We start from the raw sequence: 139826 nt of genomic DNA, 5'->3' as shown, positions 1-139826 counted from the left end.
TGGGGTGGTGGGGTGTGTGTGTGTGGTGTTTGTGAGTGTGGCGTGTGTGTGTGTGTCTGGTGTGTGTGTCTGATGTGTGTGGTGTGTGTGGTGTCTACACGCCCAGCCTCAGGGTGGGATTGGATGGGTCAGCATTTCCCAGTGTCATTTCACAGAACAGGACTCACGACTTCCACACGACGTTCACAGACATTCCACAGAAGCACGGTCAGGTGAGCGTGCACAGCCCTCGTCCAGCAAAGCTGAGCTGGCTTGTTTGCTGCAGGCTTTCTCTGAGCCACTCACGCATGCTCTGAGCTCTGTGTGTGCGCCACGCGCACCGAGGAGCCCTTATTTGAGGGGTCCCAGTTACGCGCACACACACTGGGAAGTGCTGGGTGCTGTGAACAGTGAGCGTCAGGCTGCTGCTGGGTGTGGGCCTGGCGGGGCAGGAGGAGGGTCCACCCGTGTCGCACCTCCTCCCCTTGTCCCCACAAACTGAACCGTCCCCTCGAATAGATAGCGAACTCCTACAGATCAGTCAGAATAATAGGCATAGATTTGAGCAAACCTCCACAAAAGGAGCCCTCCACATGGCCAGTGAACATATGAGAGTCGTTCAGGCTTTGCTGTGACACCACTGCTGGCCCCCAAAGTGGCTACAATTAAAGAGATCGACAGATGGAGTGTTGGTGAGGACATGGAGCACCGGAAGCTCTTGCACGCAGGCAGTGGGTCTTCAAACTGCTCACTGGGCCCTGAGGAACCGCTGGCACTTCCTATGAATGTTGGGCACAAGTGAACCCTGAGCACGGTCTTCACCTCTCTCCTGCCCCCCGTCAGTCCGTTCAGGCAGCTCTGCTCGGAATACCCAGACGGGGACTTGCACTGCAACCAGGGATTTCTCCAAGTCCTGGAGGCTGGAGGCCGCAGTCAAGGCACCGGCAGACTCGGCGCCTGGTGAGGACACTCTTCCTGGTCCGTAGATGGCATCTTCTCGCTGTGTCCTCACATGGCAGAAGGGGACAGGGAAAGGACGCTAATCCTATTCATGACGGCTCCACCTGCGTGACCCAAGCCCCCCTCCTAACAGCATCACATGGAGGGCTAGGTCTCAACAGGTGGGGGACACGACAGTCCGTCTATGGCACCCACCTAGTAGGACATTGGGTCCCTCTGCCTTCTCTGCCCCGCAGTCCCAATTTACCTCCGCCCCTGCCTGGGCCGCAGGCCTCTGATAAAAGTTTGCCAAAGCAGGTAGAGTAGCGGCTCCTCCTTCCTAAACATGCATTATCTCGGCCGTTGGAACGAAGCACCAGGAAATGAACTGAGGTCTCAGTCTGCGCTGGGAGGAAGAGGGAGAATGGAGATAGTCGTGTCTTCCTTCCAATAAACTCTGTGGTTTTCTGAGCACTTTTGCCAACAGAACTTCACTGGCTCTCACCGCACCTTAGCGAGGTGAGCAGGACCTTCATTCCCTGCCCAGCTCACACTGCTGACAACAGGTGAGACCAAGGGAGGAGCAGGCCACCCCGGGTGCTTGTGGCTGCGCGTACCGAGCTTAAACGGGAGGGGATGTCACGTCCCCAGTGGAGGTCCAGAAACAGGCAGGTTCAACCGCTTCACGACGTCATCAAAGACCCGCATTCTTTTCACATCTCTGCCCTGCCAGGGTCTCCTGTGGGTCTGTGGTCAGAGGCACTGATGGCTTTGGGTCAGCCCATCTGTCCAAGGATGCCCGGTTAGCAAGCAGCCCTGGTAGAGAGAATGCCGAGGGCAAAGCTGTCTGTTTTCTGGGGTGAAGTTCGGGCAAGTCTGCTTGCAACTCATCATAAGATTCGGAATCCTGCCTCAAACGCCTGCAGGCACGGCCTCCACCTGGACCAGCCACGGGCCTTGGGGGAAGAGGGAAGCCCACACACCGGGAAGCCCGAGCTTTTGGCCAGGCCAGGAGTAACGCCATTCTTTGCCTCTGGTCCAGGAGCCTCGTGTCTTCCGCCAGCATCTTCAAAACCGGGGCAGGCCAACTCACTAGCCTCAGACTCCTCGCCCGGCTGGTGCAAGACGGCTCAGTGATGCAGGCACCACCCCAGACAGGGTAACTAACAGGGGAAGGTGGTCAGTCCTGGGGGCCTCCCTTACAAGCCAGAATAATGTTTCCTGGAAGTCTCCCTCGTGTTGGGCCACGTGCCCAGCTGATAGGTAAGTGGGGGAAGGACTGGGTGGGCAGACGCCAGCGTGCACCGTCCACCACAGGAGGGCTGGCGAAGCCACGGACCAGCTCACAGCCAGTCCTCATCCAGAAAGCTAATGTGAACCGAGCACTTTCTGTGCATCTCGCTCCCAAAACACAGCCCTCGCTCTGGATGAAGCCTAGAAGCAGCTCACGGAAGGGGACCAAGCTGGCCAGTGGCAGCACTGGGGCCGAACCAGAGGTCAGCCATCCTCTATGCCGTGTTCCTGCTTTGAGGTGACAAAAGGCCACAGTGTCTTAAACCAGGGGACTGCCATCACCCTGGGGACAGGAAAGGCCTGGCTGGCAGGCGCTACTAGCACTGCAGGGCCCCGTGTGTTCAGACGTGGAGGCCTCACACGGTGCTCCGGTGAAGAAGGCCTGGCAGTGTGTGTCAGCCACGATTCATGCCTCCTGCCTGCCACGGAGGCTCCAGCTGGGGGCCTGGGGACCTGGCAACTCAGCCTGACCTCCACTCCCTGCCATCGTCTTTCCAGCTGTCATCACCCGTGGCCCCAGGGTCTTCTTGGGGACCAGATGAGGAGCAGGCCACAGCCCTCCCCAGTGGCCCCCTCACCAGGACATCCCCTGCACCACCCTGGGTGTCCTTGTCAGCTGGGAGAAGACAGCTGCCCTGGCACTGGGACAGGCTCTGGACCCCCAGCCCGTCCCAGAGCCCACTGAGCTCCCTATCTACCAACAGCCCATAGAGGAAGGAGCAGGACGGGGAGGGGGACATGACGCTCACGTGGCCCAGGCCAGGAGATGGCCGTCCATCTGGGTGCCCACCTGGAACCTGGTGGTGGCCTCACCTGCAGCTACACCTGGGGAGGCGGGCTCTGACCTATCAGTCAATGGCCACCTGCCCCACTGCCGGTTGGTGTAAACTCCTCCCCCAACATGGGATGATTGACACGCTCTGGGTCCAGTGAGCATCAGATTCGTTCCCAGAGGCACTGTGCCTGTGCGGGAGCCGCCTTCGCAGCCAGACTGCGGTGGGTGGAGAAGGGAGGCCCAGGGCAGGTGGCGATGTGGCCGGTGCGCCTGCCTCAGGGCTGGGCTGCCCTGTCTAGCACGACACTCCCATTAGGGCGAGCTGCTTTGGGGTGGAGGAAGGCAGGATGCAGGTGTCTGCAAGAGTAGTTAATGGGAACACAGCAGCCCTGCTCCTGGAGCAGGTTGTCAGGTCAGGAGGGGGGCCGGCGAATGCCACCCCCAGCCCGTTCTGACCCAGAGACGCCGTGGCCATCTGGAGACCTGGGGCCCAGCCCCATGTGTTAGCCCCTGCAGAGTGGTGGGCAGGCCTGGGCAGCCTTCCACACTGGCTCCTGGTGAAGTCCCGTGGAGGCCGGCTTGCCCTCCGTGTCCTGGCCTTCTACTGGACACAAGGTGGCAAGCCCCAGAAGCCTGCTGAACACAGTGACGTGCCCGCCCACCTGCTGCTCTGGCCTCCCACCTCCCTCCATCCTCAAAGGCCAGAGCCTCAGAAGCCTCTGGAAGAACGGGGGCTCTGTGCACTCGGGGCCGCACAGGTGGGCCCGCATGCCCGCCTGCCCTCTGCAGTCTCTCCTCCCTAGTGCAAGCCTTTTAAATCGTGTCTTGTACCCTCCTCTCAAAATGCTACGGGCCTCCTCATTGGCCTGAGGGAAAGTCCGGTCCCCACCAGGGCCCGCACATCCGTGCCTGCCTGTGGTGGGCGTCTCTGCTTCCACCAGTGTGGACTCTGCCCTCCCACCTGCGATGGGCCAGTGAGACATGGCTAGCTTTCGGGGAACTCGGAGGGGAAGCAACTGTGTCCCCTCCTGTGTGTGGCTCTCCCTCCATTCCTCCCCAGTGGCCATTTAGAAGGTTCTGGCTTCCAGATGGCACAGCTACCCTTCCCCCGGGAGCCCTCCCCCGTCAGCCCCGTCCCTCCTCTGGTCTCTTCTAGGAGACGAAACAGAACCCATCTAGGTCTTCGTGGTAAAGACGTGCTGCGTTGACCAAGCCCGGTCCTCACCCTCGGGCAGTCAGGAAGGACCGGTTTCAATACCTCGTCACCACTGGGGGCTCGGCTGAGCTCTGGATGTGGGATGGGGTGGGAAGCATGCAGGCGGCATCCGGGCCTGGCCCCTAAAGCCTTGCGCTGGAGACACTCATGTTTTGTGGTTTTGCTCAATGTCAGGGCCTGTCCACCTTCTGTGCAAGCAGTTGGTGGGATCTCGTCCTCACCCGGGAGCTGAGCAGGGAGCCCAGAATCGACGCTGCTTTTCAGCCTGTGGAGGGAGTGCAGGTGGAGGCTGAGAGAGCAGACAGAGAACACCGGCCCGTCTGCCCTGCGCTGCTCCATAGCCACACACAGCCACACACCCTCCTGCTCAGACTCCAGCTTCCAAACGTCAGCGGCCAGCACGCTCCCAGGAACACGGAGCAGCCTTCCCATGAGCCACTGAGAAGAGGCACCCTCACCCCACAGCGAGACTGCAGCCGTGCTCTGCTGAACGGACGGGTGAAGAGACGACATCTAACGAGTTTGAAATCCACATGCCCTTCGATCCCCCGTCCCCACTTTCAGGAGTTCAGGGTGTGCTGCCCAGTGGCGCCCGGCATCGTCTGTGGTGGCAGAGGGCTGAGAACCCCGATGCCCATCACTGAGGACGGGCTGTGGCTCAAACAAACACTGGGTGTCCGAGAGAACTGCAGAAACAGGACCTGGCCTGACAGAATCCGGCGTGTCACACAGGGGCCGTGCGGTTCTCAGTGCTGGCTGGGGGTTGAAGTACCCAGATGTTAACAACACAGAGTAACCCCTGCCCCAAACGCCTCCGGGTGGGCCCAGCATCTCTGGGGGTGGGAGGGGGGCTGGGCTTCTTGCCCTGGGGGTGAAGATGCTCACTGTCGTCGAGCTGCCACCTTCAGGTAGGGCCAGGAGGTGGGGTGCCAGGCACGCTCCAGGGAGGGTGAGGAGCTCACACACTCAGTATCACGTGATCACACTCACACATTCACACTCGGTATGACATATACTCACACACTCATACTTGGTATCACGTGATCACACATGCTTGCACACTCACACTCGGTATCATGTGATCACTCACACTCAGTATCAAGTGGTCATGCTTGCACACTCACACTCGGTATCATGTGATCACTCACACTCAGTATCAAGTGGTCATGCTTGCACACTCACACTCGGTATCATGTGATCACTCACACTCAGTATCAAGTGGTCATGCTTGCACACTCACACTCGGTATCATGTGATCACACACACTCAGTATCAAGTGGTCATGCTTGCACACTCACACTCGGTATCATGTGATCACACACACTCAGTATCAAGTGGTCATGCTTGCACACTCACACTCGGTATCATGTGATCACTCACACTCGGTATCATGTGATCACACACTCAGTATCAAGTGGTCATGCTTGCACACTCACACTCGGTATCATGTGATCACACACTCAGTATCAAGTGGTCATGCTTGCACACTCACACTCGGTATCATGTGATCACACACACTCAGTATCAAGTGGTCATGCTTGCACACTCACACTCGGTATCATGTGATCACACACTCAGTATCAAGTGGTCATACTTGCACACTCACATTTGGTATCAAGCGGTCACACACACTCAGTATCAAGTGGTCATACTTGCACACTCACACTCGGTATCATGTGATCACTCACACTCAGTATCAAGTGGTCATGCTTGCACACTCACATTTGGTATCAAGCGGTCACACACACATGCACTTGCACACTTGGGCATCATGTGAGCACACACACTCAGTATCAAGTGGTCATGCTTGCACACTCACACTCGGTATCATGTGATCACTCACACTCGGTATCATGTGATCACACACACTCAGTATCAAGTGGTCATGCTTGCACACTCACACTCGGTATCATGTGATCACACACTCAGTATCAAGTGGTCATGCTTGCACACTCACACTCGGTATCATGTGATCACACACACTCAGTATCAAGTGGTCATGCTTGCACACTCACACTCGGTATCATGTGATCACTCACACACTCAGTATCAAGTGGTCATGCTTGCACACTCACACTCGGTATCATGTGATCACACACTCAGTATCAAGTGGTCATACTTGCACACTCACATTTGGTATCGAGCGGTCACACACACATGCACTTGCACACTCAGGTGTCACGTGATTGCACACCTGCACACACACATTCACACTACACAGACACACAGACACTTGCGTGTGCGTGGCTGTCCCTGGAAGGGTTCAGGGACCCGAGGCTTGGGGGTCGGGAGCAGAGGGGCCATGTTGGTGGCTGCCTGCCTGCTGGTCGCTGGCTTTTGTTGCTGTGTGGTGGTGGTGGTGGTGTAGCACTTATTCTCCCTCCAAGAAAGGGATTTCTGCTCAGTGGTGACCTCGGAGCATCACTTAGGGGCAGACAGGCCCCCTCAGTCACCTCCTCTGTGGGGCTTCCACCTCAGCCTCCAGGGTAAGATGCCACTCCCGGGCAGAGGGTGCAGATGACCCTGGCCAGAGCCGTCCCACCACGGCCTGCCTGCCGATGGTCCTGAGCAAGCCAGTGCTGGACGCGCCTGCTCTGGGCTGGGCCCTGGGGAGACAGCCTTGGGAACTCTCAGCCCGGATTCAGGCCCCCAATAGCAAACAGCTGTGGTCCCACCTGACAGTGGAAGCTTTGGGGAGGAACACGTCCCGGATTCCCGAGAAAGCCCGTCCCAGCAGGCTCGTTCCCTGGTGAGGACTCAGATGCAGAAGCACCCTGGCCTTCCTCACCCTGGGCCGCAGGCTGGCCGCTGCCTGAGGTCCCTCCCCAGCATGCAGCTCCAGAGCCTCAGGCTCCCGGTGCAGCCGCAGGCCCAGCCTTCCTCTCTGGGTGGCAGTTGATCCTCTCTGGAGGGAGGGCGCTGGACTGCTGCCAGCCACCAGCCTCGCCTGAGCTTCCCAAGATCACCAGCCAGGATGAGGGGAGCCAGTGAATCTGCGTTTAATAAGCACCCAGGTGACTCCCACGTGCGTGCAAGTGTGAAGATCACAAACTTGGGGGGTCTGGAGGCAGCGCTGAGTGAATGCATCTCAGCTTTCTTGGCGTTTGGCTCGACTGCGAGAGAGCAGGACTCACCAGGCACCCAAAAGGGGAACGGGTGGGCATGGGGGAGCCCCAGGCAACAGGAAAGGACGGGGCAGGTCCAAGGACAGCGAAGCCTGGGGCCCCACAGGTGTTGGGGAGTGCCCAGCCTCCTTCGTTCCACCTAAAGGTCCAGCCTGGTGAGCCCCAGGAAAGCTGCCAAGACAGGGAGGAGGCAGCCCGAACTTTCACTAGGAAAACAGGCAACAGCGGCCTGGAGTCCCCAGAATGTCCCCCACGGTTCGTTTTTAATGGATTTAATTATTTTCCTTTTAATTGCATTTTTTGAAGCTCTCCCCAGCGGTTTCTTGGTCTGAGGATCTCTCCTCCCCTGTCTCCTCCCCGGGCTGGAGGCTTGGCTGGGGCGGAGATGGAGAGATGGAGCCCAGGTGCCGTGGGGTTGTGGTCCGGCCGAGGCTCTCTGTGGACCTGGGAAGGGCCGGCCCGCCGCCGGGGTTGTCGGGGTGAAAGTGGAGCTGCCCCCCGTCCCGCCCTGGGACGAGCAGTTCCTGGAGGCGTCCCTCACATGCCTCACAGCCTGGGTCCCACAGACCCTTCCCCAGCTCTCCCACCCTCACTGCCCCACATCGGCCCCCACTGCTCCCCTGCCTGACTCCCCGCTATCTACCCCCATCACTGCCCCCTTGCCCAGAAGCCTTCCCCCTCCCTGTCACCCTTGGAATCACGTCCAGAGCCCTCTGCATGGCCTCCTCTCCCTCCCCAAACCGCCTCTATCCTCTGCTCCCTCGAGCCCCCTGGCTCCCTCCTCCTCTGCGCCCCCGCAGGTGCCTGCCTCGCCCCCTCCCTGAAGCCTTGCACAAGCGTGCTCAGCAAACACGAGTGAGCCCTCAGCAGACACTGTCCTGCACTGGGCTATCCATCCTCCATGAAATGTGGCCACAAAGGACTTGTGGAATCTCCCACCCCAAGCCTGGGTGGGCCTCTGCCTCGCTTTGGCCAATAGGATACGGTGGAAGTGATGTTGTGCGAGTTTGGAGCCTGGGCGCCTTAGGGTGTGCGGCCTCCACTTGATCCTCATGGACCGCTATCCTGAGAACACCATGGAAGGAGGCTGGTCTAGCTCTCAGGGGGGCCTCAGGGACCTCATGGACAGCCAGCAGCCCCTGCTGGCATTCAGTGAGGCCGTCTTGACCCATCCAGCCCAGCGACCTCTGACTGAGGCAGCAGCAGGTGTTACACCCGGGCAGAGATGGCCAACCCACAGAGTCACGAGAAGCAATCAATTGCTGTGGTTTGAAGCCACTGAGCTCTGGGGCGTTTTGTTACACAGCAAGAGTTAGCCGATGCACGACCACAGCACACAGCACTGGACTTTCCGTACTCCGCTGGACTCCCTGCTCCTCCAGCAGTGCCAGCCTCCCTTCCTCCTGTCCCGACAGAACCTCATGCGCACACACTCACAGAGGACACCTGACACCATGGTCTTCCTTCAGCGGTTCCCGTCACCCACCAGGGTGGAGGGCAAGCTGCCTGCCTAACTGGCCTCAGAGGCCATGTGGGTCCCACCCTGACCACCTCCTCCTGAACCCCAGCCCCCTTGCTCAGCAAGCTGAGCGGCCCCCCTTCTCCCTTCGTGCTGAGCCAGGGGGCACCACCCTGGCCCTGCTTGTGCCAGTTCTGCCCATGGAATATTCTTCACCAACTTCCCCATCTGACACACTCATCCTCCAAGACCCAAGTGAATCCTCACCTCCTCTGAGGAGACCTCCGGGGTCTCCAAACGCCCCTCATCCTGCAGCCTCACACGCCTGGCCGAGGAACCTCTTCCAGGCAGTCGTTACCCTTCCTCGTGCCTGGCCAGACCTCCTCTGGCTCCCTTGACCGCAGCCCCCTAGCAGAGAGCTGTGGCTGGGCACCACCCCATGGAAAAGGGAGATCCAGAAGGAGTCGTTTAAATAACGAGATGGGATAAAAGGCACACAGTAGGGGTGTCAATGTCTCCTTCCTGCATCCCAGGGGATCACTTCTGCAGCCCCTAGGGTGGGTGCACCCCTGCCTGGAGCCCCACCTTAGCTTGGAAGCTTGAGGGTTCACACGGGGCACTGTTCATTGTTGTACTTCCCAAAGGCTGCGACATGCTAGACACGTGGTACAAACTCAGTGAATATCTGTGAGTAGGTGGATGGTGGATGGGTGGTAGATGGACGGATGGATGGGTGGATGGGTGAGTGTGTGAGTGGATTGATACTGTGTGTCCACGAGAACAAAGTAGAAGCTTGATGTCCCAGATTTGAGAACTCGCTACCATGAAATGCTAGCCCGCAGCCTTGGACAGGCCAGGTTTAGCCTTGTGTGCTTCCTAAGACACGAAGGAGATGAGCTGAAACCATAGTTCTGGGAATGCTCCCCTCTCCCTGATGCAGGAAAAACAACTTAGTCCTAGGCCCTACTTGGGGTGTCAGGACACAGCTGACCTCTGGACACACCTCCGGGCCCAGCCCTTCCCCAGGGACAGCCTCTGAGTAGGCTCCTTCCCAGCCTTTCTGGGCCTCACTGCCACCCAGTGCTTCTGGCGACGGCTGAACCGCTCGAAGGAGTGAAGCCTGGGGGGTGGGGGTGGGGGCAGCAATCAAAGGGTCTGCTTAAGCTGCTTCTTCTTGGGGAAACTGTTGGCAAAGTTGAGGGCAAGGCCTTGGGTAGCAGTGGGGGTGACCTCAGGGGCCTGCATCTTGTCCTCCACCCAACCTGGGGGCAGGCTGAGCTGCGGGGAGGGTCAGGAACCGGCAGAGGACGGCAGCCCCTGATTTCCCTTCCTCCCTGGGTCTAACTCACTCTGGAATCCACTGTGATGTCTTGGAAAGAAGCTGAGTTAGGAGAAAGGACAGCAGTTTCTGGTCTCAGCTCTGCTGATAGCTTGTTCCAGAACATCAGACAAGACGCTGCTATTTTCTGGACCTCAGTTTCCCCGTAAAGTATCCACATCTGGCATCCATCACCCTACACTTCTCCCAGGACTACGCCTAGGCAGACATCACTAACTGACCCCAGTTCTCTCTGTAGGTGGCCTCAAACAGCCTCAGAACCTTTCCTGACACAGATTTCGGGCAGGCACGATGAACTGACTGGCCTGGAAGATGACTCTTGTTTGCCGTCCTGAATTCCAAGGGCGCCGTCCGGCCAAGATGCTGAAGTGTAAGGTCCTGTTGACTCTGTCCATCGTCCTCACGACACTGTGGGTACATTGTGGGTTCCGGACTGCCTCTTCAACTCTGCATTTTCCTGACACACAGGAATGGGCCCCAGGAAATGCTGGTGGAGAGAAATGAATGACTAACTGTTTATAATTCTAAGTCCTTTTGCTTCTGAGCCTGGACAGGACAATGGCTGGGGTCCTAGGACCTACATCTGCTCCTGATGCAAGCAAAGTGTTGGATCCCATCAGGAGCTCCAGCCTCACACTCACGTTTTAGGAAACTCCCGGATGGAGCACGCAATGTGAGCCCCAGTTAACCAACACAGTGCGTCTCCTTGGCCACATTTAGGCTCAGGGGTAGGCCCACAACACCGTCAGAGCAAATGAGATGCAACAAGGTTTCCCCACCCATTGGGAATTCTTGGAGGTGACCCCTCGCTCGTTCCCCAGGGTGGACACTGGGAGGATTGTAGGGGTCAAGTTCAGCATCTTGCAATCACAAGAGGCCTGAGAATGGAAGCAACATTAGGATCTTGGTGTTGGAGAAGTTAAAGAGAGAAACCAAGTCCTGGATTAACCTGTTCCTGAAGCTTGATCAATCCCATGGTCACCCCAGTATATGAGCCAATAAATTTGCTTTTTGGTTTAAGACCATTTTGGGTGGATTTTCCATCCTTCACAAAAGAGGAAATCTGTTAGAGAGCCCAGCCCCCCTGCATCTAGGATGTGGGAAGGCTCAGTCCATTCTGAGCGCCCTGCCCCTTCTGCAGACAATGCAAGAGAAAGGACTGAACGCAGTTGGTGGCAGCGAGGGGTCAGCCACTGCCGGGCTCTTCGGCCCTCAGGTCTGTCCTTATTGGACTCAGGAGGAGCGGGCAGAAGGCTGCAAACGCAAACTGAGGAGCAGGTGGAGGCTGAGCTCCACTCACTGTGACGGGGCCATGGGCTGACGCAGAGGCAGTGACCTCCCTCCCATGGCCGAGGCTGTGGGCTCAGCAGGCACAGGGGACTCAGCGGGCACGGGGAGGCCAGGCCTGGTGTCGGCCCCACAAGGGGCACAGTTGACCACACAGGTTGGCGGTTCCCACCCTCAGGACCATTAGCCAAGACATCAAGGAAAATGTGCCAGGTGGGTGCTCACAGACAGGCAGAGGCCAGCTCTGACCCAAGAGGAGCTGACCTCAAACCACAAGTGGCCCTCCAGGCCTCAGCCCCCTGTCACCTCCCTCGCTGTGGTGGCTTTGTCCCGAGTCAGCCGGTCAGGCTGGACTGCATTTCCCGGAATCCCTTCCCTGTGGGTTACAGACAGGGTAGGCTCCGAGGGAGGTCTCATGAGGACCTGGAGGGAAAGGGAGAGCCCCCATGCGCCATCCCTGATCTGCAGAGTCACATGTGGTGTGCAGCCGGGCCTGCCACTGTGCCACCATCCTCTGACCCTCCTTCAGCAACTCTGATCCTGGGCAAGGCGTGTCCAGCTCCAAGGTGTGGCCCTGGCCTCTGCAGGACCACCCAGTCCCCAGGCACAAGCGTGAGATAGCCTGAGGCTGTCCTCCAGGGGTCACGCTTGGGGTACAGCTGTCCCCCTCGCTCTTTCCAGCCACTCCCCATCCAGCATCAGACAACAGCCCTGCAGAAACTGTCTAACTAGATCCAAACTGCATGCGCGCAACTCACTGTAGTGAACCCACACATCCCTGCACTTCTATATGTCCACACATCCCTAACACACACAGGCACACATGCTTGGTGGGTCTGCTTCTCTGACTGAGTCTGGCGGTTCTCACACAGAGCTGCTCAGGGACCCCCAAGTGGAGCATGGGGGAGGAACAGTGGCAAATAACCGTATGAAAAATCTCCTCCTTAGATGCCATGATTGTTGAAAAATGATGTCAAAACAAAAGCCCCTTTCTCTCTGGTGATGTGTCTGTGAAGCGACTGCCTTTGTCTGATCCCCAGCTGTCTCTCTGTCTCTTTGTCTCTCTCTCTGCCACTGTCTCTCTTTCTCTCCCTCTCTCTGTCTGAGTCTCTCCCTTTCCTCTGCTCTCCCATCCTTCCTGACACCTCTTGTCTCTCACCTGGCTCAGACTGCCTGGGAAGAGGTTGGACTGGGTGCCTGGGTCCCAGGGTGCGAGGAGCAACATGTCCCAGAGAAGGTGGTTCAGCACCACGGACAGAGGATCAGTATGGCAGGATCTCTGCCCCAGGCGTTTCACATCGTGCAGGGCCCCTAGCCGGCACCCCTCGTGGTCCCCACCCAGGACTCCTTCATTCATCTGTCGGTTCCCTGGGCAAGCTCGTCCAGGGCAGCGGGGCTGTGGCTGCAACGCAACAGCTATGACGCCCCTTTGTGCTGCCTGCACCTCGTGTGTCATCTCATTTGATCCCCATAACGGTCTGTGAGGTAGGCACTATGGCACTCGCCGTACAGCCAGGGAAGCTGAGATGCAGTGCAGGAAGTGGCTTCCCCAGGGTCCCTCAGCTGAAAAGAGGAGGAGGCGGGAGTCCAGCCGGCCGCACAGACCCGGTCCCTGCATCCTCCTTGCAAGGCTCAGACATGGAAGGTGTGATGTTGGCCGATTCCAGATACCAGCTCGCCTGCCACCCTCACTTCATGCTTGGGATCACCCGCCTATCCATTAAGCCACAGCCCTGCAGAGGAAGCCCAATCACCATGGACCATCCCACCACCCAGAACCAGCCACAGCCTGGCCTGTGGTCGGTGGAGGGAGAGGCAGGCAGAGCAGCCGAGGCTCCCCAGGCCCGATCGGGCGCCCACTCTCAAGAGAGACCTTCCTGTTATAATTCTCATTTATTTATAATTCTCATTAATGATTATTAATGATGGCTGATATTTGCACAGGCTTTCCGGCTGCCGAGGAGCTCTCGTTCTGGGTGACTTGGCATTTGCTTACGAATGAAGCCAGATGCGGAAGCAGACCGGCCTTGAGGGAGAGGCGTCAACGGCACTGGCCGTCCACGACCCTCGGAGCAGCCAAGAGGACAGACGCTGGGAGACACCGGCCGCCACTGGCCTGAGGGCATCTGTCCTGACATGTCCCCTCTGACGCTTCCGGAAGAGTTGGGAGGCTCTTAACAACCGAAATGTGTGCCTGGAGAATTGGGGGAATTAGGAATCTGACCCTTCCGTGCCCCTGTGCCTTCCAAAGCATTTCCTCTTTTGTTCTGTCCACTTTCCTTTGAATGTGCTCGCTGCTATCCGCTCAGCCACGAGGAAATGAGGCCTCGTCCCGTCTGCCCCTGGGACCAGGGGAGCAGGGAGGGCGGGGACGTGCTGCCTGAGGCCTGACAGTGGCAGTGCGCGTCTCCTGGTGCCGTGCCAGTGCCCCTCACAGCATCCCCGCTGGGAAGTCCCCAGTGTTGTGCCCACTTACAGATGAGGAGACGGAGGCTCCGGGAGGAGGGGTGCCCCCACCAGGGAGCGTTGAGCCAGCGTGCGCGCCCAGTCTGTCAACTCCACGGTCCAAGCCGACCTGGGGTGGGTTGAGGTCCCTGCACCTCAGTCTCCACAGCTGTGGAACACGGGTGGTGAGAGTCCCCACCGCACAGAGTCACTGTGAGGGTCCAGCCGCTGAACGTGTGCAAACAGGAGGAGAGTGCAGGTGGAGAGTGAGCAGTGCTGGTCGTCTTGACCCAAACATGTGTCCCCAAAACCAAAGTTTCCCAGCACTTACTTTTTCCACGTGCAACACATCCTGATGGTTTTTGAAAAGCTCTGCTGCCAACAGCGGGAGACCCCCGCCTGGAAGAAGGACGCCCGGGAGCAGTGCCTGGGGTGCGCCATCTGCCCCCCAGGGTCCCTTCTGCTCGGCCCAGGATGGGGTGTTTTGTTTTGGCAAAAGGGCGGTCCCTCCCCTTGGTCCACCTCACAGAGACCAAGTTACGATAAGGCTCGAGGAAGAGTCCGGGAAGGTGGAGCGTGGGGAGAAGCGGCCCCAGGGAGCAGCGCGGACGGGCTTCAGCGAACAGACGCGCAGGCTCTTCTGGTGCGGTTGGTAGGACCACCTTGTCAGCTCATTCAACAGGCTTCACTGGGACTGCGGTTCAAGCGGCTTCACGATGTGGGGGCGCCAGCGTGCCCTCACGTCCCTCTGTCCCTGGACCTTTCAGTGCACAGCAGCCAGGTGTCCACCTGCCAGTCCCAGCATCCCTACCTGGCTGCTGGAGCCCACCTGTGAGCATGCTTCTGGGGAGCCCCAACCAAGACAGCTGAGCACGAGCTGTGCTGGAGGCCTGCAGGGAGCTGTGTGCACGGGAGGAGCTGGGCATGCTCTCACACTGCTCATGGGAAAAGTCCCCCAGAGTCATCCATGGCCCGAGGGCCCGTGTGCCTGGCGCACTGTCTGCTGCCTCTTCTCTCTCATACTCTCCGGCAGCCACCCCGACCACATCAGACTCCAACTCAGGGCCTTTGCACAAGCCAGTCCCTCTGCCTGGAGGTCCTTCCTTCCGCTCTCTGTGTCTAACCCTGGCTCCCCGTCCACATCACCATCCCACTTTCCCCCACCCCAGCATCTAAACTGGGGGCCCCGTGCCCATTTTTCCCTTCACTCAATAAACGTGCATGGGACACCTACAATGTGCCAGACCCTGTTCCAAGCTCTGGGGTCATATAAAATGGACACAAATTCCTGTTCCATGGTGCTTTTACACTGTGAATGGGGGTGGGGGATAGTAATGTGGTAAAGGAGGTGAGGAGGCAAAGGGGTGGTCAAGGAAGGCCTCTAGGAGGAGGTGGCAAAGACTTGAAGGCAGTGGGGTGGGTGCCAAATGGACCTCTGGAGGAAGATGAGTTGGAGAGGCAGCGCAGCAGGTGCGTTAAAAACAAGCGAGCACAGCAAAGGCCAGGAAGGGAGGCCTCGGGTGCCGGGGGCTTGTCACTGAGGAGGGGGAGCCGCCAAGGGGTCTGAGCGGACCGTGTGGACGTCCTCCCCTCAGGGCGCTGCTCTGCCCCGGTCGCACCTCTTACTTTCCCTTTCCCATAATTGTACGTTTGTCTGTGTGGTTGTGTGTTTAGCCGTCGTCTCTGCCAGCGGGCGGACAGCTTGGAGGAAAGGCCACACCCCACACACAAAGGACTCGGAGGGCGAGGCTGCCGGCCCCGCCCGTGCCCACTCCCCTGTGCCAACGTCAAGCCGTTTCCTTCCTAAATCACTGCAGCCCCAGGGCCCGGCCGGGGCTGCCGCCCTCCGGCCTCCCCTCCCCGGGCAGGTGCGCCCCGGGCCTCCCCGTCAGGTGTCTGCACCTGCCCTCCCTCCTGGTCCTCCACCTGTGTCTGGAAACTTCCCTTCCAAGTGGAACTCAAGACACGGAGACGACAGCCAAGGAGGGGGCAGGAAGGGGACGACATGATGGAGTGTCACGCTCCTGACGGCTGAGCTCTCAACTCTGCATTTTCCACGGCGTTTAATGCTTGAAGCGGATTAATGAGGTCTGGGCGGCAGCAGCGGTGGTAGTCTATATTTATTCTATCTGGAGCGCCAGTTGGTTGGCCGTGCGCACGCCGATGGCAGGGAGGGGTGGCGGGGAGGGGGCAGGCGGCTGCGGCCTTATCTCTTGGGCACAGGCGGCCCGGCCCTTATCAGGCCCCGGCTGTGCAGCTGCATCTTCAAGGGCCCGCACCCGCCTCCCGCTGCCTGCTTTGTAATCAGAAGAGAAGAAGTTGCTGCCTTGATATTTCCATTTTTATCTCCTTTATTTACTTCATTTTAATGTCTTTCAGGGGATATTTTCTTTGCAACAAGGCAAGGCTGCCGGTTGCTTCCATCTCTCCGCCACCGCTGCCCCGACCAGGCTGGGGGAAGAGGAGGGTGAGGACTGGGCGAGGGTCCCACTCCCCATGCTCCCCGCCCTCGGTCTCCTCCTTCCCCCCAACCCTGCACTGCGCTGCTCTCTGTCTTTCCTGTCCCTCCTGCCCCCCGCCTGGGCCACCCCATCTTCTGCCTGCCACCCCTCCTGATTCGCCCGCTCCAGATGCAAGCCTCCAGCTCCCCTGTCCTCACCCCTCACCCACGTCTTGAATTCCCAGCCCAGCCCTGATGAGGGATCAATTACAAGGAGCCTTAACCCACAGCCCCTGAGGGACCCCGGGCGGAGAGGAGCCTGTCACAGTTGAGGAACAGGCCGGGTCCGAGCCTCCTTCCCCTCGCCGTCTCCACTGCTCTGGGGAGACACAGTTATCTCCCCTCCCAGACGAGGAAGCCGGGGTTCCGAGAGGTTATCAGTCTCTGCCACCTGGCTCCGTGCTGGCAACTCGTGACAGAGAGGAACTGCAGAGCGCCAGCTTCGGAGTGGCCGCCGCGTCCGGGGCAGGGTGCAGCCGGGCTCACCTCGCCTCTGCACCTCGTCCCTCCTGGGGAGGTGGAGGATCATGTCCCGTTAGGACAACCAACCAAGACAGCGCGCGACGGGCTCATCGTAAGGGCCCAGGCCTCCGTGTCCTGGTCGAGTTCTAGCGTCATCACTGCCCCTGTGGTGGGTTGAACAGAGTCCCCCGAAAAGATACGTTCACATCCTAACCTCCCGGAACATGTAAATGTGGCCTCTTTGGAAAAAGGGTCTTTGCAGATGCAATTAAGTGGGGAATCTCAGGACGAGATCGTCCTGGATTTGGGTGGCCCTAAATCCACTGACTAAAGTCTTTATAAGAGAAGAGAAAGATTCAGACACAGCGGAGAGGCCATGTGAAGACAGAGGCAGAGGTGGAGGGACACGGCCTCAAGCATGGGGTGCCTGGAGCCCCCAGAGCTGGGCGAGTCAGGAAGGACCCTCCCCTGGAACCTCTGGAGGGAGCGCAGCCCTGCGACCCCTGGATTCAGACCTCTGCCCAGAGGACTGGGAGAGAACACATTTCTGCTGTGTTAAACCCCCAGTCCGTGGTCCTGTGTCACAGCACCCCCGAGACACTCACACCATCCCCGCCTGGCTGGGAGCCCCTCATGGGCATGGATGCAGTGTCCCCATCCACCCCAAATCCACAGCAAGGAGCCAGGCCCCCAGCAAAGGCGCCCCGTGGAAGTTCCTTTAAGGAGCGAATTAACCCAAGGGCGGGAGTCAGGCCCAAGCCCCAAGAAGCGGGGTGCAGGCACCGGGGCCCTGGGCTCATGATGCCCAAAGGCAGCAGCACGGCCAGGCTGTCCTGAGCCCCACACGCACCCACATCTGCCAGCCCCGCGTCCCAGCTCACGCCACCCCAGGGCTCCAACTCCCCGTGAGATGCCGAGATGGTGGCTTTGGGAGGTCTGAGCAGCCTTGGCCGGAGGCTGGAGGACGCTGTCCTGCAGGGGTGGGGGCTCCACTCACAGCCACACTTGTGTGAACAGAAATTAAATTTTGCTTGTGCCGAATCCCAGAGATCTGGGGGTGACTTGCTCTGGCAGCACATCCAGCCCTCCCGACAGCACAGCGGCCGACCCCCAGTGGGCCAGGGACTGAGTGGGCCCCATGTTTGCACCGGTGGAACCCCAGCCGGTGGGACCCAGAGACGTCTTTGCCATCTTCTTCATAAAGTGTAATAACCGGAGGCCACCCCAGGAAGGGGTGGAAGTGGAAAGAGTTTTTCTAAAAAGCAGAAACCAGAGAATCTGGGGAGAGGGCTGCCACGTGCATTTGGGATGTTATTTTCCAGAATTCGTGCTGAAGAACAGAAGGGTTAGGAGCTGACGAGGATCGACGTGGTTTCTGTCACTAAAAAGAGAAAGGTCAAGGCTGCGAGGACACACTGCCCCCTCCATCTGGAGACTGAGGCACTCCGTTAAGCCGATGTCCCCGCCAGCCGCCTGGGGAAGCCCTGCGGTGTTGGGTCAGCCCCCGCCACAGGCGTGATGAACGCCAAGACGCCGGGCCCTGAGGAGGGACACATGGGCCACTCTCAAGGGGCCTCGGTGATTGCCTCTGGAGTCGGGAGGGGCACACTTGGAGTACAGACCGAGGTCGGAGCAAGAGAAGCCCTGGGCCAGAGGGGAGAGAGACCCCGGGGGATGCGGGTGGGAAATGCCTAGGATCAAGGTGTCCCTGGGGTAAGGGGGAGTTTGGGGAGCCATCCCTCTGGCTGTGATGGCAGACACGTGAAGGCGAGACAGAAGACAGGTCAGAAAGGATGGGTATTCCCAGGTGAACCCACAGGGTCCCCAAGGAAGCTCCGCTGCCAGGCTGGGGGCTCCCCAGAGTGGCCCCGGGGGAGGTGGAGGGCCCCGGGTGATGGAGGAGCAGCTGCGGCAGGCCCAGGAGGAAGCCTCAGGGGAGGTGGGAGCTGGTCAAGACTCGAGGAAGCTCAAGGTTGGCCAGGTCGCACAGGCTGGTGACGACGCAGCCAGACCAGGCCTCCCGCACTCCAGCAGGAGTTTCGGGACAAACGATAGCCCCAGGACCCCGCCCACGAGTCGCCTTATAGCGAGCAGCAGATACTGCCATCACCCTGGTGTGCAGCCAGAAAGACTGAGGCCCGGGGCTGGAAAGATGCTCGGTTGGCCAGGCCAGGGCAGGCCCCTGGGCGCAGCCCTCCAGCTCCTGCGGAAAAGGCTATGGTCCCTCCACGGTAGGACCGTGAGGCCACCAGTGAAAGGCCCTCACCCTCCTGGTCCCATCATTAGTGGGAGCCAGGACTTCAATTCGGCAATGTCCAAACTGAGAGAGGCCACAGCTGCTGCAGCCTAAGCCCCACGACACCCCCACCAAGAATGAGGAGCAGGAGCTGCGGGTACAGGCTCCAGCCCTGCCTTGTCCATGTGACTTAGGGTTTTCTGTTCTTCTGACTAAACCCAAACCTGCCTGACCTTCCTTCCAGACCCCTCCGTCCTTCCCCCAGCCCCCCCCATGCCTGTCCACCCCACGCCCCTCAGCCAGCCCTCTCTTCTCTCCTCACCCTCTTTGACCCCAAGGGTCTCCCTAGCTAACACTCTGGGTATGCTCCCCACTGCCTCTCACTCCTGGGAACGAAACGGCTCTTCGAGGCCTCTCCAACTTGCCTCCCTCCTGGGTTGCCGGAAACGATGGCAGACAGGGCCACGTCCGACCTTTTGCTGGGTCACTCCTCACGGCCATCAGGCCTCGCTGATTCCACCTGCTGATAGCCCTCGGGTCGGCCCAGCCACTCCATCTCCCAGGCAGAGCCCAGACCAGGGCCGCATTGCCACTCCCCTGGGCTCCCAGACACCTTCTGGCCCCAGAGCTGTGAGAAAGACGTTTCTGTTGTTTTATGCTGCCCAGTTTGTGGTCCAGTTGGCAGCCCCGGTCACTCGTGCAGTGGGTAAGACTTAGCCCAGGCCCAGCCTGCTGACCAGCCTTCGTAGCACCGTGGGCGTGGACCCTGGGGCACCAGGGTGGGGTGTGGCGAGGAAGACCCAGGCTCAGGGCAGGGAGAGGTGGCAGCGCCCACACTGTGGCTTCAACAAGGGCACCAGGGAACTCAAGGAGAGGGGCGCCCCCTCACACCAGGCTGAGGGGACTGCATCCACCTGAGCCAGACGCCACAGGGAGAATGCGCGTGCAAAATCGCTCACCCACCTCTTTGTGAAAGCTAACGGTACGTGACTTCCGGAAGGAAAGAAGAGAAAATCCACCAGCAATGATTCCTCAGTTAGGACACAAAAAGAATTCCCTGTGGAAGAAAAAACAGTAAAAGGACTTCATCAAAATTAAAGGGGCCAGCCCGGTGGCATAGTGGTTAAGTTCGTGCGCTCCACCTCAGTGGCCCCAGGTTTGCGGATTTGGATCCTGGGTGCAGAGTTAGCATCGCTTGTTAAGCCATGCCGTGGCAGCGTCCCACATGAAAAATAGAGGAAGATGGGCATGGATGTTAGCTCATGGACAACTGCCCTCACTGGAAAAAAAAAAAACCTAGAAAACAAAAAACCTGACAGTATCAGATGTTGGTGAAGACGTGGAGCAACTAGAACTCTCGTCCGTGCTTGTGGGACACTACCTTAGAATAGCTAGTCGGAAAAACAGTTTGGAAACTTCTTTAAAAGGAAATCCACTTGCTAAATAACCAACACTTTTACTCAGAGGGATGCAGCTGGAAGATACTAAAGTGTGCACCCACAAGAGTCCTGCGCACAAACGGTCATGCGGCTCCATTCGTGCATAACGGTGAAAACTGGGAGCACGCAGAGTGCGTGAGGGGTGGCAGATGCCCCGGGGCGGTGACCCGAAATTCTGAGGCTGCTCAGTGGTGGAGCGTGAGCTGGTGACGCACACACATGCGTCTCTGGAACATAGTGACGGGCTGGGAACCGGGACAGGGCTCACCAGTGACTGTATTTATATGAAGTTCCAGAAGTGGCGAGACTAATCCTATAATGATAGAAATCCATCAGTGACTGAGTTGAGGGGTGGGGAGAACAGATTTTAAAGAGATACGAAGAGACGGAAACGTTCTGCATCTTGACTGGAGACACAAAGGCACAGGTTCATGTGGTGAACGGTCCACCTGAAACGTGCGCATCTTATTGTCCATAAATCACACTTCGATAAGGTCAGTTGGAATAAGCGTCAGTGCATCACGGATGAAGCTCATCCTGCCTGTGTCTCGGTCAGCTCGGCTGCGGTAACAGACAGCCCCACCTCCGTAGCCTTCACCCACACACGGCCACGCCTCGCTCAAACTTCGTGTCAGCAGCAACAGGCTGGCTGTCGCTGTTCTCAGTCTGGTGGCAGGATCAGCTCCACAGGGACATTCTGTCTCAGATGAAGGGTGAGAGTGAGCTGCGGTGGAGACGCTGGCGACTCCTGAAGCTGATGGTCGGGTGTGGCAAACGGCAGTCCCCCCACATTCCACTGGCCAAAAGGCCACGTGTCCATGCCTGACACCAATGAGGCAGATGTATCCCCCTCCAGAGAGGGGTCCTCAGAGTCACAGGCGGGTGAGGTGCATCCTGTTCAGGGAAGGACAGGGAGCAAGTCATTGGAGATGCACCTCCCACCCCGTCAGGAAGCTACCCAGGGCTCCGAGCGGGGGCTGGGAGGCCCAGTGAGGAGGGGACACAGTCGGGTAGAGGGAGGGTCCCCTGGGCAAAGCCAAGGGGATGAAGGAGCCAGTGGGTTGGGAACGACGGTGATCCCCACCCCTCCTGAGCCCACACGCCCAGCCTGTGTGGGCATCAGTGCAGGCCAACTCCCTAGACCCTCCGCTGGCCCCGTGGGGTGGGCGCTCTCCGGAGGAGGAGCAGGAGGCACAGGCAGGCCACAGACCCGCCCCGAAGCATGCGGTGAGCCGAAAGGCTGGAGTGAGCCAGGCGGCCCAGCAGAGCGGCTCAGGCTCCACTGCGGATTCTTGGGGTGTGGACGGTACAGGGGAGGCTGGGACCACCCCTGGGGGCTGGCACGCCATGTTGCCAGCTAGCTCCTCTGCCAGGGCCACGCTAGGATGAACAGGGCCACGCAAGAGCTAGCCCCAGCTTGCCCAGCCCGCTGCCAGCCCAGTGAGCTGCCAGGCCGGCCAGCTGTGTGCCGGGATGCCGGCGGCCGGGGGTCACCGCTTCCCATCTGTCTCCTCTCCCAGGTGGCACTTATTTTTAGAGCTGAGGCTTCACAGACAAGGCGGCAGCAAGGCTTCTGTGGGGTGGGCTCAGGCTCGGGCACGGGGAGCCTTGGCAGGCGGGGAGCCAATCGTGGGGGGAGCCCAACCAGGACCACCCAGCCGAGAGCAGCAGGCTGGCAAGGGTGCACTGCGGGCCCAGGCACCCTCTCTCCTCGGAGGGGCTCGGCCACTGTGTGCTGGCTGCCTGCGGGCCCGCCACCCCTGCTCCTCCTGAGCCCCTCTCCTTTCCACCCTCCTGCTCCTTCCTTCCTCTCTGGAAATACCTTTGTCCCCTGGCCTCCAGGATGCCACGCTGTCCCGGCTCTCCTCACAGCCCCACGACTGGCCCCCCCAAACTGTGGAAGATCTGAGACTCTGTCCTTGGGTCCCTTCCCTCCCACTTGTGCCTGCTCCCCGGATGGCTTCTGATACCGTCTCCCCTCTGGCAACTCCCACAGTCACGGTCAGGACCAGAGCCAGCTCTGAGCTCTGCGCCGCAGACCCATATCTCCAAGAGGTGTCTGCAAGGGAGCATGTGGAGCCAGCTCTGGTCCTGTCCCCCGGCCCCATCTTGTCTGGGTAGCCCGCCCTCCCACACACCCTGGTGTCATCCTAACCCCCCACTCCCCACATCCCATCTGTTGGCTCTACTGTAACCAGCTCTGGAACCAGCCTCTCTCCTCTCTCTGGCACCACTGGCTCCAGGCCACCATCCGCTCTGGCCAGGATTCTCACCATGGCTGCCTCGCTCCCTCACCCCAGGCTGACCAGTCCATGGCTCCACCCTGGTGAGAGCCCCATATGACCTCTGACCCTGCCCCCTACACCCTTCACTCCCTCTACTCCAGCCACAGTGGCCTTGAGCACCAAGGTCCCCTGCTGTCCCAGGGCCTTTGCACCATCTGTGCCTTCCGCTTGGGCCACTTGTTCCCTCACCTCCTTCAAGACTTGCTCCATGTCCATCCCTGGGAACCCCTGGGCAGGCACCCCCTATGCCACACCCCATTGCTGGCTGTAAGTTCCCCTGTGGGTTTGCCACCCACTGGCTCCATATAGATTTCACTTGTTCATCCTGTCTCTTTCCTGTCTCCCCTCAAGGGGGTTTGTGTCCGTTGTGCTTGTGCTGCCCCCAGTGCCCAGAACAGCACCTGACACATAGTGGCACTCAGTTAACATCTGTCCTGTTAGTCATCCACGATTACGAAGACTGGGAAGGGAGACAGAAGCGCAGAAAGAGTATTTCCATGTGTCTTTGTAGAGCGGCAGCCACCTCACCCCCGCCCGACCCCAGGAAGGAACCCAGAGAGGGGGGACCCGGGCAGAGGAGGCCAACCCCAGAAGCTGGCCTGGTGTCCTGTGCGGAGGAAGAAGCGATGGACGCAGTGAGACCCTTGGCCTCCCAGACTCCCCGAACCTGCCATGCCCGCATGTGGTTAGTGACAATGGCCTGCTGTGCTTGAAGACCAGGTGGGGTCCCCAAGAAGATGCCTGCCCCCCCATCTCCCCACTCCCTTCCCAGCTCAGACCGGTGACAAAAGCAGACCTCAGCCCACCCTGGAGAGGCACCCAGTCTGCTGAGTTAGGGGGCAGTGCAGGAGCTGCGGGGTCCGGCTGACAGGTGACTGTGACGGCTGGGGCAGGGCGGGTGGAGCCCTGAGGCTGCTGGGTGGAGGGACGGGGTCGGGGGTGATGGCAAATGATCTGTATGAACACAGCTCTGTGACGCGGGATTTGTCACCCTGGCGAGGACTCCAGAAGGTAGTCAGTGCCACCCTCCTGCCAGGATGGTGCTGGATGGAGCAGAAAGGCACCAACGGCCCTGCGGGAGGGCAGACAGAGCCGAGGACACTCTGTGTGCGATGACAAGGAAGGCACAGTTGAGGGGCACCAGAACCCAAGAGGAGCAGTGAAGGCTGTTCTCCAGGGGCCGGCTGGGAGACGGTGCCCAGAACTGGCCTCCCCGATAGCTACAGGGACCGTAGGAGCCAAAGCAACAGAGGTAGGTGAGGCACCTGACGGTCAGAAGCCAGGTGGGACCAACCATGCAGCCGGTTGCAGGTGGGAGCGGCAGGTGAGGCCCAGATGCAGGGAGCGCAGAGGTCAATAGGATGGGACGTTCCTCCAGAAGACAGAGGGGTGCCAGCAAGGTGTCGCTGACTCCTGAGGAGGGGGTGTAGCCGCCCCTGACGCAGGAAGGGTTAATAATCACTGGAAAAGGCTTGCCAACAAACTGTGACCCGGAGATGAAAAGGCCTGTTAGCCAATGACGGGTAAGACCTCCAAGGGGAGGCAACCTAAGCCAGGCATCAGTCACCCGGGGGCACAGATGGAGACACGATATCGGGAGCAGGAGGGGCTGTTGTCTAGGAGGACTTGCATGCTCCGAGATAAAATATACGAGCACAGCAATAACATGATAATATCAAAACAGAGGCCAAGGGAGGGGTCCTTGAGAAATCACTAAGAATTCTTGGCATTCGCTAATTGCATTGTCCAGAACACCTGTGTGTGTTCAACAGCCGTAAGCTATGTATATATTGAAACGCTGGTTGTAATAAACTCAGAGTGGCCATCAGCCCTCCCCGCATCTATCCTGATGTGTCCATTGGACTGCGACACCGACACAGGGGACCAGGGGCTGACAGCAGCTGCCCTCGCCAGGTAAGCGAGGCCCCCCTGCCCGGTTTTCAAAGCTGAGCCAGTCCTCAGACCCAGAAGCCACTGACGGAAGGAACCACTGGCCCGAGGAGGCAGGCGCTGCCAGGCCGCAGAGAGTATATGCACTCGAATCCCCCAGGCCTTCCCCATCAAAGACCCACAGAATGCAGGCGTTGGCCCTGTCCTGTCCCCATTAACCCACCAGCCTGGTCCCTACAAAAGCCAGTTTGTCGATGTGAGGTAACAGCGGGCTGCACACATTTAACCAAGTGGCCCAAGTTGTGAAGAACATGCCAGCCGAGGTGTCTATGCTGGAGAACGTCACTGCAGCCCCCACCACATGGTAAACCACCAGTGACCTGGCTAACAAGGATTTTTTTCATACCTGTCAGCAAGGAGGCTTGGCAGGTGTGGACAGCAGTGACATCTCAGTCTTCCCCAGGGCTGTGGTGACTCTCCAGCCCACTGTCTGTCTCGTCTGGGTGTCCAGCAGAACATCACAGTGGTCCGTGGATCAGTGACCCCGTGCTGACTGGACCAGAGGAGCAAGAAGTGCCTGGGAGGCCTCGGTAAGATTCCCACTCCCCAGAGGGCAGAGAGAAACTGTACAAAGATTCGAGGCGCACCACCCCAGCGGAGGTTTTAAGGAGCAAGTGTCTGGGACGTGTTGGGACGTCTCCTCCAAAGTAAAGAACAAACAATTGCGTCTCGCCCTTTTCACCTCTCGGAAGGCGGGCTGGTAGGGCCCTGAGATATGGAGGCAGCACGTTTCACACTTGAGAACCATGCTGCGACCCATGTTCTGGGGACACAAATGCTGCCAGCTTTGAGGGGGGCCCAGGCAGGAAAGGGTTCAGCAGCAGGTCCAGGCTGTGGAGTTCGCTGCCCTGCTGCTGACCATACAGCCTGGCACGTCCTGCGGCACAGGGCATCTGTGGTGAGAGGAGACCCTGAGCGGCATTCACGGCAAGTTCCCACGGAGAACGGAAAAGCAGACCCCCGAGCTTCTGGAGCAGGGGCACGCCTTCCGCAGCAGAGACCGATGCTCCATTCAAAAAACCAGCTCCCGCGCGCTGCTGGTCCTGAGAAAGACGGGACAGCTGACCACGGTGCAGCGAGCAACAGTGCAGCCAGAGCTGCCCAGCGTGAGCGAGGCTGTGCCGGCCCTGCTGTGTCATTAGGCTCAGCAGCCACCCGTCATCTGATGGAAGCAGTACATCCAGGACTGGACGCGGGAGCAAGCTGCATGAGAAAGCAGACCCCACATTGTCAGCCAGCGCCCCCTCTGCATGTGCGTCTATGGCTGCCTGGGGCGCTGTTAGGATTGGCTGGCAGGGGAGGCTCTCAAATGGGTGGATCCAGAGTGTTGTGAGCTGACAGTGGCTAGTCACTGTGCTACAGCCCCACTCGGGGCTTGCCTTCACAAACCGTGGTGAGCAGAGTCCCCCTGGGGTAGAGCTCTGGATGGGGCACCTGGTCATCCACCTGGGGAGCAGCAAGGACTGGCTCAAGGGAAGAACAAGCAGGACCTCACGGGCACTGGGAACGGCCTGGCCTGGTCAGGGGCCTGGAAGGAGAGATGGGGAGGTTGGGGCGGGACATCTGGGGAGAGGCATGTGGATGGACACATGGGAGTGGTTCGAAATTGGAAGGTTTGTTGCCCCGAATGTAATGTGTCCTTTTCTTTGGCTACTTTCATGCTTTTCTTTAGGTTTCAGAAGTTTGACTATGATGTACCTCTGTGTGGTTCTCTCTGTATTTATCTGTCTGAGGTTCACTGAGCTTCTCAGGTCTGTAAATTGATGACGTTCACTAAATTTAGGGAAGCTTTGACCGTTATCTCTTTAAATACTTTTTCTGCCCCAATTTCTCTCTTCTCTCATTCCGGGACTCCAAGTACACGTGTATTAGACAGTTTGTATTGTTCTACAGATCACTAGGCTCTGTTCCTTTCTTTCAGTGTTTTTAAAGTCACTATTCTTTAGAAGAGATGATTTCTATTGCTCTGTCTTCAAGTTCACGAGTCCTTTCTTCTATGGTTTCTAATTTGATGTTAATCCCAGCCAGTGAGTTTTTTATTTCAGATATATATTTTTTAGTTCTAGAATGTCTCTTTTTTTGTCTTTATTTCTCTGCTGGGAATTCCTGTCTGTTCATTCATTGTGAACATCTTTTTTGTTAAGCATTTGAACACATTGTAACAGCTGCTTTAAAGTCCTTATTACTGTCTAATACCTGATTCATCTGAGCGTCTACCACATCAACTGATTTTTCTATTAAGTGTAGGTTGTGTTTTGCTGTTCCTTCACATTTCTAGTATTTTCTTATTGTATATTGAGTATTGGGGATGGTGCATTGCTATATATTTCTTCCTCTGTAAGATATTGATTTCCCCTCCTCTCTCCCTGCCTTCTCTGGTTTTAATTGTATGATTTAATTGCATGTATTATATGATTACTTTTATCTCCTCTCCTAGCATATCAATAATACTTTTAAAAAATTTTAGTAGTTGTCCCAGAGTTTACAATGTTCATTTTTAACTAACCTAAGCCCACCTTCAAATAACGCTACACTGCTTCACGTGCATCGCAAGGACCTCGTGCAGTGAGAGAATTCCCAATTCCTCGCTCTCGTCCCTGTGACGCGGCCGTTGTTCACGTCACTTATCCATATGCTATAATTGCCTAATACATTGTTACTATTACAGCTTTATGCAGTTCTTGTAGATCAATTAAGAATTAGGAAAACAAAGATTTTGTCTGACCTTCATTTATTCCCTTCCTTGGGGCTCTTCTTTTCTTTCCTTAGACCCAAGTTTCTGACACATATAATTTTCTTTCTTCCTGAGGACTTTTTAAAGACATTTCTTGCAAAGCAAGTCTGCCAGTGATGAATTCCCTCAGTTTTTGTCTGTCTGAGGAAGTCTTTGTTTTTCCTTCACTTTTGAAGGAAAATCTCACTGACTTCTAGCTTGGTGTTTTTTTCATTCAACACTTGAAATATTTCACTCCACTCTCTCCTTGTTTGCCTGGTTTCTGACAAGAAATCCCTGTTCTTCTCCAGGAAGGTTCCCCTCTGGACTCTCAGATTTTCTCCGTCTTTGGTTTTCTGCAGCTTGGGTACAGCACGTCCAGATGTGGGGCTCCTGTTGTGTCGCACTGTTGTCTTCATCCTGCTTCGTGTCCTGTGAGGTTCCAGCATCTGTGGTTTGATGTCTGTCATTAATTTTGGAAAGTTCTTGGCCCTTATTACTCCAAATATTCCTCCTGCTCTATTCTCTCTTGCTTTTCCTTCTGACCTTCCAATCATGTGAAGACTCCACCTTTTGATATTGTCACACGGTTCTTGAATGTTCTGTTTTTTTCTTTTTTCCTCTTTTTTTTAGTTTTGGAATTCCCTGCTGGCCTGCTTCAGGTCACGGTTTCTCCTCAGCCCAGCTGAGTCCACTACAAGCCCGCAGATGGCTTCTTCACTTCTGTTACAGTGTTGATTTCCAGCATTTCCTTTTTCTTCTTTCTTAGAGTTTGCATCTCTCTGCTCACATTATCCATCTGTTCTTGCATGTTGTCCACTTTCCCCATTAGATCCCTTAACGTGTTAGTCATCGTTATTTTTAACTCCCTGTGAGTTTAAAGTTCTGGCGTCTGTGTCATGTCTGAGTCTGCTTTGAGGCTCAGTCTCTTCAGACTGTGGTTTTTCCTGATTTTTGGTCCGCCTTGTAATTTTTTTATTGTTGGAAGCCAGACATGCTGATTGGTAACTGTTCCAGGACTTCCGTGGATGTCTGATCTGAGCCTCAGGAGATGGGGTGCTGTCACCCGACAGGGCAGAGAAGCACACGTGTGCCCCCAGGGGACCTCGTGCTGCCCCTGTGCCTGATTCTAATGGAGACAATATGGCAGCCGTGCCCTAGAGGAGCCTGGTAACCAGGGGCTTGTTCCCTCAGGAATGGGGTCTGGTCAGCAGAGATGCTCGTCAGGGACGCAAGGTCCAGAGGAGTGGTGTCAGCCACAGCCTCGGGACCCACTGCGGTGTGGTTGATGGCGTCCTCCACTTCTCCTAAGACTTTCCCCAGAAAATGTGTCCAACCGCGATTCTGGAAGAGTTTTCCTCAGTTGGGGCAAATTTCTTGTAAGGAGCAAGTGCATTCAGCACTCGAGGGTGGGTGCTGTGCTCCCCCAAGCCCGTCTTCAGGGCTGACACACTCACCCCTCTGTGGGAACTCTCGCTGTTGACAACTCGCTGCTGCATTGTGTGGGGAGTGCAGCTGACAGAGCACGAGAGGCGGCAGGCTCTGGCCCCAGAAGAGCTGTGACCGCCCAGTACGGACCTCAGGCAGGTGCCTCCACTGTCAGGGCCTCAGTCTCCTCATCTGTGAAGTGGCCGTAATGGTGACAGGGCTGCCCATGGGCCCTGCAGATGCACCGACACAGGGCAGGCTTTCCAGAGATTTCTCTAATGATTCCCAGTCGTGAGAGAAAGTCAGCTGAGGAATAGTGGGCTGTCAGAGTGCAGAAGGACGACACAGCAACAGATACTGTAGCTAGCAGGGGAGAAAGTATGGCAGGGAGAGAGAGTGGGGGCATGGGGAGAGACAGAGAGACAGACAGACAGACAGAGAGACAGAGACAGACAGAGACAGAGACACAGAGATGAGAGATAGAGAGACAGACAGAGAGACAGAGACAGAAAAAGACAGAGAGGTAGAAAGAGAAACAGAGAGAGATAGAGAGAGGGAGACTTGGGGGGAACCTGCTCACGCAGAGGTCGGCGCCTCCTACAAGTGGGCGGGGGTCTCGGGATCCCCCATAGGCCTGTGGAGGGACTCAGAAGGCAGGGAGGCCAGCCTGCCCTCCCAGCCTCACAATCAGGCTGTGAGCAGTGTCGTCCAGGGGGTGGGATGGTGTGAATGAAGGCTGGAGGTCCGTTCCACAGAGCCCGTCCACCTCTCTGCTCTGACTGACCACCGTGGAACCCCCGGGAGCCTGAGCAGGACAGGGAGGACCCAGCTGACACCCTCCGGGATCCTAGCCCATCCTAGGCAGCAGCTCCATCTGGGAGCCCAGGAGCCTTAGCAGTCGGTCCTTAAATTGAGTGCCAGCAGCCTCCCTCATGATGGAGAGAAACTTCATCCCCTCACGGCCCCAGGTGGGACGCCACAGGCTACTGTGCAGCTGGCCTTTCCCGGGCTTGAGCAGGAGATGCGAGTCCTCCGGCCTCACATTGGCCTGGGCTGGGATCCGCCAGGAGGGCTGCTGGGCGAGGGCTGCTGCGAGGGGCTGTGCACCCAGGTCCAGGTTAGTAACCTATTAGGGGCACCAATGGGGTAAATTCAATCCATGCTGCTTTTGACTCCATTTTGAAACCCGTATTATTGGCCCAGTGGAGCATGACCAACTCCTCGAGGGTCCGTCCAAGCCGCTTGAGTGAGGCCAATAGGAAAGGCTGTGAGGTAGGCAGCAGGAGAGCAGAGGCACACAGCGGGCCCAGCACGCCTGCAGCTCAGCTTGTTGACTGTGTGCCCACCACCCCCATCCCTGCCAAGAGCCCAAGCCCACCCGCCCGTCAAAATTCTACCCAGCCCCGGCTCTGCACAGACTCTCCTGGGGTGCCAGGGTTGGCGTGGGGCTGAAATTCAGGATATTTAACTGTTACGGGTTGAACTAAATCCCCCCAAAATTCGTGTTGAGGTCTTGACCCCATAGCTGTGAATGCGGCCGTGTTTGGAAATAGGGTCTTTGCAGACGTAGTCAAGTCAAGACGAGATCATTAGAGTGGGCCCCAACCCAAGATGACTGGTGTCCTTAGAAAAAGAGGAAATTTGGACCCGGAGAGACACGCACACAGGGAGACCCATGTGAAGATGGAGGCGGAGATGCGGGTGATGCTTCTACAAGCCGAGGAGCATCAGAGATGCCAGCAGACCAGCGGGAGCCGGGGGTGAGGCCTGGGGCAGACTCTCCCTCGGCCTCAGAAGGAACCAGCCCTGCCGGCACTGTGGTCTGGGCTTCTGGCCCCCAGACGGCGGAGAGTGGACTTCTATGGTGTGAGATGCCCGGTCTGGGGGACTTTGTTACAGCCGCCCCAGGACACTCACAGACACACTATCAGAGCAGGCTCGGCCGTCAGTGTAGGGCTGGAGCAGGTCCCACAGGCCCCCCTGGGCCCAGCACCACCCCATTAGTTACTAGATGGTGGGGGGCCTTGGAGGGAGGTGCTGGGGTGGTCAGGACGGGGACGCGTCCCCAGGGCCTGGGAGAGCTGGATGCAGCAGCTGTTCACAAATGTTTCAACAAGTTCGCACGAGGAGCAGCTCTATCTGGTTCCAGAACTTTTTCACCATCCAAAAGCAAACCCCGTCCCCACTGGCTCCCCATTTTCCCCAAACCCCCAGCTCCTGACACCCACCAGTCCACCTTCTGTCTCCGTTGACCCGCTTCTCTGGACATTTCCCACAGACGGACTCACACGACAAGCGCCCTTGGTGACCAGTCTCTTCCCCTCAGCACTTGCTTGTGACCAGCGTGTTTTAGTGAAATAGAATAAAATGGAAGTATGAGAGCTGGAAAGCACAGACCCAGGGCCCAGCATGTCCTCCCCCAGAGCCAAACCCAGAGATGCCCCTGGCACCAGGGGTGCGAGGACGGCGCCTTTGGCAGTGGAAACCCTGCACGGCTGGGGACCGAGTGACAGGCGAGACGGCGCTTACTAGGCGTGTGGGCAGGAACGAACATGTGAACACTGACAGCATGGAGAGAACACGGGAAGGAGGCACAGCCGTGTGCCGGCCCTGGCACCAACCAGCAACCCTGCCCTCTATCTCGGGGAAGGACGCGGAGACGGCAGAACTGTGAGGCAAAACTGAGGACGGGCATCGTGGAGCCAGAGCGGCCGTGGGAGGAGGCGCCGGGCGAGCGGATCCGGAGGCTGTGGCTGTGGTCACACGAAGTGTGTTTGTTCACATAAAAGGGTCAAGAATCGCTCAGACACGTGACATAGAAGCATCGCCACTCCTGTCAGGAAGTGCAGCGATTTGGTGCTCACACGCTTTATGACGCACAGATACACACACATAGACAAGTAACACACATGTTAGTCACAGGACGCACAGATACACACGCATAGACAAGTAACACACATGTTAGTCACAGGACGCACATGAGCACGTAAAGACTGAGTGGATAGACAATGGATTTCTCACCACAGAGTGTACTCAAAAAGGCTTGAAACCTGCAGATCTGGTCAATTCTCAATAAAAACACCAAGATTCTTCCGATTCCGTTTGACAGATGAGGAAACTGAGGCTTCTGAAGCTTGGGTGACAGTTGGGGGTCCGGGTTCCCTGTGTGGGGAGTCCCTGCTCCGAGCCCCTCTGAGGGGTCTGCAGGAGTGCTGACCGCGAAGGCGGGCCCAGGCTCTAGACCCCTCCAGCTGGCTCAGGTCACAACTGTGGCGGGAGGACGCCTCTGGGGCACCTGGTCCCGCTGCTCAGCAAAGCAGGCCAGGCCTGGGCCCCGCATCTCCGCCATCTGGAGACCAGAGGATGCAGATGTGTGGAACTTGGTGGAGGGGCTGGGCTGAAGTCCAGCTCTGCCATCTCCTGCCCGGGAGACCGCGGCCCTCAGGGAGAAAGGGAAGTGCCTTAAAAGGAGACGGCCCTCCTGTCCGCCCACAGCCCCCGTGGCCACCGCACCAGCCCCACACCCCTTGAAAACCCAGGGTGAGAGCTGAGAGCCAGGGGACGAGGCCCCTCTGTGCCGTCCGGCGCCTGAACGCAGGGCTCCCCGCCTGTGCAGGGAAGGGCTGAGTCCTGGGACTCTGTCGCAATGGCCCATCTCCCTCCGGGCAGGTCCTTATTCCTACCCAGCCATCCAGACCCCCGGGCCTGGGGCCACCGCTCGCTCCACTGTCCCTGGGACTGAACCACAGGGGAACACGTGTGCAGGTGCCTGGCGGCGGGCGGACGCCTGACAGGAGGAAGGAGGCAGGGCTGCCTCTCCGGCCTCTATTTCCTCATCTCCCCGACAGTCCTGCTGTTTCTTCCTCTAGCTACACCCAGATTCCATCCCCACCGCTGCCTCCCTGGTCTAGCTCCATCCTCAGCCTCCTGAATCACAGCCTCCACCCGGGCTCCCCACTTCTGCCTCGTCCTCGTGGGGGAGGGAGGAAACACCTGCCTTTTCCCTTTCTCTTCCTCTCTTGAAATGAGACCGGTGAACACGTTCACCACACGCAGTAGACAGGTCTTAATGTGAGCCTCACAGCAAAATAAGAAGTCATCTTTTAGTCCCAACCTTGTCTAAGCAAAGATCTGGAGCAGGTGGGGGAGCGGCCATGTGGCCCCGGGGAGAGTCCTCCTGGCAGAGGGAGCTGCGGGCACAGATGCCCTGAGGTGGCTGTGCCTGGCACCCACCTGTGGTCCGGCTCCATTCGGAGCAGAGCCCATGTCCCCATCCCGCTGTAACCCCACGGCCAGGCTCACAGGGAGGGCTCAGGGCAAAGGAGCCCATCTGGGCCAGGGTCCCCGCCTCCCCACTGGTAGGTGAGGCTCTCTGTGGGTTCTGCCCCAGGATGTTCCTCCTGGGCTGTGGGGGAGGAGCCCCCCTTCCCGAGGAGGGGGCTGTTTTGGCCACCAGGCTCCTGGGGCCGGGAGGGGGCCGGAAAGGGGACTGGGCAGCAGGTGCCACTTCTAACAGCCTTGACCGGCTGCCAGTCCCTCGGAGCTCCAGAGCGCATCTGTGCTCATCAGTTGGCCGACAGATGGGCCCCGGTGCAATATTTTTGGATTCAGTTAGACTTGGGGTGGTGGGAGCCCAGACGGAGCGCAGGTGCGAGAGCAAAACAGCGTCCTGGGCCGGGCGGGGGGTGGGGGGAGGGGAGTGTCACCAGAAGCAGAGGGAGGGGACTTGGGGACCTGCTTGGGGTGGCACATGGAGGCTGGCTGGAGACGCTCCAGGTGCCTGTGGGAAGGATCCTCATTTTACACCTCGGGTTTGGCTGAAGATTTGGGGGGAAGCTTCTAGCAAACCACCGGACCCTAATCCCCTCGTCCACCTGGGAGTGAAAACGGCGGCCCGCAGGGCTGGGCCAGGGGAGACCACGGAGGAGGGAGGAGAGCACGGCCAGGAGGGCCAGATGGCGGGTGTCGAGGATGATTTTCCCACCAGCAACTGCTTTTGTTGCTTAATCTTGTCATGGGCAGGAAGGCGCCACCCCCACGCCTGGTATCTCTGGGGCCACCTTCACGGCCGGCGGGGGAAGTTCCCAGGAACCGAGATAAGGCAGCCGGATGCGGCCTTGGACCTCAGAGCTCCAACCAGGATCCTGCAGACGGCCCCACGCCGATTGTTTGGGATGGGAACGGGGAGATGGTACTGACCGAGGTGCCTCGGGCAGCCCAGCGCAGGAAGATGTCCCGAGGCCAAGGTCCTCAGCGGGTCAGCGGCAGTCCCCAGCGGGCCCAGCCTGGGGTCCTTCTACACTCGGGGCTCTGCAGGGGGCAGTTTGCTTTCTCTTATGATGCCCTGCTCTCCCTGGCTGACAATGGGGAAACTGAGGCCCAGGGTGGTCAGGGAGCCTACCCAAATCACAGACATGCAGGCCAGGCCCGCAGACGCAGCCGGCACAAGGTGTTGCATCCTCGCCGACCCCAACGGTCCTACGAGGTGCACCTCGTCTGTACGTGTTCCCCTGTTCCCGTGTCAGCCCGCCTGTCTCCCGGGCCCACGGCGGCAGCTGTGTGTGAGGTTCTCCAGCGTGGGGACCCTGCATCAATATAAATATCAGTATTTGGTGCGTGAATGCATAGCTACAGGAATCAGGGACGCTTTGTTTTAAAAGTACGAGTGGAGATTTTTCAGAGCAAATAATAAAAACAAACCTCTTTTGGAGTCTTAGTACGCGCCAGGACACACGTTTACGTGAAGCCGCGTGGGCCTCCTGGCTGCCCCGGGAGGAAGGCCTCACTGAGGGTTCCCACTGCATTAGGAGGGGACCCCGGGCGCCCAGTGCGTGTCCCCACCCAGCAGCAGCCGGCAGCAGGGTAGAGTCGGGCCAGGGGAGCTCGTCCCAGGCAGAGGGAGACACGCTCAGCTCCCCAGGAACCTCCAGAGTCGCCAGCTTATGATGTTCTTTGGGTGGGCCATCTGCTGACTCCAGACCCTCCGCCCGGGAGGACGAAGTGTGACTTTGCTCCCTGGCCCCCGGGTACAAGAAACAACTCACGCTTAATTTATCTAAGTCCACACAGAGCTGCCCCTCCCCCCTCGCCAGGACAGACCCCTCCCCCCATCGTCACCATTCTAAGATGTGTAGTCCATGCCCAGGGGCCGCCATGAAGTGTCCAGCGCTGAGCACCAGGGCCCAGCTGGGTCCGGGCCTCCAGGCTTCTCTCCAGAACCCAGCCCTGCCCCAGCCTCAGGGACGCCCCTCCTCTCCTTCCAGTCCTGCCGCCTCTGCCTCCTCTGAGCCCTGACCTCCACCCTCTCCATCCTCTCCCTGCCAGGTGCACACTGAGAGCTCATCGCCTCTCAAAGGCAAGGACCACGTGGGAGGTTCCCAGCCTCCTTTGCAGCTAGGCACAGCCATGTGACCCATGTAGCCAATAAGCTGGAAGGGGAGATCTGCCTGGAGGTTTCCGGGAAAGATTTTCCTCCCTGGCTCCTTTTCTTCCCTCCTGGAACGAGTAGTCAGAAGTTGTGAGAGTTGGAGCTATGGCAGTCATCTTGGAACCGTGAGGCAAAGAGCCAGAAGACAAGAAGCCAGCACACAGGGGCTGGCAGGGCGTGAGGGTGCAGAGAGTCAGGGCCCCTGACGATGTCGCTGACTTGCTGCAGCCACTCCAGCCCCTGCTCCAGAGCTCCAGGTAACTAAATGGCTGTTTGTCGATCTCTCTTCACTGGAGATCCCGTCACTTGCAGCTGAAGTCTTGCTAACGGAAATGTGAAGCTATGTGCCCGTGAGCCCCTGGGCTCAACCAGGGCCTGCCAGTCCTGCTTAGGGCCACAGTGGAGGGAGGACACGAAGAGGAGGCGCCAGGAGGGCTCTGCCGCTCCCTGCCTAGCGACCTTGGGCAGAACAATGGAGCCACCCCCACCGGGCCTCTGTTTTCCACTGGACATTGGAAGGGCCCTGCAGGCCCCGGCCGAGCCACCTCCAGTGTGCCCCAGTCTGGAACCACCACACTGGGCCGTCTCTGAGGGCTTGCTCACATCACCCACGGCCCACGACTTTAGGAGGGCATGCTTGAGCTGGCGGTGAGGGAAGGGACAGTGGTGGGCATTCTAGGGGAGGAGTTTGTAGAAACTTCCTGGAGCCACAGCCGTGGAGGTGAGCAAGGAGGTTGGCTTGTTCGGGACCCAGAACGCTGAGCTCCGGCAGCTTTGCTTCCGTGGGAGATGGGGAGCTGGTGAAGGTTCTTGAGCGGAAGCATCCCCCAGTCCAGTCTGAGTCCTGGCTCTGCTCCCAGCTCCCGGGCTCCCAGGCAACTCCAGCTCTGCTGGGAGCAGGTTCGGTCTGGCAGGGGAGGAGGCAGAAATTCCGAGGTCCTCCATGTGGCCAGGGGAGGCCCTGAGCTCTCCTTCTCCCCTGAGAAGGTGATCCCATGACAGGCCACCTGGTCCTCCCGCGGGGCCACAGGGACACCTGGTTCTCCCCCCGGCCTGGCCCGGAGCCAGGAGTGAGGAAGAGGAAAATAACAGCAACACTGCTGCTGGGGGCTGCCAGGCAGGTGTGCCCGCCACGCTGGCGCTGGGCCAGGCCCCGGCACCGCCCCCATCTCGTCCTGACGACCCGGGCTCGGTCACCCTGCCTCGGCAGGCAGGGAAATTGAGGCTTAGGGGGGTGACCTGGCAGCCAGTGAGAGGCGGGGCCAGGACTCAAGTCCAGGTCCGTCAGACCCACGTGCCCCCAGGGCCCGGGGAGCCGCTAACCCGGCAGGTGGAGACGCAGCCTGTCCCGTGCGCGCCTCCTTCCCCACAGTGAGGGAGGGGAGGGCGGCCTGAAGAGAAGCCATATGGCCCAGATTCCCGGCTTCCGCGGAGACGCGAGGGAACGAGACCTCCTCTCCCAGCTACTCTAGCGACTGAAAATATTTACATCCAAATACGTCCCAATGTGCCATATTTTTGCCTCAAGCCAGCCTGGGAGTCTGTCCTCACCACCTGGGAGGTGGCGACGCCTGGTTAGGGAGGGTCTGGCCTCCCTTGTCGTCAGGAGAGCTGACAACAATCTTGCAAGAGGTCCTGATGAAGCAGCAGCCGGGCATGGCAGGGGCCTCGGGGTCTGAAACATATCGGAGCCAGAGGCCAGCCTGCAGGGCACTCCTGCCTCAGGGCCTTTGCACGTGCTGCTGGCTCTGCTCAGAGCCGCTTCCCGCAGAACAGGCAGGTGCACACCCTGGGTCACCCACGGCCTGTTCTGCGTCTCCTCTTCCCTGAGGCCCTCCGACCTGACGTTGCCTCCTTGGCCCTCTCCACCCTTAACCACGCGTGTTCCTTCCCAGCAACCTCACTCCGTAATGTGTCACATTTATTTTGTTTCTCCTCTTGCTGTCTTTCCCCCTCACAGAAATATCAGACTTGTAAGTATGGATACTCGGCCTTGCTCACCCCGGTTCCCTGCACAGAGACCAGCACTCAGCTTGCAACGGGCCCTCAGTAAACACTTGTGCAATGCATCAACAACTGAGTGTGTGGGAGGGGGCATGCCCGGGGGCTGGGAGCTCCCGCTGACCCCCGCATGGAGTGGGGAAGTTGAGTGGGTCACTGGCCTCGGGCCTCCCACCTGTAAAACGGGCACGACCAGTACCAACAGCCGCAGCTCCCCTTTCGTGTCGGAGGGGGCTCTGCAACAAGCGGCCACGAGCTAGGGGCATAAAATAAGAGCCATTTATTCTCTCAGAGTCCCGGGGGGCGGAATTCCAAAACCGAGGCATCTGCAGGGCCCTGCTCTGTGTAAAGGCTAGAGGAAAGAAGGTTCTGGACTGAATCGTGTCCCCACAGACTCCTGTGCTGAAGCCAGAACCCCAGCCTCTCAGCACGGGGCCGAGCTCAGAGACGGGCCTTAGAGAGGTGGTTCTGCGAGGCGGGCCCGGCCCTCTGACGGGCGTCCCTGGAAAGAGGGGGATTTGGACACACAGAGAGACACGGGGGGCGGGACACTCAAAGCCCACGTCCACACGGAACCCGCACGCGGACGTTCAGAGCGGCTTCACTCAGAACCGCCACAGCCTGGAGGCAAGCGCGCTGCCCCCAGCAGGTGGACGGGTGAAGGCACCGTGTCCATCCAGACGAGGGAACATACTGAGTCCTAAAAAGAAGAAACGAGCTGTCAGCCATGAAAAGGCACAGAGTAGCCTGAAAGGCATATGACTAAGTGGAAGAAGCCAGTCTGAAAAGGCCATACATTCTATCGTTCCAACTCTGTGACATTCTGGAAAAGAGAAAACCATGGAGACTCTAGAAAGTCAGACGCTGGCAGGGGGAAGGGGAGAGATGAACAGTGGCGCACAGAGGATTTCTAGAGCAGTGCGACTACTCTGTAGGACACCACAGCAGTGGGCACATGTCAGGACATGTTTGTCCAAACTCACGGGACATCCAACGCCAACAGTGAACGCTAATGGAACTGGACTTTGGGTGACAGTGACATGTCTGCAGAGGCTCATCCCCTGTGACATGTCCCATTCTGGTTGGGGATGTTAACAGTGGGGACCCCAAAAGAGGAGGACATATATGGGAAATCTCTGTACCTTCTTCTCAGTTCTGCTGTGACCTAAAACTGCTCTAAAAAATAAAGTCTGTTTAAAAGAAAACAGCAACAAACCCGGCCCCATGGAGCTGACCTCCTGGTGGAGGGCTGGATGGTAAACAAAATTAATAAGCAAACTATTTATCACAGCAGAAAGAGACACCTGCCATCTGAGAAGAAAAAGTGCGGGGCAGGAGGAGGCGCACTTTTAAACAAGGGGATCGGGGGAGCAAAGATGCAAAGACGGAGGAGGGAACCAGGCAGATAAATGGGGGAGGGACACTCCAGGGGAGATCACAGAGCGTGCAAAGGCCCCGGGGCAGCCCTGTGCCCAGGCTGTACACAGAACAGCAAGTAGACAAGAGGGACCAGAACAGTGAGAGAGGAGGCGTGGCTGAGGATGCGGTGGCAGACCCCCACATAGAGAGGGCTCCTGGATCCTGCCCCTCCCCCAGCACACACCCCTGGAGGCCCAGGGGCTCCCGGCTTATTGAGGGTCCTGCAGCCTTCCTAGAGTTTCTGGATGCCCCAGGGCCCTCAGCGCCCTGCTGTGGATCCCAAGGCCCCTTCCCAGGATCTAGCACCCTAACTTCCTGGGGACCACAGATGAGGAGGCTTCCTGGAGGAGGTGAGCAAGCTGGGCAGCCAGGAGCTGAGAGAAGCAGGATTGGGTGGAGGCAGGGGGCAGCTGGAAGGCAGAGAAGGCCAGAGCCTGGCCTGAAAGTGGGACAAACCCGCCACACTCTGTGATAATGGGGAGGGGAGCGAGCGACCAGTGCCCGGCCCCACCCAGGGCTGCCGGCAGGGAGCCACCGCCTCCTCCCCTCCGCCCTTCTTCCCTCCTCCTTCATCTTCCAGTTTCCTCCCACGAAGCCCGAGTCCCACCCCCACCTCCCGGGCTCAGCACCTCCCGGCACAGGAAGGGGAACCCGGGTGACCCTGAGGCTGCAAAGGGGGGCTCCGCGCCTGATCCCCAGGACTCCATCTGCAGCAGGGAGGTCCCTGCAGCCCCCGCAGAGCAGAGATGACTGTGACAAGGGCAGAGTCGTGGCGCTGACCTCACAGACTCCCCGCACAGGCCCCAGGGCACACCTTGTCCCTCCCGTGTGACCGTCTCCCACTGCAGGTGCATCAGGGCATGAAGGGGACAGAAGCACTCCTCTGGCCTCAGCTCCTGTGGCCTGGAGTGGACAGGACACGTGACAGGGTTGAGCCAAAGTCAAGCAGGACTGGTGAAGGCATGCAGCCTCTGAGAAGCGTCTGGGACACAGAAGTAAACACTTACACGAATGGTCGCCTCTTACTATGGTATGACACCTGTCAATCAAGGCTGCCTTCGTTACTGTGTCCAGAATATAATTCAAACTAGCACAGGGAGATTTTAGTGCCTGTAACACTGACACCCAGGAGGGGTTCAGGCATGGCTGTGTCCAGGGGCTCAACAATGTTGTCAAGATCTGGTGCTCCAGCTCCTGTTCTCTTTGTCTCCATCATTCCATGTATAGGGTCTCTCCTTGGGGCAGGCACGATGGCGCTTCAGCTGCAAACTCAGCCCCCTACCCCGCCTGGAGGAAAGAGACCATCTGCACCATGTCTGTGGATCTGTCCCAGGGTAGATTCCAACAGGCCACCCTGGGTCGGGGGCAGGAGTGGGTGGCATGATTGTGCCACCCTGGGGGAGGAGTTCCCCAGAATCAAAGCAAGTGGGGTGAGGAGAGAGCTGGGCAAGAGCGTAATTTCCACAGTAGATGTGGGCACTGTCTCTGGGCTCCCTTCACTGCCCTGCCCCACGTTCCAGATGAGGAGGCTGAGGCACAGGAGGGGAGTCACTGTCAGTCACACTGCGAGCCATGACCAGGCCCTCAGCGCCCCAGGCCGGGGCCAAGGTGTCTGGACATGGGGAAAGGGCCGGGCCGCATGCGGGTGCGGGCATGCAGACCTGGCCCCCGCAGACCCCAGAGGACCGTGCCTAGAGAGCAGCTGTGAGGGGCACCAAAGGCAGACGGGGCTCGTTGGGGGACCAGGGGTGGGTGGTCCTCCTGGGCTCCCTGCCTGTGGGAGGGCTTGGCCCTGATGGGATCCTCCAGGGTGCGTATGCACGAGGCCAGGGGAGGGCGGGCCCAGAGCCGGCAGCATCCAGAGCAGTCAGGGATGAGTCTCTCTATCGGCCTCTGCTGCCCCCAAATGCAGGTGGCTGCCTGTCCTGGAGTCCCCACAACGCCACCCTCGCATCTCACTGGCCAGAACGGCTCACACAGCCTCCCAAACCAAGCGCATCGCAAGAGGCGAGCCCCTTGGCTCGGCCGTCGGGACCACCCGGGCCTGGGGTGGGGCCCCTGAGGCTCCAGAGGCGGATCGGGGTCTGTCCGTGAGGAGGCGGGGTGGCCAGTGGGTGCCCCTGTGAGCAGCCTCCTCAAGGGGCGCCGGGGGGCCCGCGCTGGGGAAAGTGTGCAGCTGCCGGGAAGCGAGGGAGCCACTGCTCCTGACGGTATCTACCCCAAAGAGACGGAGATGACGTCCCCAAAGACGGGCGCGTGAGTGTTCCCAGCAGCTGCGCTGTCCTGTCCCCGATGGAAACGGCCCAGGCGCCACGAGAGGTGAAGGGAGGAGCAGATTCGGGGACAGCCACCAACGGAGGACCCGCAGCGATGAAAAGGGACGAGCTATTGGCACTCGAAACCTCATGGATGAATCTCAGGAGAATTGAGTGAAAGAAGACAAAGAACAGACACTGATGATGCCGTGGACAGAAAATTCCAGAAAATGTGAGCTACTCTGTAGCGACGGGAAGCCCACCTGCGGATGCCGGGGGATGGGAGGAAGGATTGCAGAAGGAGGCGCAGACACTTTGGGGGTGATGGAAGGTTCGCTGTCTTGACCGTGGCGACGGTTCCCGAGGTGCACGGACGTCAGAGCTCAGCAAACGCACTCAGACTCCCGTCATTTGTCCTGCGTCCATTATACACAGTAATGCTGTCTAAGGGGGGACTCCCCAGCTCGGGCGAGTCACTCCACTCTGCCCCAGGGGCGGACCCAGGCCAAGTCCCTGCCCTCTGGGCCTCTGTTTGCCCATCTGTGAAATGGGGCTGGGCTCTGGCGGGGTGAGAAGTGCAGGGCTGGCCCCCCACACTCGCTCTCCCTTGAGCAGGAGGAGCCTGGCGGGGCAGGACGAAGGCCAACCTGCATGGTTTGGGTCCTTCCAGGAGGGAAGGTCCCGGCTAAGAGGTGGGATTGGGGGTCAGGGGTTCCCCTGCAGGGGGGGCCTGTGTGGTCAGGAAGGGCAGGTCCCTCTCTGCCAGGATGTCCCCATGTGGTCTGAGTGTGTCCCCGTCTTGGACCACAGTTCCCTTAGACGGGGGGCAGGAGGGCGGGGGGTGCAGACGGGCCCCTCAGACCTGCTCCTCATTGGCGTCCCCCCCAGAGGGCATGGGAACAGATGGCTGGGCGGCCCCCGGGTGTCTCAGTCAGCAGGTCCTGGGGTCTGAGAATTTCTAGCTCGTTCCCAGGGGCCGCTGATGCCCCTGACGGGGACGGCCTGGAGAGCCGGGTGCCTCTCCCTGGGCCCTCTGCTGCTCGTCCTGACGTGGCCAGAGCTTGGACTGGACAAGCGCAGGGCAGGGGCGGTGTTTCTGGGCAACGGGAGCTGCTGGAGCAGAGGCACAGAGGTGCGGCAGCTGGAGCCCGAGCAGCACACAGCCAGGGTCCAGGGAATGAGCCCGGGGGAAAGACCGCAGCAGCCAGTGGAGAGTCAACGAGAACAGTTTGGGTTTTAAAGAAAAATGTGAGTAAATAGCAGAGATGGGTAAACCTGCACTCCCGGGCCATCACCTACCACAGGTCACCGTCCCCGACACCCAGATGGCGTGAGGAGCGTCCGTGGATGGTGAAACACCAGGTTCAGGGGGCGCAGCTCTGAGTGGATGGCAGAGTCCCCAGCCGCTGCGGAGTCTCTGACCTCCGGAACCTTGCCGTTTGGCGAGGCCGAGGGTTGCCGTGTGGGTGCGTGTTATAGTCTAAACTCGCGTGTGTTTGGGAAACTGTCAATATGAACTTAAATTTAAAAAACACGGAAAATAAAAGACACTAAGATTATTCCACGGTGGATGCAGACCGATGTCTGTTCTGGTCCAACTCAAGGCTGTGTCCACATCACGGTGACAGAGGTGTCAACACAGACCGGCTGGCGATCTTGCAGACCCCCAGGACCCGCAGCACCTGTGACGTTCGGGGTCCAGGGAAGATCGGAGCTCAGTGCTCCAGCTCCAGGAGGATCCCGGATCCTTCCACGGCTGGCACAGCCTGTTCCCTCTGGCCTGGCCTGGCTGGGTCCTCCTTGACCCCCACACCACCGCCGCCTGAAACAGCCCACAGGTGGGGACCCTTCACACGGGGTCCCCTGTGGAGCTGCACCCCCATCTCGAGGGTGTCGCTACAATGAGGGGGAGCAGGATGTAACCCTAAGCTGGGAGAGCAGGGCCACCACGTGTACCAGACCCACTTGATTCTGCTCATCATGTGCCATTTACCAGGTTATCGATATTTTCCTCATGTTGATGCTGCTTCTTCAGCTGGCTTTACTAGTTCCCAGGTCGTGTGAGTAGAATGTTCTAGAACATTCTAGAAGGTTGATTGGTGGGCCACAGCCAGTCTCCTCCCCTTTTAAGCTGCTGCCAGCCCCAAGGCAGGATGGAGAGGAGAAAAAAGGGCAAAAAGGAAAACAAGACATCCGTGCCCAAGGCGGGTTTTCCCTGCTGTCCTTTCTGGGTCAGACACATGGTGCCCAGGTCAGCCGACCTTACGGCCCGTGGACTGTAAGGAAGTGCAATTAGGGCCGACTGCTGCTGTGGGGGCCTCGCCAGGCTCCTCAGCTTGGCCCCGTGGGCACGTGGGAAACCTCAGCCAGAGTCAGAGAGAAACCGGGACCAGCCAGGGGCCCAGCCGGCGGGCGTCTCGCCCCACCGCCCTCCACCTGGGGCTCCTCGGAGGGAAAGTGGCCTGGGGGGCTTTCCCCCCGTGCAGCTTGGCCGCTCAAGGGAGCAGGGGGCCGCGCCCCAGCCCCAGAGGAGGCCGCTCTGCAGGCAGGCGGGGCCGGCTGGCTGGTCCCCAGCAGAGTTGGGGTCACACAGGGCTGACTCCCCATCTGCCTGCATCGGGTTCCCTCTCCGAGCCTCGGTTTCCTCTTCTGCTGGAGGAACGGCTTTGCCCGGGCTTGATGCCAAGGGCTGGGGGGCTGGGGAGGAGCAAAGAGACCAAGGGTGGGGTCCCCAGGGGTGGTGCCCTGAAGTTGGGGTCCTTGCCACAGCGGGACCATTCACCCTGCTCCCCCCAGCTACCCTCGGGGATGGACCGGGATCCAGCCTTAGGCCCCAGCCCCGGGCCCGCCAGAAGGTGACTTGGGCAGGGTGCTAGCCCCCGAGCCTCTGGGCGACGGGCGTCAGCAGCTCCAGGCTCCTCGGGTGCTGAGCAGACGCGGCAAGATGGCGCGAGGCCCGGCGGCGGGTGCTCAGTGCGCCGGCTCTGCTCCTCCAGCCAGCGAGCGGGCGGCGCTGCGAGCTCCTCTCTTTCTGCTAGAGCCCTGTCCTACTCACGGACGGATGAGCGACGCTCAGAGGGGGCACACCGACCCGGTCACACAGTGGGTCCCACCAGGGCAAGCTCTCCCTGCTGCGCATCCCCTCACCAGCCTTGGGAAGCCACGCGGTCCTGGTCCGGCACCGAGCGCGCTCCTCGACCTCGGGGACGCGTAGGCCTGCCCTGAGCCTCTGGGCCCGGAGCGCACCCCCCTTAGCACACCATGGTCGTCAGAGGCGGCCAGTTCGGGGTTCTGGGCCCAGTGACCCACTTCCCATGAACTAGCCAGACAGCAGGGGTCCGGGGTGGGGGTGTGGGGAGGGCCAGCCATTCCCTCGATCTCCCACAGAGCTGAGTGCAGGGTCCCGAGGGCAGGAGAAGGGGAGACACGTACCAGAGACGTTACAGATGGGGCAGGGGACAGGCCTCCAGAGATGGGTGTGCACTCACTCAACCATCCGTCAGACTTGAATGGAGCCCAATGCTGCGCACCAGGGACACAGCCACCACCAGTGAGACCCCCACCCTGGTCCAGGGAGATGGGCCCACAGCAACCACAACCCAAGGTGCTAATGCTGTGATGCAGCATCCAGGGGCTGTGGGAACACAGGAAGGGCGTTTCCTGATGCCTCTGAGGGATGTGTAGGAGTTTGCCAGGTGAGAAAAAGTTCTGTGGGAGGAGTTGGGGAAGGCCCTCGGAGGTCATGAAAGCACCTCGAGGGGACAAGCAGCTCTGAATGAGAGAGCTGCACACGGAGGGGAGAGGAGCAGAGTGTGGAGTCTCCTGGGTCACCTTTGAGTCTGGCCTTTATCTCGGAGCCATGGGCAGCCACTGAAGATTAAGAGGAGGAACAGGCACAGAGCAGTTTGGCAGATCTTTCTGCTGTGGGGTGGGGGTTGGAGGGCCGGACCCAGGGGGCTGGGAGGAGGCAGGAGGCTGCTGCAGACACGGGGAGGGAGGTGGAGGGTGTTGCCAGGGCAACAGGAGGGGCTTCCCCACTCCAAAGGCGGTCCTGGGCAGGAGGCCTGGGCTCGACAGGCAGAATCACCAGGGAAACCGACGGGAGCTCAGGTTTGCAAGAGCTTTCTTGTGACAACGTGCCCACCTTGGAGGTGGGCCTGACCAGACGGCGGGGGGACATTCGAGCCTTCCCCTGGGTGGACCCTCCCAGCTCGGGGGTCTCACAGGGTCCACAGCCGACCTTGACAGCAGGGTCTGTGTGTGGATTGTCTCATTGAATCCTCACCACCCGCTGTGGGTGAGCCCTGTGGTCATCTTATTTTCTGATTGAGGAAACTGAGGCCCAGAGATGTTAAGTCACTTGCCTGAGAATACCCAGCAAAGACAGCTAACGTGGGCACGTGGCCCTGGGGGTCTCTGACTCCAGAACCCTCACTGTGGCAGGTGCACCGAGGCCAGAGGGCCTTGGCCCAGGTGGTGGATGGGAGGGGTCTTCAGGATGAGCTAGAACCATGGTTCTCTACTTAGAATTTAGGGGGTTCATGAACTTGGATAGGAAAAAAATTACATCTGCAGTTCACTGGCCTCTCACCAAAATTCAGCACTTCCTTTAACCGTGAACGTGGGAGTGTCAGCCATGCCAGTGCCCATGACGTCGGCACCAGCAGAGCTGTCTGCACCCGCCGCTTTTGTAGGTCAGCAGCCGAAGATCGGAATTTCACGGGGTTCAACCCAACATTCGCATCACGTGTCGCGGACGCGGCGTCTCAGAGTGGGGCTCACTCTCGGCGCTACTTCAAAATCGTAGTTGAATAAAGAGCACATATCACCACACCAGGAATTTTCTAACAATTTGGCAAGTATGTTTCCATTGTAATTATATGAGCGTATTTGTGCTCTCAAAAACATTGTTTCAAGGGGCCAGCCAGGTGGCATAGTGATTAAGTTCACAGGGTCCACTTCAGTGGCCCAGTTCATGGGTTCGGATCCCAGGCACGGACCTGCACACTGCTTGTCAAGCCACACAGTGGCAGCAACCCACATACAAAGTAGAGGAAGACTGGTACAGACGTTAGCTCAGGGCTGATCTTCCTCACCAAAAAAACCCCTATTATTTTGGGAAGAGGCCCACAGGTTTCACCAGACACCAAAGGGGCCCTCAGTGCCAGACAGGTTGAGACCGGCTGATGCTGGTTCCGGTTCTCCTGGGTTGTTTCCAGGATGGGGTCAGCCTCTGGACCCCAAAAGGCAGAGCTACTCTCCTCCCGCCAGGAAGCGCGCTGTAACTAATGGCCACCGGGGACCCTGGAGCCCAACATCACGTGTGCAGGATTTCCACGTGTCCACCGGCCACGCACAGGGCACCTTCCCTGTGGCTCTGGGTATGTTCAGCAGTGCCCTGCACTGAGCCCTGGACTAGCCTCACTTGTTCTGCCCTGAACGAGCCCATGGGGGCAGGTCTTTTCCTGCCCCATCCCTGTCACCCACCGCCATCTGGCCACACCTCCTTTGGGACTCGGAAGCAGAGGTCGGCCACCTGCCAAGCGCTGAGTTAGAGGGTGCTGGCCTGGCTTGGCTCACATGGAGCTGCCCACATCTCCCTGACCCGCCTCCTCCGGGGCTGCCTTGTGACTTGTATCCCTCTTCTGGGGGCTTTGTGACTGGGGACATCACCCCTGTGGGCCATGGTCCTTCTTCTGTAAAGTAGAGCTGAAATGAGACTTGCATAGAATCATGTTTCCACTGATACACCCACCCACCTACCCACCCACCTTCCCATCTACCCATCCACCCATTCATGCAAACCATCCGATCATCCATCATTCGTCTATCCACCTACCCACCCACCCATCCATCCATCTACCACCCATCTACCCACCCATCCATCCACCCACCATCCACCCATCCAACCATCTGTCCACTCATCTACCCACACATCCATCTACCCATCCACCCATCCATCCATCCATCTATCCACCCATTCACCCACCCACTCATCCACCCACCCATCTACCCATCCACCCATCCACACATCCATCCACCCATCCACCCATCCATCCATCCACCCACCACTCATCTACCCACCCAACCATCCATCCACCATTCACCCATCCACCCACCCATCCATCCACCCATCTACCCATCCACCCATCCGTCCATCCATCTATCCACCCATCCACCCATCCACCCATCCACTAATCCATCCATCCACCAGTCATCCATCCATCCACCCACCCACCTATCCATCCACCCATCCACCCACCCATCTACCCATCCACCTATCCACCCACCCATCCATCCATCCATCCACCCATCCATCCACCTATCCATCCACTCATCCAACCATCCATTCATCCATCCATCCATCTACTCACTCACCCATCCATCCATCCACCATCCATCCATCCCCCACCCATCCATCCACCCACCCATGCACCCATCCATCCAACCATCCATCCATTCATTCACCCAGCAGTCATGGGCCTCCTATGTGCCAGGAAAGGAGGAAGAAATAAGACACGCAGACTGGCAGGCTCCCCCACCCACCTCCGCCCTTTGTCATCTCCCCCTCTGTCTGCCACTGGCATAGGTCCAGCTCTCTGGCCATGCTGCAGGCTCCTGAAAACCTGTAGGCAAGACTGCCTCCAGGCCCCTCTACCTGGAATCCCCACTTCGCCCTCCCCAGAGGCAGCTCCTAATTGATCTCTCAGACACAGCTTCCAAAGCACCTTCCCGACCGTCACACAGGCCACATCTGCTGGGGGCTCATTGATGGAACGTCTGTCTCCCATAGGTTCCCAGAGAGCAGAAACAGGGCTGCCCTGGGACCTGGCTAACCCCAGCATGGGCCCTTATAATGTTTGGGGGGAAGGAGGGGGCAAGGAGGGCAGGTCCCTGGCTCCCTCTACCCACCCCCATGCAGACAGGCAGCGGTCTCTGGAGGGAGCAGCCCTGGGACCAGGCTGGGCAGGCTCAGCGCCCCACCCTCCTGCACCCCTCCTCCTGCAGCCACTTCCTCCTCAGCTCCTTATCTCCCGGGCCGCCCAGCTCCGAAAGCCACAGCCAACGTCCGCTTCCCCACAGGCACCAACTGCCCTGCCCTGGGGAAGCAGGCCTCGGGCCAGTGCCCCCAAATTGGCCAGCAAGGGGCCGAGCAGGCCCCACCCCCCACTCATGGGCAGCTATCTTCTCTTTCCAACCCAACCCCTGTCGGCCCCGCTGGTTAGAGAACCAGGCAGGACACGAGGCCCCCTCACGAAAGTGGAAGTTTCCTGTCTGTGGGGGCTGCTCCACAGGTGCAAGTGGCCCGGACATCTGCCTGGCGTGGGGGTGGGGGCTGTCCCCCTAGGCTGCGTCCTGCCGCCTTCACAGGGGACCTGGGCCTCCCCAAGACCCTCCCACTTCCCGGCTCTGAGGTGCCCTTGGAAAACAACAACAAGAGCTTTGACGAGAATACTAATACTGGCAGTCGGAGTCACAGCTGCATGGCTGCGTGCTGACCACGTGGCAGGCCACACTCGCTCAGCGTTAGTGCAGCCACCCCTCCCAGACACAGTCTGGGACCTGGGGCCACCGCGATTACTGCGTCACACCGAGGAGGAAACGGGCCAGTGCGGGGTGGCCAGGTTGACCCCAGGACCTTGCATCCCACCCTCAGTCAGAGCACAGGAGGCAAGGAGGGGCCATGAGGACAAGGGTGATGCCCAGGGGCCAGCCCCTGCCTCACAGACCCTCCTCTCCACCTGAACCCCAGAGCACGGGGCAGCCCCCCATGGCGGCGGGGGGGCACACATGGGGCAGCCCCTTCCAGGAACAAACACAGCCTACTTCAGAGTGACACAGGCTCGTTCCTGCAGTGACTCTAGAAGGATGTTGTGATGGGGTGTCCTCTGGGGAAAGACACCAGGAGACACGGGGTAGGAGTTGGGGGTCCTGCTATTTCCCGCCCGCCCTTCTGCACTGCCTGGATTGTTCACCGTGTGAGGCATTCCCTAAAAATTCCGCTCGATTCAATCAAAGTAGCAGAGAAGCCTGTGTGCCCACCCCGGGTCTGCCAGTCGCACACCACTGGCCTGCGTGAGATACCATGCCAGCAGCTGTGGTTGTGTCCCAGGGAGCTGACCGCCGGGTCATGGGGGGCACAGGGCATGCAGGCTCCTTCATGGGGCCACGCCTCGCCTGCCATCTGCCCACAGTTGTCGTGCCTTTAGTAAGTGCTTCATCCGGGCCTGGGATGTGTCTCGCCTCCTCTGCCAGGTGCCCCATGGGGAGGGGACCCTAGGATACCCCCTAGAGCCTGAGTGGTCACAGAGGCCTCTGACACGGTTTCTGGAATCCCTCAGGCGGGGGAGCAGCCCCAACCCCGAGGAGCCAAATTCTATCCGTGGGCTCAAATCGGCCACTGTCCTCACAAAGCCTCTGTCAGGGCACAGGGAACAGGTCTCCAGGAGCCCCATCCAGGAGGCCGTGACCCCCAGAGCCCTGAAGGAGCCAAGCACAGAGTAGCCAGCGGGTGATGCTTCCAGGGGGGCCAGAGCCAGGGACCCCAAGCAGCAGCCGGGGGGGCCTGAGGGTTCAGGCCTGGCCAGACCACCGGACCAGGACCGGCCAGGACTCACCCTGAGATCTGGCCCAAGGGCATAGCTGAGGCCCCCTGACGGTTGACCCTGGGAAGGGGGCTCTGGGGGAAGTCTGGCCGAGGGCAGGAGAGGGAGGAGACCCCAGGCCACCTCAGGCTGAAGGAAGGGCCAGCCCTGGGGGACACAGGCGGGTGGGGCGTGTGGGATGGAGGGCTATGCCAGGATGGACACTGTCCCCAGCCAAGGTCAAGGAAACACACCCAAGGCCAGGCCGTCAGGGCTTGGGGTGGGTGGGGTGTCAGAGCCAGGCGGGAGGAGGAAGTTGTTGGACAGTCAGACCGGAATGGCCGCGAGGAAGGCAGGGCAGGGCCCGGCCCAGATGGTTCCTGTGGAGGAAGCAGCGGGCACAGCTGCACGCCTGCTTCCCGGCCCGGCCGCACTATCTCGGTGACACAGCTGGTCGCCTCGCCTGCAGGCTGCGGGGAGACCTCCCCTACAGCGGCCTCCCCAAGCCCGCCCCGTCACATGAGCCCCTGCGGCCCCCCGCCCCTTCCCCAGGCCGCAGGCAGCGGCTGCTAGAAGGCCCCGAGCGGCCTGGGGGACGGAGGCCTCCGGCTCCGAGGAGCCCAGGCTGGCCGCAGCCCCGCGTCTTCCCTCCAGGCCCCACGAGGTCAGGCGGGGCACTCACAGCCACGCTTGGGCTCCGGCCCCACGTTGGCCCCTGGAGGGCGGCCAGCCTCACGCCCAGCGTAGGATTTTCCATCTCCTGGATCCATCTCCAGCTCCATGTCCCGGGCATCTCCTGAGCTGGAGAGCGGGCCCCTGGCCTCCACCAGCTGCTCGGCGCCCCGGGGTCCCAGGAAGGGCGGCCCAGGTAAGGGGATGGGGGGCAGGGGCGGGAAGACAGCCGGAGCAGGTGGCCCGAGTGTGACATCTCCAAGCTGCCGCCGCCCGGCTCTGTTGACAGTGAGCGCCCGCCGTGTTGACTCACCTCGAACGGCAACAGGCCTCCCCACAGGGCACGGGCCCACACAGCTGGGGCAGGTGGCCTGGGAGGACCCGGCAGGTGCCATGCCAGGCGTGCGGGCCCCACCCAGAGGCAGATGTTGGAGGTGGGGGCTGCCCAGTCCTGTCCAGGAGGGGGTGGGCTCTGTCCTCCTCGATGGGCAGGGTCCTAGGAGCCAGTGAGGAAGGTGGTGTGCAGACAGGTGGGGGCCGCGCACAGAGCCCTCCTCCTGGGAGGACCTAAGACTTGGAGGTCGGATGAGGAAACTGAGGCCAGAGGGGAAAGGGCCTGGCCGAGGGCCCTGGGAGTGACTGAGGCTCTGGGACTCAACCCCAGCCGCCTGCCGAGGAGCCATCCCAGCCAGGGCTCCTGTGCGAGGGCCAGTGCCAGACGGAAGTGGGGACGCGGAGGGCAGGGCCCCTCGCCCCCTGTGGGCGCTGGCTCGGGAAGGGGGCCCCTGTGGATCTCCTGATCCCCCGACCCCAGCTGCAGAGCCCCTGGGGCCTTACAGGGCCTTGTCCCAGGACATGGGGGCTGGCCGAGCCTCGAGCTCCCCAGCCCACGGCCACGTGGCCACGCTCCAGGCAGGCTTGGGGACCTCCCAGGGCTCATGGTCTCCTCTACTGCTGCAGTCACCTCCAGGGGCCACAAGGCCCCTGAGCCCATACCCAGCACCCCAGCCCAGGCCAGCCCTGCCCCTCTGCAGAGGGACCACTGCCCCTGAGCAGTGCCCACCCACTGCTGTCCTGGCCTGAGGACCAGCCCCCGACACGGGGTTCTGTTGTCATCAGACACTTTCAAACCTGGAGCGCCCGGCATACAGGCGCCCGATTTCACACGCGGTGACGAGCGTGTTTGGCTTCTCCCAAGTGCGCGTGATTCAGGGGAGGGGCCGGTCGCCAGCACTAGAATGTGGTCACCCGGATCCCGTCCCTGCTCCAGGACCCGTCTGGCTCCAGGTGGCACAACTCAGCTGCCCCCTCCTTTCCTGGGATGGCCCCGCCTGACCCCACTGTCCTGGAACCAGCTGCCAGGTTCTGCCACCCGCCACTGTGCCCTTGCACCAGCCCTCCCTGACCTGGGCCTCCATTTCCTCATGTGGCAAACCCGTCCTGTCCTCCTGCTCCCTGATGGAGTATAGGAGCGGCTTCCCAAAGGCTGGGGAGGGTGGGAAGGGGCAGGCGCAGGGGTGTGAGAGCTGCTGGCTACTGTTTTGTTTGGATGGGGGTGTCCACCGTGGAAGGAGTTTGAGGCCAGGAGGTGGCAATGACCCCCTACTGTGCTTGCAAGTCACCTGGGTGTTGGTCAGGCTGCAGATTCCTGGAACAGATGGTCTAGGTGGACCTCTGACACAGGGTCCCAACCACTGGTTCATTGGCCCCATGGTCACCATACATCCCAATAGGGCGCTGCTTGCCTGGTGGGCTTCTCTGGGAGGAGGGAAAGCAGGGGGCATTGGCTCATGTGTTGGGCTGGGGCCTACGTGGATGCAGGGGTACCAGTTTTGGGACACTCTGGCTTTTGGGAGCCCCCATCCTGTCTTTTTGAAATCACCTGGCCCCATGTGACAGCCAAGCCACACCAGGAGACATCCTGCTCCCCAGGGCCCCCCCAGGGGGACAAATGCTTGGGCCCACAAGGCCAGAAGTCACCAGCAGGGCAAGCAGCAGGCGGGGCCGTGCTGGAGGGAGCCCTCGGGGCCCGGGGTCCAAGTGTGGACAGGCCAGCGGGCAGCACAGCTCCACCGCAGCTTCCCCAGAGTCCATGAATACCTTTGAGACCCCAAAACGTGTTAAGTGGCTCTAAATTACAAAGCGAGCAGCAAGTGAGAGCTTTCAAAGCTGAAGCCCAAGATCCTCTCATTAGGGAGCCAGCGTGGGTGAACACGGCTGCGGCCGCCCTGCTGCTCAGAGGGAGGCCGGCAGGCGGGGGCTTCCGGGCCCAGGGTGTGGAGGACGAGGCCTTCGCCCCTCTGATGGTTGGCCCCCCTGCAGAGTGCCTGGCAGCCTTGAGCAGCCTGGCCCCTCCCTGGCGCGTCCCCCTCGGCACCTTGTGCAGGCCTGGACTCTCAGCAGCAGCCCCGCGGTGGCAGAGGGTCTGGGCCCAGTCAGGACCCACAGCGTGGAGCGGGGAAGCCAGACTGCGACTGCGTAGCACAGAAGGAACGGCCCATTTAGAGGAGAGTTTGCTGTACTCGGATTTATTAGGCGCCTACGGCATGCACTAGGAGCTCAGATTTATTAGGCGCCTATGGCACGCACTAGGAGCTCAGATTTATTAGGCCTACGGCATGCACTAGGAGCTGTGCAGGTACCAAGGGACTTGTCCCAACAAGCCTGCTTTCCAGATGAGGAGACTGGAGGTCACGGGTACTGGGCCTCCAGGAATGAGAGGTGGGAACCAGGGTGCACAGCAGAGGGTGCCGGGATGGAGGCACTGAATCTGCTCACGGATTTAGCCTGAAGCACAGGACGCTGGGGAACAATGTACTGTGACCACCCTGGGGGAGAGACCCAGTCGGGTCTGTTCGGTGTCACCTGAGAGGGATGGCATGGGGTCCAGGTGGCAGAGTTCAGCTTAAGCACGACCAGGGAGGTAGTGAGTGTCCCCGCGCCAGAGGAGTTCAAGCAAAGACAGGCAGGATGTCAGGGGCGTTGGGATGTGGAGGGCGCCATCTGTGAGGAAGCCTGGAGCTGGCCAGAGCCCAGCCTTGGGCCACCTGGTCCAGGGGCGTGGGGTTCAGAGGCCACCACTGTCCCCAATGCCTGGGCTCCTCCTCCCACGCACCCTCCCCCCATCCTCGCCCTCCTGCCTCCAGCTGCCCCCCACCGCAGGCTCTTCCCCTGGAGCGCCCTGGAGCGCCCCCCCTCCCCGTGACAAATGGCCACAAACAGCTGACTTAAGGCAGCAGAAATCCGTTCCCCCAGCTCGGGTGCTCAGAGTCCAAAACCCCGGCGTGGCAGGGCCGCGTGCCCCCTGGAGCTCCAGGGCAGAGTCCTTCCTGCCTTGTCCAGGCTCGGCAACCCCAGGTGTCCCTGGCAGAGATGCAGTCCCACATCACCGCATCTCTGCCCCCGCCTTCACGCCGCCCTCTTCTCTGTGTCTCTGCGTCTCTCCTCTTCTTATGAGGACAGCTCTCATTGGATTTAGGGCCATCTCAATCCAAGTGATCAGAGCTCCAACCACCCCGCCCGCATCCCGGGCAGCAGGCCACGGGGGAAGGGGCCCAGAGCCCACACAGCCCCCTTCTCTCACCGCCCACGGCCGGGGCTGGGGCACGCGGCCTCCAGCTGCAGGGGGGCCGGGCACCTCAGGGGAGTGGCTCTCGGGAGCCCGCGTGGGCTTGGCCCGACCCCAACGCCCCACTTTTCATGCAGCCACAGCCCCTGGCCGGGCTGTCAGGGCCTGTCAGGAGATGCTCAGTGTGGATGCTGGAGGATGCACACAGGGAGGCCGGGGTCTGGGGTGGGCGTGCGCGTGAGAGGATGTCCCCGTTGTGCACGTGAGGACAGAGCCCCCAGTAACCGTCTGGCCTGTGACCCTCCACCCGCTACCCGCGTTTGTGTGCAAAGTACCATCAGCACCGCATTATGTGATTCATCTGTATCGTCGCCCTGTGAGGTATGGCCCCCATCCCTGCTCTGTGCACGCCCTGCAGGGGCATCTCCACTCGCTCAGGCCTGACACACACCCGCATTGACAGACCTGCCTTCCACCTCCCGTTCCCCCTCTTGTTGACCACGCAGTGCTGGGGATCCTGTGTCAGGATTGAGGCTCAGGGCCTGACAAGCCCCACGTGCTGCTGTGACTGTCATCACAGAAGAAGATACTGATGTTCAGAGGGGCACACAGCAGACAAGAGCAGAGGTGCAACTGAACCCAGCTCTGCTGACCCTGCAGGAGGGATGCAGCAGCAGGTGGGCGTGGGGGTCATTTAGGGCCCCAGACCCCCTGCCAGACCAGTCGGTCCTGGAAGGAAACCAGCAGCACAACAGCGGGCGGGGTGGGGGGGGCGGGTGGACAGTATGGAACTATTCATAAAGGTCAGACAGAGCAGCAGGGAGGGCAAGGAAGTCTGGGGGCTGAGCCCCCTTGGCCTGAGGGTGGAGAGGGGCGGAAGGGAAGGAGCTGAGAGAGGCTCCAGGACAGGCCGTGGAGTGGGGGCTGTGGCCTCAGGGAGTTGGAAAGCCCTCAGGCGAGTGCGTGGCGGGGCAAACAGCCACCTCCCTCTCCCCTACACTGCCTGAGGCCGCCTGGCAGGGTCCCTGGGGCCAGCCTCCAGGGCACAGGGCAGAGGAGCAGGGCGCAGCCCGAGTCCGCGCGCACAGCCTCTGTCCCCTGCGTCCTCGTGTCAGGACCTAGAGGGGCCTGTGGAGGGAGGACTCCACTCCACCCCAGACCCTGGGACAAGTGGGGCTCCCTTCCTCCCCCAGTAAACGTGCAGAGTTCTTCCCCTGAGACCAGCAGCTTCTGCTGGACCTCTCCCGTTCCTTCCCCATGCCATCCCCAGCCCTCAGGCCTGTGGGGCAAGCCTCCTGAGGCTGGCAGCAAGAGGACACTGGTCACCCATGTCCTCCTCATCCATCAGACAGCAAACCCGACCCTGGGAAGACAGAGCCGCAGGGCAGGGAGACGCCCAGGGGACAGGGTGCAATCCAGTCCAGCTTCCTGGAGGAAGTGGTCCCGCGGGGGCAGCTGGAGGAGGCAAAGATGACTTTCACTTCTCGAGGCGTCTTGACTGAGAAGAAAGGCGCCCGCGTTAGCCTGCCTCAGCTGGCCCGGTTGCGCACAAGGGGTTTTCTCAGACTTTCGCTTCCGTGACTGCACTTGACCAGGCAGGCACAGCCGGGAAGAGCAGCCCTGGGAGAGGCCCGAGGGGCTACGACTGGGCCAAGACTCTCCGTCCAGGGCTCCTTCCCAGAGATGTCCGCTCCGGACCGGACCTCAGCTGCCCCTCACCAACGGAGGGGACAGGGCTAGGGCAGCCGTGGGAGGAGAGAAGCAGGGCCTCTCGGAGCGCTCCCCACACCCTCTCCCCTCTGACAGAACTCCAGGCCAGCGATTGTCGATTGTAGTGGAGCCAGAGGTCAGACAGCCGTGGGCATGCGCATTCCACCTGCATAGCCAGGGTGGCGGGCAGAGACCCTGGGGCAAGCGGCTGCCTGGAGACATGTGGTGACCCTCAGACAGCTGCCTAGGACGGAGGTGGGCGTCAGTGGGGACCCCAGCCAGGAGGCTTCCCGGGGGACAGATGCTTCTCGTGGTGCTTTGTCACTATGTCATCTGCAAGAGTGAGCCGACAGAAAGTGAGGTCAGATAGTGTCCTGCCTGCACATACCCCCAGGGGCTTCTCCCCTCTCTGCCTGCCTCCTGCCCTCCCTCTCTTTCCTCTCCAGCCCCCTGGCCACTGGCTGCTCCACAAACACCCCAGGGCCTTTGCATATGCTGTTCCCTCTTCTGAACTCCTTCCCAGGTACCTGCACAGCTCCCTCCTCACCACCTTCAAGTCTGCTCAGGTCACCTTCTCAGCCATGCCCCCCGCCCCCACTCCCTCTTTGGGTTGCCCTTCCTCCCCCGACAGCCAATCTTCCTTTCCCACTGCATTTCTCTCCTTCCATTTATTATTCCATCTGACAAACTGGGTGTTTCCCGAGTTTTCGTATTCATTTATCATCTGTCTCCCCGATGGTGCAGGGGTGCCGGATCTGCCGTCTGCTCACTGTGGTGCTCTCCACGCCCAGAACAGCACCTGCTCGCAGTGGCACTCAGCAGGTGATGTCAGCGAATGCACCCACGTCCAGACCAGACGACCTCCAGCAGTGGATCTCTGCTGAGGCCACCACAGGGGCTATGGGAGCGTCTGCATTGGTCTCCAGATTCTAGAGCGTCATCACAGCCACTGCCAGACAGGAGCCGAGGCCCCAAGACAGGGGTTGACGAGCCTGGGGTCACACAGCAAGCTGGGCCAGGGCCCAGAGTTGCACCTGGGTGTTGGCCCTTGGGCCTAGGGTCTGGACTATGCCAGTTGGCCCTGTGCCAGACTCCAGGACCCAAGAGTAAGGGCTCGGAGACTGACCTGGAGGGACCTGCACTCCCAGTGGGGAGCCCCATGATGGGCTTTTGGGGGGGTCGGGCAGCCAAGCATCCTGGAGATGGTGGGATCTACACAGGTCCTGGGGCACCTCAGCCCAACATGGGCTCTGGGGTCAGTCACCAAGTGACCCTGGGCAGGGCCCTTCCCAAACTCCTCCCCAAGGTGGCCAGCAGGTGTTCTGGGTCAGAGGTCAGCTAAGGGCCTCTCCAGAAGAGGTATGGCCTCAGCCAAGGGGGATGCTCCTGGCTCCCACCAACCCCCCTCAGCTTGTCTTAGCAAGGTCAAGCCCTCCTGGATTTAGGGGTCAGCCTGGGGCCTGGAGCTGAGGCCGAGGGCGCCTGGGTGGCTGCAGTCAAACCTCCCGAGAGTGTGTCCACACGGGCCTCAGCTTCCTCCTGGGCAGTGAGGACAGGGATACAGCGGCCCCTGCCAGCCCCTCCTAGCCAAGGACATCCTGCAGGAGCCGGGGTCCCTTGCCCTGAAGCCCGAGGCGTCTCGGCGTGGACGGTGCCAGGCAGCAGGCACACAGGCCACCTGCCTTCCCATCTTCTCTCATCGTGTCCTCCACAGAGGGACACCGGACCCAGAGAGGGGAAGAGACCCCCAAGGCCACACAGCACGTCCATTCAGGCTGCTGTCACAGAACACCCTAGACAGGGGGGCGTGTGAAGAGCAGGCACTGAGTCCCCAGAGCAGGCAGGCTGGAAGTCCAGGTCAGAGGGAGACCTGGGGAGGGCTTCCTGGCCCACAGCTGCTGGCTCCTGTGCCCTAACCAGCATTCCAGGGGGACCCAGGGAAGGGGCGGGACAGGACTGTGCAGGGCACGCTGGCTGGTGAAGGGACAGATAGCTCCCCCATGAGGATGGAAATCAGAGAGACCAAGAAACCTGCCAGGGTCACACAGCAAGTCACAGCAGGCCTGGGGCCTCCCTGTCTGCTGAGTGCCCTCCCTGGGAGAAATGCAGCCCAGGTGGGACCTTCTGCACCCACTGCTCCGCATGTGGACACTGCACTGAGCAGTGCACAGCCTGGGCAGGACCCTCAAGCCCATGGTGGGGTCTGCCTGGTCCGCACCCACGGCAGGCGCTGCCGGACGCGATGCAGCTGACACCTGGGTCAAGTGCATCCCTTGCTGATGCTGGCAGAGCTGCCTGCCCAGCCCAGGGTGCTCGGGGCGAAGCCCCCTCTGCCGGCAGTGGCTTTTAAACCTTTTGTAAAGGGGGTCGACCCTGCCCCAGTTGAACATCACTGGCCATGGAAGCATATGTGGGTTCTGGGCACCCGGTCTGTGCAGCTGAGGGTTCCAGAGGGTGTGGGCCTCTGGGTGCGGCTCTCGCTCTCGCAGGGGCAGGTGCAGACGGGGGCCCCTCCCTGAGAGGGAGCAGCCTTGGGCCACCCACCCGTGTGGCGCTCACGGCCTCGAGGGAACATGTGGAGAGGGTGCAGGTGAGCAGGCAGGTCAGACGGCAAAGAATGGGGCTCACCATAACCGCCCCCCAAAGCCGGGGTGCCAGCGCTCGCCCTCATGACATAGCCAGTGTCCACGGTACCCTCGGTCCAGGCAGGAGAGGGACTCCCAGGGTCTGGCCTGCCCTCTGGCTGTGCCCCCTCGCTGGGCCCACAGAGCTTCAGGAACACTGCAGAGGAGAGACGCCCACCTTGGGGCAAGAGGGACGGAGAGGGTGGCGGAGGCCACTCCGAGGGCCTGGCTTTTCGGCTTTTGCTCTGGGCAGTGGGTTGGACCCGGCGGCGAGGGCAGCTCAGCCCGAGGGGCTGGGCTGGAAACAGCTCCGTCACTCGCCCAGCACCCCACAGGCCCCTCCTCGCCTGTGCCGTGGGCTTGACAGGCAGCCCTGGAGAGGCCCGGGGTCCAGCCAGCCTGTCACCCCTTCCCCCGGCAAAGGCCGGGCGGCTGAAAGGGAGCGGTGGAGAAGGAAGCGGGACCGGCCCGCCCTGCGGCTCCCGGTGCTTCCTCCTTCCCTCCCAAGTGGTGCATTTTGAGTGTGTGGAAAGCCCCGACTTCACAGACCCCAGGAGGGGGAGTGGAGCAGGAGGCAGGAGAAGGGGGGCAGGAGGGACTCTGCACACTGCCCCGCCCAGCTCTGCCCTCACTCCGCTGCAGGCCCTTCGGACCCCAGCCCAGCCGTGTCAGTGTCTGTGTGGGGCTCAGGCTTCCTCAGAGCAGGTCCCCTCCACCACACGTGGGGCGGGGCACCGGGGCTTGCTCATGGCTGCCTCTGTTACTCAAAGGAAAGACCTGAAGCTCCCCAGCCCCGCTCTGTGCAGACCCCAACACCCGGACCCTGCAGCTCAGAGTCTGAGCTCAGAGAGGTTGCAGTTTGCCCAAGGGGGCCCAGGGCCATGCCCCCAGGACACTGCCATCACCGTGAGCCCCATTGCTGGCCGCACACCTGCTCCTTCCAGGCAGCACCTCAGCCACAAGACCACGAGGCTTCCTCCCCTGGAGACCCCGGGGGGCCCTCACTCCTGCCTTCTCTCTGCTTGTTTCCCAGGAGCCCTCAGTGGAGGGTGTTGCCTTGACGTTCCCACAGCCCTGGACAGGTGGACAGACAGACAGATGTCAGAGCCCCTCCGCCACCACAGCATTTTCTAGACCAAGGGCTGGGACCGCACGTCCTAAAGCAGGTGATAGGCAGGTGACAAAAAACGCAAGTCAGAACCCATGTGGCTCCCCTGTTCACGGCCCCCAGGGTATCACACCCCCGACACGTCCTCCGAGGCCCAGGAGACAGCCCAGGGGCTGAGCTTGGCCTGGCCCCTCAGCCGGGGCTTCCTCGTCTGCAGCACCAGGGGCCGTCCCCACCTGGGGGCTCTCCGGGTCGGGCTGTCACCCGGAGCTGCAGGGCAGAGAGCGCAGCTGGCGTGAGGGGAGACAGAAGCAGGCGGCTTCCTGTCAGAAACTGAAACTGCCAGGTGCTTCCCTCCTCCCGCGGTGACCCAGAGACAGCTGGACCCGCCGCCATGCAGCCCCACCCTCCGTGCTGTCCCCAGGCGGGGTGCGCAGTCCCCTGTCAGGCAAACACCCGCGGTCCACCGGCTCCGCTTCTCGCCTCTCACCACGAGTCCTCAGAAGCCCCATGTGCCACCTGTGAATGGACCGGGGTGACCCCTGCCCCTGGGGCGGACAAGTGTGGTGGCCTCGTAGCTCTGCCACCTACTGGGGCTGCTGGTCCAACCTGCGCCACTAGCATGGGATTTCAAAGTGCAAAAACAGGATGCAAAATACCTTAGTAATTTTTAACTTGAATGCATGTGAAAAACATAACATTTCAGATCAGCTTTAAGGGAACGTGGTAGTGAAGCCAATACCACTTGTCTCTTCTGACTCCTCTGCTCTGGCTGCCAGGACATGAGACATTTCACATGCGGCTCACGTCCAGCTCCTACTGGACGGGCTGCTCTGCGTCCACGGGACCCGGGAGGCAGGAGGGGCAGGTCTAACCCGTCGCCGGCGGCCGGGGTCTCACGTGCTGTCTGCTTGCCTCATCCCCTTCTGTCTGTGGCCGGTCTTTAATTTAAATGATGAAATAATTCGCACACACGAGAAAAGCCCCATCACAGGGCACAGAGTGAGCATGTGCACCCTTATTTCAGAGCCTGCTCCCTCCCTGCCTTCTTCTTCCTAAAACGAATTATTACAGTCAGTGCCCCCACTCCCAGGGGCTGCCCCACCCTGAGGCGGCGACATTTGATGGGGAGATGTCTAAAGCCAGCCTGCTGGGTCAGGACCCGGCTCCCCGCCCCCAGTCCCCAATTCCTCCGTAAATGGGGACAATAACACGCCCCCGCACAGAGACCACCCAAGGACTATTTTCACTGTGTGCTGTTTCTGGACACACAGTGCCCTGTGTTTTAAATTGTTGTGCGTGCCATGTGCTCTTTCGCAACATTCTATCTTCTCTCCACCTTGTCCACGTACAGGCATCGGTGCAGGAGGTTCCTTCTTGCTGTCTCTGTGACCCCAAGAGCCCAGACAGGGCCAGAGGAGGGAGCAATGAGGAGACCTCCTCCTTGCTCCTGGTGAGAAAGGCCGTTCGTGCAGCTGGTGCCCAGCAATGGTGTGGGTGTCTCTGTGGGTCAGCAGTGCCCCTGACTCCTGGAGGAGCTCCCTACTCATGGAGGCTGGTGCCGGCAGAGAGATGGGGGCGGGGTGCGCTGGGTGCCTGGGCATTTCTGCTGGACCCACCACTGAACGTGGGGGCCTCGGCCAATCTAAGCCCAGTCCTTTCTGGATGTGGGCTCACTGGGGAGGCCGGGGGAAGCCCTGAGGGGAAGTCCAGCTGCAATAAGCCGGCGGGAGAGAGGTCAAGGACCCCTGCGGTATACCTGTGCCCCTCTGGACCCACAAGCCTCAGGAGGCCTGTGCTGGGAGGCCCTGGCGTCGTGGGGGGCCAGTGAGAAGCGTGGCCTTCAGAGCATGAGGCCTCCACATCAGTGAGGAAACCCCACTCCACCGCAGGAAGCCAGACACGGGGTTCCTAGTGGCCAGGAGGCGGTCTGGGCCCCCATGACACTGCAAGGAAGAGGTGGCTGGGGGGCCTTCTGAGTCTGCCATTTGATGGCTGAGCCCCTGGCTGCCTCCCACGACTCAGCTCACGGCAGAGGAGGGTCAGGAGTCGGGGCCGTGGAGCAAACACCCCATCTGTCCCTTGACGAGGTCGGGAATGTGTGACGGAGCCGTGCCTCGCGCTGGGGCCCGACATGTCCTCCTGGTGGCCCAGACCCGGCTGCAGAGAGTGGGATGGGACAGAACTTCTGCCTCCTTGTTTGGCTCACTGAGGCCGGTTGGGGGGGGGGTGGGCGCCTGCTGGGACCCCACAGGGGTCCTGGGACAGTGGTGACATAATAAATGGTTACGAGCTGCCGAGCTCTCCAGGAAGGGCTTTCCCTGCAGTCTAGGGCGAGGGGGTGTGGCAGCGTCCCTACTTTGCTCCCGGCCCCAAGATGGCACAGCCAAGATGGCACAGCGGTACCTGTCACGCCCAGACACCAGGGCCCATTCTCAAAGCCATTCATTCAGGGGATTTTAATTTATTTTTGCTTGTGTGCTCCCGGAAACGTTTTTGGAAAAGCAGCCCCTTTAAGGCGATATTTCCTGCAAAATGGTTCACCCAGCTCAGTCATGCCCGACCCTTGGGCTGCTTCTCTCTTGGCAGATAACAGTGGCCCTGTGGCCACTAGAGAACTTTGTGAAGGTGCCGGTTAGCTACGCCCCACACCTGGCCACAGGGTCACGAGAAGGGCGGGCCTTAGCTCTCCCCAGCCCCGGGCAGACTCACGTGAGGCCTGCGTCAGCGAATAGAACAGAGGGCACATCTGTTCACAAACTCTGCCCTCAGGCGCCCAGACCACTGGGCGTGAAACACGACAACATGGCAGAGGCAGGACTCGCGTCCTCTGGGGGGCTTGGGCTGCGAACACCCTTCTAAACCAATGGCTGACGCAGGACCCTTGGCAATGGTGCCAACGGGCCACTTCTCAACATCTAAACATTACTGTCTAAAGTCACAAAGATCGTGTTGTCCAGCATGTTGTATATTTTATACTGTACACATGCTTGGGACCTCCTTTCATGAAAACCTTGAAGCTGCAGATGTAGCATACTCGATTAGTGGAAATGTTGCCACAAAACCAAATTAGCAGGATGTTCTTCCCTGGAAACCAATCCAGCCAGCTGATGTTTGTCAGTTTTTAATTCATTATGTTATTAAATGACCCGACTGTCTCACTTTGGAATTCCAATTCTGATATAAATGGATGGATGGATGGATGGATGGATGGATGGTGGGTGGATGGATGGATGGTGGATGATGGATGGATGGATGGACGGATGGATGGTGGATGGATCGATAGATGGTGGATGGGTGGATGGATGGTGGGTGGATGGTGGATGGATGGTGGATGGATGGATGGATGGTGGATAGATGGATGGATGGATGGATGGATGGATGGATGGTTGGATGGTGGATGGATGGATGGTGGATGGGTGGATGGTGGATGGGTGGATGATGGATGGATGGGTGGTGGATGGATGGTGGATGGATGGATGGATGGTGGATAGATGGATGGATGGATGGATGGATGGCTGGTGGATGGATGGATGGTGGATGGATGGATGGTGGATGGGTGGATGGTGGATGGATGGTGGATGGATGGTGGATGGATGGATGGTGGATGGATGGTGGATGGATGGTGGATAGATGGATGGATGGATGGATGGATGGATGGTGGATGGATGGATGGATGGTTGATGGATGGATGGATGGATGGATGGATGGATGGATGGATGGTGGATGGATGGATGGTGGATGGGTGGATGGTGGATGGATGGTGGATGGATGGTGGGTGGATGGATGGTGGATGGATGGATGGATGGTGGATGGATGGATGGTGGATGGATGGATGGTGGATGGGTGGATGGTGGATGGATGGATGGTGGATGGGTGGATGGTGGATGGATGGATGGTGGATGGATGGATGGATGGATGGTGGATGGATGGATGGTGGATGGGTGGATGGTGGATGGATGGTGGATGGATGGTGGGTGGATGGATGGTGGATGGATGGATGGATGGTGGATGGATGGATGGTGGATGGATGGATGGTGGATGGGTGGATGGTGGATGGATGGTGGATGGATGGTGGATGGATGGATGGTGGATGGATGGTGGATAGATGGATGGATGGATGGATGGATGGTGGATGGATGGATGGATGGTGGATAGATGGATGGATGGATGGATGGATGGATGGATGGATGGTGGATGGGTGGATGGTGGATGGATGGTGGATGGATGGTGGGTGGATGGATGGTGGATGGATGGATGGATGGTGGATGGATGGATGGTGGATGGATGGATGGTGGATGGGTGGATGGTGGATGGATGGTGGATGGATGGTGGATGGATGGATGGTGGATGGATGGTGGATAGATGGATGGATGGATGGATGGATGGTGGATGGATGGATGGATGGTGGATAGATGGATGGATGGATGGATGGATGGATGGATGGATGGTGGATGGATGGATGGATGGTGGATGGATGGTGGATGGATGGATGGATGGTGGATAGATGGATGGATGGTGGATGGATGGATGGTGGATGGATGGATGGTGGATGGTCGATGGTGGATGGATGGATGGTGGATGGATGGATGGTGGATGGTCGATGGTGGATGGATGGATGGTGGATGGATGGATGGTGGATGGGTGGATGGTGGATGGATGGTGGATGGATGGATGGGTAGATGGTGGATGGTTGATGGATGGATGGTGGATGGGTGGATGGTGGATGGGTAGATGGTGGATGGTGGATGGATGGATGGTGGATGGGTGGATGGTGGATGGATGGATAGATGGTGGATGGATGGTGGATGGTGAATGGGTGGGTGGATGGATGGATGATGGATGGTGGATGGTGGATTCATGAGTGGTGGATGGACAAGTAGAAAAGAAAACAGAAAGACAGGCAGGAAAGAAACTTCAAAAAGTTAAAAACATAATTCTTAAATTAACAAACACCAGGCGCAGTCAAAGACATGTCTCCCCCATCGATGAGAGAACCAGCAGGACGGCAAAGGCGATTCAAGGGAGGACATGGGCACTTCTTGATCCCACGAGGAAGGATCGCCACACTAAGACCGTCAGTAAAGCGCAATCTTTTCTACAAATTTGCAGTTTGTCCATTTCCTGCAAACTAACTCCTAGCTTGGCAGAGCCTGGGACCCAATCAGTTGAAATAGAAAGTCAATGAAGACACGTCCGGGGACCGCTGACCCGTGGCAGCCTGGCTGACACCAAGAGGACGCGAGGCCATGCTTTTGCCTCTTTGCACATTTGAGACAGCGGTTTCCTAACGGGCAGGGAGGGAGACCTGGGCCTTGCTGAGCTGTTACCCCTGAGGCAGAGCACCGTGGCTGGAGGACAGGCGTGAGGTGTGAGTGACAGAAGGAAGACCAGGAGAGGCGAGGTGAGAAGGAGGACAAGGAGGACGGGCAGACCACAGGCCTGAGTTTTGGCCAGAACAATCTGGAAGTTGAGGACCTGCCTGGGAAGTCTCGAGTACACGCCCATTTTGAAGACCCCATTTGGAGACCAAGAGCCTGCTGCGCAGGGGCCAGGCTCGGGGCGGGAAGTCCTCTCTGGCCACTGGAAGACAGACCTGCTTCTTTCCGAGGAGGGGCCAGCTGCCCCCCATCCACAGCGTGGCCTCACGCTCAGGGGGAGAGGAGCCCCACGACCTCTGTGGCTGCGCTGGAGGCCGTGCTCGTCGGGGCCTCCAGTCTGCCTGGTCATGTCACTGCCTGGACAGCCTGGCTCAGACCAGGGGCTCCAGAAACATCAGCTGCAAGAGAATCTGGGAGAAGGTTGAGCTGGCAGAAGCTCGATGCCTTTAAAAGGTCCCCCTGACACGTGCCACAGCGTGGATGGACCCTGAGAAATTAGGCAAAGTGAGAGACCCAGGCACAAAGGCCACACATGTTGTGTGATTCCGTTCACACGATGCCCAGAGCGGGCGGATCCGTGGAGACAGAGAGCAGAGGAGTGCCTGGCCGGGCTGGGGGCCAGCGACAGGCAGTGAGCGCCGACAGGGGTGGGGGGGATGGGGTTCACCCTGGGGGCGATGAGGAAGTCCTGAAAGTAGGGAGAGGTGCTGGTCGCATGACAGTGTGAATGTCCTTACTGCCACTGAATTGTTCCTTTTAAAATGGTTAAAACTGTAAAATTTGAGTTAGTGTATTTTATCACTTAAAAAAATCTTAATTTCCTTTAAAAAAAAAAAAAAAAAGGAAAGCATACAAGATAAGCACTTAATCCAGGCCTCAGGGCTCCCACCGACATGTCCAACCACATCCCCCCTCGCTCCAGGGCGCTTGTGTCACATCCCCTCCTGGGGCTGGGGCCACGTTCCCTCCCTCCCCCTGGGCCTGCACCCCTTCCCTGGGCTCCCCCAGATTTGCTGAGGGAGGAGTCGGGCCCCCCAGGGCCCCTCCAGCCAGGCGCTTGCCTGCCCTGCCTCCCCTCCCTTATCTCCCCCTCCACAGACTGGGGCGTCTGCCTGTGCACGTGGCTCCATCCTCCCCGAGGCTCCTGCCTGCGATGCGGTGGGCGCCCCTGGTGCACCTCTGGGGGGCCGAAGCAAGATGTTCTGCACACAGAAGTCAGGCAGGGAAACGGCCCCTCTGACCCCTGGGGTGCAGGATGCCAGGGTGTGCCCCACTGTTACACCAGGCTTCTGGGGATGTATGTGCCACCAGTATCAAAGGGGTCACTGAGTGTGGGGATGCTCCGTGGGGCTCACCAAGTACTGCCCTCCAGAACGGGCTTCCCCAGAACCGGACACCTGCTTCCGTCCTTTCAAGGGGACCTTTGGGCACTGGTCTGCCAACTGACCCGGGCTGCAGCTCCCCCTCCAGTGGCCTGGGCACCTGCACCCTCTTCCAGGGCTGGTGGCAGGCGTGGTGGTCAACCACAGAGCCTCTCTGCTGAGCATGAGTGAGGCCTCGGCATCCTGCACAACACGGCGCTCCAGAGGGCTGGGCAGATGGAGCGAGGGGCATTCACCTGGGAGTCCTGGGGATCCATGGAGAAGAGCCGTCCCCCCAGTCCATTGATGACTCATCCTCTGCCAAATGCAGTTAAAATGTCGAAGAGGGTCTGGGGCCAGCCCAGTGGCATAGTGGCTGAGTTCACATGCTCCATTTTGGGGGCCCGGGGTTCATGGGTTCAGATCCTGGGCAGGGACCTAGATGCTGCTCAACAAACCATGCTGAGGCAGCATCCCACATACAAAATAGAGGAAGATTGGCACCAATGTTAGCTCAGGGCCAATCTGCCTCACCAAAAAAAAAGTTGTGGAGGGTGAAACTGCTGTGGAAGATTGCACCACCCACTTTCTACAAGCGAGTCATGGGGCTTTTATGAGTCTCCTTTGCACACCCTTATGGCAGGTTTAAGAAGGCACTAGCAACATAAGAGCAGGATGAAAACAAGGGCGGCCCCAGAGCGCAGGGGACGGAGCCTGCACCCCACCACTGGCTCACCACGAGACCTCGGACAAGTCCGTAAGCTCCCTGGGTGCCATTACTTCACCTGTGAATAAGGTTGCAGTTAAAGGCAAATTTCGATAAACAATATTTTAGTATAAATATGTCCCAAATATTGCCTGGACCTACTTAACTGAAAAATCACTCACTGTTTATCTGCAGCTCAAGTTTTATTGGACATCCTGTATTTTTGTTTCCTAAATTTGGCAGCCCTATCCATGAAGGATTTGAACCCTGAATCCCATAGGATTGCATTCAGCTGCAAATAGCCGTATAAACAGAATTTGCTTGTTTTTGTCCAGATAATAAAAGCCCAGAGGCAAGTGGTTTGGGCTGGTGCAGCAATGATGACATCTGGGACCCAGGCTTTTTTGCTCTTTCTGTCCACCCTCCTCTTGTGGCTTCCTAGCTGCAAAGCGGCTGCAACACCTCCAGGCATTACATCTTCCTTCCAAGAAGGAAGAAAGAGGAAGAGAGAAGGTGCAGAGGACAAAAACTGGGCCAGTGCCTTTGTATAAGGATGCTGGTGGGGCCATGAATGCCATGAGGATGGGGTGCTCGCTCTGCTCACCTCCCGTCCCCAGCCCTGGACGGTGCTGGCACTGACTCAGGGGGTCGAGCAGATGAGCACATGCAGGCCCGGCTGGAGGGGGGCTCAGAGAGGAATCCACTGCGCTGGACTCTCCAGCTGCTCCAGGCCTCAGACCCCCAACCTGAGAAACGGGAATCCTCTCTCTGCACCGTCGGGCTCTTCCACACACAGCGCCTGCTGCCCAGGACGCTGAGAACCCAGCGAGAACTCTTTCCTCCTCCACCGCCAGCCCTGCCGGCTTCACCCCAACCCCTGAAATAAAACTTCTCCTTCCCCTGCACGAGGGGTTCCCCATTCGAGGCGACCACACAGGCCTCCACTTCTCCCCGGAGTTTCGAGTCTGAGGGTTATTTTCGGTCTCCTGGCCCACACGGCCCGCCTGGAGCCTTCCTCGGGCGCAGGCCCTGTGGCTGTGGTTTCTGGGCCTCTGCCGGCCCGTCCTCCTGAGTGCCCTGGGTGACGCCCTGCTGCACCTGGCCCACCACCCCAGGACTCCCCCAGGGCCCCGTCCCCCTGTGCTGGGGGCGCCGCCTCACGCCTGGAGCGTGGGGAGCGCGTGCAGCTCAGCAGGTGCTTCAGCGTGGGGTCCTCGCTGATGTTACAACAGCGTCCTGCGGGAACCCACATGGCACGCGGTGCTCCCGTCTCACGGCACACGGCAGCCCTTCTCAGCACATTCACAGAGCCGTGCAGCACCGTCACCACCAACGCGAGAATGTTTTCGTCTCCCCTGAAGGAAGCACCGTGCCCCGGCAGCGGCCCCTCCCCTCCCAGCCCTGGCGGCACCGAGCTGCTGCCCGTCTCTGTGGGTTAGCCTGTTCTGGGCATTTCCCATAAACGGGATCACGTGGCACTCGGCCGTTGCGCCTGGCTTCTCTCCCTGAGCATCGTGTTTTCAAGCTCCGTCCGCGTGGCACGCGTGCAGTGCTTCACTCCTGCCTGAACCGTATTCCCTCCTGTGGATGGGCCATGTTTTGAGTTAACTTTGCTCAGCTGGGCGAGTGTGACCCAGACCCACACCTCCGAGCTGTGCATCTCTGTCGAGTCACTGGCCCGTCTGGGCCTTGGCTTGCTAGCCGCACAACCCATTGTTATGAACATGAGAACAGCCACGCGGGACTCGGGGATGGCTCAGCGCAGGGCACGGGTGAAGCGCCCTTCGCGGGCGGGAGGTGACGTGTGGGTGCTGGCTGTCACCTCGCCATCCCCTCCCTGGGCTGCGTGAGAGGCGACGGGCACCGGGCTCTGATCCAGTTTGCGCTCCGTGCTCAGAGCTCTTGTCCCGGTCGCCTTCCAGCCCTAGTGGCGAGTATTCGAGTATTCGAGTGTGCTGCCAGCTGGGGACACAGCCTGAGAGGCCGCGGGGTCAGGCCAGGCCTCAGGGGGAGGTGTTTGGGAGCAGACGATTCTGACCAGGAGTCCCCCAGGAGCAGGCTGGGGTCGGCACTCCTGACCTTTAGAACATTCTGGAGCACCTGGGGAGAGCGGAGATTCCCGGCTCCCTCCCGAGGTTCGTCCTCAGCGGGTCTGGCCCTGGGCTCAGTCGGGGCTCCGTCTTGGGGAGAGGATGACAAATGCCCAGAGGGGCTCCCAGCGACCAGGCATTTGGGCTGAGCCATGGGCTCTGATTCGTGTTCCACGTTTACGGTGCCCGGCTGGAGAGCCGTGATGAACGAGAGGGGAGACCCCGCGGGGCGAAGGGGACAGCGCGAACGAGGTGACTGCCTGCGGAGGCTCAGGGTCTTCCCGTCTGTGCCCTGGATGGCAGTGGGACGAGCTTCAGGGTCTGACTGTGTCTGGGGGCAGCAGGGACAACCCCAAGGGAAGGGTGGGGGCTCGCTCTGTCCAGGGGGCCAGGAGGCTGGGTGGAGACCCCCGCCCTCCCCATCAGGGGATGAGCTGACCTCCCCCGTTGCTGGGAGCTCGGCTTTTGCCGGATTTTCCCAGGACGAGGGTTGTCACAAAACCAGCCCGGTCTCGGTGGTCACCCTTCCTGGCACATGAGAACCAAGGCGCTGACCCCACTGTTCCCACCGCTGCAGCCCGAGGTCCTGCTTGGCCTCCGGGGGCTGGGTCCAGGCCTGGAAGAGCTGCGGGAGCCCAGGTTGCAGTCCTCTTGGCCATACGGTGGTCGTCCCAGAGCCCCTCCCTGAATTCCCTCAGGACTGTGTCTTGTGCTGGCCGGGCCTGGGTCAGGAGCCAGGGAGCTGTGGCTGAGGGGCCAGGGCACACGGTGAACCTTGGCTGGGGGTCCTGGCGATAGGTGGGCCCCATTGCAGTCGGTGGCATGTGTGGGAGGGAGGTGACCACACTCAGGTGCGTCTGAGGTGTGTTACCAACAAGAAGAGGAAGGAAGGGGACGGCTTGGCTGGGAAGAGGAGAAGGAGCCTTCAGGGCATGAGAAGCTTCCCAAAGTTCTTGGAGTGGCTTTGGGGTGTGGGGAGGGTGGGGGTGGGGGTTGTTCCAGATCACCCGGGCAGAAGTGGAGCCAGCCTGTTTGGACAGGCCTCTCGGTGCAGCTGATCGCCGGTTCCCGCAGGCGGGCAGCCCCCTCATCTTGCCCCCGCTCCGCCGCACAGCAGAGGAAAACTTCTCCCCGCCCCCAATATCTGATCCTAGGAAGGTTCCGCGTGCTGCTGACCAGCCCTGGGGGCCAGAGCGATGGTGTGTCCAAGTGGCCCTGTCTGGTCAGGGGCCCACTCTGTGGCCAGAGGGCAGGCCTGTTTCCAGCAGAAGGAGGGCACCGTGCAGGCTGGGTGGCCCCAGACTCCCAGGGGCCGGGCACACGTGTGTGACGCACAGGGAGGCTGAGGCTGGCAGAGGGCTCCGAAGGCCAGAGCGAAGGTGGAGCCAGTGCCCTTGAGGGAAACACCGAGACTTCACGCTGTTAAGATTCAGGGACATAGTCACAGCAAGACAAACCCAAACGTTCATTTTCCCAGGAGTAAATTGTGACTTCAATAGGCAGAAATCACAGCCGGCAGGCGCCCAACAGAAATGAAAGGCGCTCTGCCATCCCGCCGTCTCACGCAGCCCAAGAACAGAGACGCCTCATCCAGTTCACACTGACCTGCTCCCCCAGCCTCCCCTGTGCCGTCTCTGCCAGGAGTCCCACGCTGTGTCCAGATCCCGGCACTCCAGCCCTCCCGCCATAACCAGAGCCGCACACTGAGGGCGGGAGGCCTTGCCATTTCTAGAATTCGGCTGGACCAGCGTCTCAGGGCAGGGTCCTCTCTGAGAGGACAGCGTGCCCTGGACTAGGTCCTCAGCGCTCAAGCGGTCCATTCATCCTCCAGCTGGCGTGGGCCCCACACTGCTCAGGCTGGACCAGGACCGCAAGGCAGAAACGGGGGTCGACCGCTCCTGCGCTGGGAGCCCTTTGTCTGCAGGGAGCAGCACTTCGGGGGCATAACCCAGCCGGCGTCTCTTACACAGGAGTGGGTGCGGCTGACTTTGGGGGACCCGAGCGCCCACTTCTGTTTTTATCTGCCACCCTTTGCCTTTCCGGTGCCCGGGCAGGGGAGGGGCAGGGGGCTCCCGCCATCCATAGTGGCCTCTTCTGGCAAGAAGACAGCCCTCCCCTGGCCCCGTAGCAGCCCCGGCTCCCATGTGCGTCCAACCTCGCGGCTGCTCACAGGGCCAGCTGTGCGGGCAGGTGGACAGCGGGGAGCAGACTGGCCCCCTCAGACCTTTTGCTGTTCCCCTGAGCTTGTCGGGGCCTCCTGGCAAGGACAGGTCACTCGGGGTCCTACCCCCTTCGAGCCCCTACAGTGACCCCCTCAGAACTGACAGACACAGGGACCTGGTGGGGGAGCCCTTGCCTGGACGCGGTGCCTCCCCCCCCCCCCCGGGGCCCCGTCTCCCCAGTTGTGACATCAGTTCACTGAAGACGGGCCCTCGACCCTCCCTCCCACGGAGCCAGGCCAGCAAGGGGCAGGGCGTTTCCCCCCCATGCCTGCTGCTGGGGGTCAGGGACTGGGGTCACACTGTGGACACCAGGGGTGCAGGGAGCCCAGAGGAGGGGGTGACCACCCTTCGCTGCCTCATCCTCTATTCTTGCCCCTGGAGCCAGAGGCTATTCGGGACAAACGGGGCACAAGAGGGCTTTTCTTTGGGAGTGAGAACGACCATTCATTTCATCAGCCACTCAGTCAACGGCCGACACAGCAAAGCCTGTTGACAAAGCCCTGTATGTGGGTTCTGGACACTGTACCCCAGGACACAGTGGGGGCAGGAAACCATGGCTGGGCGTCCAGGGGTCCCCGCCTCCAGGGAGAGCCCCCAGACACACGAGCAGCTGTGACTGGGCTGTCCCGGGGGTGCAGGCGGGCAGGAGGGAGAGCCCCGAGGCCAGAGGGGCACCAGGCAGGGTGTTCAAGGCCAGGCCCTGCATGCGCACTGGGTGGGGGGCGTGCCGAGCACAGGAGCTGCAGGCGGTGGGGACTTTGTCTCAGGCGGCTGGCGGGGCCAGACCAGTCCTGCAGAAAGCCGTCCCAGTGCCCTGCAGGTGGACGGGAGGGTGTTCGGCTCCTGTGAGGATAACCGGCCCTGTCAGGGGAGAGGCACACGGGGCGTGGGGGGCATCCACCTGGGGCCTGCCAGGCTCGGGCTGATAGAGGGACCATGCACTCGGCGCAGAGCCCAGCGGCCCACAGAGGCCTCTGCTTAGCTCTCGGGGGCACAGCATGGCTGCGGGGCACCGGGGGAAGCACACACCTCCCCACAGAGGCTGGAGTGTGAGGACGCTGCGGGGCAGGCGACAGAACGTGCTTAGGGGAGCTCGGGCAGACTGGGAAGGCCTTGGCTCCAGGAACAGACTCCAGGGAGCTCGGGGCAGACGGCCCAGCAGGTGGCCCAGGCAGCTCCAGGCGCCCAGTGAGCGGAGCAGACAGCCAGCTGCTCCGTCCCTGCCTCTGGGCAGGAACCTCCCGGAAGGACTGGGGTTGGCCCGACTGGGGCCACATCCTGGCCCAGTCACTGTAGCTGTAGGGTGAGCTGCCCGGAGTGGCCATCTGAGCCCCGTGCCCAGCCTGGGGCCGGGGAGCAGCCTGGCCCGAGCAGGAGCAGAAAAGCCACAGGCCTGGCACCGGGGATGGTGGCGAATTGGCAGCCATTCCGATTATGAACTACAAGTGCACTTTTATAACTAACTGCCATTTTTTCTTACTTAAAAAAGCAAAAATATGGTGCTGGCTCTGTGGCATAGTGGTTAAGGTTTCGCACTGTGCTTCAGCGGCCAGGGGTTCATGGGCTCAGATCCATTCATCAAGACATGTTGTGGTGGCATCCCACATACAAAATGGAGGAAGACTGGCACAGATGTTAGATCAGGGCCAATCTTCCTCACCAAAAAAAAAAAAAAAGCAAAAATAAAACATAAAATACTTATAGAAAAATCCAAATACAAAGATAAGACAAAAGAAGGTGAAAATAAAACAAAATGAGAATAATAATTCCTCTCCGAGAGTTGTGTGACAATTAAGTGGGATCACCCACTCACTCAACGAACACTCATTGGGAGTGTACCACATGCCAGGCCCTGGGGATACAATGGTGAACAGACAGGCATGCCCCAGCCCTGGGGAGAGAGACATAGCGAACGAGGATGTCACAGGCAAACGTGCTGTAAATGCAACGAAGGGAAAGGACAGGACCCCCGAGAGCTTAACAGGAAGGCCCCTGGCTTCTCTGAGGCCACACTGAAGGGCTGGGAGGGTGTTCCTGGCGGAGGGCTTGGCTGTGCAAAGGCCCTGAGCGGGGAGAGCAGCTGGGCTTGGAAGCAGGCGGGGTCCCAGTGCGGGCGAATGGTCCAGAGAAGGAACGCTGTGGCTGTGTCGTCAGACCAGGGAGTGGGGCTGGCTCCTGACACAGGCTTGGGGGGCGTTCTGGAGGAAAACCCCAGAAGTGAAGTGGGTCGTTGTCTCTTTCTATTTCTTCCTGTGGGATCTGCCTGTTCAAGTACTTTGCCCACTTGTTTTGTGTTTGTACTTTCCTTCTTTGTAGCCGTCTCTGTCCGCGGGCACCCTCTCTGTCCATGGGAGTCAGCCCTCTGTTACACCTGTTGCTGGACCCGGGCCCGCCACCCTCTCACCTTTCCGGTGTCTCTGGCGCTTTTGCCAGGTTGTGAATGCTTGTCGTGCCGCGCCAGCACTGCCCATCTTTGCTCCCGGGTTTCTGGATTTCCTTCATTATAAAGGACACCCTGGATTTTCTCTAAGACTTTCCCTGTTTGTTTTCCACATTTTGTTCTTTAACACAAGTGGAGCTTGTTTTTCCAAGTGAAGTCAGCACATACTTTCCCCACCACGGCCGACCATCCACTGGAGAGGGGCTGCTTCTCGGGGACTCACACGCCCCCTGCCCCGCGGACGTCCCCGTGGACCGCTTCCCACCGCCCCGCCTGGTTCTCGTCTGAAATTGAACAAAGACAAGCGAGATCTCGGAACTCCGCTTCTGGCCGCATCACAAGGGTGTGAGCCAGGCTGCACTCGTCACTCCTGCTCCACAGAGATGACGAGGCTCAGAGGGCTGGCCCCCGGTCAGGGTCTGGGGCGAGGGAGGGAGGCCGCTACATGGTGAGGCCTGCCTCACGCGGCAGAAACAACAACACCACTTTAGGAAAAAATCAGAGGATCAGAGGCTCAGAGATGGCCACGCAGCCCAGAGCTGCTGCTGGGCCCTCGGTGGCTGGTGTCCCCTCTGCTCTGTCCTAGGCACGTCCACACAGAGTCGTCTTTGCTCTTCCTCTAACGACAGAGCATGGCGTGTTTCCACTTGGTTCCCGCGTTCCACACGGGGGACCAGGCTCTCAGGAGACACTCGTGTTGCTTCTAACTTCCATGGTGACGCGGTGCCGCTGACGTGACCGGCACCCTCTCATTGATAAACCTGGGCGTAGAATTGCTGGATGGATTTACGGCTCTGGATAACTTGCCCAAATGCCCCCTGAGGAGCCACGGCCAGTGAGCATTGCCGGCCTCCACCCCTGAGCACCGCTCACAGCGGCGTCTCGTTTTTAAGCTCTGGCCCTTTTTACGGGTGAGACGCAGCGCCGAGGGGTCCGCCCAGCGCTCGGGGCCGCCCAGGCTCAGTGTTTCCCCGCAGCCTGGGGTTCGGCCGCTTCCCAGGTGAGGGAGGAGCCTGTGAAGACCCTCTTTCTCCGTCTTCATCCAGGGTCCCCGGGGAGAACTGTGGGAGAGAGGGCAGACAGGAGCAGGGCGCAGAGAGCCGGCCGCGGGGCACCGCGTCCAGGCACGGGGCCACGGCCCAGCCCGCGGAGGCCGCAGGGGCCCTCGGATGGCTGCGACCAAGGCCCTCCGGAAAGGAAGGCATATCCTCAGGATGCTTTCGGTTGCAAGAAACAGAGGCCTCCGCTAAAGCTGCCCTTAACGAGAAGGACATTTATCATCGAAGTAGCAAGTCCAGAAGTAGGGTGGGCTTCCGAGTTGGTTGATTCGGCAGCTCAACGATCCTCCGAGGGACCCCCGTCCTTTCTGTCCATCTGCCCACCATGTCAGCGTGTCCTCAGGGTGGTGCCACGGGCGGGGTGGGTCCAGGGTCACCTCCACACACCGCCACACCAGCAGCCGGGACTGAGCGCCTTCTTCTGGGCACGTGGGCACCAGGCAAGTCCCAGGAGCCCCTCCCCTCACACCTCATTGGCTGGAGTCGGAGCCAATCAGCGGCAAGGGAGGAGCTTCTTTCTGGACCTGCAGAAGGGCGGGGCTCACCGGTGCGCGCAGGGCTGGGTGGGGTCCTGGAGTGGTGGTGGGGGCTGTGCTCCGGAAGGGGAAGAGGATAGTGCGGGGTGGGGTGGTCGGCCAGGGGCCCAGGTAGTCAGGCTCCCCATGGAGACCCCAAGAAAGCATTTCAGATGAGGCTGATGGCAGGCCCCCTGGTGACAGGCAGAGCCCCCTTTGTGGGCACAGAGGAAGGCCCCCTTGTTCCCTGAAGCAGGCCCACCTGCCTTCCCTGCCTGTTCGCTGCTGCAGTACGCTCCCTGCACAACCTTACACTGCGGCCCTGATGCCAGCTGGACAGGATGATCTCACTGCCCTCCCCTCAGCCTTCCCGGTGTGTCTCTGCTTGAGGCTCTGGGTGGGCCTCCCCGTCTGCAAGAGGGGCCATCCCTGGATCAGGGTCAGGCCAGGCTTCAGCGAGGGGCCAGGGGAGAAAGCCAAGACAGTCTCCTGGGGCCGGCAGGAAGCTTCCTGGCTGCAGCCTGGACTCCTTCTGCTTTAGGTCGCTTTCCCTGCCTTCCTGCTCATGTTAAAGCCCCAGAATCTGGTGCCCACACCAGCCTCAGCCGATGGCCAAGGTAGGATACCGTGTGCTGTCCCCTTTCCCAGCATCCCTTGCAGAGTCACTCTCTCTCACTTCCCAAAAGAAGACCAGTGACTCGCTGCCTGGGCCCAGCCATCATGCCTCCCCTCCATCTACTTGCTTGTAGCAAACACATGTTTTTGCAATTCTGGTGGTTTCTAGTCTTTGCTTGCAACAAAATTGAAGGAGGGACTGCAGATTTGTCAGCTGGTAGTCATTAGAAGTCATTTTTACCAGCAGTCACCACACGATTGGGGCAGCTCACTGTCAGAAGGAGGCCACAGTGGACTCAGTGGTCCCTTAGTCATGTGACTGAGGTTTCTCGGGTTTTCATGTTAAACCCCACAATAGGAATGCAACTAATGTCGTACCCTGTCTTTTCTGAGCAATAAGTAATATTCATGCATGAATACACACACTCCTCAAACAAACCTGCCCTCTCTGTTTTTAGGAGAGGCATTTCCAATAAAAATTTACTTTTTATGTTCAACAATTCTTAAAATGTATAATAAATTCACGTTGTTGGTAGCCGTTGCATACTAATAACGATCACGATGACCCAGTCCAGAGGACAAACAACTTTTAACACAAGAAAATGCTTAAAGCTTGACCTTCCAATTTATTTACCTAGTTCTGTGTAATAAGGGAATCAAAATACTTCCAAACTGAAAATAAATGAGGATACAATTCTGCTGGGTGGAATGGACACATACACTCGGAGAGAAGGCGCCGTGTGGAAAGTCAGGCGTTAGGGAAGAGGCTGTCTGTGAAGGTTTCCCAACTGTGCGTACCCTTTGTTATTTAAATAAGATGTTTAAAATGTCATTGATGTCTCTTTTTTTTTCCTTGATTGGCTGTTTTTTTTTTTATTATTAACAGAATTTATTTTTAGAGTAGTCTTGGGTTTACGGAAAAACGGAGCAGAAAGCAAACATCCCAAATATTGCTGCCCCTCCAGTTCCCCTGTCACTACCACCTTTATTGGTGTGATGCACTTGTCACAATGGATGAGCCGACATCGATGCATTATTGTTAACTAAAGTCCACAGCTTCCCTCTTGGTGGTGTATGTTGTGTGGTTGGGAATAACGTATGACATCATGAACCCCCCACTGTCGTATCCTACAGAGCAGTGTCACTGCCCTAAGAGTCTTCTGTGCTCCGCCAGGCCATCCCTTCTGCCAACCCCGGGCAGCCACTGATCTTTTCCTGTCTCCACAGTCTTGCCTCTTCCAGAACGTCATATGGTTGGAACCACAGTCCAGAGTCTTTCAGATTGGCTTCTTTACTTGCAATATGCACTAAAGTTTCCTCCAGGTCTTTTCATGGCTTGACAGCTCACTTCTCTTTAACACTGAATAATATTCCCTCCTCTGGATGCACACAGTTTGTTTGTCTCTTCACTTTGTGAAGGACATTTCAGTTTCTTCCAAGTCTGGGCAATAAAGCTGTTATAAACATCCGCGTGCAGATTTGTGTGTAGAGATAAGTTTTCAATCCTTTGGGTAAATACCAAGGAGCATGAAGGCTGGATCGTACGTTAGGAGCGTGTTCCACTTTGTGAACAAACGCCGATCTGTCTCGCAAAGTGGCTGTACCGTTCTGCGTTCCCATCAGCGGGAACAAGCGTTCCTGCGGCTCCACGCCCTCTCCGGCACTTGGCGTCGCCGGCGTTCTGGATTTGGACCATTCTAATAGGTGTGTAGTGGTATCTCCTTGTTGTTTTAATTTGCATTTCCCTCAGGACGTGTGGTGCAGAGGGTCTTTTCATGTGCTTATTTGCCATCTGTGTATCTTCTTTGGTGAGGTGTCTGTTCAGATCTTTTGCCCATTTTTTATTTGGGTTGTTGGTTTTCTTACTGTTGAGTTTTAAGCATTCTTTGTATTTTTTGGATTACAACCCTGTATCAGATGTGTGTTCTGCACATATTTTCTCCCAGTCTGTGGCTTGTATTCTCATTCTCTTAATAGTGTCTTTCACAGAGCAGAAGTTTTAAATTTTAATGAAGTCCAACTTATCAAATTTTTCTTTCACGGATCACGCTTTTGGTCTGTATTTCAAAGCTTACTGTTTCAGTTAGGTTGCTGTGTGAAAATGCAGGTGTTAAAGAAGAGTTTATTCGTGCATTTTTATGCGGATAATGTATTGAATCGCAATAGGGTCTAGGCACCGGCCGCTCCTTTATTACAAAACATCCATATTTACAGAAGGTCAGATTTTATATTCTTGGCAAGTATTTAAACTTCTGTTGAAGATTTTTAGCTACAACAGAAACATGTTTGAGGGGTCCACGGTCACTCAGAATTCCTTTTAAAGACCAGTAAGTCTGCAGTGGCCACCGGCCTGGACCCCCAAGCTACACTGGCCTGGTGGGACCCCAGCTCCACCAAAAAGCAGCCTGTGACATTCCAGAACCCAAGCTCCCTGGGCCCCGGGGTCCTCAGGCCGTCGGGGCTGGTGGCAAGACCCACCTCCCAGGTGGTGGTAAGGGCCGCGTGGAACGGGCAGGGGAAGCTCCCCGCACCTGGCCAGGGCTCCAGATGGCAGCTCCCATTGGGTGTTGGGGGAAAGGACGGCCCTTTATTGCAGCCGAGGCAGCACGGTTCAGGGATGCCTTTGACAGACATTCAGAAGCTGCGTCTTGGTCAAGACCCTAAGCTGGGAGCTGTGGGGCTTGAGTGAGAAAGCAGATGGGGTGCAGCCTTTTAGGGCTCCTCATCCAGAGGAAGGACCAGCATTTGCAGAAGTGATGGAAATTGCAGTTGGAGACAACTGGGCAGTATGGGGCTGCTTACCTAAGAGGACCCAAGTGCAAGTCGGAAAGCTTGGGTGCTGGCCCCAGCTTTGCCACCGTGCACCCTCGGGCAGAGCACATCCTTCTTGGTGGGTGTGGGTTGGGGGACTACATGCTGGCAGGGAGCTGGCTTCACCCCAGGAGGCTGCAACACCAGGATGAAGGTGAGGTGGCTCCTTTGAAGTGAACTGGACCCCGGCCTCTGTCGAACCTGGCACCGCAGAGGCTGCACAGGGGCCCCTGATTCTCACCTCCACCGCTGTCTGCTGCTGCGGCCCCTCCTGCTCTGCGCCCTCCTGCAGCCTTGGCACTGACCTGCCCATGACCTGGTTTCCTTTGGGTGAGTCCTGCCTTGTGGGCCAGAATGCACACATCTGGGCGGCGATGAGACTCTTCTCCTTAAACGTCACCTTGCGGTGCCCAGGAGTTGTGACTGGGCCATTTCCAATGTGAGAAACCAGTCCATGGGAGGCAAGAGGGAGACTAGCGGGTGAGGGAGAAGTATGGGCACCCACCTGTGTGGCCGTGCCACCTGCCAGAGCCTCAGTCCCTCTACCTGTCAGACGGGGGGTTCCGGTAGCATGTGCCTGGCAGACAGCTGAGCATTAAGTGGGGAAATGCAGAGGTCCCGCTCAGCCAGTGCCTGCCCCTGGCTACTGTCATGACTCACCATGGCTACCAGATGGCCACACTGGCCTGGTTGTCGGGCTGACCCAGTCACAGCACACGAAGCAGCCCTGACTCTGCCGGCTCCTTCCTCTCCACCAGCCGCAGCTCTCACACTGGGACGAGGGAGCCTTCACACTGCCACAGGGATCGGAGCGTGGTCTCTGATGACTAGTTTTATTCTCGGGGTTTTGGGGTCTGTCGTCTCTCCAGTGGTTTTCAGTATCCCGCTGAAATCGGCAACATTGCTATTGGTAATTTAACACCAACAACGGAGACAATGATGTACTGTTTGCAGGGGGTCAAGTTGGAAGGGACCCCAGGCCCAGGTTGGGTCCAGCTAATGCTAATGCTCCGTGTGAATTCGGTGGTGGTTTGGGGCTGAGAGCCCCCTAGGCTGGCTTCAGGGCCGTCTGCTGCTCAGTCGCCCCACCTGGCCCACTTTTTGCATTTAATGTCTCTGAAATCCAGAGGCATTTTTAGAATTATAACGGGGAGCGTGTTCTCCTTTCTTAGTGGCACATCAAATAACAGTGCCTTGTAAATTCAATGGTGCCTCTGAGTCCACGAGGCTAGGAAGTCGCTGTCGATAATATTGGTGCATAAAGTCTGTGGCCTCTAGCAACATGTCTGATGCTTTTAGATCCACGTTCCTCTCTGGATCAGGACCCCCTGCCCTTGCGCAACGACTGGACTGAGGCCACATCTGAGCACGTTCTGCATGCCAGGGAACGCAGGTAGCTGCCAGACATTTGCGTTACAATTAAATCATTCACCACACCCCTCATATCCACAAAGAGAGGGGCCCAGGAGGTCAGGGGACTGGCTGGGGCCGCGCAGCAAGTTGGTGACCCAGCTAACCAGGCCCTGGCCCATGCCCCCGGGGGTGGCCACAGGAGGATGGGGGGGCCATCCTCCCCCTCCCAGGGGCCCACCTTCCTCTTTCCCTGACTTCCTCTGCTGGGCTCCGCTTGGGTGAGCAGAACTCAGTCAAGGAAAGGGACAGGGCTGGGGAGAAACAGGCCCGGGGAGCAAACCCGGAAGGAGAAGGACGTTTTTTGGCACGTTGCTTTATTTTTATACTCGAGAACTGGGGACCTTGGACCTTCACATGCAGATTTATGCTAAATGAGATGCAAATCAGGGCCCTGCTCTTCAGAAGTTCTGGCCCCCTGTCTCCTAAGACCGCGGGACCCCAGCTGGTCTCTAAGAAATGAAGCGTGTGCGGGTTGGGAGAGCAAGGAGGGAAAAGGGACCGATTTTACTAAAATTGTACTAACCGATTGTACCAATCAGGCAAACGCATGAGACAAGCCACAAAGCGCTTTAGGGAAAGAGGCGCCGTGGTGCGGTGCGCGGCGGGCGAGGGCCGCAGGGGGAGGGGAGCGGAGGGTGCGCGAAGGCGGGCAGTCCCCGCAGGTGACAGGTTTAGCGGTATGCAAATGAATGCAAAGCGCATGCAAATGCACCGGGCGGGCGCCCGCCGGGTGGGTGCGGGACCCGGAGGCCGCGGCAGCGAGCGGGCGGGCGGGCGGGGGGAGGGCGCCCCCTGCCGGCCGAGCGCGGAGACGCCCCGGTCCTTCCCGGCCCCCGCGGGCGGGGGGCGCGGCGGGGGGCGAGGGGGACGGGGGGAGGGGCGCGTGCCGCTCGCCTCCCGCCCGACGACCGGGCCGTGGCTCCCAAAGCTGCGAGCGGGCGGCCCCGCTGCTCCGAGGTGTGTGTGCGCGGCGGCGCGCTCGCTCCAGGCCCCCCACCCGCCGCCCTGAGCTAGGCTGCGGAGCCGGCGGGGTGGGCGCGGCCGAGGGATCAGCCAGGCACTGCCCCCCGTCCCCACCACGGCCGCCCGCGCTCCGCACACACTCCGCGCTCCCCTTGCGGGCACCCCCATAAAGAGCAGCGCGCATCCCCTCTCCACGGCCCCCCGCGCCCTACATTCCCCCCGCATCCCGCGCGCCGCACACTCACCCCGCTCACACCCGCCCCCGCGCCCCGGCCGAGATCGCAGGTCCGCCCGGGCTCCGCGGTCGCCCAGTGGCGGGGACGGCGGGGGTGGCTCTCGAGTCGGGTGGCGGCGGGCGGAGCCCCTCTCCCGCGCCAGCCCCGCACCGAGCAGGGCCCTCTCCGGCGGCCGGCGCCCCGGGGCGGAGCCGAGCGCGATGGGCGCCGGGCGGGAGGCAGGTGGCGCAGCGGCGGCGGCGGGGGGCAGGAGGCGGAGGCGGAGCGCGCGGGGCGGGGGCCGCGGGGCCCCGTGAGACGCTCGGGCGAGCGTGCGGCAGCCGGAGCCCGGCGCCCGGGAGCCAAAGGCGCGGCGGCTGGACCGCGCGCGGGCCGCGGAGCCGGAGACCGCCCGGGGCGGCGTGCGCGCTTTGTTCCCGCGCGGGCGGCCGGAGCGAGCGGCCGGAGCGAGCCCGGGCATGGCCCAGGCGGCCGCCCCGCGCGCCCCGGCCCCGCCGCGCGCCTGAGCCTGGCGCGGCGCGAGAGGACAGCGCGCGGATCGCCCCCAAGTTACGGAGGCGGGGACCGAGTTCGAAGGAGAAGCCACTTCAGAAGCCCGGTCGCGAGAGTGTGATCGCCCCCCGTCCGCGGGACCTCCGGACCGTAAGTGTCCCGCGCGCCCCGCGCGCCGCCGCTGCTGTCACCCGACTTCTCCCGCGGCTGGCGTCCCGGGGGTCCCCCTGCAGTTGCGCCGAGGGCACGGGCCGCCCCGGGCACCCCCTCCCCACTTTGCAAAGTTGGAGCCCACGGCGGGGTAAGGCCTGCCTACTCAGCGTCCACCCACTTGGGCCGAATGCCCCCCCTCCAGATGAGCCGAGAGCTTGACCTGCCCGGGGGTGTGGTCAAACTTAAGGTGGGACTGCGCTCTGGAGGCCTGCAGGCTACCCTAGGGTGCCTGGGCTTCCTGACAAAGGCCCTGGACCGGGTGAGAGAGAGCTGTGGGGGCTCAGATGACCACCCTGGGAGAGATGGAGGGGCTGGTGGCCTGGCTGGGGAGGAGGGCCAGTGCTCCCCTCTACCCTTCCCCTCTTGTTTGGGTCCCTGGTCCTCCCACTGAGCGGAGCGGCAGTTCCCAGTTAAACGGTCCTGGGGTGAAGTCTGCCCAGAGACCTCCAGGCCCTGCCCACTCCCAGGGGTGGGGAGAGGGGCTTGGGCCACCCTCCCCGGTGTCCTGACAGCCCGCGGTGCCTGGGGCGCAGCCCTGTGGCAGCGATTATGTTCACACCCTTTGGGAACCGTCCATCTGTGTGTTGGGCAGGCCGGGAGCCAGGCTGTGGGAACGGCGGGAGGGAGGTGCGAGCCAACGTGGAGGGACAGATGGCTGCAAATTCAGCCCTAGACGAGCTTACGTGGAGCAGAAGGCAGCGGGGCTGGTGGCAAGCCACACTCGGAGCCGCTGGGCTCTGAACACACAGCCCCAGGCTGTCCCTCCTTCCTGGCCCCTGGGAACTGTGGGTGTGCTGGGCCCCGTAGCTGCAGAGGAGGGGGAGACCCCTGTAAGTGTGGACCCCTGTGTACCTCCCCGGAAAACTGTATTCCCCACCATTTGGGCTGAGGCGGACTGACTTCAGACCTGTTCCAGAGAGCGGGGAGAAAAGTATTTCCTTTGAGACAGAGACCTCGTGCCCCTGTGGGGGGCGGTCTGGTGACTGTCAGGCCCCGTCTTTGACCCTGTGGCCAGGATGCCGCTTCATTATGTGGAACTGGGCGTGCATTTCCTCCACTGGACCCGGAAACAGGAGGTTCCTAGGCGCCGCTCTCGGAGGACGGGGGTTGGCTGGGGACAAAGGAGGGCAGCTATTCTGTGTCCCAGCATTGCTCTTACAAGTTGCTGCGAGGTTTGAGAAACTTCTGGAGGTTGGGACCCCAAGGGGAGTCCTGGGCCGGGCCCCGGATGTGAGGTGGCCCCTGGCGTCCTTTCCCTGGGGGGGTGGGGGCAGGAAGGCCCTGTCCACAGTTCCTGGACTTGTTCTTAGAGAGCTGGTGCTGTGACATGCACTGGGCGTGCTGGCATTTGCCCCACCCCACCCGCCTTCTGTCCTGGGGGTTGGGGAGGACAGAAAACTCAGCTGGGCCCAGGGGGGCAGAGGGTTCTGCTCTGTGTAGCCGACAAGCCCAGCCTGAACAGCCTCGCTGTGTGGGGCTGTGCTGCCAGGCCACCCTTGTACGTTGAAAAGGAAACAGAAGAAAAGCTTGAGCAGTAGGAACAGATGTGGCATTCCCTGCTCCCCGAGAGCCAGACAGACGCAGGGCGGGAGGAGACTATCGCATTAGGACCAATTTTCTGGCAGAATCCCTCTCTCTTGAGGTGCCTTCATCGACAAGTGATGGGGGAGGGGACGGTGACGTGCGTGGTGCCCGGTCACTCACAAGCCCGTCCAAGGCTGGTGAGCCGGAGGGTTTCAGCCTGACTTCTCCCTCCAGGACCTGGGGCTGCCTCAGGTCCACAAGCTCTTCTTCTGTCACCGGGTTATCCGCGAAATTGGGTTGCCACCTCCAGGAAATCTCTCTGATTTGGCTCCACATATTTTCATTGCTGCATGACTGGAAGAAATTAATTTCCTTCCTACGCAAGGATCTGGAGACGCTATCGGGCTGGGTCGCTAATCCGTAAGATCCAAGCCAGCGGGGCAACCATGGCAGAGGGAGGGCCCCTGGAGCCGCTGCCCAGGGGACAGGGGAAGGTGGGGTCTGGGCAGGGCGTTTCCCCACCACCTTCTGGACCCATCCTCATGGGCTCTGGGCCCTCGTGGGCTCCGTGTCCTCGTGGGCTCTGGGTCAGCCTCCCTGCCCTGCTGCAGGTTGAGTTCTGGGTTGTCTGATTGATGCTCAGCCTCCTGCAGCGCCTGGGTGTGCAGGGTAGGGGTTGGATCCCGCTGAGCTGGGTTCCCTCACCGTCAGTATGCACGCCTGTGTGCCTTCAGCATGTGGGCATAGGGAAGAGCTGGCACACAGTGGGTGCTCAATGAGTGGCGCTCCCAGGAAGGGAGCTGGCGTTTCCATGGGGCAACTCTGTCCTGCCCACTCCCTCCGGTGCTCACGCCGCTCGCTGCCCTGCTCTCGCCAGCCGGTGTGTCCCTCTCCTGCCCACGGCAGCCCGAGCGTCAGCCCTCACACTCGCCCTCCGAGTCTGCGGGACGGCCTGCGAGGGTGCTGGAAATTTCCCTTTTTCACAGATGCCTGTTAGGCTCCTGACGGAGCCAGGGTCTGACTGCCGGCCCCTCTCCTTCCCCACACGGCGTCTGGGTGTCTCCAACAGACTGCAGCCGCCTGGCCTTGGGCTCCGGCCCCCGTGAGTGCACTGGCCCATGGCCCTCGTCCTTGGCCAGCCTGTCAGCGTTCCTCCCACGCCTGCAGGGGCTGGTGCTGACTGCTCAGTGCAGGAAAGGGGTTAATGCCCAGATGTTCGCACCCTCACCTGACATGGCCTCAGGCACGTGGGCACGACCATAACTGATATCAGAGATGCCACCTGGGGTCAGGGGCCACCTGGGGTCAGGGATGGGGCAGGAATACTTCTGCCCTGTGTGGGTCACAGAGACCCCATCCCAGTTCTTCCCAGATCTCTTTCAGCTCTGGCCAGCCCCATCTCTCCTCTCATCCCCCTGGGAGGGAGGTTCTGGTCATTCAAGGCCCCAAGGGAAGCCACTGGACATTGTCTGGCTATTATAATGGGGTGTCCACATGTGGCATCGCTGTTGGGCAGCTGGTGTCACCTCCTAGGCTGGCCACAGGCCTGGGGCGGGCAGTGGGGTCCTGAACTCTGTAACATGTAAATGCGTGAGTGTGGCCTTGCCGTGATGGCACTCACTGGACAAAACTGGCCCCAGAAAGTGTTTGTCATCGACTGCTCATTCACGGGGCAGAGAGTGACCGGACCCCTATGTCGGGCTGGCAGGGGTGGAGTGATCATAACGCGGGCTGTGCCAGGCTTCCCCTCCTTCGCCTCACAGCAGCCCTGAGGCGGGTACCTGACTGTCCCAGTTTCCGGATGGGCAAGCTGAAGCCCAGAGAGGGTCCGCTACTTCACACTGTGCTCCCCCTGTAACACAGCGGGTGGACAGGCCCCTGCAGCTTCCCGCCGAGGTCTGATTCCCGAGGGCCATCGTGGGGCCCTGGGCACGTGCTTACTCGGAGCCCCCGCAGATTCCACATGCGTCCACAACCGGGGCCACTGCGGCCGAGGGAGGGGCGGGAGGAGACTGCAAGCTCGTGATTAGCAGGTGTCCACCTGGGGCACGGCCTTTGAGGGCCAGGGCTCACTGGGGGCAGTTCAGAGGGTTCACTGAAGCTCCTTGTCTCAGCCCGGTCACAGCTCCTGGGAGACCAGGTCTCCAAGGTCCCTGCCAGGCTAGGCGGGCACCACACTGTGTATTCCAAGAAGTCCGTGCCAGGGCTGTCTGAGCCGGTGAACCACACCTCCACGTCCTTTCCTGGGGTCGTGTCCCCACACCTCGGGGCAAAACAGGCAGGGCTGATTCCACCCCCTGGCTCCCCGAGGCTGGGGCCTGCCTTTATACGGGGCCTGGATGGGGCCGTGCCGAGGCCGAGGCTGCAGGAGATGATCCGGCCCCCAAGCACCTCTGAGGGCCGCCTTTAGCCAAGAATGCAAATGCAGGCAAGCTCTGGAGACGAATTCCTGGAGTGGAAACCGCCCTCGAGCATCAGTGGAAAGACCTAGGCAGAGACCTGGCGTTCAGGATGGAAACTCGCAGTGATGAAAGCGATAAATAATTGGTTCCTGGTTCCCACTTCTGAGTTCACGGCTCCACCGGGCGTGGGGCGCGCGGCCGAGCTGGAGCCTCAGACGGTCCAGAGTGTGCTTCCCGCCTGCGCCGTTTGCAGCAGTTTCCTGCTGCAATAAAACAGAAGTTAAGACTTCTGCTTTTTGTAATTCGTGGGACCTCACGGTGAGCCAGATGTCACTGGGAAGGGAAACAAAGATGCATTTGGCCGTAATGGGGCCGAGGCGCCAACAGCCGTGCTCTGCTGCTCGCCTGCACGCTCTGGGCCGCCTCCATCAGCCCCGTTCACTGTCCTCACAGCCTCCTGGAGTCTGGGCTGCCCGGAGCCGCCAGGCTGCCCTGAGGCCAGGAGCATGGTGGACGTGGCAGGAGGTTTGGGGAGGATGTCCGGGCAGTGGGGCATTCTTCTGTTTACTGGGCAGAGAAAAGTCCACAGAGGGCAGGGCAGGAGGAGGACAGGGCGGGAGACACTCTCGACTTGCCAGGGGCAGGTCAGGAGGGCTCCTTCTGCACCCTGATGACCCTGGGCAGCGTTCGGGACTCACAAGGACGTCCTCGCCTGGTGGTCCTGACCCAGGAGCACCCCAGAAGGCCAGGGGAAGCCCAGCCGGGAAAGGAAAGCCCTCCTTCCGGCAGCCTCAGGCCCCTCTTACAGGTGGGGAGGGGAGGAATGGAGAGGCGACAAGGGTCTTCAGGACCAGAGGAGGCCACAGCCCTACTCGGGCAGCCCCTGTCCCACTCACTGAGGCAGGGAGAGGTGAATGGGCAGCACGGCGGCTTCTCTGAGCCCCACTGCTTGGATTCAAATCCAGATTCCCACCCAGGGGCTGTGTGACCATCAGCAAATCACTCACCCTCTCTGTGTCTCAAGTTTCAAATGCAGTCACAGGGCTGCTCCCTCTTCAGGCTGTGATGAGGTGTGAAAGATCTGTGCGTGTCTGGCCTGTGGTGTGCACTTGTTCCTTCCTGGCTGGTACCTGTGGCTGTCAACATCCCCTCTCTGGGGGGACTCCCGTGCCGTCCTGGGGCTCGCTGGTGGGTGTGGGCATCAGGCAGCTCTGCACTCACGCCACTCAGCCAGCCCTGTGTGGGTGCTCATTCTCCCTGCGCCTGTGTCCTCCTGTGCCCACCAAGGTGATGCGGAGTGGCAGGCCACGGCCTCCAGCACGGCCCAGGCCCCATGCCTGCTCGCTCTCCTCCCCACGCGTGGGACATGGCGAGCTCAGAGCCGAGACCTGGGCTGTGTGCACCATGCCACCTGGGGACACGAGCTCCATAGCCCTGCCTTTTCATGGCGGGGAAACTGAGGCTGGGGTCATCACGTCCCATAGCTTCGTGGTGTCAGAGGTTGGATTCCAGCTCGGGAACCCAGGTCCTCTGGCTGCAGAGTATCTGTGTTTCTGCCACACCGTTGTCCGCAAACAGCTGTTGGTGACATCTCCCCGGGCCTTGGGGTTCCGTGGCCCTGCCTCTTCCCTCGGCCACCCCCGAGTCCCCATAGCCTCTCTGGGCCCAGCCTGGACGCGACAGCACCATAAGCACAGGGTCCCTCCTCCGCACCTGAGAAGTGAGGACAGGGCACAACCACCCCGGGCAGAGGGCATCAGTAGGCAGCTGAGCCTGGCAGTGCCCCGGACGGGGGGGAGGTGGCATCTGACCTCTGAGGCACCAGGCTCTGCAGCATCACGGACATCGACAGCAGTGTGGCCGGGGACCTGGCCGGGTGGCCCTCTGCTATCTTAGGGACCGTGTCTCTGACATCCAGGGCACACTGTCCATTCACTCATGGACACGGTGGTGCTCGCCCCTCCAGGCTTCCGTCCTCTGGCAGGGGACAGGAGTGACCTTGCCTCGCCATGCCCCTCGGAAAGTTGGGGTCCTGTCTGTCACGTGCCTCGGGGCACGGATGGGACGACACCACAGACGTTGCTGCTTCCTGCCTTTTACACGGGAAGATCGCCTCTCCTGACGGCTCAGCGTCGGGGTCTGGGCTGGGACCCTCCACGTGGCCCGCTTATCCCCCCGCCTGCTCTTTGCCAAGATAACTCACCTCGGCCCCTGGGGGCAGAGGGAGAGACAATGCACTGGGGGATCCAGGAAGTCTGGAAGTTTCCTTTGCTTGTTTCGCATGATCTGAACAGCTGTCAGCGGGTGCGACTTCCCACGCGCGCCTCTGGGGCCTCCAAGGCCGCGTCCTGTAGGAGCTGTTCTGAATCGAGGCTCCTCTCAAGAAACCTCGGCTCACACAACCCGGTGTGCCCGGGACCGGGCCCGGCACCTGCGAGCTAAGCAGACGTGGCCGGGACTGACCACAGGGACAGGATGCCGGTCACGCGTGTCGAGTCAGAATGTGGCCCCGTTGAAAACAAGGAAAAGAAACTGGCGCAATTTTAGTAGTTTATTTTATTTAACTCAATATATCCAAAATGTTGTCATTTCAGCGTGCAATTGATTTTTTAAAACATTGAGATCTTCTATCTGTTACAGACTTTGAAGTCAGCGTCATCTTATACTTGCTGCGTGTCTCAGTTCTGGCCAGCCGCCTTGGCTTGTGGCTGCCACCTTGGGCAGAGCGGGGCAGAGGGCCCAGGGACTGCCTGGTGACCGGTCCGGTGAGGGCGGCTGTGCTGGCCCTGGGGACACAGGCACGTGGCGCTGTGAGGTGTGAGTCCGGGACGGCCCCATGGAGGTGACAAACAACACAAACAGGAGGGAGGGGCACTGGGTGGGGCCGGGTGGCTGGAGCCAACACGGGAGGACCGTGGGGCACAATGGACGTGGAGGGGACTCAGGCCTTTGTCCCTGGAGTCTCAGAGGCCCAGGGAAGCCCCCTGACTGTGCTGGGTGGGGTGGGGGCTGGTCAGATTTACGTTTTGAGAAGGTTGCCCTAGGGTGACAGAAGGTGAGGAGGCAGGGCCATGAGGGGGTGATGTCCAGACGCGGGCACTGGGAGGGCAGGCAGCGGGGACGGGTGCCAAGGAGGCGTCCAGGGTGGGCCTGAGTCCTGGTCAGTCTCTGGACGCTGTGCCGTCCAGGAGAACTGCACCTTCTCCCCTGCCCTGAGCACCGGGGACGGCCGAGAGGCCCCTTCTGTCCCGCAGTCAGTGCCTCGGCCTACCGTCTGGAGCCCAGGCCTCTTTTCCTCAAAAGATGAGCTTCTGGCGGCAGTGATGCTTCCTGTGTGCCCACGAGGAGGGGGGCCGGGCTGCCAGGAGGTCCCTGGATGGGGAGAGGGCCGTCCAGCCGGGGAGCCACTCAGTCCATAGACCATGAAGCTCAGGAGCCCTCATGTGCGAGTGCTTGCGGGTATGTGAGTCTGAAAGAGTGTGTGTGAGTGTCTAACGTGTGTGCGCAGGCATGAAGACAGGCAGAAGGTGGCAGTGGGACCTCAGCTGCCCTGGGGCACTCACAGGGGAGCCCCCTGGCCAGCCTGATGCCCAGATTCTGGGAGCCCCCATGTCCAGAAATGATGACAACTTGTCCCAGCCCAACTGTGCTGCGACCCTGTGGGACTCGGTATAAAATATGACCCGGGGCTTAGGTGGGACCCAGCCAGAAATCAGAACAGACCCGCGGCTGGGAGGCTGAAGTCAGCGTCCACGGAGGGGACCAGCGAAGGCCTCAGAGATGGGACTTTATGCTCTGGACGCCTGTCACTACCATTAACGTGGACTGTCCCCAGGACGTCTGTCACTACCATTAACATGGACTGTCCCGGGACGCCTGTCACTACCATCTACATGTACTGTCCCAGGATGCCTGTCACTACCATCTTCATGGACTGTCCCCAGGATGTCTGTCACTACCATTAACATGGACTGTCCCAGGATGCCTGTCACTACCATCTTCATGGACTGTCCCAGTTCACCTGTCACTACCATTAACATGGACTGTCCCAGGATGCCTGTCACTACCATCTTCATGGACTGTCTCAGGATGCCTGTCACTACCATCTTCATGGACTGTCTCAGGACGCCTGTCACTACCATTAATGTGGACTGTCCCTGGAACGCCTGTCGCCACCATCTACATGGACTGTCCCAGGATGCCTGTCACTACCATCTTCATGGACTGTCCCAGTTCACCTGTCACTACCATTAACATGGACTGTCCCAGGATGCCTGTCACTACCATCTTCATGGACTGTCTCAGGATGCCTGTCACTACCATCTTCATGGACTGTCCCAGGACGCCTGTCACTCCCATTAACGTGGACTATCCCTGGGATGCCTGTCACGACCATCTACATAGACTATCCCAGTTCACCTGTCACTACCATTAACATGGACTGTCCCCAGGATGTCTGTCACGACCGTGTACGTGGACTGTCCCAGGACACATGTCACGACCATCTACTTGGACCGTCCCAGGATGCCTGTCACTACCATCTTCATGGACTGTCCCCAGGATGTCTGTCACTACCATTAACGTGGACTGTCCCTGGAACGCCTGTCGCCACCATCTACATGGACTGTCCCAGGATGCCTGTCACTACCATCTTCATGGACTGTCCCAGGACGCCTGTCACTACCATTAACATGGACTGCCCCCAGGACGTTTGTCACGACCATATACATGGTCTGTCTCTGTTCACCTGTCCCTGCCGCCTGCACGGACTGGCCCAGGATGCCTGTCACTACCGTCTACACGGACTGGCCCAGGACGCCCATCACTTTGCTCCTGTGTGGATTCCCGTAGGGAGCCTGGCTCTGGGTGTCGGATGCCTGGATCTGAACTTCAGCCCGCGTGAGCCCCTCAGCTTGGTGTGCCGGGTGGCTTCTTGGAGGTCTAGTTTCTTCTCTGTCGCTATGAAACCTCCTTTCAGAATTTCAACAACCGTGGTCATTAAATACCTTGCTGAGGGGCCCGGCATAGCGCCTGGCGCCACCTGGTCGGGTGGACACAACTTCCCTTTCCCAGTCCCAGTCAGAGCTCATACTGGCCCTGGGGCTTTGAGGGTGAGGGGCTGGGCCAGGGGGCAGCCGTGAAGTCCTGGATTTGCTCTGGTTTGACCTCGTGTGTCCCGAGGGCTTCCGTCTGATTCTCAAAGGGGCCGAGACCCCGCCAGGCGCCACCCAGCCCCTTGCCTCTCCTCACATCGCGGAGGCCGTGGTTTATGAGGGTATCGGGCGGACCCTTCCTCAGGGTCCCCCTGGCCCGCTAAGAGCATCCCGTGTGTATGGGGTGTGCTGGAAAGCAGAGGTCTTGGAAACCCCCACGTCCCCAGCCTGTGGGGCCTGGCCTTGCCCTCACCAGCCCCGGGAGAGTGGGGATGGGGTCAGCTGGGGTGCCGCCCACTTGTAGGTGGACAAAGAGCTCGGAGCTGGGAAGAGCGAGGCTGTGGCCCTCCACGTAGCGCTGCCCGCGGGGTGGTCCTTGGCCGCTGAGGGAGGACGGTCAGCCTGGGCCATCACACAGCACGCTTGGCCGGGCGGGGCTCAGGCTCCGTAATCCCCTGTTGTTAGCAGGGCAGAGGCGACGGCAGGGAGGGGTGGGGAGGCCACATCCTGCCTGGCTCAGTCTCTCCATTGGACTTTTTTTAATTGTGGTAAAATACATGGAACATAACATTTACCGTTTTATTCCTGTTTAAGTGTCCAGTTCTGCGGTGTTGAGCGCGTTCACACTCGTGCGAGCATCCCCACCTCCACCTGCAGAACTGTTCCCTCTTCCCCAGGTGAAACTCTGTCCCCATTGGACACTGACTCCCTCCCCCTCCCCGGCCCCTGGCGCCGCCATCCCACTTTCTGTCCCTGTGAACCTGACTCCTCCAGGGCCCTCATATAAGTGGGATCACGCAGGGTTTGTCCTTTTGTGAGGGGCTTATTTTACTCATAGCGTGATGTTCTCAGGGTTCATCTGTGTTGTAGCAGGTGGAAGAGTTTCCTTCCCTTTGAAGGCTGAATAGCATCGCGTTGTGTGCGTGGACCACCTGTCGTTTGTCCGTTGTCCGCTGATGGACGTTTGGGTTCTTTCCACCTTTCGGCTCTTGTGACTCACGCTGCTGTGAACAGGGGTGTGCAAGCATGTCTGCTAGGCCTGCTTCCCGTTCTCTTGGGGATGCACCCGGAAGTGGGATTGCTGGTCAGATGGTGGTTCTATTTTTAATTTTTTGAGGAACTGCCAGACCACCGTTTTAACCATTTTTAAGTGAACAGCTCAGTGGCATTTAGCACACTCACAGTGCTGTGCAACCGTCACCACCATCTAGTTCCCAGACAGCTTCATCACCCCACAAAGAGACCCCACACCATTAGCAGTCACTCCCCACCCCTCCCTCAGCCCCTGGAGACCACCAGTCTGCTTTCTGTCCCCGTGGGTTTACCTGTCCTGGATGTGTCATCTAAATGGCCTCCAACCACACGTGGCCTTTTGTGGCTGGCTCCTGTCGCTCAGCATAGTGTCTTCGAGGTTCGTCCGTGCTGTCGTGTGTCAGTGCGTCACTCCTTGTTGATGACTGAACAATCTTCCGTTGCAGGGATGTGTGCCTTTCGTGCGTCCATCACCAGGCGGTGGGCATCTCGGTTGTTTCCGCCCCTGGCTGGTGGGAGTACTCTGTGAGCAGGCGTAAGCAGGTGTCGGTGTGGTTGTGCATTTTCGGTTCCCTTAGGGCCACACCCGGGAGAGGGACTGCGCGTCATGTGGTCACTGTAGGTTTAACTTGTCCACCGGATTTCGACCATTTCAAGGGATGAATTAACGAGAAGAGCCGCCTGCCCTGGGGGCCCAGGCTTCCAGCGTTGTCACCGGTCCTCCCACACCTGTGAGGGTGGCCACCCCACCGCCTTGTCACAGGTGACCGTGCCACGGCCTGGGGTGGTGAACGCAGTTGCCGCGGCCACCGGCCGGCTGGGACGCCCTCCCGGGCGCCTGGAGAGGGCTGTTTGAACAGCAGTGCCCATCTGCCTGCAAGCTGTCGCTGTATTTGGTTCCACAAACAGTTACTGGATCTCCCTGCCACCTGTTTCTAACCTTCACGGTGTGAACAAGGTTCTGCACCTGGTCTCCCAGCTTCATCCTTACCCCCCACAGGGGAGGCAGACGGGTCCCTTTAAAAGCCAGTCAGATGTGACCCCTCCAGGTACAGAACCAGATTGTCACGGCAGCTTCGAGGCTGCACAAGCCCACCCTCTGAACTGTTCCCTCCCATCCACCTTCCGTGCTGTTTTCCCAAACACGCCAGACACCCTCCCACCTCAGGGCCTTTGCACTGACAGTCTCTCTGCCTGCACTGCTCTCCCCCAACATGGGCGCGGCTGCCACCTTCCCCTCCTCTGGGTCTCGCTCAGAGTTCCTCTCTACAGTGAGCGCCCGCCCTCACTGCCCTCTGTGGCTCAGCGCTCCTACCCTCCCTGTGCGCGTCGCTGACGTCTCCCCACTACAAGGTCAGCCCAAGAGGACTTTTGTCTGTTGTCCCCCTCCCCCCCCGCCGGAGCCCGGGCAAACTCCTGGCACACAGGAGGCCTGGGGGACGGGGAGGAGGCTCACCTGGGGCCTCCCCCACCCCCCTGACAGACGGCGACACCCTCGCCCGGTGCTCGGAGGGGCTGTTTGAACTGCAGTGGCTCCTTGCCTGCAAGCTGTCATGTTTGACTCCACAAACAGTCGTGTCCTCTGAGTCTGCCTTCCAGCCCTGGAGCAGGACCGGCGTCTCGCCTGCACGGCCCCAAGGGAGGCGGCGTGGGGTCTGCCTGGGCGGTCCATCTTCGCTTCTGACCTCGTTCACTCCTGAGCCGACGTTACTGGGGGTCTGCTCAAGGCCGGCCCCTGGGCCATGGTGGCAAACGCGTTCCGTTCGGGGAGGGGAGGGCACGACCCCCAACCAGGTGATCCCGGAGAAGTTGTCCCACAGCCCGGGGGCACGGCACCACTGCATCCTGCACTCTCGAGTGCTCAGGTCGGGGGTTCAGACGTGCCGTCCCGTCTCTGCCTCGTGGTGTTCAGGCCTTGGCCACTGCTCTTGGCCACAGCACCGAGGCTGGCAGGGCGCTGCGACGTCAGCCGAGGCCTGTGGTCTGAAGGAACCGGCAGTGCTCACTCGTCCTTCACACGTCACGGCGCTGGGCTGTTCTTGAGTCAGGCAACGGATGCCACCCTCGAGGGGCTGTGGCTCTGCCTGGAGAGAGGGGACGGTAACGGGACTGTAACAGGGACAGTAATGCAGATGGGCGGCATGTCCTCCCCTGGGGGCGGCGGGGACGGGCTCGGCCGGGCGGTGGTCACTGTCCCGTCAGCTCGAGCTTCTCTGAGGAAGTGACGCTAAGCAAGTGACGTTAAGCTGAGGCCTGGAGGGCACAGCCTGGGTGGCACTGGGGACAGCCCACTGGAGGCCCTGAGCAGGGAGCGCACCCACATCCAAGTCAGGGGGCCTCGCGGGTGGAGAGGTGCAGAGGGGGCCGGCAGCCTGGGGTGGTGTCAGTGCGGAGGCAGGAGGGTCCCATGGTCTGGAGCCGGCTTGGGCTGGCGCCCCCTGCCCAGCTGCCCACCCTCACGGCCACAGGATTGGTTGTCCCTGTGGATGTGCCACATAGAGCTGTGCCTCCCCTGGCCTCGGGCCTCTTGGACGGCAGCCGGCTACAGCCATGGGGAGCCTCCACTCCCGGAGCCCCAGGCACCTGGGTCCTGCTGGTCCACTGGGCCCTGTGGCCGCTGGGCTCATGCTGGCCCATGTGCTTCCCACACCAAGCTCGGGGGTTGGCCGCGGGTCCCCCGTTGAGTGTGATGTGTGGGAACCTCCGCGTCAGGATGTGTCCCTTGCTTGGCCTGGTGACCACAGTGCGGCCAGAGGAGCCGGGGCTGGGGCGGCGCTGCCGAGCGGACAGGCAGAGGGACTGGCCTTTCCTTTCAGGAGCCAGAACAACCCCAACCTGAGCCCCACTCGCCCTGGCCTTTGGCCATCCTGGCTGTCGTGCGTCGACTGCTGCATCGGCTGGCTTGCTGAAGCTCGGGCACCTGTGCTGCCTGGCGCGTCACAGCAGCCCACGCGGCCAGGAGGGGAAACCTGGGCACAGACACTCACGTGGCGGTTGGGGTGAGCAGCCTGTCTCCGCCTGCTCTCCCCCTTAGCGACTTGCCCACTCCCATTGGGTGGCGTGCAAGTGACCCCGGGTGCCCGTCCTGAGGGGCACGCGAGCCAGGTGCAGCTCCGAGAGTCCAATGCCCCGGAGTCTGGTGCCCGGGAAAATGCTCTGCTGGGTTCAGCCTGTGCTACAGGGCTCAGGGAACCAATGGCTGGCAGTGTGGTCGGGCATGTCCCTAACATCTCCCAGCCTCGGTTTCCCTGCTGTCAGATGGCAGATCACCTCCTCCCCCAGCCTCAGAGCCTCTACCTGGATCTGAGGGGCACTTTCCACCGAGCAGGAGGAAGGTCCTCCACCCCACCCCGCAGAAAATCCCCGAGGGCTGTTGACTCAGCAGGCTTACCCCCAGATCTCCTCGAGGTTCCCTGAGACCGTTTGGTGGAATGAGTCAAAACATCCAGAAGGTTCCCGCTCAGGAGGGAGACAGTGGAGCCCAGCTCGCCTCCCCCAGAGCAGCTGCCACCGCGGCTGCACCAGCGCCGGGCCCATCTGCCAGCCTGGCGTCCTCCCAAGGCTTGGGGGAGGGGACCCGGAGGGCTAGAACAGACCCTCTGCTGCTGTGGGCACGGGGTCCGGGAAGTGAGGGCTCCAGGAGGAGGCTACTGCTGTGTGGCCTTGGGCAGGCTCCTGACCTCTCTGTGCCCCTCGAAAGTAGCACAGCAATTCCACCCTGGTGCTGGTGCAGGGCCTGGACGCTCTGAGCCCTGGGCTAGGCCACAGTGAGCACTCACTGACCAGTGGCTTCTAGTTCCTCCCAGGACTGTCCCTCTGCTATAACTGTCCACCCCACGGCCCCTGTCCCCTGGTAGGGGGAGAGCATGATTCTGCCACTTCGGAGGAGAAACGTTCAGGGGGGTGGGACAAGCCCACCCCTCAGGCTCTGGGCAAGGTGACCCTGGGGAATTCATTCGTTCAACGGGCAGTTTCCACACACAGATCATTCACTCAACAGGGGGTCCTTGCTCCAGGTCATTCATTCATTCAAGGGGGTTCCCTGTGTAGTTCGTTCATTCATTCGCACAGAGAGGTTGTCTTTGACCAGCAGTCTCCGCCTCCCGTAAGTGGGTGAGGCCCCCTGCCATCTGGACCATGGGGCTGCAGGGCAGCCAGCAAGGTGTACCTCCGCCCTCAAGGACAGGCCTTGGGGACCAATTCTGCTTCCTGGCTGCCCCTCGGAGAGCCTCCCACATGGGGACGGGCTCTTCTGGTCAGGACCCCCCATGGGCCCAGCGGTGCCCACATGCTGTAGGGAGCCCCACCCTTTAGTGACCTTGCTGCTGTCAGATGCGTTTTTTCGCTCAAATTGCTTAGAAGACCCCAGACACACAGCCCAGACCCTTGCAATGGCTGGTGGGTGTCGGAGGACACGTGTGTTACAGAAGGGCAGACAGAGGCCTCCCCACCGGGCTGAGGTCCGAGGAGCAAGCTCCCCAGCATGTGCAGGGCGGGCCTGACCAACGCCGCGCCGGCCCCCAGAGGCTCAGGAAATGCCAGGCTACAAGCAGGAGTTCAGCCTGGCAGCCAGGCTGGAAGGGGAGGCAGGCGGGGAGCAGGGGGCAGAGAGACCTCCAGGAAAGCCCTGGAGTCCTCAGGCCCAGGCTGCGAGGCAGAGGTGAGGGTCCCCCATTCCTCAGGGGAAAATGCTGAGGCCGAACCAGGAAAAGGGACCCGCTCACGGCCCCTGGGCAGAAATGGGTGTCTGACTTCAAGCCAATGGTTGTGCATCCCCCCACCAGCCTGCTGCTTGTCCGGGGCGCCTTACGAGGCTTCTGCAGATCTCTCCTCCCTTTTGCCAAATTGGGGAGGCAGGATATCCAGGCAGCTGTATGAGCTCAGGCTGGACCCCGCGGAGCTACAGGGACTGGGTTGGAACCCCAGGTCCGCCTGTCCTAGCTGTGTGCCGTGGGCGGTAACTTAACCTCTCTGAGCCTCAGTTGTCTCATGTATAAAATGAGAGTAGTAACATGTTTTACGTTTTCATTATTATTATTAAATAACAGAGCAACCTGGCAGGGCTGCTGGAAGGATTAAATCAGTTAATATTTTGTTGGCCACTAGGCATTGGCTGTTTTCCTCTCCCCTTTCTGAGGCTGGGTCAAGGTTCCAGGCAGGGCCTCGCAGCCCATGTCTGAGGGCTACGAGCTGGACCCAGCCTTGGAAGGGATGGCGTGGGGTGGACTCTGGCCTGTCCATTTGTGGAGGTGACCCCCCTCCCTCAGAGAGGGTCCAGAGTGCAGGCAGCCCCCTGAGCAGGCGCACACAGGTAGTAGGACAGGCTGACTATTCTAGAACACCGTGGGCCTCAGGTTTCTCCTCTGTGAAGTGAGATAGACTGGATCCTAATGCACCAATGTGTGGGGTACCTTAACCTCCACCCACTCTGATGCCCATGGCAGACATGGCTAATTGATCCCTGCCCACTCTGATGGCCATCGTAGACATGGCTAATAAATTCCTGCCCACTCTGATGCCCGTGGCAGACATGGCTAATTGATCTCTGCCCACTCTGATGCCTGGGGCAGACTGGCTAATCGATGGTGGCACTCCTTTCCCTTTGAGCCTACCTGAGACAGCAGCGTCCTTCTAGGGGTGGCTCTGGTGCCCACTTCTGGCTTGGATTTGGCATGCGAGTGGAAACCTATTGGCCACGCTGGCTTGACAGGCTCTGAGGGCCAGCCAACTCCGACTGTCTCAGCATCTATAAGCCCTGGAAACCCAGGAGAAGAGATGAGGAGAGCATCTGAACACTGCATGCAACTGTGGGAGGTGGGAGTGCCCTCTCAGGTGGCGCAAGGACCCGGAGAGGCCCCTGGAAGGAGAGACTCAGGCGTGGAGGGAGCCCCCGCGGCCCAAGTGTGATCGGGGTCCAGGGTCCCCTGGGACCTGTCAGACGTAAGCCTTGAGGGTCCACCCCACATCCAGCTCCCCAGGGACCACACCAGCTCGTGGGCTTGGCCGATCGTGACATAGACAGTTAGGGTCGGGGTGTAGACGGTTGTGTGACTCTGCACAAACCCTGCGATCGGAGTCGGGGGTTCAAGTCCTCCTCGGGCGGGTGAGAGCGATGCGACTTGGACGACGGGTGGTTGCCCTCCCCAGCCTTCCCTGTAAAGGGGAGCAGTGCTGCGTCTGCCCCTCAGCCAGCGTTCATGGGTGGGGTCCCCTGGCTCACTCGCGAACATGTCCTGAGCGCCTCCTGCGTGCCATGGGCCCGGCGGAGCAGGGCCGTGCGAGTACAAACCGCGATCAAGGGGAACCGAAGGAGGCTGGCGGCGGTGAGGGGGTGAGGGGGTTCAGGTCTGCTCCCCAGGAAGCAGCCCTAAACGGGGCCTCCAGCCTCGCACACAGGGCACTCAGCATGCAGAGGCTGGCCCCAGTGTTCGTTCTCAGTGGTGCCGTTTGGGGGGACTCTGATCCCCCCTCCCCTAAGGCAGGCCTTCCTGGAAGAGCTCCAGGCCCCCGCTCCTACGCCACCTCCCTCCCACAGCAAAATGTGGTCAAGACGTGAGTGGGGCGCCCACAAGGCCCCTCCTTCCTCTCCAGTGACAGCGAGGCCTGAAGACAGAGTCGTGGGGTTGCAGGAGGCAGAGGGGCAGGGAGGTGGTGGGGTGGAGGCCATGCAGGAGGGGGCTCCACCCTCCCCGGTGTGAGCCAGGAGCCCCCCCAGCTGGGCTCCGACCCAGGGGCACCCTGGGAAGAGGTGCCCACTCGGCAGCCCTGGATCGGGGAATCCCGGCTGGCACGGTGCCACCACCTCCCTGCCACCCTCCTCCACCAGGAGCCAGCACATTCCGGATCCTTGCCAAGCTGGGGGGAGGGACCGCGCTCGGCTCCCCTACTCCCAGCCCTCCTTTCTGCTGCCTGCGTGTAATTAACAGAGTAATTAAAAACAGGATGAGTTAATTGGTATTCATTTATGTGGCAGATGTTTTTAATTGAGGCAGGAAACAATTTACCTGTTTACATAAACAATGGCAAAGGCAGGCTTGTAAAACACATTTTTAAAAATATTTTCCTCCCCCTTCCTAAAAAGAAGAATTGAAATCACTTGGTCTCCTGTGCGCCTCCCTGTGCGAGCCGAGCAGGCCCCGCCTGGGGGAGGCCAGGCCGGAGAGGCCGGAGGCTCAGGCCAAGAGGAAACATCTGTGTAAGAGGTTCGCTTCCAGAGGAGGCTGTTTTCCTTACATTCGGAGAAAGGAGGTGTTGTTCCCAGGTTGTGGGGACACGGCTCCTGGTGACACCTCCCCAGACGTGGGGATGGGGAGTCTGTGTCCCTTTAGTGTCATCCCCAGGGCCAGGCTGGGGGAGGACCACCCAGCAGGATGGGGGGACAAGGCAGGGCCGGGAAAGGGGACCCCATCCTGGTGGGGCACGGCGGGTGGGTGTTGCACCCCTGGCTCCCTGTCGTGTGGTGGGGCCGCTGCAGTCACCACGTGCCACATGGGTTAAAATGAAGTAAACTGAAGACTCAGTTCCTCCACTGCACGGCTGCCCTTCCTGGTCATGCACAGCACAGATCTAGAACATTCCGTCGTTGCAGAACTCTTGGTGCCGGGTCAGGCCTTCTCAGTGCCGGAGAGGGTGCCTCACGTGCCCTCGTGTGAGGGGGTGAGAACAGCCAGCCTCGCGGTGCGACCCTGGAGCCATCTGGGGTCGGTCTGCATGAGCGCTCCAAGGAGCGCCTTCAGGAAGCAAGTGTTCAGGGAGCTCCTGGTTGTAGACTGGCACTAATTTGGCACCTACTGTATGCCCGGCTGCTGCGGCAAGCTCTGCGTGTGCTTGTTGTCGCTGTGGTTCTCTCGTTAACTCTTGAGGGAAGCGTTCATCACCCCCACTGCACGGGAGAAGAGACCGGGCTGAGCGTGGCCTGGGGGTGGCCCTGGAGAAGATGGGCGACAGTGGAGGCAGCGATGACAGCACAGCCTGCCTCGTAGGCGTGCATCTGCCTTTCTTAGAGGGCGCACGCGCACAGGACCACACTGACGTGGAAACACCCAGAAGGCGCTGCGAGTGTGGACGCGGAGGCTCCCCCAGTGGAGGTGGGACAGGCGCCTGCTCCGCTGCTCCCTCTGTCTCTCTTCCCGGGCCATGGAGCGTCTCTCGCCAGGAGCGGGTTCCTCCTCCGTGGTGGTGAAGCCGCGATCTGGGGCCAGCTGCCGGGCTGCCGCGGGCACGTCACTGACTTCTCCGAAGTGGTGTGCGTCGTGGGGTGGTATGACCTTGAGCGACGTGCTGTGGGTGGGAAGCTAGGCCCCAGGTACACAGCAGGCACACTAAAGCTCTTCGCACTGAGGACTGGGGGCGTGTGGTGCCCTGCAGCTCTGGGCATTTAGTTCCTGGGGCAAGAAGATGGAATGTTCCAGAATCTATCAGTCGGAAGGGCCCTGGGAAGACAGCGCCCCAGAGCTCGGAGCTCAGGGTGCCAGGAGAGTGTGGTCAGCGGCCACCCCAAGGCTGGGACTCAGTTCCCTCCCTCCAGGAGGGGACGTGAGGCCACCCTGCCTCCAGGCCTTGCTGGCATTGCTGGGGCTAAGTCATAAAACCAACAATATCCGTGGGTGTCTGAGGAGGTGAACATCAACCAGCACACTGGGGCCAGCGGAGCCTTTGGCGTCCCTAGGAACTGAAGCCCTGCACCAATGCTGTGTGGCCTCGGTGAGGGCAGTAATGGCCTCCCCAGTGCTGTGAGCTTTGACCACAATAATGACATAGCTGAAAAGCCCCAGCACGGGGCTGGCCCTCCGAGGACGTTCCCTCCTGCCTACCCAGTTCTCTGCAAGAGGAAGTGAGAGCTTTTCCAGTAGCTCCCCAGGAAGGCGGAGGCAGGAGGACCACCCTGTGATGCCAGGGGCAGAGGGCCCGGGGCTGCTGCCCTCTCAGGGGTGGCGTCCGGGGTGGGCCTGACCTCGTCCTGGGTGTGCGGGGTCCGGGAGGGTCCTGGTCGGTGCCTTCAACATCCAGGAACTGGGGGATGCGGTGGGGGGTGGTGTGCGTGTGCCTCTGGGCGGGGTGAGGGTGCCTGGGCGGCCCTCCCAGGCCCCAGAGCCGCCAGGGCGCATGGGCGGCAGGGTGGCGCGCGTGGGGCCAGCTCTCCCCAGCTCAGCTGGCGTCCTCGCCCATGGGCAGCCTGAGGTTAGCGACGGTCTGACCCAGGGCGCAGCCGCCCAAGCCCGCCTCGCGCCCCGGCTGCTCCCGGGAGTTACTTCTAAAATCCCGTTTCAGCCGCCCGAGTTGAGGACCTGCTCTGCCTGGTCACCTGGGGTCCCACAGGCCCTGCTGGCGGGGGATCGTGTCCCCACCCCTCAGCGGAGGACGTGAGGCTCAGAGAGGTCACCGAGTCCCGGGCCACGGCCTCCTCTGCGGTTGTCTCAGCTGTGCCCGTCCCCGGTGCCTGGGCCACGCGGGCGGTCCATGGACAGGGTGGCCGCTCTGTGGCTGGAGGCTCCTCGGGCGCCGGGAGAAAGGCTCTCGCTTGGGCGCGCGCGATACGCCGCCGGCCCCGGGTTGTTTAGCATTCGCAGGAGCAGCGCTATTATTTTAAATTTTGGCAGCGTTCCTCTGGAGAGTTCAGGGTGATATGCAGCCAACTGTACGCGTTTTAAACAATGAAAACACTTTGGGAATCGGTTAAGCCGTCGGTGGCGCCTCGTTGCCGGCAGAGGAAAATCCTGACCGCTCGGCCTGGCTTCCCAGACCCTCCGCAGCTGGCGGGACCTTCCACCCAGCATCCCGCCCCCTCCGCCGGCCCTCAGGTGGGCGTATTCTGGGGCCCTCAGGACCCGCTGCAGCGTCCCCTCTCAGAAGCTGCTCTGACACTGTGATGTTGACAGGACTTCCCGCTTCATGTCGGACTCGGGGGGCAGCCCCCACCGACTTCCATCCCAGGCCCCATGAGTTCCCTGGATTTCGTCAGTTCCTATTTAAATAAGTAATCTGTACGAATGTATCTGTGTATTAACTTTATTAACGTATGTGACAGTTTGTAATTATCTGTTACTTGTCGTCACTGTCTCCTTCACGCCCCTGGGGGGCACAGCGTGGTGGCAGCGGGCCCTCTGACCGTCGATCAAGGACCTGGTTGAGTGGGGGCTGGTACGGAAGGAAGGCTTGCCCCTTCTCCCCGGGGGCAGCTTCTGTTTCTCTCTAGACATATTCCATGTGTGTATTAGGTCGTCCTTTAAACATTGCAGGGGTGTTTGGCAACCTTTCTTGCGGTCACGCCCCCTCCCTTGTAAGAAATGCCCATGGAGACACCCCCCCCACGCTCTGCATGTGTCATCCCCCTGCCCGGGGCCTTGTCCCAGCCCCTCGTAGGGGACAAACTCTACTATTGGACTCCTGTCCAGGCCTCAGCATAGGTGTCCTTTCCTCCAAGAGGCCTCCACTGACTTCCCCCAGCCGAGTGAGGCACCTTCCTGGGGTCCCCAGCCCCCGACCCCATCACGTCCTATTCAGGTGTGTGTGTGAGTGAGGCGACTGTGGAGAGTTCTCTTAAGAGGTGCTCACGTAACCTCCCCCTCCATGTGCAAAGGAAGAAACCGAGGCTCAGAGAAGTGAGGAGGCTTCCTAAGGCCACCCAAATGATGAGGCCAGGAGCTGAACTCGGGCCTGCCCGACCCCAAAGCTGGGCTTTTCCCACTGCTACATGACTCTGTATGGCAGCCTGTGTCCACTGCCCCCACTGCCTGTGAGCGCCTCGGGAAGGGACTTGTCTCTACCACTCTTAGTTCACTGTGCCGTCCATCTACTGATCACATGTCTACTTATCTGCCCATCCACCTATCCACCCATCTGTCCATTCACCCATCCACCCACCCATCCACCGTCCACCATCCATCCATCCACTCACTCACCCATTCATCCATCCATCCACCCATCCGTCCACCATCCATCCATCCACTCACTCACCCATCCATCCACCCATCCACCCATCCAGCCAGCCATCCACCCATCCATCCATCCATCCACCCATCCACCATCAACCCATCCACCACCCACCCATCCACCATCCATCCATCCACTCACTCACCCATTCATCCATCCATCCACCCATCCACCCATCCATCTACCATCCACCCACCCATCCACCATCCACCCATCCACCCATCCAGCCAGCCATCCAGCCACCCATCCATCCATCCATCCATCCTTCTACCCATCCATCCATCCATCTATCAAACCATCCATTCACTCATCTATCCATCCATCTATCTCTCCACGCACCATCTACCCATCTACATATCCATTCATCCATCCACCCACCTGTCCATACATCTCCCATTCACCCACTCATCTCTCTATGTATATCCACCTACCCACACCCCCTTGTGCCCACCCACCCGGGCAGCCACACCACCACATTCATTATCACAACCCATCCCCACTCTGCTAGGTGTGCCAGTGTGCAGATGGACCACTTCCCTTGCTGGCAGGTGTGCATGGGGGATGGGGGGGACTCCCAGAGTACTAGAAATGGTGCTGGGAGAGGAGGGTGCCCCTTCCTCCCACTGCGCCTCCCCCAGCCTGGCACCCCCCTACCCCGCCACGGCGGGCGGCCCAGATGTCCAGGCGCCTCCCCCTCCTCTCTCAGGGAGCTGCTCTTGGCAGTGCAGCCCCAGCAGCTGGGCGAGGAATGTGCTTCCTTTGTGCGCCAGCCGCAGGGCGAGCGGCCCTGACATCTGGATCCCGTTTGCGGCCCTTTGGAGAGCACGGAAGGTTTTCATTCCAGCCGCTGTGTGTGCTCCCCGTCCCCCACCTTTTAACGCTTTGCTCACCACCAGGAAGCTGAGGACACCGGGCTCCGGGACCGTCAGCAGGGCTTGGGTCCGAGGGGTCGGGGCATCTGCGGTTGGCGGGAGCTCTGGGCTCCGTGGCCCAGCGGAACCCCACACTCTTCCTGACAACACAGGCAGGAGCACAACAGCTCCAACCCGATTCCCGCCCAGGCACCGCCGTCACAGTTCGTTTCTCGTCCTTTTCCGTGCATTTGTTTACTTACAAGGTGGACTTGCGTCTGTTGTTGCCTCTTGGTTTTCACTCGTGTGCCACTTCTCCACACCGTTAGAGTGTCCCCTGCATCGTTTTTGCTGGTAGGTGGGTATTTGAAGTACAACACACACGCACGGAAAAGTGTACAGCTTGGACTTGCACAAAGTGTGTTGGATGAGAAACGACGTCACCTGGCCTGCACCCCGGCCCCGCACCTTCCCGGTCACCCCCTGTTGGGGAGCCTCCGACCTGTCTCTGACACCGTGGCCCAGCTCGCCTGTTTACCCTTCGCATCAGTGGAGTCACAGGGCACGCGCTCCGTGGGTCTGCGTCTTTCGCTCGGCCGTAGCTTTGTGATATTCGTCCACGTTGGTGCCTGTGGCTGTATTTGTCCTTTTTCTCTGCTGTATAGGATTCCGCCATATGAATCTCCACACTCATTTGCCCTTTCAACTCTTGATGGGCATTTGACTGGCTTCCAGTTTGGGCCCTTGTGAGAAAGTGGCTAAGGAATTCTTTTTGAGGTCACATTGGTTTACAACGTTATATAAATTTCAGGTGCACGTTGTTATATTTCAACTTCTGTGTAGACTTCATCCTGTTCACACCAGGCAGACCGGCTCCCTCTCACCATGATGGGATATCATGAGCCCCTCCTCATGGTGGCAGGCGGCCTGGCCACTGCAAAATGTCCCCTCCGTGGCTGTGAGGGGGCTTCACTGTGCCCCTGGGAGGTTCTCTTGTGGACCCCTCACCCTCGACAGAGGCTCACTGTCACCCCTCTGGGTGGGCTCTGAGCACGTCCACAGTGAGGGACAATCTCTGCCTGCGACAGCTGGGGACATACACCTTAGGGCTGGACACACATGAGATCTTCTGCATGAGGGCTGTGTGACCCAGGGCAAATGGCATTGCCACTCTGTACCTCACTTTCCCCATCCATAACTCAGGGCTCCAACACCTCATGGCTTTGGAAGAGTAGAGAATGAGAGAAGGAGTCTCAGAGCCCAGGCACGTAGATAGCTCTCAGCCAAAGGGAGCCGGTTTAGAATCAAAGTCGAGAGGGCATGCCGAAGACAAAGCTTCCTCCTGGGACCTGCAAGGCCCCCTTGGCACCCACGCATGCGCATCTTTAGAAGGACGCTGCTTTCCAAACATAGGTCACCTCCCACACGTGCTGGGTGCTTTGGTGGGTGAGCGCGTTCATCCTTCTGCGACTGTGGGGTGGGCTCTGTTCTCAAACCCATTTCACAGAGGGGAACAGTGAGGCCCAGGGTAGAAAAGCCATGGACGTTCCAGCCGAGAGACTGAGACGGGCAGTGGGGGATGAGTAGGAGCCACGGTGCTGTCCAGCTTACAGAGCCCATTTGGGCTCCTTATCTAAGACCGTCCCCACCCTGAGAAGCGGGAGTTATGGGCCCTGTTTTACCGATGGGTAAACTAAGGCTCAGAGATGTGCCAGTGTGATTTCCCCAAGTTCACAGTTAGTCGGTCACAGACTGGGTGGGAACCCAGGTTTCCTGACGCCCAGGCCAGTGTTGTTGCCGTGGTGACCCATGACCTTCGTGTCATCATCCACAGGCCCAGGGGGTCACGGGATCCCTGGAGCCAGGTGGACCAGGGTGGCTCAGCGCTGTGTGCTGGGAAGGGTGGCGGCAGGCAGAGTTAACAGGCCAGAGGGACAGCCTGCCGGGGTCAGACCCCGAGGACCGGGAAGGGCCGGGCTGGAGGATCCGGACGGACGTGGCTGGAGCACTGTGGGGGTGGGGGCCCGCCCAGACCAATGGAGAGAAAATACTAACCCTTGTATTTTTATATGATTACTTATTCATCGGGCGGCGGAGGCCTTGATATAAACCAGATGTGGGAAGCGACTCAAGTTCCAGCGCCTGGGACTCATTAGGGCTGCCTCCCCCCGCCAATCCCCGCTGAAAACTCTCAGTGCTTTGCAGAGCGTCAGGCATCAAAGACAGTGGTCCTCTGACGTTGGCCTTGGAGAGGGTACGGGAGGGGTCAGCCTCCAGGTCAAACCGCCCGTCTGGATGTAGGGGGTCACCCAGTGTCCTGGGTTTGCCCCAAACGCAGGCAGCCCCCCAGGTCCCTTTACCTTCAGCCTGGGCGCCCCAGCCATCGCTGGCCACAGACCCTCCTGACATGTGGCTGCTTCCAGGGGTTTGCGCCTAACTTTTCCTGTTTATTCCACACGTACCCCTTGGGAGGCTCCAGAAGAATCCCCCACACCCCAGGGAAGTTGTGCTCAGCTGGGAGATCGCCCAGCTTACTGGAGACCCCCAGGATCCAGGAGCTGCGGCTGGACCACAGGTCCGGGAGAGGCCCCCAGCCACCTAAGGCCAGGCCCCTGGGAAGGCCTGTGGGGGGAGGGGAAATTGGAGAGAATGACCTAGGTGAAGGATTGGGGGTGCAGACGCCCCCTCCTCCCCGAGAGGTCTCTGCCCCCACGCCTCGCATTCCGGCCACTCTGGGGATGGGGCCCTTTGAGCTGGTGGGGCAGCCATCTCCCTTTTGCTTGGGCCCCACATGGCGGCCGGTACACAGTGGTCAGTGGCCTCGAAGGAGGCAAATCTACCACCACTGGTGACAGGGGTTGGACTGGCGGGGGCGCATCGCAGGCACCAAGGGCTTCCATGTAAGGCGCCCTGCACCCCAGCGTCACCCTGCACCTCACAGCTTTCAAGGTCCCACCCAGCGGTTACAAGGCCAGAAAACCTGCCTGGGTCCCCCTGAGTCAGAACGATGGCCACTCTCCGCCTGGACGCAAAGGGGCCATGTACGCGCTGAGCTTGGGGGGTCTGCTCCGTGATGCGAGGGGCCTTGCTCTGACCCTCTCAGAGCTGCTTGCTGCTCAGGGACACGTCCCCATGGCTGTCCCCAACCCGGACCCTGCGCTGCATTGGTGTCCGTGAGCCCCACCCAGTGTCCCTGCCCCTTACCATCCTTGTCTTTTCTCCAGGGCAGTGACGCCCCTGGACCAGGACTTTGCCGCACAGTGGAAGGTGGCAGCACTCAGGAGCCATGGGGGCTTGGAGGCCACGGGGACGAGGCTGTGCCGGCAGCTTGGGCGGGGTTGCATGGAGCCCCGAATACCACACGGCGGAGTCTGGACCCCACGGGAAGGAGATAGGAAGCCACGGTGGACTCTGGGTGCTAGAGGGGCCCGCCAGGCATCTCACCCGCTGCCTTTGGGCGCCAGCGTCTCCATCCGTGAAGTGGGGAGAGCAGTGTCTTCCTGGGGGGTACTGTGAGGACGGTGGGAGCCCTGGGGTCTGTTCCCGATGCTGAAGGCCGGGACGGAGGAATGTTTCTGGTGGACGCCCCCCGCAGAGGGCCTGTCCACCCCGCAGAGTCCACCCTGAGCCGGGCTGCGTGTGCGGAAGCCGCTGGCGGGTGCGTGTGCCCTCCCCACAGCACCTGGCTCTTCCCGCAGGTGGGGGCGCTGAGCTGGCCGCCCCACGGCAGCCAGCGGCTCCAGAGGACACCCAGCGGGGAGGTTCCCATGGAACCTCCGGCCGAGGGCCCTAGGCAGACTTTGAGGCAGAGGGGTCAGGACTTGCATCGCTGAAAGGGAGCCTGTGGGGCTGGGGCAGCTGCCACAATCCCGCTGTCGAAGGACTGCGTCTCCCTGGGTCCCCTTGGTCATAATCAGCAAGTATTTCTTGGGCACCTACTGGCAGTGTTCTAGGCACTTGGTTTCACTGAGAAAGAAAGTCACATTTGGGCAAAGACTCGGAGGATGCGAGCAGACTGTGCAGGTATCTGCGGAAGGAATTCTGGGCAGAGGGTACAGCCAGTGCAAAGGCCCTGAGGCAGGAGCAGCTGAGCAGATGCCAGGGGAAGAGTATGAGTGTGAGGGCAGAGAGGGCTCAGGCCATCAGAAAGGATCCTGCAGGCACTCTCAGGGCACTGGCCAAGGGGCAGGGGAACTGTCTCTTACTGGTCTTAGGAAATAAGTCTTAGAGGGGCCGGCTTGCCCGAGAAACCTAAGTGCACGGGTTTACCTTGGCAGCAGTTTCAGAATATTGGCCTGCTGCCCGGCCCAGGAAATTCAGAAGCTGGGGATGCAGAGACGGGGGTCCAGCTCCTGGCTCTGCCCCTCCCCCACCATGTGGAGCCCTCGCCCCTCGAGGGACAGTGGGGACGGGCTGGTCCCTCTTGCCAGGTTGTGGAGGCCACAGCGGGCATGGTCCTGGCTGGACGACCTCGCAGGGGGTCCCCTGCCTCTTGCTCGCCTGAGCTTTTCCTACGAGGAAGACGCAGTGGTTGATGATGTGAAGGGAGATCCTCGGACCACCATCTAAGGGCTGGTTTGCTTTCGTCCTCCCGCCGGCAGAGCCGCAAGCCGGCAGTGGCGGACCCTGTGCGCGTGTGTGCTCTCCCCTCATCCCTTCCTGCGGATGTGGGAGCTGGGCTGCGGGCAGGGTCCGAAAGGCCCCCCCGAGTCCCTGGGCTCCACCCTTTACAGAGGGGAACTGAGGCACGGTGCCCTTGCCCAGATGGAGGACCCCGCCCCATGCCCCGAGACCCGCTGCACAGCCACCCCACAGAGGTTTCTGCTCCTGCACTTGCTGCTCCCAAGGCCGGCCTCTCCATCATCCCGGGAACTTGAGGGGGCCGGGAACCTCCGGGTCCCCTGGCCTCCCACAGGCATCAGGAACCCCTGCCTGCAGGTCAGCTCCCAGAAAGGGGTTGAGGTGGGGCTGTGTCCACCTCGGGTCAGCCAGGCCCTGGGAGCAGTGCCCTGCCCAGTGTCCACACAGGGGTGCATCCCAAAACCCCACAGAGAGAGTGGCTGTCCAGCCCCTGAGGTCAAGGCCAGCTTCCCTCCCTGTGCCTCAGTTTCCTCATCTGCCCACCTCATAGGTTTATTGTGGGGACAAGGTGAGGTGGTTTGTGTGAAGTGTCAGGTCAGGGCCACCATAGCTTTGTCACCTCTCAGCACCCGTCGGCCTGTCGGCACCTGTGCAAAGGGCCTGAGGCAGGTGACCTGTTGTTACCTGCCTGCCTCCATATGTCCCTCAGCTTTTGTGAGGGTCAGATGGTAACAGCAGAAATAATCAGACCACAAAAGATCAAAGCAGGGGCTCACTGTTCCCACAGCAACGTGGATTTGAGGGGAAGCTGAGGCGTGCTGATGCTGACAGGCCTCCTCCCCTGGAGAGTTCTAGAACCCCAGGCCTGGGAGCGCTGGGCTGTGGCCAGTTCTCAGCCTGGCAGGGCGGGCTGGGAACTACAAGCGGACAGGGACAGTGATGGATGGAGCGGCTCGTTCCGGTACATTCCGTGTTCTTTCCCACCGCTCCTCCCAGCCTTGGAGAGCTGCTTCCTCTGTGGACGGATTAGAGACGTTTAGCTGGGAACTGGATATGCCGTCTGGGAAAGACTCAGGGTCTCCCACGGGCCCTGGGGAGCGCCTCCCGGGTCTGGGAATGTTCTCGAGGGGCGGGAGCCGCGGGCGAGGGCAGGGCTGGGGGAGGAAGTCCGGCTCCCAGGAGCGGCTGGGGGGGCGCAGGCCTCCGCTCGCCCGCTCGGCTCGCTCACCAGGGCGTCGCGCGTGGCTCCTGCACGTTCAGACCCCACGTCAAGACACCAGCTACACCAGATGGAGGACCCCGCCCCATGCCCTCGAGCGCCCCCAGCCCCCAGGATGCAGGGTGGGGAGGGACACAGAGAGCCCCTGTGGGGTGGGAGGTGGACAACTAGAAGAGCAGCAGATGACGGTGCTCCATGCAGCAGCCTTGAGGGAGCGGACGCCTGGCTCCACGCCCAGACAGACACCTTCTCAGCTGTGTGAGCCGCTGAGCCTCTCTGTGCCTCGGTTTCCCCATCTGTAAGGTGGCAAAGAGCACCGTCTGCGTCCGAGGGTTGTAGAAGGTTGCGTGAGTTGGCTGGCTGGGCCCTTCGATAAGCAATGTTCTCTTCTGTGCGTGGTGGGGCTCCCTGCACGGCAGGCCCCTCGCCTCTGCCCACCGCCGAGCCAGGACCACGGCGTGAGGCCCGGCACCCCCAGACTTGTCCCCCACCAGCCCTCAGCACGCGTCGCGGGCTGCTGTTCTGGCTGAGACACCGTGCAGGGCTCCAGGGGAACCAGCAGGGACCCCGGTGTGGGTGACAAGGCCCCGTGTCCCTTCTCCAGATCTGCGCTTTCTTCCGCAAGTGTGAACTTGGACCCGAGTTTCGCTACGGCCAGTTTCCGCACCTGCGAAGCTGGGCCTGACAGGCTGTTTGGGAAGAACGGGACGCCCACAGCGATCGGGGGCCTGGGCTGCTCTGGACACTGGCTTTGCCGCCTGCTGCTGACAGGGCTGCAGAGGCCAGGGACCCGGTGGCTGGGGCTCATTTCCTCTTCTGGGGCATCTGAGATCTGGAAAGGGCCCCGTGGAGCCAGGCAGGTGGTCCTCGTGCTCACCTGCCCCAGAGTCGGGGCGTCACCCGAGACTCGGCGCAATGAACCCACCCCAACCTCAAACCCCAGGCAGCCGCCCTCCGTGTTCTGGTTGGCCACGCGGCCTTTGCAGACAGCACTGGACGGAGCTCCGGCCGGGCCGGCTGCGGAACTCTCTAACCTCCCTGGCAACCCTGGTTCACCAGGAGCTCGAGGCCCCATGCAGAGGCCCCAGGCTCAGGCTGCTGCCACTGGGCTCTGTGCTTCTGGCTCTGAGACCCTGAGCAAGTCACTTGCCCTCTGTGAGCCTCAGTTTCCCTCTGTGAAACGGGAGTCGTAAAGGGCCCTGGCTCCTGGGGCTGCTCTGAAGTTGCGGTGAACCCACGAGCAGGACGCGGCATGTGGAATTCCTGATGAAAGTCAGTCTTGGGGCCAGGCCTGTGGCGTACTGGGTGAGCTTGACGTGCTCCACTTTGGCAGCCCGGGTTTGCAGGTTTGGATCCTGCATGTGGATGTCCACCACTCATCGGGGCCGTGCTGTTGGCAGCGTCCCGCATACAAAATAGAGGAAAATTGGCAACAGATGTTAGCTTAGAGCGAATCTTCCTTGGCAAAAAAGAAAAAAAAATGTCCTGGGGTCACTCTCCTTTTCCTGACCTGAGGTGTGGGCGAGCTAACGCTTGGGGCATGTGGTGACCCTACTAGAGGGGGCAGCTGTTATTCTTACTGTTACATGTTAATTTTATAAGAAAAAATAAACTTAAAAGACACACATCCAGTTGCCTGGGCCCCACCGAAGACTCGCCGAACCAGAGCCCCTTAAAAGGGGGCTTGTCCAGGGGACGCCGCCGTTTGATGGAGGCGCTGTGGGGCTGAGAGCCCCAGAGGACCCCGGAATCAGCGGTGGGGGAAACGGAGGCCTGGGGTGGGTGCAGAGGGGACAGCTCAAGCTCGGGGCTGAGTGGACGGGGTCAGGCCCGGTCTGCCTCTCACAGGCGGGGTGACCTTGGGGAGCCCGGACACACGGGCCCTGACACGCTTTTCTGGGAGGGCATGAGGATCCCATGAGGAGCTGTGTGGATGTGCAGGTGGGGCCGCCTCCATCTGGGGCTGAGGACACCGGGAGAGGACACCAGGGGGGACCCAAGACAGGGGGAGGGGAAAGAGCTGCCCAGGTCTTCGGGGTGGTGGTCTGGACTTTGCTGGGAGCTGTGCCAGCTAAGCTGGTGCCCTCACAGCCTTGGCGGGACACGGGAGCTGTGCCCTCACCGGCTCCAGCACCCAGCATATGCCGTGGGGCCCCTCCCCGAGCCCCCCGCACCCCGGCAGCTCCTGCCCACCTGGCGTGCATGCAGGGTCCCACCTGGACGGCCCTGTGTTGGCTGCCAGCCGGGCAATGAGGTCGTGCGAGAGCCGCCAGGGTCCGAGCATCATGGTGGGTCTTGGGGGCCAGGGAGTAGCCCCAGCTGGCTCAGGGCCTTGAGAGGGGACAGGGCAGGAAGCCAGCACCTGGAGAGCAAGGCTGCCCCTGTAGCGGCTTGTACGCTGTTTGCCATCACGCTGGACAGGCTGGGCCCCAGCATGGGCTGGTCAGGGCCCCCACACGGCTTGGGGTTCAGGGGAGGCACAGGCTAATAATAATAGCTAATAGCTGCTGCCGTAATGGCGGGACTGTGGTGGGCACCAGCCCCCACCGGCCTCGTCCCCACTCTGCCTCCTTTGATCCATCCGCCCCCCAGGGAGGGGGGGATCGGTGCACCCCCTTTAGAGGCGAGGAGCCGGGCTCAGAGGAACAGCGACTCGTTCCGGGAGGGACAGACTCCAGCTCCTGCATGGCCTGCGCTGTGGGTTGACCTCCCCTGCCGTCCTCGCCCGGCCGGCCCCGAGGAGGGTGAGCGCCCAGGATGCGCTGTGTGTGCCCCCCCAGCCCGAGGTCGGCTCGTCCTGGAGCTGGGGCAGCCACACCCCTCTGGACCTGCCCCCTCCAGCCCCTGAGTGGGGAAACTTTCAGACGGCTCCTCTGGGAGGGCTGCCTGGTGGTGACCTCCACCTCGTGTCCCTGTCTCGCGTCCAGCGAATGCGTGGCCCGCCTTCTGAAGGCCCCATCCAGCACCGAGCCCCTGCAAACAGGTGGGCCAGGGAGCAAGATGATCCCAGAGTGGGGTGACGTCCCTTCTGGAGGAACTAAATGGGGGGGTGTGAAACAGCTTTAGTGGGGGGCGCTTCCTGAGGAAGTGAGCTTGGAGCTGAGTCCCCAGGAGGGATGGAGGGGTGTTCCAGGCTGGGTGCTCGGCTCAGAGCCCAGGCGCCCTGGGCGTGGGAGGAAGGCGGAGGAGGCAGGTGTGGCGGGGCCGGCAGGGGTGGGAGGGGCGACCAGCTCAGGTGAGACCAATGAAGCACCTGTCGGGGAAGCTGCTGACGGGTTCTAGGCGGAGAGACGGTGCACGCTAGAGACCCGCTCTGCTGCCGGGCGGAGCCCTCGCTGGCTCCCTGCTGCCCTCGCAGCACAGCCAGTCCACACTCGCCAGCCGCCCGGCCGACCCCGCTTCCCGCTTCCTGATTCCCCTGCAGGCGGCCTGCTCAACCAGAGGCCCTGCGCGCCCTCTGCCAGGCCTTTGCGCTCTGTTCCCTGACCACAGATGCTGTTCCTCACCACCTCCACACCGCCTCTGCTGTTCCTAGAGGTCTCGTCATTTTCTGCTTTCTGGGGTGGGGGCAGCCTGCAGAGCTCGGCCCAGCCACGAGTTGCTCCATAAACCTTTTCCGAATTTGACTGTCTACTGGCGTGTGCACACTGGAAAGGGGCTTGCTGTTGCTCCATTTACAGAGGAGTAGTGGGCTCAGAGAGGCAAAGTGACTTCCCCAGGTCACACAGCCAGAGGGCAATGAAGCCGGGACTCAAACAAGATTCAAGAAAGACTCACGATGGGCCAGCCTAGTGGCGCAGTGGTTAAGTTCGCACGTTCCGCTTCTCTGTGGCCTAGGGTTCGCAGTTTTGGATCCTGGGTGCGGACACGGCACTGCTTGGCAAGCCATCCTGTGGTAGGCGTCCCACATAGAAAGTAGAGGAAGATGGGCACAGAGGTTAGCTCAGGGCCAGTCTTCCTCAGCAAAAAGAGGAGGATTGGCAGCAGTTAGCTCAGGCCTAATCTTCCTCAACAAAAAAAGGAAGACTCACGAGATCCCTACTGCACATGTGTGGTCCCACTGTGTGCAGCCCTGGTGGTGGCCCAGAACCCAGCATGGGAGGTGGGGCCTGGGAGAGCAGTGGGGAAGCCCCTCCCCACTGCAGCCTCCGTCCTGCTGGCTTGCGATGCCATGACTGCTGCCTCTTCAGGAAGGAGAGCGCACGTTGATGACTACCAGGGGCTTTGAAACCCTGCAGACCCACGTGCCCCTGCAGAGACACACCCGCACTCGCTGTGTGCCCTTGGCAGATCACTGCCCTTCTCTGTGCCCATAAAACAGGTCTGCCGCAGCATCCCTTCGCGGGGTTCCTGTGAGAATAGCAGGAGCGATGACTGTCGCGTGCCCAGAGCAGAGCTGCCAGCAGCGAGCCTTCGGTCCCCTGAGTGAGGGGCGGCCCCAGGCCAGGGTGGTGGCCTCTCTTCCTCTGCCAGGGGAGGTCCCGGGCACCGGCGGGCGTGTGTGTGTCCGGGGGGAAGTGTGTCCACCAGCCCATATCTTGGGCACTCTCGGTCGCCCGCGGTCGCCCCTCCCCAACGGCGCCGGTCTCACCAGACGAGCTGGGGTGAGACGCGCTGCAGCCCGGCCCTGGCAGCACCCTCCACCATCCCTGGCGGGTTTCTCCTTCTCTGCTTGTCCGGCTTGTTCTGTCCGTGTGGCCCCAACGAAGCCCCACTGTGGAAGGGCTTTGAAAAGTCAGAACAGGCCTATGTCCTCGGCGTCCTGGCCTGGCATCCGAGACACCCTCCCAGGCTGCGTGTGGGACCGCCTGCCCCAGGGCGTCCTGGTCGGGTGAAGGGCTGGCAAGGACAGGCCTGCGCCCCACAGGGGTGGCCCGGGGCCCACGGTGGCGGCCACGTTTGCCTTCTTTGGTTGTCACCGGGGACTGGCCGCCGGCCCTGCAGCCAGACGCGGCGTTGACAGGCCCCCACAGCTGCGGCACACGTGTGCCCGGCCATCAGCCTCCTGACGGGCAGGCCGGGCGGCTGGGGGGGCCGGGCGGCGGCTGCAGCTGAGCGGACAGCAGGTGCCTCGGCCGGGGAGGCTGCTGACTACTGGCTCCCGCGCCTTCCACGGGGCCTGGGGGCCTTCTCTGCTCTCACCCCACGGGCCCTGGAGTGCAGAGGCTGTCAGAGCCCCACCCCAGACGATGGGCACCCCCACTCTGACCAAGAGATGGGGGCCGGGAGGAGAAGTTTGCACAGCATGGGGCACTAGATACGCAAAGGCCATTTGTTGGGTGAGGCCCTGTCGGTGTCAGCAGGACAAGCTGGGGGCAGCGTGGGCTGGGCCTCTGTTGGGAACAGGTACAGGATGCCCACCCGACCACCCCGAGCAGCTGGGCCACCCAAAACCCTAGCTGCCGCTCCCAGGTCTTTGCCGCCTGCCCAGGCGCTGACTGACCCTGAGTCAAGACGGAGGGGGCCAGGGGCTCGCCTCTCCACCTGTGAAGAGTGCCCGGCAGCTGTGGCCCAGGGCTTGTGGGGCCAGTCAGATGGGCCAGGGCCTTTTCCTCAGGATCCTGCTTGCTGGGGGCCAGGGCTCAGGGCCTCCCCGGCCTTGGTCTCTTCTGGCCGTCTCTACTCCCTCTCCGCACACCTGACCCTTAGCAGAGCAGCAGACCCCATGGGACTCGACCAGTGTCCGGGGGCCGACCCGCTGGACTGTGGACCACACTTTGAGCGGCCAGGCCCAGAACAGCCTGCAGTTGACCGTGTCCTCGGCCTGGCTGCTCGAAGGCATCACCTGGGCCAGGAGATGGCTAACCGAGGCCCCGCTGCCCCAGAGGGCCTGCCTCAAGTCTCTCCTGGGAAGACCCCGAGACCAGCCCGTCAGCCTCGGAGAGCTGGCAGGGCGCCAAGAACCATGGTTCCTCCGAGTGGGCCCCCAGCCTGCCGCTGCAGCCTCACCTGTTAGAGACCCTGTTAGAAATGCCAATTCTCGGGCCCACCCGGACCTGCTAAACCGGAAGTGGGGTGCGGAGGCTGCACCTGTGTCTGAACACGCCCTCGGGAGCTGCCAATGCAGGCAGAGCCCTCGACCCCTGCCTGGGGGGTGCCGCCCAACTCCCTAGTAAGCAAGAGAGGAAACTCAAGCTCCCCCAGACCTCTCCCCCAGGGAGGCCCCGGGCCCCTTCTGGCCAGCCCAGGTCCTCACAGCTACACCCTCTGGCCCACCCGAAATGGGCTGACCGGAGCCCGCCCTCTGGTCCCAGGTGGATGGGATGTTGGCCACCTGTGAGCACACCTGGGGCTGATCTGGAGGGCTGCGCCCTGGGACTGGGGCTGGCTCTGTGGGCAGAGCCAGGAGCACCTGGCCCCCAGCAGCACAGGCCCAAACCCAGCTGCTGGGGGCCCTTGGCTGGGGACCAGCTGGGGCTGGGGTGGCCACTGGCCCCCTCGGCCCTCCAGCTGCTTCACCTCTCTCTTTTTCTCCCCTCTGCACCTCCAGTTGCAGCAGACAGGAAGGAGAAGGCCGCAGCGATGCCCGACTCCCCCGCCGAGGTGAAGACGCAGCCCCGGTCCACACCCCCCAGCATGCCGCCCCCGCCGCCCGCCACATCCCAGGGGGCCCCACGGCACCCCCCCTTCACGCCCCACACAAGTGAGTAACCCCTGGGCCGGGGCACTGAATCGGGCAGAGCGGAGAGGCGCCTCGAGGAGCCCCTCCAGCTTTCTGAGCCTCTGAACCTGATCGTGAATCGAGCCAGTGCTGCAGTCCCTCCGCCCTGAGCCCCTAAATGCCCACTGTTGGGCCCTTCGGAGGGGGCCCCTCATCATGGCTCAGAGCCCACACTTTGAGCTTCAAATCCCAGCTCTTCTACTTTGTAGCTGGGTGGCCTCGGACAAGCTACTTGACCTCTCTGGGCCTGGTATTCATCATCTGTAAAGCGGGGTCGGCCGTAGTCCCTGCCTCATGGAGCTGCCGTGAGACAAGTGAGTTAATAGGAGTTCTTACTCAGTGGCCGGCACATTGTGAGCCTTCCATCAAAGTGAGCTTTTATACTTGGAGCTCAGAGAGGGACAGGGACTTCCCCATGGTCACACAGCAAGTTACTTGAGTGTGGGTGAGTTCCATCAGGCCTGCACCCTTCAAGAGGGCCCATTGGAGGCGGCTCTGGCCTTGGGAGCTCTCGGCTCTGATACCAGGGCCTCTGCAGCTGGACCTCAGCACCGTGTGAGGGTTGGCCAGGAACTGGGGTCAGCAGGGGCTTTGGCTGGCGGTGACATGGCAGACAGGACCCTCAGGTGGTGTCTCGCTGGCCCTGGGCAGACCCAGGTTGGGCGTCTCTGTGCGCACAGCAGCCCTGGCTGGGGTCCGGAGGGCACAGCCACCACGGGAGCCCCATTCCTTTGAGTCAGAGAAGTTGGCAACTCAGCGGCTTTGGGTCTTGAGCAGTCAAGGAGGAGGCCCCAGCCTTGGACCTTGGAACAGTGTCCCTTGGCCCCCAAAACCAAGGCCTAGCAGTGCCTCCCAAGCATTTTTGGAGGGCGGGGAAAGGATCCATGTGCCATCGTAACCCCATGTTCAGAGGCAGAAGCCCCACACCCAGGGGCCCCCCAAGCGAAGCCCCCCTCTGGGGGAGGGGCCTCAAACTCCTGGGCCTGGTGGCCCCTGGTCCCCACTGGGCCAAGAAGTAAGAGCTGCTTCCTCGGGTCCCCTTCCAGCCACCCGGAGCCCAGGGTGGACTGCAGGGCCTGGTCTGGCTCCCTTCATCCCTGGACATGAAGGATGCTGGTCCTGCCATCCAAGGCCTGGCTGCTGACTCTGTCGGGCTTGGGCGTGACCCAGCCTCCATCTGAGGCCTGGGCTGTGGGGTCAGGTGGCCCAAGTTCAAGGCCAGGCTTGGCCCCTTGTTTGTAGAATGGTGGCTTCAGGCCAGTCTCTGACCCATCCCAGCCTCCGTTTGGTAAATGGTGTGACACCACCTGCTCCCGGGTGCACTGCCTGTAAGCAGGGACGTCCCAGCACACAGTAGGAGCTTCATGGCCAAACACTCCTTCCTGCACCTTTTCTGGCCCCCCTCCTGCCAGGGCCCAGATGAGCCTGGGTCCCCACGTGCAGTGGAGACAGGAATGGGCCCGGCCCGCCTGTGTGCCAGCATAGAGCCTAGAACCGTGGGGCTCCCGTGTCCTCAGTGGTTCTCCCGTGGCGACGGTGGCCGGGCCCTTCCGCCTTTTCGGGGAGAGATAGTCCTCACCTCTGGGCTGAATCGCAGGCAGGGTCTCCGTCCACCACACAGGGGCCGCTCCGTCTGGCCTCCGTGGGCAGAGGGGCGGTTCCTGCATGGTTTCCATGTTGGCAGCAGACGCCCAGCCCTGAGAGAGGAGGACTTATTCATGACAGGCCAGCAGCAGCCCCCAAGTGCACCGAGACCACAGGCGCCCCACTTAAAACAACACCACCCCCTACAGTGCTGTTCGGTTCCGAGGGGAGAACCCAGCAGACTGCCTGTTGGTCTGGCCAGGGCTCTGAGGCGGGTTCCCCGACCCTCGTGGGCGGTCTCCCCAGCCTGCATTTCCTCTTGGTCCAGAAGCCCATGTTCCGGAAAGCACTGGTCTGGGAACCAGATGTTCAAGGTTGGGGCGGGGCTGGGTCAGCCCACACCGCCGGCCTGCTTTCATGAGGCCTGTGAGCAGATGTGCGGTGGTGGGCCTGTGTGTGGCTCGGGTCCCCTGCGCCCCCACCGCCACGCAGGCTCACGTCTCTGGAGCCAGGTCCTGGCTTTATGGAGAGAGCGTGGAGGTTAGAGAGACCAGCGTTCTCTCTCTTCTTCAGTTCCTCGGGATGCTGCGAGTGTCTAAGTCTCTGGCCACCTCCAAGGTGGCCTCAGATTTGTCCCCTGACCCACAGAATTCCCTGAAAGCGGGGTGGTTAACCACGTCCGTGCACCTGGCTGGCAGCACCCCCAGTGGCCAGAGCCTCTGCTCAGCCGAGGCTCCTGCCCGGAGCCTTCCCGGGACTGCCTGCGAGCCAAGCTGACCAGAGGCTGGCCGTGAACCACGCCTGGAGGGCTGTGGGAGTTTTCCCAGTGACCGCCCTGGGCAAATTCCATCTGGACGTGAAGGTCTGCTGTGGCCAGGCAGCAGGCAGGAGGGCGGAGAGACTCTGGAAGGAGCGTGAGGAGCTGCCCTGCCGCTGGGAGGACCCCCAAAGAGCCGATGCTCCATCCCGCCCTCAGCTACGGTCATGACAGGGGGCTCACTCTGCTCGCAGCCGTCCAGCCTGTCTCCTTGTGGCCTCTGCCCACTGACTCCAGCTCCGTCAAATCAAACGTCTCTCCCCGTTTGGTGCTTCCCCCCTTCATGGCAGCTCCGTCCTGGACCTCATTTTAGAACCGCTGTTGGTCTGTCTGTTGATGGAGACTTCAAGCCCTGTGCACCTGGGCTCTGGGTCCCTTGAGGACAGTGCCGAGTGGGGTCACCAGGCACCTTCCAGGAAGAGAGCTTCTTAAGAACCAGGGTGTCCCGCCCTTGCCGATGGAGAACAGAAGTTCTTGTGGAGTCCTAGCCGTTCCTGCAGAAATGGCCCTAAGAGACCCCCGGATCCAACCCCATCCCTTCACGGAGGAGGAAACTGAGGCCCAAAAAGAGAATGGACGGGCCCGAGGCGGTGACCCCAAACTGCTGTCAAGAGGCGGGGGGAGGGGCCCGCAGCCACCCCGCGGGCCTGTCCTGATGGCGTGTTTTTCTTATTTTGCTTACAGATCGAGAGGACGGACCTGTGATGTCTCTGCCCCACGGCCGTTTTCATGGCTGCTTAAAATGGTCTATGGTCTGTCTTTGTAAGTAAAATAACAAAAACTGCAGGGCTCCTGGGAGGTCCTCACCCAGCACCCTCTGCCCAGGGAAGGCACCCCACTGTGCATCTGCAGTGTCAGTCAGTCCTGCCTCCCTTGGAGAGAAGAGGGGTCCTAGGGGCAGGCGCAGGAGAGCAGAGCAGACAGCGTCCCCGAGTTCACACCCCAGCCCTGCCCCTCACGAGCTGTGTGACCTTGGGCAGGTGGACAGCCTCTCTGAGCTTCCTTTTCCCCAGCCGCAAAGCAGGGTAAATAAGGCAGCTCCCAGAGTTGCAAGAAGGTCCATGTCAATGACAAGTCCGTAACTCAGCCGCCTTGAGGGCAGACCTGGGTCGAGTCCCAGCTCCTGTTCTTCCTGGCAGGGTGACCTTGGGCAAGTCCCACACCTGTGCCTCAGTTTCCCCATCTGTAAAATGGACATCCTCCTGGCACCTGCGTGATTACGAGGAGCCACGAGATGCTGCTGGTCACGTTGGCGGGAGGGCTGGCGCACACGGGGCACGAGGCAGGCATCGGTCACTAGTGGACGTTTCCGTCAAGGTGCTTGCGGCACAGCTGGTGTCCGTAACGGGAAGCTCTCATGGGGCGATGCTCAGAGTATCTGTTGGCCAGCGAGAGCGGCCGGGCTCGGCTGTCAGGACAGGCCCCGACTCTAAGCCAGGCGGGATGCACAGCGCAGGTGTGGCCGCCGCGTAGCTCGCGGCTCTGGGGAGGGTGACGTGACAGTTGGGCGTTATTTATGTCCTGTGAGGCTGTCGCCCTCCTTGCCATTGTTCTGGGATGCGCCTGGCCTTGCTGTGGTGCCGGAGCGTCCACGGAGATGTGGCGCTGTCAGGGCTGTGTGACTCGTGTTGACAGTGTTTCCTGGTGCCCAAGAGCCACCTCCGCACCAGGAAAAGGGGCTGTTTGCGGGGTTCCTTGTCCCAGCCCGACCCCTGCCCGGGCCCTGGGGCTGGGGGAGCCGCGGGGGTGCTGGCGTGTGCCCCCAAACCTCAGCTGGGGACACGTGTGCTCTAACTTAGTAACACACCTGTTGTGGGGTGGAAGCACTTGTGGCGGGGTTATTTTCGGCGCTCCTTTAGCGAGCTGCTGAGACCGCCCTGCAGCCGCGGGAGGGAGCGCGGGCAAGCGCGGGCGAGCAGGCTGCCGGGAGGACCCAGGCGCCGAGGGCGAGCTGGTAAGGGAGCCGCAGGGAGGCCATGCCCAGGCCGGGCCAGGGCCGGCGCGGGGGAGGAACGGGCCAGGTGGCGCGGGCAGCTACACATCTTAGAAGCCTCTGGAAGGCCAGACCCCAGAGGACAGCCCCGCTCACCAGAGAGCAGCGAGCCCCTGCTGTGGTGAGGTCTCCCGTGGCAGCGAGCCATCTCCTGGCCTGGCTGCAGTGACCGCCAGTGGCTGTCATCAGTCTTGACCAGGCTGTGTGTGTGCTGGCGTCGGCTGTGGTGTCATCTGCAGCTCACCAGTGAGAGGGAGGTAGCACCACCGGGGGTCTCCTGGTCTCTCTGAGGGTCCTCTGGACGGTGCCTCGGAGAGGGTGAGGGATGGGCCTCCTCATGTCCTGCGTCTGGCGTTCACTGTCCATCCAGAGCAACAGGGAAGGCCAGAGCGAGGTGCACTGCACCCGCGGGACTATGAGCCGGGTGTCACTCCTGGGCCCAGAAGGCACTTCCGACCCAGTGGCCACACAGGTTTCCACTCCCACTGTGTCTCCGGGGGGAGGGGGGCCTGGCGAGAAGGACTCAGGCCGGAGCAGCGCTGGCCTCTGCTCCTGCAGCCGCCCTGCTCAGGAGGGGGCAGCACATCGCTCGCGTTTTGGGGCCAACCTTGGCCTTCAATCAATGGTTTCCAAACTTGTGCTAAGTAGGGGCTGGTTGCTGACGAGCAATCGTCCAGCACGTAAAACCAATCAGGCTGAGTGTTCCTGGCTCCTTCTGGTGGTGGAAGGACAACCTGGTGGCTTCTATGAGCCGGGGAAGCACAGAGCAGAAGGGGCCCGGGCACCCCGTCCTCTGGCCCCTGGAGCCCCTCTTCTGGTTCTGGCCAACAGCCATTCGCAGATGAAGAAACTGAGGCCAGGCCCCCAGTCTCACCACACAGCACGTCCTGGCTACACCAGGTGGAGGCAGGGCCTCGGGCAGGACACCCACTCCCAACAGTATGGCTTATCTCTCACCCACGGCGGGCAGGGCTGTGTCTGCTGCTGAGGGCCTACTGTGGGCTGGGGTCACCCTGGGGTGGCAGTCTTGGGAACAGTATGGCTTGTGCGTGATGATGGCCAGCCTCGTTACCTGTGGATGAGCAGCCCAGCCCCTGGCCTGCGGCGGCGGCTCAGTGAGTGAGGGAGGGGCCTTTGCAGGCGTCACCAGCAGGCCGGTCAGGGGGTGAGCCAGTCATCGAAGCTGGAGCACAGGCAGCGTCTGGGGAAGGCAGAGCTGGCCAGACGGTAGGCTCAGGGTTAACAGAGGTTGTTTACTGAAGGGCTCGGTGTGTGCAGAGGGGTGGGCTGGTTTTGGAGCCCCCAGGGCTGGTGACAGTGGGAGCTGTGTCCCCTGGGCCTGCAAGGGTGGGTGGAGGGGATGACTGGGACATAGGAGAGACACAGGGTGGGAGCGCCGAGGCCCAGGAAGGAGGGACCAGCACGTGGGCCCCCCACCTCGTGTGCTCCTGCCCTTCCAGGCTCCGTGAGGCCAAGACAGTCAGTAGGTCACCCCCCAGGCCCAGGTCAGGATGGCCAGGGCATGCGTGGTCTGGGAGACAAACTGGCACCCCACCATCCAAAGCAAGCAGAGTAAGCAGCAAGCAGCAAACATCAAACGTCTGAGCCTGCTCAGGAGGAGCCGTGTCACAGAGCCGAGCCTGGCAGTGTCCCCATCCTGGAGAAAAGAGGCTCCTGCCCCCCCATTGCTGCACACACAGGCCTCCAGGCCTCGGCCACAGGTCAGAGGAGAGGCTGGAGCCTTGGAGGAATTCCGCCCTGAGGGAGTGGCGGCTCTGAGCTGCCCTCAGCCCCAGACCACACAGTTTGAGCGAAGTGTGAGAGCATAGGCGCTGTGCACAGACCCTGCGGGCCAAGGCAGGGGGAAGGCACGGGCCTCGTGGACCACCGCTGAGGGAGTGGGAGAGGTGTGCGTGCGTACGTGCAGGCGTGCATGTGCACAAGCGTGCATGTGTGTGTGCATGCAGGTGTGCGTTTATGAGGGTGCACATGTGCACGTGTGGGACTGCATGCTTGCATGTGTGCACGTGTGTGTGGGACTGCATGCTTGCATGTGCACGTGTGGGACTGCATGTTTGCATGTGCATGTGTGGGACTGCATGCTTGCATGTGTGCACGTGTGTGTGGGACTGCATGCTTGCATGTGCACGTGTGGGACTGCATGTTTGCATGTGCATGTGTGTGGGACTGCATGCTTGCATGTGTGCACGTGTGTGTGGGACTGCATGCTTGCATGTGCACGTGTGGGACTGCATGCTTGCATGTGCATGTGTGGGACTGCATGCTTGCATGTGTGCACATGTGTGTGGGACTGCATGCTTGCCTGTGTGCACACGTGTGTGGGACTGCATGCTTGCATGTGCACGTGTGGGACTGCATGTTTGCATGTGCATGTGTGTGGGACTGCATGCTTGCATGTGCATGTGTGGGACTGCATGCTTGCATGTGCATGTGTGGGACTGCATGTTTGCATGTGCATGTGTGTGGGACTGCATGCTTGCCTGTGTGCACACGTGTGTGGGACTGCATGCTTGCATGTGCATGTGTGGGACTGCATGCTTGCATGTGCATGTGTGGGACTGCATGTTTGCATGTGCATGTGTGTGGGACTGCATGCTTGCATGTGCATGTGTGGGACTGCATGCTTGCATGTGCACGTGTGGGACTGCATGCTTGCCTGTGTGCACACGTGTGTGGGACTGCATGCTTGCATGTGCACGTGTGTGTGGGACTGCATGCTTGCCTGTGTGCACACGTGTGTGCGCGTGCATTTAGACGTGTGTGCGAGCGTGGGTGTACGTGTCTGCACCTCCAAATGCATGTGTCTGTGTGTGTACTTGTGTGTGTACTTGTGTGCGAGTGTGGGTGTGACGGTGCTGAGGGAGGCATGGAGCTGGAGAATGGAGAGCGTGTGCAAGGAACAGGTTCGGACCAGTCATGTAGGGAGTGCAAACACATGCAGGAGGAGGGTGCGAGCGAGAGGGCGCCAGGTGCTGAGTGTGCGCACATGAGCGACTTGGACCGGGGATCTGTGCGGCCTGTCAAGGGGGCGAGACGTGACTGGCCACTGGGCTTAGCAGATGTGCTTCTGGCCTCCCAGAGGCATCCAGTCCCCCTTCCCCTGTCCAGAGCCCCCTCCACCATTACCAGGGGCCCTGGGAGCCCACAACCTCTGACCTCTCTGCAGACTCTGGAGGCTGGGGCTCAGGTGACTGGGCTCAGGAGGGCTCCCCCAGCCTCCAGTGTGGAGGCTCATCCTTTCCCTCCATCACCGAGGCTGAGGAACATCATCCTGCCCTAGGACCATTTCACAGCAGTCCTGGCGTCTGCCAGCCCTGGGATGCTGACCCCAGTGGCACGACCTCAGTGACCAACAGTGCTGCCCCTGGGGCCCCTGCAGCATGTTCACCACGAGTCCCTTAGGCCACCTGCTTGTCCTCCACACACAGCCTGGGGCCTGTGTGCACGCACGTTTGTGCCCTGCAGCCCCAGAGAGCAGCTGGCCCAGCGCCTCCCTGCCAGGGTCCAGCCCCCTTGTCCAGGGGTGTCTGATCCCTCTGCCTCATGCTGAGCCCCATCTGCCTGGGCACTGGGGCTCTCTTGCGGGCAATAGCACCTCTGTGGGACTTGGGCACTGCTCACGGCCATCCTGACAGAGGTGAGGGTCACTGGCCTTCCAGGGGGGACAAGCGGCCTCTCCTGCCTGGTGGTGGAGAAGCTCCTCTGCCTGTTCACAGTGGACACCGAGCAGCCCGGCCGGGAAGTTGGCACCTGCCAGGCTGGCCAGGGCATCCCCCTGGGTGTGCCAGAGTAAGGCCAAAGGGACTGTGCCACCTCCCCCCCGCTGGGGACCTGGGCACAGCTGTGCCTCTCCAGACCCCAGTGGGCACACCTGTCAAGGGTGTCGGTGACCCCGTGGCCGCTCCCCGCCATCCTCATGCCCCTTCTCCCCACACAGTGATGAACGGCAGCACACACTCACCGACGGCCGTCAACGGCACCCCGTCCACGCCCAACGGTTTCAGCAATGGCCCAGCCACCTCATCCACGGCCTCGCTGTCCACGCAGCACCTGCCCCCCGCCTGCGGGGCGCGGCAGCTGAGCAAGCTGAAGCGGTTCCTCACCACCCTGCAGCAGTTTGGCAACGACATCTCCCCGGAGATCGGGGAGCGCGTGCGCACGCTGGTGCTGGGGCTCGTGGTGAGTTGGGTGTCGTGTCCCTCGGGTGAGTGAGGCTGGGGGCGCCGGGCTGTGCCAGCGCTCGGGCCTCCTGCCCCCTGGGCTGGGTGGACAGGGCTCAGCTGATACTCCGTGCCTTTTCTCCCCTCAGAACTCCACGCTGACCATTGAGGAGTTTCACTCCAAGCTCCAGGAGGCCACCAACTTCCCGCTGCGACCTTTTGTCATCCCCTTCCTGAAGGTACGGACAAGCCGTGCCCCTCCGCGGCGGGCGCCCAGGAGCCCGAGTCGCTGCCTGCTGGCTCTGATTGGGCCTCCCTCTCGACCTCCCTGGACTCGGGGGCTCCCCTATCCCCCGGGGAACAGTGCTGACCAGTCAGGACCAATTCCTACTAGTTAAGGCCACAAACTAGTTGCCAGACTGGATTAGTGGCCACCAAACCCAGCACGCTAAGACAGAGCTACCCAAATCAGTCCCATTATTATTGGCCAAATTTGCTCATCCACTTGACAGCCAGTTTTTGAGTACCTACTGTGTGCTGGGTACTGTGGGGGCTCGAGGATCTAGCTGTGAGCAAAGAGGGCAAGTCCTTTGTGTAGCCAACGCCCCGGTGGGAGGGAAGGCAGCCAGCCAACCGTGACTCTAGGGTCTGTGGAGATGTGCACCAGGACTGCAAGGAGGGGGCATTTAGTGGAGGGTGAGGGAGGGAGCTGGGTGGATAGTGGAGGACAGAGCCTTCCAGGCACCTGGGACAGCATGTGCAAAGACCCTGAGGCAGGAGGAACAATGAGGAGGCCGTGTGGCTAGAACAGACTGAGGGGAGAGGGACAAATGGAGGGACAGGCAGGGGGTGGTTACATGGCTGGGCAGCCAGATGGATGAATGGGTGTCAGATGAAAACAGGGTCATGTGGTCAAACACAAAAGATACACAACGGCTCAACAGTGGAGCGGCCTCTCAGCGGGAATAGTTCGTGTTGGGCTGGGAGCAGCAGCACCAGAAGCCTAGGAACCATGCAGGCCCCCAGGCCCAGCCCAGACCCACTGATCAGAATCGCATCTTAACAAGGTGCTGGGCATTCGTGTGCCACACCAGTGGGAAGAGCGGTCCAGGCCGCGTGAGACCAGTGTCTCCATGGCAGCACTTCTCAGGGCCTTCACTCCCAGTGAGGGTGTGCATCTCCCAGAGAGGGCAGAGATGAAACGCTTCCCAAGTGTGTCTGACCCTGTGACCCTTTGCTGCCCCACACCTCCCAAGGTCCGGGTTCCTTGGAGCTCACTTGGGAGGTGCCCACCCCCAGTGCCGCCGGCCTCCCCCGCAGGCCTCTCGTTTCCCGGGCCCACGCGATGCCTCCAGCGTGGGCCCTGGTGGAGCTGCTCTCCAGAGGGTCTTGAGGACCAGACCGGAGGCTCCCAGGCTTGAGCCCGACCCTGCCACTTAGCCCCTGTCGGCCTGGGCCCAGCTGGCCTCCCCGGGCCTTGGCCTCTGCAGCCGTGCAGAGGGGAAGGTTGCATGAAGATTGCACGCAAAGAATTTGGCTCCTGCTTGAATAGCGTTGGGTGTCATCATCTGGGGATTAAGGCGCTCCCCGGAGCAGGCTTGCTTTGCAGAGCTCTTTCACCACTGCCCCTGCTGAGCCCCCCACTGCCCCTTGAGGGGGCAACCCAGGCCGTACCACTGTTCCCAGTGAACAGCGGGGAAACTGAGGCCCCCCGGAGGTCCCCACCGGTGCAGACATGGAGCTGAGGCTGGAACCTGGATCCATCAGACTCCAAACCCACTGGCCTTTGCAGGGCATCCCCCAGGCCAGCACTATGTCTCCCGTGATCCCTCACAAGGGGGACCCCGCGTCGCTCCCCGACATCCGCTGGCTCCCCCCTCCTTCCTCCCCTCCCACCCACGCCCTGCTGTGCTCACACTCCTGAGCTGGCGACAAAGAGAAGCTGCTGGCTGGGACAGAGCGAGGGTTTGGGCCCATCTGGCAGTCATTGCAATTCATTACGAGCCCTCCCTTCTCTTCTCTCCTCCTTTCAACTCGCTGTGGCTCCACCGCTCCCCATCTTTGGGGACACAGTGCGCCTGCTTCCTCTGTCAGATCAAATATTTACAGCAGATGTCCCGCCCGCGTCAGCTGCCCTTGTTTATCCGAGGAGCCAGGGCAGGGAAGACATTGCGCGTCCCCGCTCTGCCCCAGCCAGGCCTGCATCCTCTGACCACTGCGCCGTCACACCCCAGCATCCTCCGCCCAAAGTGGCAGCACGGTGCCGCCGAGGCCCCTCTGCCTCAGTTTCCCCTCTGCCCACAGCAGCTCTCACAGGCTATTGGGGCTTTCAGGCCTGAATTGCTCTCATGGTCATCGGGGCCAGCTGGGCTGAGGGCCCCCGCCTCATGCCAGTGACCACACCCATGGCCCTGGGCTGAGGGACGGTCAAGGACACGGAGTCCACTCTTCACCCTGAGCAGACCTCCTTGGGTGTGGTCAGTTCTGTTTCCAGGGCTTGTTGACAAGGCACCGGCCGGCCGGAGTCCTGGCCCCAGGGGCCTGCCTGGGGAGCAGCCCCCCCACTCATGGTGGCAGCTCACTGCAGGGGCGCCAGCGGGACTGCCCCTGCCCACCTGCTGGGTGACCTTGGTTTCCCCGCCTGTGACTTGGGCTGGCAGCAGAGGTTGCACCTTCCTGAGGACTCCGTGCAGCAGGCCCACTGCGTGGGCAATGGCGGCGCAGCCTCACGGCAGCCCTCGCAGCCTCATCCCGTTCAAGAGGCAGGAACTGTGGCTGACGCTGCGGCTCGGGCCCCTGCCTGGCTCAAACCTCAGCTCCAACTTCGGGCTTCTGAGAACTTCCAGGCCTCACTCTTCTCTCTAATCACTGGGGACGTGACAGCGCACCTCACGGGCGGGGAGTGGCTGAGTTAATTCCTACAGAGCTCACAGGAGCCCTTCACACCCAGGACCGGGAAGGGTCAGAGCTCCTCACAGCTCCAGTTGCAGGTGAGGCAGAAGTCAGGGAAGTCAAGCGACTTGCCCAAGGTCACACAGCAAAGCCAGGGTGGGCTGACCGCAGGGCCCACAGTCATGCAAGCTGTGTGGGCATTCAGCCAGGTGCCTGGCGAAGCAGCGGGAACATGACAAACCCTCGGTAGATGGGAGACATCGGCTCAACCAGCACGGGATTGCGGCTGTTTTTGCAAACGCTGATTTCCCTCTGGCCCGACTTCCCATCTGTGAAGAGGGAAGTTCCATGCTTTTTGCATCATCAGAAACTTCGTTCACATGCGAAGTTGGGGTCCAGAGGGCTTTTGCAACCAGCACAGTCCATCCAGCCTGTCAGTGGCGAGGCCTCCCAGGCGCCTGGGCCCTGGGGACAGAACAAGGACCGCTGCCCCGGGGGATGCACAGCACGAGGTTTTCCACACGCTCCACCCATTTCTTCTGCGCTGGGGTCCTGCTCCCCTCAGCCAAGGGCCCCGGGTCCCCTGCACACCCCTGGACCTAACCCTGTGCACGGCTGAGTGGCAGGGCTTTCCAGAAGCCAGGAGATGCTGCCCCTCCCACCCGGCCTCCACCCTCGGCCCCGGCTCCCAGCTGGCCCCAGCCGGCCAGGAATCCAGATGTTTCCACCACCCTGACAGCGACCAGCCGGTGCCAAGGGGAGGCTGCGCGGGAGAGGAGGGGCCGGCGAGGGAGACAGAGGAAGTTTGGCGTCTTCAGACCTCCCGGGACCTCCTTTCCCAGCTCACGCTCCCAACGTGCTCGACAGATGGCGGGCTGGCCCCCGTTCAGCTATCCAAATAGAAAAACAGGCCTGGCAGCCGGCGCTGCTTGACAAAAATGCCTGGGCTGCTTGATCGGGTCCGGGTGGATGCACTAATGGGGGCTGGGGAGGCAGAGGCAGGAGAAGGCTGCCGTGGCAGCTTGAATCACCATGAGAAAGTTGGGGAATTGTATTTATTTACAAATACTTAGAACTCTGGCTTTCCCAAGCGGCCTGCCGCTGGGCCCCCATCCAGCCTGCCCCCCGGAGGCGGCTCTGGGAATATCTGCAGAAGGCGCTGAGGACCGACTGCAGCCTAGCAGTGCGGGCGGGGAGGCCGCAGAGCCAGGCAGAGGCAGGAGGGCACAGCGCTCCCGCGTGGGTGTTACAGGCAGGGTCTGTGGTCTAATCTTGTGCCCCCCCCCCAATGTCATTCCACCCCTGTGCCCTCCTGTCCTTACCCATAAATATGGAACCAGGTCATAGGTCTGTCCCCAGTGGCTGTGAGGACCATGGTAGGTGTGACTGCTCAGAGCACTGTGGGCGTGCTAATGCATGGTGTCCCATCTCCAAGCTTCATTCAGGGCCAGGCTGGGGACCCGCAGGAAGTGGGGGGGCAGGCCCGAGGGCATACCTCTGGGTCCTGCTCCAGCTCCTCTGTGTAAAGTTACCTGTGGGCAGGGCTGCCTCCCCCTGCCCCCCATCTGAGCCTCGGTTTCCTCCTCCACACAATGGGGACTCGTGCCTGCTTCCACGGGCACAGGCAAGGAATCCTCATGATCCCCCCACACCATCTCCAGACCCGCATGGGAGGGAAGGAGCTCAGTGAAGTGGAAAAGCCCTAGCCTAGGAGTCTGGGATCTGGGCTCCGTCAGCAGCAGGTCCAAACCCCCTTTCCCGGCCCCCCCAGGCAAACCTGCCGTTGCTGCAGCGGGAACTGCTGCACTGCGCCCGCCTGGCCAAGCAGACCCCTGCCCAGTACCTGGCCCAGCACGAGCAGCTCCTGCTGGATGCCAACGCCTCTTCCCCCATCGACTCCTCGGAGCTCCTGCTGGAGGTCAACGAGAACGGCAAGAGGAGGACCCCTGACAGGTACCTTGGGGGGCTTTCTGTGGTGGGGGAGGGAGAGCGTGGAGGGCTCCCTCCCTGCCTGACTCTGGGTCTCAACTCTTGAGAGCTGCCTCCAATACCACAGCTCAGCAGGTGCCCTCGTTCCAGAGCTGAGAGAATGCAAGTCGATACTATGTTGCATTCTGTGGCCCACAGCTAGTGGGCTGGTAAAGTTCAGCCTTACCTGCAAGGCCACTGCACAGGCTGAAGCACTGAGAGGCTGCCCTGTCAGGCTGTGGGGAGGCCTCCTGAGGACTCAGATGCCCCCTTGGGTGGGCAAGGGAAGAGGCAGGAGGGAGTCTGTCTGCAGGAAATTCCATGGCTGTTCCCTTTGTGCTAGGTGGGGGCCAGAGTGTCCAGGAGTCCAGGGTCCCCAGGCACCTGGGCTGGCCCTCACTGCTGGGTCACAGAGTTGGGTGCTTGTCCTTCTGCTGCGAGAGGGTGTCTCCTTCTCCTGGTCTCTCAACAGAGGCTCAGCCTTCTTGACCACTGGACCCCAGGAGCCCACACACCAGGGGCAGGGTCGAGGCTGGCAGGAGCCCCAGAGAAGGATGGAAGGGTAGTCTAATGTCTCCTGTTGCCCATCTCTCTCGCTCTGTCTCCCTCTCGCTCTTTCTCTTTCTCTCTTCCCACACCCTCTCTCTCTCTCTCTCACCCCTCCTGCTGGACCTCTGTCCATGCTCCTGGTCTCATGACCAATGGCACCCTGCCTGCTCTTTGGCCAGGACCAAAGAGAACGGGTCAGACCGGGACCCGCTGCACCCCGACCACCTCGGCAAACGGCCGTGCACCCTGAGCCCTGCCCAGCGCTACAGCCCCAGCAACGGGCTGCCCCACCCCACGCCACCACCGCACTACCGCCTCGAGGACATGGCCATGGCCCACCACTTCCGTGACTCTTACCGCCACCCTGACCCCCGGGAGCTGCGGGAGCGCCATCGGCAGCTCGGTGAGCAATGTGCTGGGGGGCGGGAGGTGGGCGCGTGTGTGCCTGTTAGTTGGAGCACACGTGTGCCTGCATGTGTGTGCAGGGAGCATCCGAGAGCTGCCATGTGCATGTGTCTGTCCAGGAGGGACACTGAGGAGATGGGTGTAGCAAACGGATTTGAGCGGGGAGCCAGCCCAGGGCCCAGAGGGGACCCACTCTGGCTGGCTGCCTGAAGCAGAGCTGTCTTTCCCAACATCTGTCTGGGGGCAGCCAGACATCCCCACCTTCAGGGCCAGGAAGGCCCCTCTCTCCCCAGGGGCGGGCTGTGGCTATGCCTGTCCTGGGGCCCAGCTGGCCAGGGGCAGGTGTGGGCCTGGGGGACCTAGAGCCACTCAGCTTGAGGGGCACTGGCTGCCTGCTGGGCACACAGCTTTGGGCTGCCGGTGGCCCCTGCAGCGGGCATTCATCTCCTGATAGAGACAGGAAAAGAGAGGCTGCCAGGCTCTGCAGGGGGCGCAGGGAGGGTGTTAAGCCAGGTTCCTGGACCCAGTTTCACGGGGGACCGGGGGGTGCTTCCCACACAACACTAAGCAATTCTCGGACACCAGCAGGGTGCCCTACAATTCGACTCAGTTCTGACTCGGTCTACCTGGAGACAGTGTCAGATCCCCCAGGTTAAGGGTTCTGTCTACAAGTCTGCCTCCCCTGCAGATGCCAGTTGCTGCAAGCACAGGTTGTCACCTGGGCTTCTGGCAGACGGGCTCTGGATCGGAGTTTCCCATGAGCCCCTCCTCGGGTTCTATTAATTTGTTCGAGTGGCTCACAGAACTCAGAGAACCAATTTACTCACCACATCACTGGTTTACTTTAAAAGGACACGACTCAAGAACAGCAGATGGAAGGGATGTGAGGGCGAGGTGCGGGGAAGGGGTGGGGAGCTTCCGTGCTCTCCAGGCACCACCCTCCCCGTCTCCACAGGTCCACCAACCCGGAAGCCCTCCAAACCAGCCCTTAGGGTTTTTACGGAGGCGTCATTACACATCCCTAGTGGTTGGTGATGGATCTGACGTCTAGACCCTCCGCCCTCACGGAGGTCAGGGGGTGGGGCTGGAAGTTCCCGGGATGATCACTGGTCGGCTCAGACTCTGTTGGTAACCAGCCCCCACCCTTGGGTGGGATCCAAAAAACATAACAAAAGATAAGTTTCACTTTCAACACTTAGCAAATTCCAAGGGTTTGGGAGCTGTGAGAAAGACGCTGTGGATGAAGATCAGATGTATATGAGAAATACATTTTAATCATCTCAATGACAAATAGACATTCCTTATAAATCACATATCTCAGGTGGGGTGGCTGGGCCAGCCAGGAAGACACTGTTCACGGGGAGGGTGGGCAAGGCCCGGCATGTGGCGGTCCCCACGTCACAGGAGCTGCAGCCCCTGCCCCCAAGGCGCTCCCACAAGGTCTTGTGGCTGAGAGCCTGGCTGTGGAGCAGGACCCCCCAGTCCTGTAAGCCCTGCCAGGTCCCCACCGTGCGCCCTTGGGCGGGTCACGTGACCTCTGTGCCTCAGTCTCCTCCTCCGTCAGCTGGATCTAACAGGAGTGCACCCCTCAGGGGGTGTGAGGACGGAGGGAGTTAACACAGGGCAGCTCCGAGTGGGCGCTGTGAGCCCCACTGTTGTGGTAACAGCGGTGACAGCCTGGGCTGGAGGATACTCATTTCTTGGAGGTGACGAGCCCTGAAAGGTTCTGACACCCTGCAACATGTCTGCAGGCCTGCAGCACAAATGGAGAGACTGAGGCCCAGAGACATAGTTGACATGCCCACAGTCTTCCAGCCACATGTGTCTGACCCTGCGACCTTCCTCTGTGCTGGGGACAAAGAGATGAATAGGACCACCCACCCCAAGCCCCCAGTGTGCTGGGGAGCACAGCTGGGGACAGCCGCCCCTGAGACAGAGGCCCAGGGCACGGATGGGGGCCCAGAGGCAGGGTCAGCAGAGGCCTCGCCCCGTACAAGGCCGTCTCTCGCCCCCACCCTGCGGAAGCTTCCAGGGCCTGGGCCAGGCAGCAGGTGATAGTGTCTGGCTCCCTGCAGCCGGGTCAGGCAGGTGCTGATTCCCGCCCGCTCCTGCTAATGCAAAAATAAACGCCAGCTGTTGGGCAGACCTCAGCCACTATTTTGGTTGGGGCGTTGGCTCAGGCCCCAGCTCCTCCGACGGTGGGGCAGTGGACAGCAGACCGTGGCCGCCACCTCCTACTCTTCTGCAATTTGGGGAGGCATTTTGGGTTTGGGGGGGCTAGGAGATCCTTAGGAGCTGAAAAAGGCCTAAATAGAGAGATCTCAGCCCAGGAGCATCAATAGCGCAGGGTCACCCAGCACGGGCTTGGGGCACCCAAAGCAGTGGGGGAGAGTGCATTCGATATTCCAGAAATCAGAGGCCGGGCCATTGCGAGGGCCGTCAGATGCCGTCGCCCCATGCCCATTTCTCAGCTCACAGCTGTTTTGTTTCTGATCACTGAGGTGGGGACCCCACATTGTTTCACTTCCTGGAGCCGGAGCAGCCAGTGGCTGAGAGTGCACGCCAGCTCAGGCCAACGTCCCCTTCACCAGTCTCGCTTTCCTCCTCTGTAAAAGGGGGTGACACTGGGACCCCTCGGAGGCTGACGCAGCAGGGGAAAGAGGCAGGCATCTGGCACAGCCTGCTCGGTGGGCTCCCCACTCCAATGCACCTCCTGAAGGTCTTCTTCCACCCCAGGGAGGTAGGCAGGGCAGGGAAACTGAGGCACAGAGGCGAGATGAGGGGCCCAGGGCCTGTGGGGAATGAGTGTGGAGACTTCTGGCTTTGCCTGACCTACCATCTCCCTGTGGAGCCGGCAGTGTGGCCAGGAGACCGTATTGGACTGGCCCACTGAGGCCCAGCGCCGGAATGCCTCCTCTCGCCTAGCTGGAGCTCAGCCCAGGGGATGCAGAGGTGAATGGGGCATGCCAGCCCTGCCCTGGGGACTGACACAGCCTGTTGAGGGGACCAAGAATAAACAAGGAAGTGCCTGGAATTACTAAACAATCAGAGATACGTGGGGCTCAAGGAATTTAAGGGCCCAGGGCCGCTGAGGAGGAAGGGGCTTATGACCTGGGCTTTGAAGGATGCATAGGAGTCCAGCTGGCTGAGAGGAGGTAGTAAAGCATGGGCTGGAGGTGGGCAGCCACAAGGAGCCCCTGAGGGCTTTTGAGCAGTGGTGAGGCCCTCAAAGTGAGGTCTGGGGCAGCTTTGGTTGGTAGCAGGGGTCAGAAAGAGTGAGCATGGCTGGATTGGGAGGCAGGGAGGTGGGGAAGGGTGGGGAGCACTGGGTGGGGCTCTACTCCCAAGGATCGGGTAGAGGCCAGGCCTGTTCCAGATGCCCCCAGGGCAGTGGGCAGAGGGTCACCCTCTCATCTTCCCCAGGTGGGCACAGCCCATGGACAGGGCCTGGGATAACCCGGGGTCCTGGGAGCACAGGGCGGGGCTGGGAGCCCCAGCAGGTCCTGAGCATCCACTCCCCTCCTGCAGCGGTGCTCGGGTCCCGGCAGGAGGAGGTGATCGACCACAGGCTCACTGAGCGCGAGTGGGCCGAGGAATGGAAGCACCTCAACAACGTGAGTGTCCAGGCCTGGGGGCCACCTCAGCCCGCCCATCCACTTCTGGTGACACTCGGAACTGGCCCTTCTCTGCCCCTTGGGGCGTCTCCCGCAGGAAGGGGCTTGGCGTGGGAGCAGGGCCCCATCAACTCTGTTCTTGGGGTCCTCCCTTGCCCTGCTCCCTTTTTGGGCAGGGAGCCCAGGCAGAGGGTGCATCCCCAGAGCGGGGCACCCCACTCTTCGCGGGTGGAAGGAGAGCCCAGGCCCCTGCATTGAGCAGGCTCCCCTGTGGGTCAGGTGCCCCCGGGGCTCCAGATCCAGGTGGAGACCTAGGGGCTGTCTCAAGCCCCCGTCCCAGCTGCTCGAGTGTCCTTCCAGGCAGCGGAAGTGGGTTTTCACGCCCTGCCCTGAGCACCCCATAGCCAGCCCTTGTGGACGGCGGGCTGGCCGAGGCCTGGGAGTGTGGGAATAGATCCCCTGGCCATCCCCCTCCGTGCCAAGCGGCCACAGCCGGCCCCGTGTGCTCACGGCCGCCCGCCCGCAGCTCCTGAACTGCATCATGGACATGGCGGAGAAGACGCGGCGGTCGCTCACCGTGCTGCGCCGGTGCCAGGAGGCCGACCGCGAGGAGCTCAACCACTGGATCCGGCGCTACAGCGACACCGAGGACACCAAGAAGGGGCCCACACCCACCACCGCCCGGCCCCTCAACAGCTCTGCGGGTGCAGAGGGGTCTCAGCTAGGTGTGCACCAGGGGCAGCATGGGGGCTGAGGTGGGCGCTGCAGGGGCACCAAGGACCAAGGCCCGTGCCCGAGAGAGCAAGGCCCTGGGGCTGGCACTGCAACAGAACACAACCCGAAGGGTTTCCCTGGGAAAAGAGGTGCCCTTTTGGCTGTGCACAAAGATGCCAGCAGCCCCCTGCAAGCCCAGATCACAGTTGCTCTGCTCATCCTTCTGGATGAGACAGTGGAAACCTGGAGGAGCCCAGGACGGGCCAGCTCCCAGCCAATCCAAGGTCCAGCACATCTGGAGCAGCCCCTCCCTGACATTGCCCTGCCCCCACCCAGCAACTAGTACAGGGTTTCCCCTGATGGGTACCTCTGGTCCCCCCACCGAGAACACAGAGCTACCCCCGTGGCCCAGCTGGGTGTGGCCCTGCCTGTGCATGACGCTGGCCCCCGTGTTTCAGACATGCCCCGGGAGTTCCTGCCGAGGACCCTGTCCGGCTACATGCCCGAGGAGATCTGGAGGAAGGCTGGTGAGTGGGGACAACCCCCGGGGAGGGGGGGCTGGGGCTCCAGAGCCCTGTGGCCCTGTCTGTCTGTGAGGAGCTTCCGTCTGCCTGGGGGTTCAGCCAGGCCCCAAGCTCACAGCACAGCTCACAGGGCTATACAGACCCTGCCATGCGGGGCTCACGGGAGGGCAGGATGATCACCAGCCAACAGCTGCCAGCGAACAGGCATGTCGCTCAGCAGGACAAAGCGGGTCCTCAGGCCCCGTGTACACATGCGTGTGCACAGATATCCACACAGGCGAGAGAGGCCCTTAGAGCTGGGGTCCCATGACCTGAGCGTAGCGTCGAGCATGGTGCCAGGGGATGCTGGGAGCACACTCACTGCATTGTGGGAACAGACCGTGGGGAGGGGCCGGCAGCAGTAGGGGCCCGTGGGTGGAGAGGCCCCGGCGGGCTGAGACAAGGTGGTGGCCGTGAGAGAGGGAGCAGGGTTGCAGATGCATTTTGATTTGCGGGTGGACTCACCATGCCAGGAAGAGGAAGGAAAATGTCAAGATCTTGAAAGCAGAGAGAGCGAAGGGTTCCAGCCCAGAGCTGGAGGCCAAGGGGCCACGGACAGGTGGCAGCTGCCTGGAGCGAAGCAGGAGGATGGGAGTCTTCATTCTCCTTTGTCTCCGTCTGACCCGTGGTGGGGCTTTATGGGACCCTTGCTGACATCCACTGGAGCTTGGGCAGTGACATGGGGGCACACGGCAGCAGCCAGCACTGCCAGCAGCTCAGCACACACCCAGCGAGTAGATGCTCAGATGGGAGGCCTGTGGGCCGTCTCCGCCCCTTAAACAGGAACCCTGCTTAATCTCACCCCAGCCTCCCTCACGCCACGCTACAATAACAGAGCTGCCAGGTAAACCAAGGCAAACCTAAAAGCCCCTGGTGGGGTCAGCAGGGGCTGGGGGCCCTGTTGTTCCCAATGTCCAGAGGGCACAGTGCAGTCTGAGCAGACACTCCTGGCTCAGCTGGACAGCTCAGCTCAGCACAGCAGACACTGGGAACGGCACACTTCATCCGCAGAGGGAGGCAGCCAGAGGTGGCGAGAGCAGGGGAGACGAGACAGGGCTTTGGGGGCGATAAGAAGACAGAGCCTGGCCGGGGTAGTCTCAGGATTGCTTCCGGGTGGGCTGCAGGGGAAGGCAGACTGTCCGTGGGGAGAAACAGTACAGCTGTGATTCTCCAGGTGGGCAGCAGGACCAGCAGCAGCACCTGGAACTTGTTAGGAATGCAGATTCTCGGGCCTTCGGGCCTGCTGAGTCAGAATCTGGGGGCAGGCCCAGCCCAGTCCTCGCCCTCACCCTCCAGGGGTGCCACTGCCTGTGCAAGTGTGAGAACACCATGGTAGAGGACAAGCTTTGGAGATTCCCCCACGAGCATGCTTGCACACACGTGCCCGGGATGCACATGATCATGTGTGCACAAGCCCCGTGCCCAGGGTTGTGGGTGGTGAGGCCCGGGAGACCCATCTGGGCCGGCCTGAGTGACGACGGCCATGGCGTCCTTTGCAGAGGAGGCGGTGAACGAGGTGAAGAGGCAGGCGATGTCCGAGCTGCAGAAAGCTGTGTCGGACGCAGAGCGGAAGGCCCATGAGCTCATCAGCACAGAGCGCGCCAAGATGGAGCGGGCCCTGGCTGAGGCCCGGCGGCAGGCCTCAGAGGACGCCTTGACTGTCGTCAACCAGCAGGAGGACTCCAGCGAGGTAGGGCGGCCTGCCCGCCCCACACCCCATCCCCGCCTCCGGGTCCAGGGCCAGAACGCCCTCTCTGCCACCTCCCAGCAGAGTGCCCAGGGAAGCCCTGGAACTCTTAGGGCCTCCTGACCCCACATTGCCTGGTGAGGCAGGTCCCGTGGGCATCCCCACTGTACACAGTAGAAGCTGAGGGCTCCAGAGTGTAGGCGCTGCCCCCGGGTCACACTTAGGAAGTGGCGGGGCCGTTATGCGAACCGGCTGGCAGATGCCAAAGCCCACGTTCTCTCTAAGCTGTGAAAGCAGAAGGCACGTGGAGGGGTGTGAAGACCCCAGGTGGTTTCAGCTCCTGGCGCACTGCACACCCAGAAAGAGAGTTACCATCATGCTAGGAGGCTGGGCTGGGCCCAGCAGGGCAGGTACAGGGGGACCCTCGGTGACCCGCTTCCTCCTTGTTGGACAAGGACTCAGACAGCAGAGAAGTCAGGGAGAGGGAGAGACCCTTCCCGGGGTGGGCGGTCCTAGCACTGTCTTTTGGGAAGGAGTATTCTCCAAAGCCCCCTGGATAGCCAGTGCCTGGGCTGGCCCTGAGGGAGTGAGCGGGGGAGCTGGTTCCCCACCAATTCATGGGTCTCTGCACCGGCTCTCTCGACAGACACCCTCTAGAGCTGACCAGACGGCTCTCAGGGCGGGGCATCCCGTGAGGGGAGAGTTAGCGGAGGGGAAGGGAAGCCATGGTGTTGGTGTTCCAGGCTTAGGAAGGCAGGCGGGGTGGCAGGGAAGGCTCAGCAGGACCGTCTCAGGAATTGGTCCTGGAAGAAGTGAGCGGCCATGCAGGAAGCGGGGTAGCAGCTCCATCCCCGTGGGGGGCATGGCAGGGACAGAGGCCAGGCAGGGGCATGCCTGGCAGAGTGGCAGAGTGAGGACCACGAGGAGGCCAGTGTGGCCGGGCAGAGCGAGTAGGGGGAGAGCCGGAGGGGCTGGGGGCCCAGAGGCGTTGGGGGATAAGTAGGCGCTCGGGCCTTTCTCCTGGGTGGGTGTGGCTCCCCTGTCACACAGCCCCGGCTGCCCACCTTCTGCTCGCATGGGCCACTGAGGTTATAGCTCCTTCCATGGAAATGCAGCAGAGGCCCAACAGCAGGGAAGGACGTGACCCAGGAAGGCAGTGGCTCCCTTCCCCCTGAGGACCCTGTGCACAGCGTGGACCTGTCTGGGGTGGGCCACACAGTAGTGGGAGCCCATCCCCCTGAACTGGCCCAGCCTAGTGCCTGTGACCGTGGAGGGTCCCCCGCAAGCCGTAGTGCCTTGGGGTTCTCTCTTCCCGCTTGATGGCCTGTGGCTGGGTCCAAGCGGGTTCATTTGGACTGTGTGCTTCCCTATCCTCTGGCCGGGCTGGAACCTTGGGTATTTGGGGGGGCCCGGCCCTGCCCCATCCCTGACCATGCCCCTCTCACATCCAGAGCTGCTGGAACTGTGGCCGCAAGGCAAGCGAGACGTGCAGTGGCTGCAACGCGGCGCGCTACTGCGGCTCCTTCTGTCAGCACAAGGACTGGGAGAAGCACCACCACGTGTGCGGCCAGAGCCTGCAGGGCCCCGCAGCCGTGGTGGCCGACCCCGTGCCCGGACCGCCCGATGCCACCGCCAGCCTGGGCTCCTGCCTGCCCACGGGCGCCACCAGCCCCAGCGAGGCCGGCTCTGCAGGGCCCTCTCGCCCTGGCTCCCCCGGCCCGCCTGGCCCACTGGACCCTGCGCCCCGCTGACCCCTCCAGGACCCCGATGCCCAGCCCACGGACGCCGCGCCCACCCGGCCCCAGCCCTCTGGACGCTGCGCCCGGCCCCGGGACCCCGACCATTGGAGTCACTGCTGCTACTGCTTCTCTCCAAAAGAAAACACAGAACCAACAAAACTGCATTCAACGCGACTTCCTCAGCTACCTGGCGCTCTCGCGGGGCGGCCTCCTGAGCATCCTCAGAAGCCCCCTGCGGGCTTTACCCCGCGGGGCTGACCTGCCTCTCTCTCTCTTCTGTCTTGACGACTTTCACACACTTTCTCTTTAAGGAAAAAATCTAATCATTCGGTGGCTTATATTTTCAGTGAAGAATTTTGGGGGGTTTTGTAGCAGAAGAGCTACTCAGAAATGGATAAAGAAAACTGTGGGGGTTTTTTCCCCCCTTCCTGATGAAAAAGGGAAAAAGAAAATGTATTTTATAGCCGGAGATCTGAGCCGCTGTCTCACCGGAACCACCCAGGGGTGTGTGCGCCACGGTGAAGACGGTAAGAAGGATTTCAATTTCCGACTCAAGAAGCATTTTTTGGTTTCAGATTTTTTGTTTTTCCTTTAACGTCAAACTCTTTGGCTTTAAGTAGAAATCCAAAAAGTTTTTTTAAGAAAAGTACAGGAAGCATTCCTGTAAACTACCTTGCCAGCTAGCCAGCCAAGGACGCCGGACACACCTCTGCTGCAAAGGAAATCCAAAAAGCAAACACACAAAGTTAAAATCCAAAATGTTTTGTCACTGCCAAAGTAATTTTTCACTGTTCGACTCCACTCTTGGGTTTATTCCGACGTCGGTCTTTCTCTCACTTCAATTCTGTTTCCGGAGTGTTGGGATCCTGGGGTGTGGAGGGGTTTGCCCAACAAGAAGCAACTTTGTTTCTCTTCACCTCGACCACTGCGCCTTCGCGGTCGCGGAGGGCAGGTCCGGGGGGCAGCGCGGTGGCGACGCCCCGTGTGTACATGTGCGCCAGCGGCTCACC

At 60.7% G+C, this 139826-nt stretch overlaps 1 protein-coding gene across 3 annotated transcripts; it reads left to right on the top strand.

Moving 5' to 3' along the window:
• The first annotated feature begins 49886 nt into the window (after window positions 1-49886).
• Window positions 49887-139343, top strand: CBFA2T3 (CBFA2/RUNX1 partner transcriptional co-repressor 3). 3 transcript variants are annotated; one of them, XM_070500383.1, is made up of 12 exons: window positions 49887-50425; window positions 115940-116092; window positions 119196-119273; window positions 124463-124704; window positions 124835-124924; window positions 129349-129530; window positions 130274-130497; window positions 134028-134113; window positions 134640-134838; window positions 135286-135354; window positions 136890-137080; window positions 138529-139343. In XM_070500383.1, the coding sequence occupies exons 1-12, from the start codon at window positions 50338-50340 to the stop codon at window positions 138826-138828; spliced, it is 1902 nt and encodes a 633-aa protein (XP_070356484.1). In that variant the 5' UTR covers window positions 49887-50337; the 3' UTR covers window positions 138829-139343. The 3 variants fall into 3 exon arrangements, with proteins under 3 accessions (XP_070356484.1, XP_070356485.1, XP_070356486.1); XM_070500385.1 differs by lacking the exon at window positions 49887-50425 and adding an exon at window positions 81559-81692; XM_070500384.1 differs by lacking the exon at window positions 119196-119273.
• The last annotated feature ends 483 nt before the right edge of the window (window positions 139344-139826 follow it).

Source organism: Equus asinus, chromosome 28 (assembly GCF_041296235.1).
Source record: "Equus asinus isolate D_3611 breed Donkey chromosome 28, EquAss-T2T_v2, whole genome shotgun sequence".
Lineage (NCBI taxonomy): Eukaryota > Metazoa > Chordata > Mammalia > Perissodactyla > Equidae > Equus > Equus asinus.
The sequence above is the reverse complement of the archived record's forward strand: the minus strand, read 5'-3'. Positions and strand labels throughout refer to the sequence as shown.

Bases quoted from the DNA above. Each gene is read 5' to 3' on its own strand.
- CBFA2T3 (XM_070500383.1), top strand. From the start codon at position 50,338: ATGTCCCGGGCATCTCCTGAGCTGGAGAGCGGGCCCCTGGCCTCCACC. The intron at 50,426-115,939 runs GTAAGGGGATGG...CTGCACCTCCAG, and splicing joins TCCCAGGAAGGGCGGCCCAG to TTGCAGCAGACAGGAAGGAG. The intron at 124,925-129,348 runs GTACGGACAAGC...CGGCCCCCCCAG, and splicing joins TTGTCATCCCCTTCCTGAAG to GCAAACCTGCCGTTGCTGCA.